This window comes from Carassius auratus, chromosome 15, assembly GCF_003368295.1.
Source record: "Carassius auratus strain Wakin chromosome 15, ASM336829v1, whole genome shotgun sequence".
NCBI classification, from domain to species: domain Eukaryota; kingdom Metazoa; phylum Chordata; class Actinopteri; order Cypriniformes; family Cyprinidae; genus Carassius; species Carassius auratus.
In genome coordinates this window covers 18,010,519-18,116,827 of record NC_039257.1, presented here as the reverse complement: position 1 = coordinate 18,116,827, position 106,309 = coordinate 18,010,519, and the positions used below count along the sequence as shown (strand labels likewise).

The window sequence follows — 106,309 nt, the reverse complement described above, 5'->3', positions numbered from 1 at the left end:
GCATTATTTAATGAAATATGTGCTAATTTGCATAAATTTCTAGTACAAAAATCTGAACACTAGATCAAGTCAGTTTTCAAAAAATGTGTTTAATTTTTTTGACATATTAGAGTCAAAAAAATTTACAGAGGAAATTCTGGTTATCTTTTTTTTTCACTCCATAATTCAGAAAATACTTTGAACAGCCAGAAAACAATATATTTTCACAGTTTTGGGGGGAATAAAATGTTGTATATAATCAAGGAAAATATATATGAACAAATCCCCTGTAAAAACCTTCAGAATATAGACAGGAATAAAATTGTCAAGTTTGGTGTGTGTAAGTGCTACTGAAGTGGAGATTTATGGCACAGTGTTGAAGATAAAACTCATTTTGAGAAAACGGCCTTTAAAAATATGTATTGTAATTGAAATCTATTGACACCAACAGATAAAGTGCTATAAAAGAAACACTTAACAGTGTCCTTTGGATGTTTTCCTTCCACTAGTTTGAAAAAGCACTTTATGAAAAACCAAATAGCCCGTAATTAGACGTAATTACAGCAGCCAGCTTCTAAATTTCTGAGACTGTATTTGTGATTTTCCTTAGTTTTCTTAGTCAGTTATAATCATCAAAATTAAAAGAAATAAAACATTTGAAATATATCAGTCTGTGTGTAATGAATAAATTTAATGTACAAGTTTCACTTTTTGAATGGATTTAGTTAAATAAATCAACTCTTTGATGATATTCTAATTATATGACCAGTACCTGTGTGTGTGTGTGTGTGTGTGTGTGTGTGTGTGTGCGTGTGTGTGTGTGTGTGTGTGTATATATATATATATATATATATATATATATATATATATATATATATATATATATATATATATATATATATATATATATATATATATATATATATTTAACTAATTCCATTAAAAAAGTGAAACTTGTATATATATACTTGTATACAGAATAGAATATTAGAATATTACTTTACACCAAATACAAACTTCGAACCCTGATTTCCAAAGGAAATGCAAAATTTACTTTCATCAGAGTACATAACTTTGGACCACTCCACAGAAGTCCAGTCCTTTTTGTCTTTAGCCCACGCGACACACTTCTGACACTGTCTGTTGTTCAAGAGTGGCTTGACACAAGGAATGCGACAGCTGAAACCCATGTCTTGCATACGTCTCTGTGTTGTGGTTCTTGAAGCACTGACTCCAGCTGTAGTCCACTCTTTGTGAATCTCCCCCACATTTTTAAATGGATTGTTTCACAATACTCTACAGGGTGAGGTTACCCCTATTGCTTGTACACTTTTTTTCTACCATACCTTTTCCTTCCCTTCGTCTCTCTATTAATGTGCTTGGACACAGAGCTCTGTGAGCAGCCAGCCTCTTTTGCAATGACCTTTCCACCGTATTGCCTTCCTTGTGCAAGGTGTCAATGGTCATCTTTTGACAACTGTCAGGTCAGCAGTCTTCCCCATGATTGTGTAGCCTACAGAACTAGACTGAAAGACCATTTAAAGCCTTTGCAGGTGTTTTGAGTTAATTAGCTGATTATAGTGTTGCACCAGGTGTCTTCAATATTGAACCTTTTCACAATATTCTAATTTTCTGAGATACTGAATTTGGGATTTTCCTTAGTTGTCAGATATAATCATCACAATTAAAATAAATAAACATTTGAAATATATCAGTCTGTGTGTAATAAATGATTATAATATACAAGTTTCACTTTTTAAATGGAATTAGTGAAATAATTTTTTTTTGATGATATTCTAATTATATGACCAACATTTGTATGTGTATATATATATATATATATATATATATATATATATATATATATATACGTAATATTTTTACTTTATTCTCGTAGGCCTATTATGACTTTATTCTCGAAATATTATGACTTTAATCTTGTAATCTTAGAATTTTTTTAAATTTGCCAATATTTTTTTGAGATATATTTATTTTAGATATATTTAAAAAAATATATGTATTTTCTATTTTGTTGCTAAATAAAAAAAAAAAATTATAAGATTACGAGATTAAAGTCGTAATATTTCGATAATAAAGACGAAATGTTTCGAGAATAAAGTCGTAATAGGCCTACTACAAGAATAAAGTAAAAATATTACGAAAATAAAGTAATACTAAGAGAATAAAGTAGAAATATTACAAACATAAAGTCGAAAAATTATGAGATTAAAGTCAAAATGTTATGAGAATAAAGTCAAAATATTATGAGAATACATTTTCACATAGCCTATTTGGAATTTTCACAAAGAAATCAATTTAATGTAATGAATTGTTTCACATAAATACAGTGATCTGATCATTAAAGAGCTTGAAAAACACATTATTGTAAGACACATAATTAGTGTTTTGCTATAAAACTGATTTTGATTAACTGATAAAAGCTGAGACATTAAAAGTAGGTTTATCAGTGTCTTATTCTTGGTTTATTATATGTTGCACAGGGCGTGTAAAATAAGGCGATGTTCAGCGAGTTCCGAACAAATTTGGAGCTTCACTGGCAAACGTGCAGCAGTATTCACATGTCCCATACCACAATCATCCCACAGCCACTTGCTGTCATGCCATAAATCAGTGTCGCAAATATTCAGTGCTTACGATCTAGTATGGTATTGTATGGGCTGGATCTCTCTATCACTTGAATGCTGTGCTGGTACTTCTGGGTGTACCTGAAGCATTGATGAGGCTTTGGTGTTTTGCTCTTCCTCTATGTTTGCAGAAATGCAAGTGTTTTCCACAGGCTCCTCATTCCTTTGCTAAGATTGTCGTGCTCTGTCTCGATTAATTTTCTAGAGAGGGTCTCCGCCACAGGAATCTCCTTTCCTGGCTGGTGCGTGATGGTGATGTCATTTTTCTGTAGTTGTAGGATAATTTTTTATGTCGCGGCGGAGCTGCGGCAAGTGGTTTTTACATCACTGATTCAAGCGGCTTGTCATCAGACTCCACTATGACTTTTCACCCGTACACGTAGTGATGAAAGTGCTTGCAGCCGAATAAGACCACATAGAGCTCCTTCTCTATTTGAGCATAGCTAACTTCACATTCGGTCAGTGACCTTGACGCATAGCTGAGTGGCTTCCCGTCCTGCAGCAGGACTGCACTAAGGCAATATCTCGATGCGTCCACTTGAAGGTGCAATTCTTTCTGTGGGTCATAGTTCGCAAGTACTGGTCCCGGTTCCTTAGTTATGAGATCTTCAATTTTTTTGGAATGCGGCGTCGTGCTGGTAAATCCCATATGAACTCTCTGGACTGTTTGAGGAGCTGCCAAAGTGGTGCATTATGTCCGATGAGCAGGTAATTTACTTGGACAGGTAATTTACCATTCCCAGGACTGTTTCGATCTCTGCTTTGGTCTTCGGTGGCTCCATGTGCTTGATTGCTGAGACCTTTTCAGGGTCTGGCTTGAATCCTTCAGCAGATAAACAGTTACCAAAATAGCAAACTTCAGCAGCACTCACGATGCTTTTCTCAGGGTTGAGCGTCACACCTTTCAAACGAAACCTTTGCAACATTGCGTGTAAGTTGTCGTCATGTTCCTTTTTGGTCTGTCCGTAAACCAGAATGTCATCAATCAATCAATCAATCAATCACCTTTATTTATATAGCGCCTTAAACAAAATACATTGCGTCAAAGCAACTGAACAACATTCATTTGGAAAACAGTGTCTCAATAATGCAAAATGACAGTTAAAGGCAGTTCATCATTGATCATTCATCATTAACATTCCGTTTGTAAGCAAAGTGACACACTTTGGCGAAGTGGTTGCATTTCCCGCATTTGCCACATCGTTTACCTCTTGCAGGGCATTTATCAGAAGGACAGTGAGCCTGGTTTCCACAGTAACTCCAAGTTCTGCCACAACTGCGACGTCATTGCTGCTCCGATGCAAGGCTTTCTGTGTGCTGACTGCGTGCACTGCTTGATCACGGGGGTTGTACATGCTGTTTGCAAACGTTTTGATCTGGGCTTGTGCAACTTTGTGTGATCTTGCTATATCCATGGCCTTGTCTAGTGTTAACTCAGAGCCGATGCTCAGCAGCTTCTCTCGCACTCGCGGAGAGTGAATGCCAAACACAATGCGATCTCTAACCATTTCCTCGCTGTATGCATAAGCAAAGTCTTTCACTTATAGTCTTAGTTCAGTCACTTATAGTCTTTTGTTCATCTTGGGCATCACATACGCTTCGTACTTGTCGTAGTAAGTTTGCAGTTCCTTTGCTTCATCTGTCGTCAGCGCCCAGGTGTTGAAGATATCTCTTCCTTTATCTCCTATCCATGGGAGCAAATAACTGCACTTTTCTTCTTCAACCCATTTCTTTAACGGACCCACGAACATGAGCTCTGCATGCTGTCTGAACTTATGCCATGCATCTGGTAAGTTAGACGATTCCCAATTTATGTGCGGCGATGGTACTCCTGCAAAATCCATTTGACTTATTTTTCTTTTGACACCATGTCTTATTCTTGGTTTGTTATATGTTGCACGGGGCGTGCAAAATAAGGAGATGTACAGCAAGTACCGAACAAACTTGGAGCTTTACTGGCAAACGTGCAGCAGTATTCACATGTCCCATACCACTGGCACCAAGCCAATCATCCCACAGCCACTTGTTGTTGAGCCATAAATCAGTGTCGCAAATATTCAGTGCTTATGTGAACATTACAATCAGAAGCACGAATCTTATTGCTATAGGGTGGCTGACGCACTACAAATAACGAATGCAATGGAAGATATGAATTTGATGAATGATATTATTTCCAAGCATAGCCTACTGTCCTTGGGAGTATGACACATGGTATGATTTCTGCTAATAATACCACATATATTTATAGTGTAATAAATTATAGATCTACAGCATCCCCCGAAGGAATGTCGATTGGGTCTGTGAGCTGATGTTAAGATTAAAATGTTGTTCCTGCTCAGTCTGTTAATAAATATCATATTCTTGATATTAAGATGTTTCCGCGAGTCCTTAAAACTGACTTATCCCAGTAAGATGATGCGGCCGCTCGGACGCGACAATATTCAAATCAATCCCGATGGCCTGCAACTTATCCCAATGCTCTCAAAATAATATGACTTAAATTCCTACTATTTGAATTCTCAAAACATATTGACTTTATTCTTGTAATATTTCGACTTAATTATCTTAGTATTACGACTTTATTCTCGTAATCTGTTTTTTTTTCAGCATGGCACAAAATATATATGTGTCTACATATATATATATATATATATCTTAAAAGGATACGTAGCATGAGAAACTGTAACTCAGTCAAAGCATAGGCTGGATGGCATAAATCCTGTGGTTGGACGCCGAATTGCAATAATAAGACAAACAGCTGACCACATCCATAAGTATCTGACCCCTGACGTCCCTCTGCCAGCAAAGACCATGACAAGGGCATTTATTCATCATTCAAGGTGGTCTGCAACAAATACTATTGCAAACAGAAGACGTAAAATAAGGAAATTACTGATCCTGGTGTTGGTAATGCTAAAAGGCAAATGGGGATCCTTATGATATTTCACGCAGTTAGAGAAAAGCTTTGCCTTAGGTCAGTGTCTACATCTGTAATGATGATGTATGATAGCAATACATGAGACATAAGATTAGTCTCATATAAAGCATTCTAACAAGTCCTTATTGTTATTATTATTTCCTAAGTAAACTTTTTTTCTGTAGAAAGTATAGGCATTGCTCATTAAATACCTGGTTTGTCTTTTATTTTGTGGGCCCAAGCATGACACACAGTGGGTCAGGAGGAGGAGAAATGTGTTCCCTTGTCTTATTTCTCCGGACCTCAAAGATAAACTTTTCCTAGGCCATTGCTTTGAGACCCCTCATGTTTTCCCTCAACATCTTTCAAAGCTTTGACATACTTGCAAGAAAATTAAATTAGAATAAAAATTAGAATGTACCATAAGGATATATATATATAATTACAAGTCTTTTAAATCGGGGCGGCAGTGGCTCAGTGGTTCATGTAGCTTGTCTACAAACTGGAAGGTTGGTGGTTCAATCCCCGGCTCCACCTGACCAAGTGTCAAGGTGTCCTTGAGCAAGACACCCAACCCCAGCTGCTCCTGATGAGCTGGATGGCGCCTTGAAAGGCTGACACCGTGAATGTGAGGCAAATTGTAAAGCGCTTTGGATGGCCATGTGGTCTGTTGAAAGTGCTAAATAAATGCAGTCCATTTACCATTTAAATTGGTTCACTAAATCGTAGTTACTTTAATTGGTTACTGATTTACAAATTAAAATGTTTACACGGTTATTTTACACATTCGTTAATTGAGAAACAACTATGTTTCATCCATCCTGAAAGCGTTGAGAAAAGTAACAGGTACCATGTGGACACTTTTTTCAGTATAATAACTTACACTGTAATAACGATAAATGAGATTTTTAACAGAAAAATTAAACATCAAACTATCATTATTATTTCATACCATAGCGCAAAGCCCTGTCCGTTTATATCCTGAATTTGATAGAATATGCACGTCAAACAGAGATGGTATGGGAAACTCAAAACTCCACTCAAAAGTGTTTATTCTTATACAAAAATACTTAAAAAAAATAGTAATTAAAATAATAAGTTATAGACAGCATGGTACGCGCTGTTTATAATATTTTTATTGCTGTCATTTTATATTTTAAATATGGGAGTCACATGACTGCCCCGATGGTGTGTGTGTCTATCGCAGACAATAAAAACACATCAAAAACAATGTACAGAAAAACAATACCCCACCCCCCAGCATATTACAAATCACAGATAAAAAAGTGAGTTTTCAGAGATTATTTAAACACATCAAAATATTCTGCATGTCTGATTTTAGAGGGGAGTGAGCTCCAGACTTTTGTAGCAAGGGAGGAAAATGTCCGGCCACCCATTGAGCGTTAACGAGTAGAGGGAACAGTCAGAAGGCCAGAATAAGAGGAAAGGGAGATTCCGCTTTGGTGAGTAAACTGTTAAAAGATCTGATAGATAATTCGGTGCCAAACCATGCCAAGTCCTTAAACGTAAGCATGAGAATTTTGAAATCAGTACAAAACCTGACAGGGAGCCAGTGTAGGGATTCCAAAATTGGATTGATGTGCTCACTATTTCTGGTCCCTCTCAGGATTCGAACAGCTGAATTTTGGACATACTGAAGTTTATTTAGGGTGGTTTTTGAAACACCTGCAAGCAAAGCATTGCAGTAATTGATGCATGAGAAGACAAATGTGTTGATCAGTTTATCGGCCACAGTAAAGGACAGCATGGGGCGAATTTGTGCAATATTTCGGAGATTAAAAAAAATGACGTGTGTTCTGAACATGGGGGTCAAATGTTAAATGAGCATTGAATATCACGCCCAGGTTCTTTAATTTTGTTTTAAACTCTAAGACTGGACCATCTACAGTTAGTGCTAAAGGTTCAGTTTTACGAAATTGTTGGGTTGAACCAATAAGCATCACCTCCGTCGTATTGCTGTTAAGACAAATAAAATTGAGACATACATATTTTTATCTCAGAGATACAATGTTCCAGGGAAGCAACAGCTGGATAATCACCCGGTTTTGAGTGAATGTACACCTGGGTGTCATCTGCATAGAAGTGATAATTAAGACCACAGGATCTAAGGAGATAGCCAAGAGGAAAAATACACATACAGAAGAGTAATGGACTCAGAAGGGATCCCTGAGGTACCCCAAATAAAATTATTACCCAAAATAAAATACTTCATTCTACTGGTCATCTTCAATGTGCGCAGCTCAAAACAAAAATGCAGAATATTAATAACTACTGTCATATACTAGGACTGTGCAAAAAATCGAATGCGAATTTCATGCACATCTCATCAGTAAAGACGCTCCTGTAATTAGAAGTATATCTCCAGCACGTGCGTTCAGATCAGGGTCGCCAGGTTTTCACAACAAATCCTGCCCAGTTGCTTCTCAAAACTAGTCCAAAACTAGCTCACTGCGCTTCCAGAAGGTTCCCCAATAAAAAAAATGCTTCCCAGGGTTAAAATATACGTTATTTAGCAGGGTTGCCTTGGCAAAATTTGCATTTTAGGGGCTAAATATCACGTTATTTGTATTGGGGTTGCTTTGACCCGCGGACATGAAAAACAACCACGGACTTGGCAACACTGGTTGGCATTTACTACACCGAGCCGTAATTCACTGACAATCTACACAAAATCGATGTTAAAATCGCAGGCGATTCTTTGTTGATTTTGAAAATGATTTTGTGTTAGTTGTCGGTAGACTACGGCTCTGTGTAGTAACTGCCGCTCCCCCTGAACCAGTGTTGCCAAGTCTGTGATTGTTTTTCATGTCCGCGGTTTGAAGCAACTTATTAATCCAACACAGGAGTAAATCCAACATTTGGAACTGGTAACTGGTAGACCCGACAAAACTGAACAGAAAGAACTAGGGTTTTTAAAGGCAGGATAATGAGGGATCTGACAGCTGCGGGGAATCAATTAATGATCAAACTAAACAAGGACAGGAAACATACCAAATAAGGAAAAACAGGAACTGACAGAAATGACAACACAGGTCAAATCCTGACATGTCGCCAATCTGGCTTCAAAAGTGGCCACTCAACTGAGACCGCTCTGCTCTCGGCTACTGAAGCCCTGGGACTAGCAAGAGCAGCTTCAAAATCCTCAGTACACATCTTACTGGACCTGTCTGCCTCTTTTGACACCGTTAATCACCAGATTCTCCTGTCCACTCTCAGAAAGATGGGCATCTCTGGAACCGCACTCCTGTGGGTTAAGTCCTACCTCTCTGACAGATCCTTCAGTGTGTCTTGGAGGGGGATGTTTCGAAGTAACAACAACTTGCTACTAGGGTTCCTCAAGGCTCACTGGTAGCTTATCCTTACGAAGACAGAACTCCTGGTGATTCCAGCTAACCCATTGCTTCATCACAACTTCTGTATACAGCTGGGTTCGTCAACCATTACTCCTTCGAGGACAGCCAGAAACCTAGGAGTTGTGATGGATCACCAGTTAAGCTTCACAGACCACATTGCTACAAAGACCCGGTCCTGCAGGTTTGCCTTATACAACATTAGGAAGATTAGACCCTTCCTGTCAGAGCAAGCCACCCAACTTCTTGTCCAAGTTCTTGTTCTCTCCAGACTGGACTATTGTAATGCTCTCCTGGCGGGCCTTCCTGCATGTACTGTCAAGCCTCTACAATTGATACTGAATGCAGCAGCAAGGGTTGTCTTCAATGAGCCAAAAAAGCTCATGTTACTCCTCTCCTCATCAGGTTACACTGGCTACAAGTAGCCGCTCGCATAAAATTCAAGGTACTGATGCTTGCCTACAAGACGACCACTGGCACGGCACCAACATACCTAAACTCACTGGTTAAATCTTATGTGCCTTCCACAAGTTTGCTCTCTGCAAGTGAACAACGCCTTGTGGTGTCATCCCAAAAAAGTTCAAAATCACTCTCACGGACCTTTTCCTGGACTGTGCCCAGCTGGTGGAATGACCTCCCAATCTCAATTCGTAAAGGTGAGTCTTTGCTCATTTTTTTCGAAAGCACTTAACCAACTAATACTAGCACTTTTCCTTTTCTTTTCTTTTCATAAAACATAAAAAAAAAACCTGGCAAGGAGTTCTATGCTAGACTAACTGAGACTTGTCATGGCACTTGTATACTGTTGTTGTTCTCTTGTTGACCTGACTGCTTCTATTGTTCTCATTTGTAAGTCGCTATGGATAAAAGCCTCTGCTAAATGATTAAATGTACATGTAAATGTTAAATGTGGATCATGGCAGTCCTACGGGGCTCACACCAGATAGATGGTGGGCTGAAGGTGAGCAGAGGGGCTGCCTGATGACAGGGGTGGAAGAGGCAGGGGCGGGTGTGAGGGCGGGTTATATTCTAGGAGCTGCCACTGGAAGACTGGAAGCCCCCTCTGGGCTGGATGAGAAAACCAAGGACGAAGGAGGGCTGCCACAGGTACAGCAGAGATGACGGAGAGAGGAGAGGGGGCAGTTCAACCTCCAGTTCCAATTCCCAAACAGTAAGATCTTCCTCCTCATTTTGGCCCTTTTGGCATTCCATAGTGCACTCACACTCAGCTGTGGTGCAGGGGGTGGAGCAAAACTCACACAGTCCATGGCTCTCTCCCTTGCAGTTTGCACTGTAGCCAGCTCTCGCACCTGGTCTGACGGTTTGGGCTCCATATCCAGGACAATCCTCCACTGATTCGCTCTGCATTGAACAGATTTGGCTCATTGATTGTAGGAGTAATGTCATCGGGGGGCTCGGTCTGATGCTCCGCACCATGGGAAGATGGTGGACTGGGCACTGGGGCTGGAGTGGTTTCGGTGAGATCTTCCTCTGGGCCGATGGTGAATTGCGATCCATTTCTCGCCAGAATCCACTCCACAAAGGCAGTGAAATCCATTTGAGGGCCTTCTTCAGACGATGGTGCTCTGTACTCGGGGTTGAGGCATGCTTCAAAGAACGAGCGGAGAGCTTTGTCCGGATAGGTGGTAAGATGGGGTATGGCCAGAAACAGTCTGTTATGACCCTTGAGAGAATACTCTCCCTGCTCCAGCAGGAGGATGAAGAATTCCGGGCAGGTGTAGGGATCCATAGAACACAACAGATAGGAAAAACAGTGAAAAAAATGAAGGGGAGACACACAATTTACTGTTGTTCAGTCAGATCTTCTGTCAAACTATTCTGCCGGAAGGAACACTAATAATCGAAAGTGACTTTATTTATCCAACACGGGTAAATCCAACATGGAGAACAGGAGGAAGACACACATATGGAACTGGTAACTGGTAGACCGGAAAAAATTAACAGAAAGGACTACGTTTTTTAAATGCAGGATAATGAGGTAACTGACAGGTGCAGGGAATCAGTTAATGAGCAAACTGAACAAGGACAGACCAAATAAGGAAAAACAGGAACTGACACACGACAACACAGGTCCAATCTTGACAAAGATAACTATTATAAAAATGTTTGTGAATTATTAGGGTTTCGCTGATGTTTAATGATAACTACCTTCTTGCTTAATAAGTGTTAATTTCTTAATAGAAATAGGTTACTGATCACCATCATTTTAGTGGTTTTATGATCACTATATACATTACTCAATCAGAAGCATAGCATTCTTAATAAACCCCTGATCATGAATAATATACAAAATACGGTTGTACCTGCATTGTACCTTTGATTAGATATACATCTTTTCTAAGGCTGTTTGCCATTGGATCACAATTATCACCTGAAGTTGGCAGCTCTGGTATTGAAATGCTGGAAACAGACGTGTTTAAACTGCAGTGCTTTCAAATACCCACAGGTCAAACTTGTTCACAAAAAAAAAAGGAATAAGGATTCCCATCAACTTTAAGGAATAAGAACAAGAGTTTTCCTCAAGCTTATAACGGTGGTCGCCGCCCCCAAAGTAAAATAACCATTTTAAAGGGGGGGAAAAAAAAACCTTCGGGCGCCAGACAGGATTAAACCTGTCAAAAATTATCTTTACCCAGGATAGCAGAAAAATAACCACCTGTTACACAACAAATAATAATAATCCCAGACTAAAGGTCATCAGGATATTTATTTCTTTCATATGTTCAAAATCATAACACAGAAAAACAAAATGGACAAAAATAAAATAAAACAAAATAAGAAATGACCACACGTTCCCGCTAGCGGTCTCTATCCGGAATCCGTGCCCGTGCCAGAAACCGACCGCGTCACGCTAATCCACGTTTGCAGATTCGTGTCCACATTCATTCACAAAAATGTCCATAAAAAAAAAGAGAAAAAGAGAGAAGAAAGAAAACACTGGATGAACATCTCATTCAGTTTCATTAAATCACACACATTAAATCAACAGCGTCAATAATTGTATCGGGCCACAATAATTATAAACAAAACACTAAGCACACAGAAAGTGCGAATATGAAAGCTATGTGAATGGGTGCGTGCGTGTGTTGCAGTGTGTGAAATGGCGGCGCAAAGGTACTGACCACGTTTGCAGGTATTGAAGGCACCAATGAGTATCGCGGGTCACCAGACACCAAGATAGGTGGATAAGCAGTTTTTTTCTTGTCTTCAGCAATGCCCATGGAAGTTGGTCTGGAAGTGCAATGCTTCAGTCACGCACCAGACATCATACCCATGAAACAGCTGATTGACACACAGCCGTCTTTCCACCGTAAACTATCACTCATACGGGCTACCCTCATGTGCAAACAAACGGATGACGCTTCTGATTCAGGTATGACACGCTCCCTTTAAATACAATTCCCTTCGGCCGTTAATTGACACACTCCACCCAGAAATCACGCTAAAATGAAAGTGAAAGTAACCAATGTTATAGGACAGATTATTTTGTTTGCCACACTCTCCCCCCCTAGTAGAAAACAACCTATGGTTGTTTAGGAGAGAGAAAATCCTAGAAAATCTTCGTCATCTGAGGATTCTTGAAATATATCCAGGAGTTTTTTTCTTTTCTTGTATCTCCAGTTCTGCCGCTGTTGGATAACACATTTTTATGTTGCAAACATGTGCTGTACGTACGTCTTCTCCAGTGTCTTCCAGGGCTATTTGATAGTTCAACGGACCCAGCTGCTTGATAATGCGGTAAGGACCTCTCCATTTTTGGGCTAGTTTTGCGCTAAATTTACGCTGTGCATTAGACTGGGGAAAGTTACGCAACCATACTCGATCCTTGCTTTTGAATGTTACATCTCTCCTATTTTTGTTATAGTTCCTCAATTGTCTCATTTTGGCTCTCTTGCTGTTTTCTTTCGCTTGAGTTTGCAGATGATGAAGATGATGAACTACATCATAAGAGGCAGCATCTGGGGTTAGATTAGGGCCAGAGAGTATTTTGTCCATTGGACTTTGGAGTTTCCTACCCAGCTGGAGTTCGGCTGGGGTTAGTCCAGTGGTCTCTTGAACTGCTGAATTAAGGGCGAATCTGAATTCTGGTAAGAACTGGTCCCACCTCTGATGGTTGTCGTCCACATAGGCTGCCATCATGCTCTTGAGATTTCGATTAACTCTTTCTGTCATGTTGGTTTGGGGATGATAGGCGGTAGTTAATTTGGGAATAACACTCCAGTTCTCACATAATTCTCTGAAAACAGATGAAACAAACTGAGTGCCTCTGTCTGAGAGAACGAAGTCTGGTACGCCCCAACGTGTCAGGATGTCTTTTCTGAATATGGAGGCAACATTCTTTGCTGTGGCACTCCGAATAGGGAACAACTCCACCCATCGAGAATAATAATCAACAAAGACCAGCAGGTATTCATTTTGAGTTGTGCTACGTGGCAACGGACCCATGAGGTCGACTCCTAGCATTTGGTTTGGGCGGCTTGTTGTGATTTGCTGTAGTTTTCCAGCAGGCTTCCTGTTATCACTTTTCAGAGTTTGACATTTAACACAGGTCCTCACATGCTGTTTCACCGCTGACCACATGCCTGGCCAAAATGCTACTTCCTGAAGTCGCTTATAGGTCTTGTAGATTCCTCCATGGCCACAGATGGGAGTGGAGTGATAGTACTGGAGAAGGGTGGATCGGAGACTGCTGGGAATGTAGATTCTGTAATGCAGTTGGTTATTTGTCAGGTATGCTTTGTGATACAATTTGTCCTCAATTATTTCGTACTGGTCATTCAGACTGGCACAATTATCTGCAACCGCTTGCAATAATTTTGTAACTTCGGGGTCTTTGTGCTGTTCGACCCACAGGACAACATCTGATACAGGCAGGGCTAGGTCTTTTCTGCTGGTGTACAAGTTACATCCTGGGGTAACCGAAGATCTGGATAGAGCATCCGGAGCTACATTTAGCTTCCCTTTTCGGTACTCAATAACAAAATCGAATTTCTGCAATCGCAGGACCCAACGAATGAGGCGGCTGGTGGTTTTTGTGGAGTTCATGACCCATTGCAGTGCAGCATGGTCGGTAACAACTGTAAAAAGCTTGTGCTCCAGGTAATGTTGCCACTTTTCCAGGGCCCAGATGACTGCAAGGCATTCCTTCTCCGTTGCAGTATAATTGAGTTCGGCCCCAGTTAATGTTCGACTTGCATAGGCTATAACCTCCTCTCTGCCTACATCCCTCCGTTGTGCTAATATGGCACCCAGGCCGATGTCACTGGCATCGGTGTAAACAATGAATGGCCGCTGAAGATCGGGATGGCCCAGAATGGGAGGTGAGGTGAGACAAGACTTTAGCTGTTCAAAAGCTTGCTGACACTGAATTGACCATTGAAAACTATGTCCCTTCTTTTTCAGTGCGTTGAGGGGTTCAGTAATTTTTGAAAAATTTGGAACGAAACGGTGATACCACCCTGCTAACCCGAGGAACCGCTGAACTTCCTTCAAGTTCGTAGGCACAGGATAGGTATGAATGGCTTCAGTCTTACACGGGTCTGCTGAAATGCCTTTGACACTTACAACATGTCCTAGGAAGGAGAGTTCTTGAAGACAGAATTTACTTTTCTTTAAGTTTATGGTGAGACCAGCAGTTCCTAGTCTATGGAGGACAGTCTGGAGGTCGTGGAAATGCTGAGTTATTGAAGGTGAGTACACAATGATGTCATCGATGTACACAAAGCATATTTTTCTCCTAAGTTCTCCCAGAACTGTCTCCATGAGCCTCTGAAAAGTTGCGGGCGCATTTTTGAGACCAAACGGCATAACATTAAATTGATAGAGACCTGCAGGAGTGATAAAGGCTGTCTTGGTTTTGCGGTTGGGGTCCATGGTCACCTGCCAATATCCACTGTTTAGATCGATTGTAGAGAAGATGGCTGCCCCAGAGAGGGATTCCAGAATTTCTGTGATGTTGGGAAGAGGGTAAGCATCACTTTCTGTTACAGAATTAACCTTTCTGTAATCCACACAGAATCTAAATTTGCCGTCTTTTTTGGGTACTAAGACCACCGGTGATGCCCAAGCAGAGTGGGATGGTTCAACTATTCCTTGCATCAACATCTCATCAAGTTGCTCCTCCAGGGCAATTTGCTTGAGGGGGGACAAACGGTATGGCCGTTGTTTAATGGGGACTTGGCTGGTGGCATAGATGCTGTGTTGGAGAACCACAGTACGTCCAGTACGGAGAGTACACACCTGAGGGCTTTCGTTCAGGATTTGGAGTAACTGTAGCTTTTCATCAAAGGGTAAATGAGCAGCATCCACAGCATTTTTTATCAATGTCTTTTCATCAATACCGTCCGGGTGTTGAATTTGCAATGGTGATGATGGAGGGGGCACAGAAGTTAATAAGGAAAGGTTTTGTGTGGCTTCCTTAAATTGACATATATCTTTTTGGGGACTTACATTTGACACACTTGGATTTCCTGGTTGAAAGGGGTACTCTTTTGAAGGATCCAGCTTGAAGGAATATTTTTGATCAATGACATTGAGTTGCAGCCCACTGAAGAAAATAAAGTCCAACCCCAAGACTACAGCATAGGCTAGAGCTTGGGATGAAAGTACAGCAGTAGGTAAGGTAAATGCTTGGCCATGTAAATTAATGGTGGTATTCAGCCATCCTAACGGAATCTCTGCTTTTCCATTCGCCAGATAAAGAGGACCATGGCACCACGGTTGCAGCTGGTCGGGGGATGTAAGCTGCCTCATGAGATTCTCATGGATGAGTGTGTAGCTTGCACCAGTGTCCACAATGGCTTTACCTGACCAGGCATCGATACAAAGGGGAACAACTAGTTGTTGAGGTACCGCTACACGTTCATTAGAGCTTGTAAGTGAGGAGGAGGTTTTCTTGGTTGCTGATTGTGACTTATGACTTCTTGTTGCAGCAACAGAGTTGTTGGACGGATGACCACCTGACTTGGGGTGATAAGGTTGTTTGCCGCTGGTGGAATACTGTGGACCAGACGTCTGAGGTGACTGGGGAGAGGTATAATGTGGACATTTTCCTGGTGGATGCTGTCCTCTACATCTCCAGCACTGAACTGGGATTTTCTCAGTAGGTTGGTTTGAGTAGGGTCTTTGTGATGTGGCTTGATGCTTAGGGCCCATTCGACCACAATCATAACGAAGCTGTTGCTCATAATCTCTTTCCAGTTGATGTCCTAATTTTACCAACTCTTCCACAGTATTTACTCTGCTACGCAATTGACTGGCAAGGTATGGCTTAATATTCTTAAGTATCATCTTCACAATCTCACCCTCTGTAAAATCTGCCTTCCATCTTTTACAGAGAGCTCTGTAAGAAAACGCGAAGTCTCTAATGGATTCTGTGTCTCTTTGAATCCTAGTACGGACACGTTCAGCCAGTTCATCCTCATAATCCTCCGAAAGGAAAGCAGATAAAAATGCAGTCTCAAACTCATTCCAGGTGGTTATGGTGGACCGTCTGACTTCCCACCAGTCTCGTGCTGTTCCGTACAAGACAGTACGGAAGGTAGCCAGGATGCCTGCATCTGTCAGGGGATGTATAGCCAAAAAATCCTGACATTTGGTTAGGTACAATAGGGGGTCTGCATCATCTGAAGGCCTTCCAAATGTGGGGAAGGTTAATTTAATATGGTCACTTTTAACCACAGATGTTAACGGAGGGGTTGAAGAAGTTGAAGGAGTCACTGGAGCAGAAGGAGATGGCTGGGATGAAATACTGATAGTGCTGGGACCTGGTGGCGTCAAGACGCTTAACTTTTGTTGATCTGCACTTTTTTTAACACTTTGAAATCCTTTCTCCACTTCACTTTTCAACCCTTTGAAACCGGTGAGACATTGATCAGTTTGAGTAACACATTGTTGGAGTTGTGAAGTTATCTTATTATGGCTTGTTTGGAAAGTGTTTTGAACAGCTTTGATGTCCTGCTGAACCTCTGCTTGGAGTTGATCAACCATGAATCGTAGTTCAGAAACCAAGGTAGATTCCACCTTCTGGAGTTCTTCCGTGATCATTAACTTCATCGCTTTAGTCAGGTTATCTGCTTCAGTCTCCTCATGTTGCTTAGTGGTAGTAAACAGGGTTAAAACTTGATTTTTGTTATCCTCCACTTTTGCAGCAAGATCAGCAATCTGGCTCTGGTGCTGAGAAGAGGTATCTTTCACTTCCTGGGTAAGTTCATTCACTCTTGTTTCTTGTCTTGCCATTAAGTCAAACAAGGTATCCCAGTTCCCTTGTACCCAAGCAGTGACTTCTTGTATTTGCCTTCCAGGAGTTGGTAGAATGTTGGGCAGTTCATGTTGTGCCACTGATGAATGAGTTCCACCTTCAGAAGAGGTGCAAAGTTGCATGTTATCCCCTTGTGTTGCCCAGGTGAGAGTTTGTACTGGAGTGCTCCCAGCCAGAGCAGGAGAGGACATGTGCACATGGGTTCCAGGATGAACAGGGCTGAGTGGAGTGGGGGTATGGTAGAACACCGGAGCACATGGAGGTGGTTCCAGAGGCATTCCCGGTCGCAGTGCAGGCGGCCATACTGGAGTTGAGATGTCTGGTGGAGGCTCAATTTCCACAAAGGTAGATTGGGAGGGAGGGGTATGTGCCATGATTGCGGTGATTGAGTGCAAGAATGTTGAGTGTGAAAACCAATAAATATCAGTAAATGAGATGTGTTTCAGTTTGTTTGTCCCTGAAATATTTATACTAAACAACAAAATACAACATTTCACAACTGTTCAATCAGTATTATCTCACAAACACCAAGTAAATCAAAAACAATAAGTATTCAAAGTAAGTCGCTTTCACTATTTTCCACTATTCAAACAATCATCAATTACTGTGACACCTTAGAGAGAACACCTCTAATTGTTCATTTAGCGTTCACAGTATACACACAAAAAAAAACAATTTTCAAGATTAATTCAGACAATTTCATTGTTTCACTAATTTTCCAAAAAAAAAAAATTATATATATACATATATCAAGTTTTCAAATCACAAGGTTTCAGAGGTGTGCGTTTTTTTTTTTTCCTCAAAAGTGTTCAATAGTTCACAGGGATTGTCAAAATCAAAAGCTCAAGTTTCAAGTAGGTTTCAATTCAAGTCTCTGTTCGGGCGCCACTCTATAACGGTGGTCGCCGCCCCCAAAGTAAAATAACCATTTTAAAGGGGGGGAAAAAAAAACCTTCGGGCGCCAGACAGGATTAAACCTGTCAAAAATTATCTTTACCCAGGATAGCAGAAAAATAACCACCTGTTACACAACAAATAATAATAATCCCAGACTAAAGGTCATCAGGATATTTATTTCTTTCATATGTTCAAAATCATAACACAGAAAAACAAAATGGACAAAAATAAAATAAAACAAAATAAGAAATGACCACACGTTCCCGCTAGCGGTCTCTATCCGGAATCCGTGCCCGTGCCAGAAACCGACCGCGTCACGCTAATCCACGTTTGCAGATTCGTGTCCACATTCATTCACAAAAATGTCCATAAAAAAAAAGAGAAAAAGAGAGAACAAAGAAAACACTGGATGAACATCTCATTCAGTTTCATTAAATCACACACATTAAATCAACAGCGTCAATAATTGTATCGGGCCACAATAATTATAAACAAAACACTAAGCACACAGAAAGTGCGAATATGAAAGCTATGTGAATGGGTGCGTGCGTGTGTTGCAGTGTGTGAAATGGCGGCGCAAAGGTACTGACCACGTTTGCAGGTATTGAAGGCACCAATGAGTATCGCGGGTCACCAGACACCAAGATAGGTGGATAAGCAGTTTTTTTCTTGTCTTCAGCAATGCCCATGGAAGTTGGTCTGGAAGTGCAATGCTTCAGTCACGCACCAGACATCATACCCATGAAACAGCTGATTGACACACAGCCGTCTTTCCACCGTAAACTATCACTCATACGGGCTACCCTCATGTGCAAACAAACGGATGACGCTTCTGATTCAGGTATGACACGCTCCCTTTAAATACAATTCCCTTCGGCCGTTAATTGACACACTCCACCCAGAAATCACGCTAAAATGAAAGTGAAAGTAACCAATGTTATAGGACAGATTATTTTGTTTGCCACAAGCTCAAACAATTTACCTTCAAAACAACTAAGACTGGTTAATTTGCATTTTCTTGAAATTGCATCCAACATTTACATTGAGAAATATATTTTACAACCTTTGTAAATAATGTATATGGACACCGTTTAAGTTTGTAATGTGCAGAACATCTGTGCAAGACCGAGTAGCTCAAGATGCTTAATACATACTCTTTGAAACATGTTTGTTAGTGTCTTTCTAAATTAAATTAAATGTACATGTAATTTGATTTCTGTCAGCAGAATATGAAAAGCCTACTGTACCTTGGATCAGTTTCTCTTACATTTTTATTTATATAAACTCAATTGTGCTATTAAACATTCATGTGATATAACGTTGTCACATTTCATTAGAGAAGTTTATGAATTTTGATACAGAGACAGGACCAGTTAAAGCTCTAAAACGGATGGAAAGTACAAGAAATAAATGTATTTATTTTACCTGTTTTAATAGCAATAATATGTTAATACCACTGAAGAAAATGACATTAACATGTCTAAACCAAAAGACAAAGTTGTGCAATGTAAACACAGTGAGCAAATTCAGATTTTTACAAATCATGTAAAATACTGTCATCCATTTTTTAAATGAACAGAATAAATAACATGATGTGCAGAAAGTGACACAACATGGTATCCTATTTCATGTTGCTAAAAAAAAAAGTGTAATACCTTGGGAATAGACATCCACAGGATATCCACAGCGAATTTATTGTATTTCATAAACACAAAAATTCTAGACAGGTTGTGCCCTTTATTTTTCATACTATATCTTAAAAACTAGTTAAAAGATATTTAAATAACACTCTAATGTTTAGTCGGCCTTCTTGGGTAAACTTCCCATCTTGGTGCGGATATTCCGGAGCAGGAAGTATCCAACTGTGGTGACAATACAGGCTATCTCTGCCACCCAGAATGCTGTGTTCCAGCCATAGTGTTTAGCAATGGTACCAAATGGCAACCCTGACAGGAAACCACCAACTGCCAGCAAAACAAATGCAAAAAAAAAAAAGAATCAGTATTTTTTTAAATGGGCAAATGGTTAAAATTGAACTTTTTCTTTGGGTTTGAGTAAAAGTAAAAAATTTAATAATGGAAAAGTTTCATGGTACTAATGTAAAATTTTTACATTATATAAAGTGTTAATACAATTTTACTGCTGCTGTAAAATTGAGAAGATGATCACCGTTTGCCATCAGGGCCACAATGGCGTGAGAGGTCCCACAGTAGTTTGACGGAGCACTTTCATTCGCAAGAACTCCAAACAAGGCAATCGGTCCATAGGAGGAAAAGCCAAAAACAGCACCCAGCAATAGAATCCAGACCTGTGTGTGGAAATTGTAATAAAACCAGAACATTATAGAACTGTTAAAAGTTTGGCTTTAAAAAAAGAAAGAAACAAAAAAAAACATCCAGTAGGGTTTAGACAGTAATATAATTCACTACTGCACGATGTAAGCTTCGGGAGGAATATTTTGTGCCAGTTTTGTTCATTTTTTATGTGTAAATGATACTGAACTTACATTTGAGCTGTTTGCTGTGACAGTAGTGCGGAAGATGTACATGGAGACACACATCCCAGCCATCATGGAGAGCAAGAGCCCATGGCGAGGGTTACCATACAGTCGCAATCCATGCTGAAATGAAAGAGAACGAGAAAATGCACCACCTTAAGTACACAACTCCATTCAAAAGGTCAGTGCAATTTTTTTTATTCAGCAAAGGCTTGATCAAAAGTGACATTATAATTCCCATTTAAGATAAACAATCTTTTTTTATGAAAGATTTCTGAATCACAGTTCCTACTAAAATATTAGTCAGCAACTGTTTTCAACATTGATTACAAATCAGCATATTAGAATGATTTCTGAAGGATCATGTGTCACTGAAGACTGGAGTAATGCTGAACATTCAGCTTTGCATCACAGGAACAAAGTATTTTATTATTGTTTTTAAAAAATTTACATTTTTTAATTGCAATAATATATCACTGTATATTACTGTATTTTAGATCAAACTAATTTTTTTTATTACCATTAGAAATGATTTCTTCAAAAACATAAAAAAAAGACCTACTTCTGAATGGTAGAATATAAACAGATTTTCTGAAGAAAATAGCATAAAGATTTTGTATAAATATATATTGAACGCACCTTTGCCACAGCTCTATCTGACAGAAATCCTGCGGCTAAACTACCCAGCAGTCCTCCAATCTCCAGGGCACTCATAAAGGAACTTCCTGTTAAAATCAACAGCAATATGCATTTCAGTCCATAACCCAAAAGACTCATCACACCCTTAGCAGACTATTTCTGAAAGAGGACATAAAAACGTGAAATTGTGCCAGATCTTTTAAGTTAAGAGTTCATTGTACTATGGAATTATGAAAACATAAACTGTAACATTTTATTACTTAAATGTCTTCACACTACATTGCCATTGACATCTTTAAGGCCCTCATTAGATCACACTAGAGGCCTATTCACCTTACTGTGCAATGCTGCAGTAAGCTATTTTCTGGGAATGTGCAAAAACCTAAAAAGACTTAAAACTTAAAACTCAATACATTAGATAACACATAATACCCATTAGTGCTGACTGGCCCTTGTCCTGGATAAGGAAAAGTTGCCCCCAGTCAGTGTAAGCAGTCTTCACCCCAAACACCACCAGGTATCCAAATGACATCACCCACAGATATGGAGAAAAGATGAACTCCTTGAAGGTGCTTTCATTTTTGCTGGAGCCTAAAATTAGAGGTAGATACCAGATGGATGTTGTTGGAGGACAGACACAAAAGTCCATTAGTTCAACATGAATGACCTTCGTCACATGAATTAACACACAGGCCTAGTAAAACACACCCCTTTGTACCCTGTTTTGGACCAATAGTTCATTCTTCAAAGAACTAGCAAGTGAAACCTTTTATCTAATGCAGGCTTTCACAATAACATAGAACAGCAATGACCTATATAAGCTTAACTAGCCATAATAAACAACTAAGTATGGAAAATGAAGATAACATGAAACCACATTGCCAATTTGAATTCCTTATTTCCTACTGAAACAGGAAATTCAATGAAATCGGTTATAAATATAAAATGCATGTGCATGTGGATGGGGAAGACATTGTACCTCCTTTGCCTTTCTTTGCACCAGCTTCGATATTTGGCAGCCCAACTTCACTGGGCTCATTTCGGATGATGAGCAGACAGAAGATGGACATGACCACACAGGTCAGGCCAGAGATGGACAGCGTGAACCTCCAGCTGTAGCTTTGGGCCATCAATGTTGCAATTATGGGCCCGAGACCCCCAGCCAAATTCATACTACAAGACAGAACAGCCCACCAGGTCCCAAACTGAGACGGCTCAAACCACTATTTAAAGAAAAGATTCAGTTAAATTTACATGTGCACTAGAAATGCATTCGAAATACAGTATATGCTTTCTTTCAAAAGCATAATAAAATCTTACTGGCCCCAAACTTTTCAATAGTAGTAGTTTATTTTGCAATGGAAATGTTTCCTGGATATTAAAAGCCTATAATGGATCCATATATATATATATATATATATATATATATATATATATATATATATATATATATACACATATATATATATATATACATGTATATATATGTATATATGCATATATATATATTTTTATATATATGTATATGTATATATGTATATATATATATATATATATATGTATACATATATTTCTATATGTACCATGCAAGGCCATGGATTACAGGATCAGATCCATACCTTGCGCAGTACTTTTGCACATGGTGGCCATCCAAGACCTTGACCCAGTCCATTCAGAAACCACAGGCCTGCGAACACCGGCACTGACGAGGACTGAGAGAAAACCACATTGATGCCGCCAACCATAAACAGCCCAATGGAGAAAAGCCATCGTGCGCTCATCTGATCGGACAGCACACCGCTTATGAACTTGCTTATGGCATAGGCCAGTGATTGACTGCTAGTGATAAGACCTGCAGTGCACAAAGATGAAATAAATATTGATTAGACTTCAATAGAGACTGATTCCCATTCAGAATCTCTCAAAAACATGGGTTATCAAAAGCAGGGCAATGGAGCATTTCTTTAGGTGTTATCACTCTGCATTGGCTTAAGGATTGTAAAGACTGCAGTAATGAGACTAAATCAATCACTGTGTGGATAAAGTAGATCCCTGGCAACATAACAAAGATCTCAATTTAGCTTAAACCTAAATTAGTTAGTGATCTTGATTTTTTTTTTTTTTTTCAGGATTATTTAAAGAATCTTTTTTTTTTTTTTTTTTTTTTTAAGCATTTATCTGAAATATAAATGCTTTGTAACATTATAAATCTCTTTACTGTCAAATTAATGCATCCTTGAATGAATATATACATTTATTTTACATCTCACTGAGCTCAAACATGTAAACAGTAGTTTAAAACTTTTGAGAACAAATGAATAAATCAATTTAAAAACAGGGATTTAAACAGATTTTAATTCAGTTTATAACATGTATCTGTTTACCATTTTAAATACGAAAAAAAAGATGACTGTCTCAAATATGTCACTTCTAATAGGAAAATTATTACACTGGCTTAAATAAAAAAATTCAAAATGTGCATTATTTTCTGTCAATATCAGGTCAATCTAAAATATAATATTTTTCTTTTTTAAACACAAAAAAAGATTTTTGTCAAGGACAGAAAAGGCACTGCATGCAGAGAATTGCACAATGCACAATTGCCTCAGTAACTTCTGTCCGTTGTTTATCCTATTATTTACTGTAATTCAAATTAGTGCATGTGTGAAAGGTTATAAAACATGTGTGGCCACATGACAGAGAGGAAAGACAAAGTACAGGGCACTCGTCGCACATGCTCACCTAGATCATCCTTATCCAGCGTGATCTCCTGCATTACAGAGGGCATCACGAAAGAGAACGTCTTCCTGTTAAAGTAATACAGCGTGTAGCCCACAAACATGGCCAGGAATATAGTCGTTCGGTAGTAGCCATATCCACTCTTCGCCATGGTTGGCACAGCTTATAAAAAATGATTGAGAAGGGAATGTCAGGGTCTTCTTCAGCTCGACACAGGAGTCACCACGAGCATCTGAGGGCTATGAACTCAGACGTGTGGATCTGTGAAACATGAAGAGCTGGTGAGGTCAGGGGAAAGAGCTGTAATCAGCGGCAGGGTTAATGGTCAACCTGGCAGAGATCTTTGGAGTGTTCTCCTGGAAACAAATACTTTCAAAGGGAACAGTGTCACATACTCTATTGAACTATAACAGGGATCACAGTGTGCCACTGACGTTTCAATGGCAGCAGATCTACCATAGCCAATGGTTTTCTGTTTTTTTTTTTCTACTTTGTTGTCGTCTTAAACGTGTTGTGAAGAGAGTGTTATTGAAGATCCCGTAATCTGAGGAGTTTAATGATTGACGTGGGGGTCTATATATGTGACAGCTTTATAGATTTGACCACTGGTGGTGTGTGTTGTGTAAGAATCATTGTACAATGATTATGATCTCTCTTCAGGGGCAGAGCAACAAATGTGTGCCACCAACAGCTCACTGTGACACTCATAGTGTAGGTCTGATTTAAACTTATAAACTGTGTAGACTAGAAATATTGATTCTGAATCAGATTTATTCTATGCGTTCTAACCAGATTTTCCTTCCTTTTAAACATCCTGAAAAACCCTGTCTTCTCTAACTACAAAAGTTCATCCGATCTTCACCAATTTGTTTTAGTCCACTATATGTCCAGTCACATTAGCACAACATGTTTTTGTGTTGGAAAATGGTCCATGTTTTATTAATAGTGTAACTGGGTTACATATACATGCGTTTTGTATTTTCAGTTTTATTCTGATTCCGTTTAAGTTTGAGTAATTTTGTTGTCGTCAAGTTATAGGCCTTTTTTAGATGACAACACCACAAAAGTGAGGCAGAATGGAGCTACACAAGTTGAAATTGAGTTCTTCGTCCATGATAACTTTTTATTGTGAGCGTGCAAATCCTAAAATAATTTGAACACATTGGAATTTGATCATAAAATGTTATCACATCAATACGAAACCTATGGGTCATCATTAGCAATACTGAACCTGTCTAATAAGCACCAAAATATATGTATGTGTTGATGGTTTTAACTCTGAACGACTCTGTCTGCTTATAGATTCAATCAGTGGTCAATAATGACACCTTGGTCTTGGACCTTGCACCGTCCATTTTAATTTGAAAAACTTATTTTTGGATCTCACCTCCTACTAGCATAAAATCACAAACTTCCGCAGTTTATCAGAAATAATTGTGGCCCATGTTATTGTCTGCACAGCGCCACTTATCGGTCAAACGCTAAACAGCATACAATCATGGAGACGCTGGTAAATCAAATATTAATCATGTGTATTCAGATGGCGTGTATGACCACATTGCTGCTTTCAGATATGTTTTATGTTTGTCATCCACAGACCTGACTGTCATACACCATATGTACAGATATTTCTCGTCCTTTTAGAGTTAAAAGTTTGTAAATGCTGCATGGTGCACAGCGAACTGTTGTGATTCTGCAGCTCGCATACGTGTCAACACAACCAGCAAAACAATCATCCACTGTCTAACTTAAGTCTCAATTACCTTCCTTAGAGTTATGAGATTAGTCGAAGGGACAACCGAGATTTAAAAAATGTCATAACAGAAAAAAACGACTTGAATGAAAACAATAACATGCCTACTTCCGTGAACAAGAGGCTGTCTTTCGCCGGATGTCTATTGCAGCAAGCAAACGGTTCTCAATAACTCTTTATCCACGACCAAACCAGGTCAATCCGACTTGGTAAATGTTCATATTACGCTTGAACGGGGATTCTTTTTTTAAAACAATTTTCTTATGATCAGACATCACTAGTGGATCTCGCCTAGATGCTGTAAACGTGAAATCCTGAAATACTTGTCAAACTAGTTCAAATAGACAATTGCTGCCATCTACCGGACGAGATACAGCAGAACAGTTTAGAAGAGGAAAACATAAAGGCTTATGTGAGATCATAATGAATGAAATAGACATTTACACAGACTTTTTAGTGCTGGACAAAATTAATTTACAGAAAGAACAATTGCAGAAATACTGTACTGTTGTGCAATTGTTTTTAAAAGTAAAATAGCCTATTTGTGTCATATAGGAGTATCTACATTAAATAGTGAATAAACAATATTGCATATTAATATTTCATTCATTTGAAATAAATACTTTTATCAGCAAGGATGCATTAAATTGATCAAAAGTGACAGTATATACATTTATAATGATACAAACGATTTCTGTTCCCTGATTTTCCAGCTGTTTGCAATATTGATAATAATAAGATATGTTTCTTGAGCAGCAAATCAGCATATTAGAATGATTTCTGAAGGATCATGTGACACTGAAGACTGGCTGCTTCAGCTTTGCCATCACAGGATGATGATGGTTATAATATTTCACAATATGATTGTTTTGCTGTATTTTTGATCAAGTAAACGCAGCCTGGTTGAGCATAAGAGACATTTTTCAAAACATAAAAAATCTTACCAAATATTAATTTGTAAGCTGCTTGTTAAGTTAGCTAGCTAGTTAAACAACTGTGTAGTTATTAATTCATCAGTTAGCTGAGGCTCTCTATTAAAGAGACAATTCCTCTGAAGTTGTGGCTCTCTGGTTATGCTTCACCGAAAACCTCTAACAAAGTTTGGACCTACAAGCTCTTGCCCAGATCTTCAGTCACACCGGCTAACCATATGTGACAGTGATGACTGCAGGGCAATAAAGCACAATTATGTGAAGTGTAGATAAGCTGTGGAGAGATCAAGGATGATCATGTTTGGCTTTTGCTTTTCTTAGCAGCCAGCCCAGCATTTTCTGCAGCAGCTGTGTGGATCAGTATCTACAGACGCTTTTCAGAACAGTGTGATATAGAGATAGAGGTAATAAACATTAAATCTGAGTTTTGGATTGTTGTCTGGATGTAATGCAACCAAGGTTGTGTCACATTTTTGCATTTCATTTCTCAAAATGAATGGTGCAGATCATTCTGGTAGGTCCAGGAAAGGCTGCGGCTGCATTTGGTCTCATATCAACATAAACTTTGCCAGGATATTATGGTTTGTGATTGTCTTCTATGCTTTATTTGGGGCTGCTGTCTTCTCGGCCCTTGAGAGACCTTTAGAACTGGAGGCACAATGCAGATGGAACAGACAGCTGGCTGAATCTGTTTGGGATCACCGGGTTCCCTCGGAGCACTTGTGTGAGCTGCTGGGACACTATGAGGAGGCCATTGCTGCGATTCGGATGGAAGCACAGAGACTCGATGGGACTTCTCAGGAGCTTTGTGGCAACTGTAGCCAGAACCATTGGTAAATCTATCTATCTATCTATCTATCTATCTATCTGTCTGTCTGTCTGTCTGAAAGTTTCTTTATTCCTTCTACGTGACGTTTTCTCTCCATACATTTGTCCCTGTGTTTGAAGAAGCATACTAATATTTCTCCCACTTATAGACTACACATAGACATTAGCCTTTGGAAGAAACAACATGTTCATACATTTCAGTGTAGAATAACTGTTTACACATGATATCAATCTTTAACATGCTTGTTTTATTATCTGCGCTGTGCTTATCTTGTAGTGGTGAAATAGCAAGAAAATCAATTTCCTGATTCAAATACCCAGAGCTCACTTCATAAGAGTTTGAAATGGATACATGTAAACAGCTCTTAAAATGTCCAATATAATGTGTAGTGTGTGTCCGTACACAGAGTAGAATCTGTAAATGTCATCTTTCTTGCATTACACACGAGATTAAAGAATGAGCAACTTAAGGTTGATGAAAATCTTGATTTTGTTGCAGTAGAACTGTATAGTTTCCCTTCATATTTGTACTTTCACTCTGGCAATATTCATTACACTTGTCAGACTGAATTCAGAATAGCATACTACAAGTAGTGAAGTATGCAATTCAGCCCGTGTTTGCACATTCCAGACAGGTTTTTTAGTCTGTAAGTTTGTGAGATTTACATTGACGTTTAAATTACGCCATTAGATGCTGAAAAGCTGCTGTTTTTATGATTAGGTAAATGAATCTTTCTTTCATTCTTTCAAAAACACTGATTCATTCAAACAACAAATAATGAATGAGTTATTGAATCATCATTCACTCAACTGAATCATTTCAAAACACTGATTCAGGATCTTTTCACTTTGGCAGTTTCTTTTTTTTGTGAAGTAAATTAGACAAGTATAAAGCTTTGATAATCAGTCGCTACAATGATAACACAGAGGAATGATATCACTGGAATCATTTTAGAACAGTTTTTTTTTTCAGCTGATAAAAACATTGAAAGCTGAACAGAATCCTAAGCTTGAACACTTAAAGCTGGTACAAATCAACAACAATAACTATTTTACACCAATGGAAGATCATTTTGTTTAGTATAATGCATTTTCAGTTTTGTCACCAGTCACTTTAAATGATCACTAATTTGTTGTGGGTATTAATATAATTATTGTTATAGTTAATCCTTTTAAGTGTGAGTAGGGCCTCTGGCACCACAGGAACTTTTTCATAGTACCAGAACTAATTGTGGAACTAGCGACCTTGTGACGTTTTCGCACCGCTGGAACTGGGTGAGATTTTAGTACTGGACACTTTTTCTTTGTGGAATTTTCTGTGTGAATGGTCTACACGCACTATTTATACTAAAAAACACCACTAAAAAACACCATAGAATAGTGCATAGGTATACCTCTTGTCGGTTCAAATGCAACCTTTTAAATGGTACTGGCAAATCATCCCAGTTCTCTAGTACTGTACATTTCTGGAAATAAAGCGGTGCAAAAGGCCCTATTGTGTCTAAATTGTTGCATGCAAAACATTTTTTTTCCTTTTTAAAATTATCCATGAAATCTAAATGAAAAAATATATAATTGAACCACTCTTTACTCCACTGTTCTCTTTCATTGGCTACATTTCTGTGTCCATATCAGGTTTCGGGATGGCAGCACCCGCTACCCTCAATGGAAAAATCGTCCTTATCTTCTATGGGCTGATAGACTGTACTGCCACCATTCTGTTCTTCAACCTCTTTCTGCAACGCATGATAACGCTGATTACATTCCAAACACGCAGATGTCAAAAGCAAAAGAGTAAAAGACACGTCCCCAATTTGAACACACCACCAGAACATGGAGATCAGCAGGAGGACTGGAAACCTTCTGTTTACTATGTAACCCTAATTTTGGCAACAGTTGTGATTCTGGTGAAATGCGGAGCATCAGGTCTGTACTCAGCTATGGAGGATTGGAACTACCTAGAGTCTATGTACTTCTGCTTCGTGGCTTTCAGCACCATGGGTTTCTGGGACATGGCGAGCAGACAGAAGGCCCACTATGAAGCACGTTTGATCTAACAGATAGCCAACTCTTTAATGATCATCCTTGGAGTGAGCTGCACCTACTCTCTTTTCAGTGTCACTGCCATCATCATGAAACAGATGCTCAACTGGATTTTGGACAAGCTGTTCAGTCTGCATTGCTGTCGGTCTCGTGGCTGCTGCTCCATCACAAGTCTGATATTCAACGAACTGGCCAATCAGCGGATCCAGAACACAAGCAACCACTCCATGAGCAAGTGTAAGTGTGCCAGCACTGCAGTAGAAACCGTGTGCCAGTGCCTAGACCCCGCAAACAGTGGCCCAATCTTTGAACACAAAATCAGAGATTCATAGAGACTTTCGAAGGATGATTCAGAGAAAGAAGTCTTCGGTGCTGTCATCTTAGTTATCATCATAGTGTGCGAGAGGATGTGAGAACAGTTGCGATGTCAAATCATCAACATTAGTGCAAAGCCAGAACTGTAAAAAGAAATGCAGCGAAAACTTATAAGTGGCTTAACTGTAAGCTACGGTATGACAGTATGTAAAAATGTAAGATTGCATCTAATTTTATTTTGAAGTTAAAAGTGAATATTAATTTGTAATTTAGGATGCAAATCTATGTTAAAGGGGGGGTGAAATGCTATTTCATGCATACTGAGTTTTTTACACTGTTAAAGAGTTGGATTCCCATGCTAAACATGGACAAAGTTTCAAAAATTAAATTGTACGTTTGAAGGAGTATTTCTGTTCCAAAAATACTCCTTCCGGTTTGTCACAAATTTCAGAAAGTTTTTTTTCGAGTTTGGCTCTGTGTGACGTTAGATGGAGCGGAATTTCCTTATATGGGTCCTAAGGCACTTCTGCCGGAAGAGTGCGCGCTCCCGTATAGCAGAGCAGAGAGAGCATTCACTGATCAGAGCGAGAGCGTCGCGAAATGTCACAAAAGGAGTGTGTTTTTGGTTGCCAGGGCAAGACAACCCTGCACAGATTACCAAAAGAGAAACAGCATTAAGGGACCAGTGGATGGAGTTTATTTTTACAGAGCATCAACGGAGTTGTGCAAGTGTTTTTGTTTGTTCCCTGCATTTCGAAGATGCTTGTTTTACAAACAAGGCCCAGTTTGACACCGGGTTTGCACATCATTTATTTCTTAAGGATAATGCAGTCCCAACGAAAAAGGGTCACGATCGTGTGTTGGAACCGCAGGCGGTGAGTAAAACTGCTTCAAATATCTCTGTGTTGTTAACTTAGCTATCAGTGCGTAAGCACATCAAGTAAACAACATGCGATGTTGTCATCAAACTGCACTTACCACATGTACAGCTTAAAAAAAAAAGAAAAAGATGACATAAAGTGGAAATTTGTCATTTTCCAAAACCGCTAAGCAAATATATACAGTTTTAGTACATACCACATAGAGATGTCGTTTGCTGATGCTGCTCTTGTTAAATTTCAGCCTCTGGATCTGTGTCACAGCTTCCAGACGCTCTCAACTCAAAAGCCTACTGGCGCTCGTGATTCTTTAGCTCCGCCCACACGTCACGCCTCCAGCCGGTCGTGTTTTTCCGTGAAAAATCGGTACAGACTATCTTTCTCTTATGAATATAATAAAACTAAAGACTTTTTGGAGTTATGAAGGATGCAGTACTACTCTATAGGTACTCAAGATTAACAGGATATTGAGTGAAAATGAGCATTTCACCCCCCCTTTAAAGACTTTTATATATGTACTTTTATATATGTACTTTTAAAGTGAAGTGAACATTATTTTACCAAATTAAATCTCCCAACTTGTGAAGGGAAATGTCATGCGATTAGTTTTGTAAAACAGTAATACTTTTCTTGTTTGTTTCACCATAATATCCCCACAATGCAATGAAATTGTAAAGCTATTGATTTAAAAAAGTAATAATAATAATAAAAAACATAAGAAGAGGATAGGGGTGCATATATGTAATCATTGATGATAATGTCCCCACGATCTGCTTTTGAAGAAATATCGTAATATTGTGCTACAGCGCACATTCTATCAGCTGCAGTTCTGGAGCCTCCGTCATATACTGTACAACACCACATGCATTTACAGAAGTGTTAACTCAGCAGAAGAGTTACTGCCTCATTATATGCATGTGCTTTTAAATGTTTCATTAGCACTCTGGTCAGTAAACAGTTGAGATAAAAACATATATGTGCCTGTATATTAGATGTGTGCAGGTCTTAAAGGGACAGTACGCCTATTAAACATGCAGCCTACTGTCATTACAGGGATAGATCACCTTAAAATTTCATTTCTGTCAGTATTTACACACTGTAACATTGTCCCAAACCTGTATTAATTTCTTTCTTGTGCTGAATACAAAAGAAGATATTTTGCAGAATGTGGGTAACCAAACAGTTGCTGATCCACACTGAATTTGATAGTAGCAAAAAATACTCTGGAAGTCACTGTGGACCAGAAACTTTTTGGTTTTGCACGTTTCTTTTCTTTCTTGTTACCTTGAAATGCATTGTCTTTATAATATGGACATTAGTTTGGCTGTAATGCTCAGACAACTTGCAAAATAGTCAAACCAACATGACAAAGAATTGTGATAAAATCATAAAACGCTAAGTTATGGTGTCTCTTGGTATCATTTGCAAGTAAATATTGAAATTAACATTAAATAACAATGAGCAATACATTTGTTACAATATGCATCAATCTTTGATACTGTTAAAAAAAAACAACTGTTAATTTGTTCGCTCATGTTAGCTCTGATCCATTAAATAATGTCAACAGGCACAACTTTTATTCTTAATAATGTATTAGTAAATGTTGAAATGAACTAGGTTAATATATTAACTACAGTTAATTAAGGTTATTAATGTTTAATGTTAAGTATTTGCCATGTTAGGTCATGTTGGGTAGGTAACTAATGTTAACAAGTGAAACCCTATTGTAAATTTGTTATTTTTGTTATTGTTATTTTTGTTTATACTTGTTACATTTTAGTCACCAAGAATGAATAGCCTAAATGCAAGGGTAATTTTGCTAAATATTATGTTTTATATATATACTTTCTGTATAACTCTCTCTCTCTCTCTCTCTCTCTCTGTAATTGCATAGTTTTGTAAATAAATTGTTTAGCCAAAATAAATGTTTCTCATGCCAACTTAATCAAGTGAGTTCTTTGCTTTAAAAATGCATTCATCATAATGAGATGTCTATTTATTTATAATTTAAATAAAACTCGGGCCGGAATTGGGCAGTGAGTCCACAGGTATCTGGTCCAAGTACGGATAACCCGAGAAATGAACACAAGTGTGTGTGTGTGTGTGTGTGTGTGTGTGTGTGCGTCTGACGAGTGGGGCGGGGCTGAGAGCTGTGGTCGAAGCCTGCCCCACTCACAGGTCTCGAGTCCCATGGAGGAGGTCCAGAAGGATAAAGTTATGACAGTGAAGAACGAGAGAGGACCTGAGGCCTGAACCATGACGGTAGCTGAACAAATTCAGAGTTACAGGATTATTTTTGAGTTGACAAAACCAAACCTCTTCAATCCGGCTTTGCTTTGTTGGTACCATGATGCTGATCATCATCTTTCTTTGTCAACTCAGGCTTTGACATCATAAACTTTCAGGCTTTTGACATCACTGGCGAACAGCCAATCACGAGCCTTGCAACACAAAGCAATTTTAAAGTTTGATTTACTTCTCGCGAGAGACCCAGCAATATTCAAAACTAAAGGTTAAAGGTTTGCTAAAGGTTAAGAGAGTATGACAAATTTAAACGTCATATGAAAAATGAAGAAGGAACAAATAAAATAAATGATCTTGCTCTATCAGTGCAGTGACAGGTGAAACTTGTTAACTTAGTTTATACATTTGAAAATATATAGTGATAGAGACTCAAACGTGTAAGGTCAGATTTTTTATTTTTTTAAAGAGTGCAATCTTTTGATGCTACAGCTTATTTATATTATGCATGATCTGTATAAATTAATAGTTATTTAAAGTAAACGATTTATAACAACTATTAAACTAAAATTGCTTGTGTGTAAAAATAATAATAATATGAATCACAATAATTATATAAATCATAAAATGACTTGAGTAATTACTATTAAAGCCAGACATCATCTATATCTTTTTTTTTTTTTTTTTTACCGTTAGTGACCTTTAATTTGGAGCAAGATAAACTGTGGGAGTGACTTTGTTTTCAGACATGTGTCACTTTTCTCACATCTGATTGGTCCAACTCCAGTTTGAGATCTCTAACCTGGAGCAGGTTATCCCTGGAGTGTGAGAGTTACTATGGCAATGAACGCCGCTAAAAGCCAAGCCACTTAAAACTGGGCCTGGGTTTTATTCTGTGTTTTGATTTTGTTTGTGTGCGGAAGTCTTTCGCGAGGTTTTGTGTTTAATTATTAAAGTTTTATTTAAATGTTCGCTGGTTCCCGCCTCCTTCTTCCCGTGACTACAAACATTGCTACAATATATGTGTGTGTGTGTGTGTGTGTGTGTGCACGCGCTTGCCCATTAGTTAATACAAAACTCCATAATTTGTAATTTCATACTTTATATAATTTATATACAAAACGTGATGTTTACAGCAACTGTACAATATTTAGCCGGTTGACTTTAATAAGCTACTGTGCAAAAAAAAAAAAAAAAAAAAAAAAAAGATGCTGACCGCTACGTAAGAGCCACTGTGATGTCACAAAGAAAATTAGAACTTTTAGAATGTTGCGCGAGTATTAAAACGGTACAGAGCTCCTCACTTCACTCATTAAGGTTTCTCAGTTTGTTGCTGCTGAAGTCTGATTAATACACGACAGAAATTTATCATGGGACAGAGTACTTCACGAGTACAACCGTTTACGGAGAGCGAGCAGGTCTACGACCTCCCTCACAGTAAACCCCCAAAATCCAGCCCCGACACGGCTGAGAAACATCATCCTCATCGGCCTGATGAGAAGACTGTGGATGAAGGGGAGGGAACTGTGCTTCCCACCTCTCCTCTGAAAGAGAAAAAGAAGAGCAATAAAAAGAAAGTGGGACACTTCTTTAAATGGTTCTCTTCCCGTTTGAGGAAAAAAATCACCAAAAGCAAGAGCTCAGGTCAGGATGAGATGAAAGACCAAGGTACTGAGACAGAAACATCCGGGAGAACCGACGGTAAAAACTGCAATTCATTTTCTGGAGCTCTTTATATTTAGGCGTCACTTAATTATTCACACCTAAATATGAATATCTACGGGAACTTTCCTGTCTCATAATTGTAAGACAGTCTTTTAGCTTTTCTTCTATAATACATTAGGCCTACTTCGAAATGTAAGAGTGAAACAGGATAGTTATGTTTGCATGTTTAATAGGTGATCAAATTATGTGGCTATGAAATGTATTTATTATTTATTTAGTCACTGCTACCTAACATCTTGTGCTGGTATTCTCCTCTTTAGATCAGAAGCCTCAACAGCCCATCTGCAGATCTGTAGAGGTCACTGATCTCGAGGAACCTCACACCAGTGTTCTTCAAGTCCCTCCTGCTGCTGAGCCTCTGGTGCAGAAAGACCTCCAAACTCAAGACCACGATGCTCCAGTCAGTGTGAGAGCAGGTGAATTGTCTCCTCTGATGATAGAGTTGGACAGCAATGAAGTGGACACGAGACCTGAAGGTGAGTTTATTGCCACAATCCCAAACATAACACATGCCCTTATCTTTAAACCAGTACCACTAAACATCTTCTTCTTCTTTTCATCTTTTAATAGACATTTGCTGCCGATATGCAATTGGCAGCAAGCTGGGTCAAGGTGGATTTGGCGCCGTCTATAATGCGACTCGTTTGGAGGATAGACTTAAGGTTTGAATTTTTTTTTTTTTTTTTTTTTTTTTTTACATCAACTGCTCTTGGCCTTTACACTCTTAAAAATAAAGATTCTTTATCAGCTTCATGAAGAATGATCATAATATTCTTCACATTAAGAAAAAAATTGTTCTATTAAGAAGTATTCACTGAAATGTTCTTTGGAGAACCTTTATGATCAAGAGTGTAGGATTAAAAATCATGCTTTCATTGTTTTTTTTGTTTGTTTGTTTGTTTGTTTTGTTATAATCTGTGGCATCTCACACATATTAATTGCTTTTTGTTTCGTTGATCAGGTGGCTGTGAAATTCGTCAAAAAGACAAAACACACGGAATATATCAGCATTGTGAGTGTGATTTTTCACTAGACTAGACACACTTTCCCAAGACTGAGTTAAATTCCAATTCTACATCATGAAATGTTTCTTTCTTCCAGCCTGATCATCCTAAGCCTCTTCCCAAAGAAGTCGCCCTGACAATTCTGGCCAATAAAGGCCCAGTGATGGATATTATTAGGCTGCTGGACTGGCAGGACCAGCAGAACTTCTACGTCATTGTCGTCCAGCGCTTCTCACACTGCATGGATGTTTTACGCTTTGTGCAACGCAATGGAGGCAGCATCGATGAGAAGTTAGCGAAGCTCATCATGTTTGGGGCAACACTAGCCGCCAGTGCATGTTGTAGACGTGGAGTTTACCATGGGGACATCAAGTTAGAGAACCTGCTGATAAACTTGGAGAACCTCCAAATCAAACTAATTGACTTTGGATGTGGCAGTGTCCTGACAGAATCTGCCTACACAAGCTTCAGTGGTGTGTTTTATCTCTAAAAACTCTTGTGAATCAGTTAACTCAATACTTAATGGTAAGAAGACATGCTGTGGTAATGACTAAAACACCAGACAAACTCTTTTTCCTCCAGGAACAGTTATGTACTGTCCTCCCGAGTACATACTGAAGGGGGAGTTCCATGGAAAGCCAGCGACGATCTGGTCTTTAGGGATCCTCTTGTTCAGAATGCTGTGTGGACACTTTCCAGATAGTTACGACTTCTACAGGACCAACTTGAACACCTGGTCCAAACCTGGCTTGACAGAAGGTGAGTTCTTCTTCACAAGTAAAACTCTACCACAGAAACTTTACTGGAGATGGACATACGGATAATGCAGCAGATTTTACTGCTTAGAATTAAAGCAGATGTAGTTTACAGTAATAATCAGACGTCTCTTCCATCTTTCTGCACAGAATGCTGCTATTTGATCTGCTCCCTTCTGCAGCAAAAGCCAGAACGTCGGATTGATCTGGACAGGATTGTTTACCATGACTGGTTTTAGGTACTGAGCCTAAGATGAGCTAAAAACTATTTGATTTGAGATTTGACTAGACTTGTTAGACTTGTTATTTAAAATAAGGGTTCTTTATTAGCATCTAATGGTTCCATGAAGAACTTTTCAACATCCACTGCACAAACGGTTATTTAGATTAATTAAATATTTGAATCACAATAAGAATAAAATGGTTCTTTTAAAGGTGGGGTATGTATTTTTTCAAAAATGCTTTAGAAAACTGAGTCGGACAGAGTACCAAAACAAACATGTAGCCAATCAGCAGTAAGGGGCGTGTCTACTCATGATGGGGACGAAAGAGAGAGCGCTCAGTGCCTAGGACAGACATTAGCCAAGCCAAATGATGACAGAAAGATAGAGATGGTGAATTAAATAAAAATAAAAAAGAGGAAAACGTCTGCAGAACAAAAGATGGCTTACGATAAGGCAAGAAGTAGAACCCGTGTAAATATTGGATCAGCTTTACATCGCTGAAGAGAACTCAAGAAGCGGGAAGGCCTTCGATCCACATCGAGGTTGCCTTGTTTCTTCTCGATAGGAGAGTAACATTGGTTTTGCTTTATTTCACAGAACTAATATATGTTGTTAAAATAAATAGTATACGCACATTAAAACACACAGTACTACCAAAACACATTTGACCTGTAACACATATTGCTTTCACTTAATGATGACATCATACCCTCCGCCAGCTGCCACAGCTGATTCCACCATAATCGTTGTCTGGGTTGTGTACATATGTGTGGTGCGGAACTATTAAAATAGGGGCGAGACCCTTTTGGGGTAGGGGCGTGTTTGTTTTGGTGATTTGAAATATCAACATTGGCTACCAGAAATCACATACCCCACCTTCAAGAACTGATCACTGAAATGTTCTTTGGAGAACCCTGAATGGTTCTTCTATTGCAAATTCAAAATAAATATTTTTTTAAAATAATATTATATATATTTAGTAATAAAAACAATTTTAATTACCCAAGACTGAGTAAAAATCACTATTTATAACCATTTAAAAGCCAAAAATGTTTCTTTCATCCAGTCTAAAGAGCCCAAGACCCTTCCCCGAAACATCGACCTATCAATCCAGTGATGGACATTATTAAGCTGCTGGACTGGAAGGACCTTCAGGACGTCTACAGTTCGTCAGTCGTCCAGCGTTTATCACACTGCATGGATGCGTTCCACTTTGTGTAACACAAACAGAGGCAGCATTGAGCATCCTCTTGTTCAGAATGCTGTGTGGATATATTCTAGATAGTTTCAGCATCTACAGGACCAACATGAACACCTGGTCCAAACCTGGCTTGACAGAAGCTGAGTTCTTCTCCACAAGTACAATTCTACTACAAAACTTTATAGGATTAACTGGAGATGGCATATGGATAATGCAGCAATATATCCTGTTTTACTGACCTAAAGAGCTTTCAGCTTGGAATAGAGCGAATGTAGTTTACAGTAATAATCAGACGTCTCTTCCATCTTTCTGCACAGAATGCTGCCATTTGATCTGCTCCTTTCTGCAGCAAAAGCCAGAACGTCAGCTTGATCTGACAGGATTATTCACCATGACTGGTTTTAGGTACTGAGCCCAAGATGAGCTAAAAACAATAAAAAACAGCATCTGTTCTAATAATGAATTTAACAATAAAGCTCATTTCTGTGTTTTGTTCCAGGTGCAAGACCGATCACTGTCACTCTGAAAGTGTCATCTGTGGAGATGTTTCGTCTTCCAGGAGGAACTGAGTCTTCGTCCATCCACTTTAACATCTTACAGGGCCAGCAAGCTCTGGTAGCATTTGTGCCTTTGGCTTGAGGCAGCAATATTAACAACTGGAGATGTTGCTTGCTGAAGGATGTGAAAATGTATTTACTTTTGTAAAAAAATAAAATAAAATAAAAATCCTTCATCTGAAAGGCCGCAAAGAGCCTTCACAGAATTCTACTTTTTAGTAAAAAAGTTAAATGTTCACAGAATGAAACAGTAGACATTAGTTTTTGCAGACAAAATGTAAAAAATAAAATTAAAATGTTAAATTAAAAAATATATATTAATAATAATAATTCTAATAAATATGCATCACAAGATCAAAGATGCTGTCAGAAGACAAAGAGAATGATTTTATTTGTTTTAATTATGTTAATATGATTGATGATAGTGGTCATAAATAATAATAATAAAAAAATCTACAAAAACAAATGACTACGTTTTTAGGGAGGTTAACTAATAATACAATACATTTTTTCTTGATACTGTGATACGTTTCTTTCAGGATTCTTTGATTAAAAAAATTAAAATAAAATATTTTTTTAGTCACTCTTGACCCAATTTATGCATCCTTTCTGAGTAAAAGTAGTAATTTTTTACTGACACTAAACTTTGAATGCTAATGGATATCAAATTTATATTTAATGAGGCCTCCAGGACCAGATGTGAAGAGTCCAGATTCCTAGCTGACTATGGTTGCCATGTCTACAATTATCCTGCCGAACTGGGCTACTTTTACACTTTCTGTATGCTGATTTTTTTCTGCAGGTTTAAGGTTTGTCATATAAATAAATTATATATTATTGATATTATAAAACTTTAGCTGACGAGACAAAACAAACTGATTTTTTTGTAAGGGAGGGGCAGGTTTTTAACAGATTGGTGGATCTTTCCAGAATTGTTACTAGCAAATTTTTAAAGAAAGAATAGTCTTGTCATCTACACTGTTAGACATTTCTGTAATTTCTACAGTTATCTCACATTAGTAAAACAGTAGCCAATTGAGAAAATAAAACCATATGTTTGCAAGGTTAAACTAGAATTAATTTATTATAGTTTTTAATGGAATTTAAGTTTAAATGCATTTTTATATTAGTGTTTTAAAGACATCTGCAATGAGACTGATAACTGATAATCCAGGTAAAAGAACAAGTAAGTTATGGTTTGTGTATTTTGAATGGGGTTTGCCTTTTAAAAGTGTGTCATTTCTACTTCTTTTTTTTATAGGGAACACATTTCTGTCACTAACAAAGTGGATGGTGTGCAAAGGTGGTGGCCACATTTTGGAGCTGCACCTAGGTTTTGCAGATGGCTATGTATTTCTTTTCCCATTAAGTTTTTGTTGCCTAAAGATTCTTTGTGAGGATAAATCAAGAGAATACAACATAATGCACTGCAAAATGTCCTAAGACGGGAGAAATGAGGAAGATGAACTGTTCCAGCATTGGAAGACTGTATTAAGTGTAATACATTAAATTATTTAAATAAAGAATTTGATATTTTGTAATTATTTTGTCTGTTTTAATTGAATGCCAGTAGTACATTCAGTATGTAGGATACTAATAAAATTACTTCAATATAAAAAATATAAAATCAAATGAAATCTATTTCAAAATATATTAATTGCAGTAGTATACTGATTAATTGGATATTTATAGTAATTTTCATTTTCAAATAATTGAAAGATAAAGGATTACCACACCCACCAAAGTTGTAATCGATTTGATGGTAAGACAATTTATTTATGAAAACAAATGAAACAAAAGAGCATAAACTTTTGTTGTTTTACAAAGCATTTTTTTTCCTAGAAGACTCCAAAAGCCAATATAAAAATTAATAAATTGTCTTTTATGCCGTAAATATATAACAACTTAATTCAGATTTTTTTTTTTGCACCCTCAGATTCCAGATTTTCAAATAGTTGTATTCTAAGCCAAATATTGTCCTATGCTTTCAAACCATACAAAGCTTATATATATATATATATATATATATATATATATATATATATATATATATATATATATATATATATATATATATAATGTTCATAATAATAATAAAAGACCCTTTTGACTGGTTTTGTTGTTCAGGGTCACAAATGTTAACTTCGGAGTGCATTATATCTCTGTGACAGCCAATGCTTTTTAGATGATCAACATTGATCTCATTATGCTGATTTGATACTATGATAGATATTGGGTTTTCTTTTTGCTGAAATTTAACCAGAATATCCGCTAAGCCACACTTATCTGCTAAGTAAACTTTTATTTATATTTTCTAGTGTACAATTATTTTGTTGCAGGTTGCTTATAAAAATTCACAAGTGTAAAAACCTTTTTCAAGAATAGTATTACATTACAATAATTTGTTTATATGGTTTACAAAATGATTTGAAAATTAGATCTGAAATGATGTAATTTTACTTCTTTCCTTCTTCCACTCTATTTATGATCCACCAAAGTAGAAGATAAACCACAGTGGGTGGCATAGCATTGCCAGTTCATCCTCACACTCGGCTGTGAGTGTGCGCTAATGAGACGAAGCAGGCGCGGAGGGATACATGAATGAGGCCAGAGCGCAGCAGCGGCGCATTACTACACCTCAATCTGTGACTCACTCATTCACACACACAGGAGCAGATCCGGCGTTTATACGTCAAGGTTTAAAACAAACATCTTTCTGCTGCTGATTTTTCACACCTTTATCGCACGGGCCTTGTTTAAGGATGGTAAGTACAGCCTGATATTAGTTTTTTTTTTTTTTTTCGTAGCTAACAGTTTAGCATCCTGTCGGACAGCTTGACAGCTAATAATGATTATAAGTTACTAATTATTTAAGCGTTTTCTTTACCGTTTGTGATGTCAAACGCATAAAGATTCCTTAAGGTTTAGTAAAAAAAGAAAATGCATAGCAACACATCAATGCTTTATTTAAACGAACTCAGTTATCCAGTTAGCACTATCCAGCTGATGCACATCAACATGTGTTATGTATATTAAACAAAAATCATGTACGATTCACTATGAATTAATCAGAAAGAGATTTTAGAAATGAATAAATTAGACTAGTTAGTTACGTTGCAGTTTAATGCGCTCCTAGCTGTTATTGTTCTCGCGCCAGCTGAAGTCTGTCAATCACGTGCGCACCAGTTTCTGTATTTAGGTTTCTTGAATATTCTTTTATGCAAACTAGCCCTTTTTTGGTCACAGTAGACCTTAGTGTTTTTTAAATGCATGCTTTGCATTGCATTCCAAATATGCATGATGTAAATTCACAGTGCTGACAGCTTTTGAGTGTCTCTCGGATGCATATTACTGTATGCAATGCATCATGCGAGTTGCCTTCACACGGTGTTTCTCCTTATCTCGGTGTGTGAATAGTGACTGGCTGCTAATTTTACATGGGCTGAGCTCATTGCCTTTAACAGAAGGATAAGCGTGGGCGTGGTGGTGTAAAAATAATCATCAGCAAAGCATACGCGCTCGAGTTCCTTATTTCTGGAAGAATCTGCCGCTTAGCTTTGCTTTGCCTCCATGTATTTGCTTTGCATGCACGTTCACAAAGTTTGCAAATGTCCTGCGGATATGAGACTGTCTCTCTGTTGCAACATGTCGGGTAGCTGTTGCGCACCGGTTGCTTAAAAAAAAATGCGTTTCATCAACACGCAGCCCCAAAATGATCAGATAGCTGTATACGGCATAAATATGAATGGAGTAGTGGACAGTGAGGTTCCATATTGCAGCATGCTGAACTGCAGTGACGGATCCCGGTTGTCCCCCTCCCCCTTTTCCCCTGCAGTGAACCAGATCATAGCTGGTGCAGCAACACGCTGACACTGGATCTGCACTGCAGACTCTCGCTCATCAAATTGGAATGCAACTCGGAGAGGACTCTTACTGCATGACAAACATTTGTCCGCTCATGCTTCACTTAATCCACACTAATTGCTGCAGTCACTGAAATGCGGTAATGGGCTTGAGAAGCAGCGCGCAGAATATGTTAGCCTGAAGCAAGCAGCCCACCTGCATCCAAACCAGGCATTTAACCATATGTGTGCACCTGATGTCTGATACAGTCTGAATGGAGGATCGCCATTGCATTGCACTACTAGCCTAAAGTTTGAGTAATATTTTTCTCAATCAAATACTCATACTCTTTTTCAGTAAGAATATTGTAAAGTCAATATTAAATGTGTTCTGAGTTAATCACACCACATAAAAATGTGTTATTAACCACCGAATTTGAATGCTAAAAATATCCGCCAAGTTAATAAATTATCAAAATCTATAAAAAGCTGAATTCTCTGCTTTCAAACCCGGGGGCGTGTCCGCTGGCGGCGCTGAAACCACGCCCACTCGCGGAAAATCTGCCCTCTCTCTTCCTCTGCAGCTTATTTAAATGAGGAGACTCAGCTGTTTTGTAAATTATTGCAACCAGTTATTATGCATTTACTTGACCAAGGCATAGCTAGCTTGCAACCTCTTTAAGCTGTAGTAACTAATGGTAGTAAGTCGTGATTGAGCGGGCAAACCACTGCTCTGTAGTTATTTTGTGTTTTCAACTTGAAGCAGGACTGTGCAGAATGATCAGTGTATGACAGAGCGAATCGAAAGCATGATACCGTCTGCTCTCTATAGCTCTGCACTTTGATTTCACTCACCGTTCGATTTGTGTAGCGCTGCTTCGATTCGAACACATCTTAGGCTACGTTTGCACGTACCGTGTAGTCAAAAAGTGATTTGTTTTACGTATACATGACAGCGTTTTCAAAACAATAACAGTTTATAAAAACATCAACACCTTAGTTATGATGTATATGAGTACCATATACTTTGCCATTGTAGTGTATGTTTGTTTGCACTTGCCTTACAAATCGACACGTACTGCGCAGTCTACATACCTAACACATACTATGCACACACACAATTAATCCATTTTCAAAGATTCCCATATTGGGTGTTTACACAGAAACAATAACTGTGCCTTTTTCAAAAACTTGCACTTTGAAACCGGTTTTCAAAAATATGCAGTCCAGTATTTTCAGTCCACAAAATGCCGTTGTCATGTAAATGAACAGTCAAAACGCATAAGAAGTTTCCTGTTTTTGGCTGAAAATGTTGTCGTGTATACAGCCCATTATACAGTCCCTCCAGAAAAATGCGGATTATTGTTGTGATTGTTGCTGGCAAAAATCCTTGATTTTGTGGCAGGTTTTCTTAAAAAATGCGATGGAATATGCAGGATATTTTTGCAATCTTATGCGATGAAATTGCGGGAACTTGCGAAAACTGCGGTTTGATGAAAAAGAGAAAAAAAAAATGACCCCCCCCCCCAACACCCTGTTCTCACTAGGCTACTACCTTACTGTAATGAGTGATTTCTTATGATTTCCTATGATAAGCAAGCATACTAAATCACATAATATTTAAGTTCTCATTCTGTTTTATTTCAGACCTTAATTAACACATGGCTCAAACTTACACAAAATTTAGTCAAACAAGTTCTCTAGCTTTACAAAAGGAATATTCAACAACTTCTGTAAAAATTAATTCAAATAAAATATATAATATAATATAGGCCTACAAATGCTGTTTTACAGGAATTGCAAAGTGCAATCTCTTACTGCAACGTAAACTATTTTATATACTACTAATATACTTACAACTGTAAGGATTTTGATACTATTCTGTAACAAAAAAGTACAATCTTACAACTGTAGAGGTGCATCAACTTCTGAATGAAACTACAACAGTCCACTGTGAAAATGAAAACTAACTGCGTAGCATCTAACAATGGCCTATCATTCGCCATCCTCATCCCTCTCTCAAAATAATTTGCCCCCACTGTCATGTAACACACCGGGAAACTGCTTCGCGTGGTCTTTTGCGCTTATTTTTGTTGGCAGATGAGAATGATTTGCGTCCTTTACCCTGGTTTCACAGCGGGCTTCACAGATGATGTTCACGTCGCGCAATTACGTCACTTCATAAGGTTCCCATTGGGAAATAATGGCGATGTACCTACTTGTGTGAGGTAAACGCAACATTTTTCAACTTTCTGCTAAGATATATGTGACTTTTTTGCAATGAAAATTATTATTATTATGAAATCGGCAATTTATACTGCGAAAGTGCGGCGTATTTGAAAAAAAGCGACCCCCTCATAAATATGCGGCCCTTGGCTGATTATGCATTAAATCACGCGATCGCATAGTCGCGCTTTTCTGGAGGGACTGATTATAGTGCTGGAGTTTTGCTCAGTGACTCCGTTTCATCATCAAATCATGATTTTAGCCCCGCCCCAAAAATCCTTAACATGAAAATGGTGAAAACCTGTTTAACTCCACAATTAAGAACTAAATAGTTCACAGTCTTTGTAACATGTTTCTGCAATGCATTTGTAATATTTGTGATGTGTTTAGAAACAATTCTCAGAATTGTCTTTACACAGACTTTAAGCGATTTTTGCAGACCAATGCAAAAATCAACCCATGTTTTACCCTGCAAAAACAGGGATCGATAAGAAGACAATGTATTATACAAATCTAAACAGTATGGGTGTGCAGTATGTATGGTCTGCGATAATATTATAATTGTAGTTTAAGATGTGCGATTCTATATTATAGAGTACATTGTGAAAAGCAAACAAAACACACATACAGAGTGCATGCATACATTAGGTGATGAAGTCTTGTATGTTAACAGGTTAAACTAGTGTGCATACGCATTTAGAGTGTGTTCTTTCTCTGCAAGAACCAGTCTATTAAAATGCATTCAGAATTATCAAATAATTCAAAATATGGGTGCAGAAATGTATATATTTATATCGTTTCATATAGTCAATAACACACAAAGAGTGCCGTTTTTTTCCCCAAAAGTCAGCATGATTGAAAATGTGATACTGATTTTGTACAACAGTTCAATAAACAAGAAGTTAATAATAAGAGACCTTTTAGACAATAGATTTCTTTTTTGCTCCATTTCTCCAACAAAAATAATTCCAAACACTGCCACAGCATGTTTCATTCCTGAATGAATAAACCGTTTAAATTATTCAGTTCAGTCACAATGATTTACTTATTAACTAGTGACTTGCTAACAGTGACCTGCTGACACCTACTGGTGGTTTAAATTTCATATTTGAAGGTGTGGTTCATTGCGATTTAACTTTTTTTTAACGTTAGTGTGTAATATTGCTTTTTGAGCATAAACAATATCTGCAAAGTTACAAAGCTGAAAGTTCAATGCAAATGGAGATTTTTGGCAGTTTAATGCCTACAAAAACGGCTGGTAGGGACTACAAGAAGTTACTTCCCGGGTTCGTGATGTAAAAAACCCAGATAAAACCCACCCCTGAGAAAAGGCAGCAAAGGGGGCAGGGCCATTCTGCACTGCTTTTAGAGAAGAGGAAGAGAAAGAGGTGCGCACACACACACACACACACACAAAAAACAGATATATTGATATTTTCTCTATAAGCGATTCTGTATGAGGCAATACCGTTTATATCGATATACAGTAGTTTGATACGAGCTAGTGTAGTCAAAAGACCTGGTACTTCGGTGGTTCGGTACTAAAAAAATGAAAATGTGACCGTACCAGGTTTCTTTAAGTACTGGTGGTACAGAGTAGTGCAGTAATTTCAGCATCTGCCTTCTCAATGAGGACAAATACATAAAAAACATCACCAGAACTGTTCTGAGTCACTTCACAAGCATTTTACCATTTCGAGTAAAACCAGGGTCAAAAAAAAGGTAGGCCGTCAAAATAAGTTAATTTTTACAAAAAGGCATTGTGCTAGAAAAATTACTAGTATTTAGGGGAATGTATGTGATACTGCTACTACAGTTAAAAAATTTATAAAACTTTATTAAAGCAATAAATCACACAATATTTCTTTCATGTTTAAATTTTAATACCAAATCCCCTTTATTTACCAAAAAATAAAATGTTTACATTTAATTAAAAGAAAAATTTAATTTGGGTGAAACTTGTTTACTGTTTTTCATAATTATATTACTTGTAGAAAAACTTTTAAGACAATTGTAAATAATTATAAAGAATGGCATTGGTTTTATTTTTATTGATACAATTTTTTTTTTTTTTTTTTTTAAAGGCCCATCATATTCTCTGACAGAAAGGCTGTGTGCACCTCTGACTGAGACACAGGCTACTCGTGCTGTTTAGGGGGCCGTTCACATATCGCGTCTTTTGCGCGCGCAAGTTCGTTATTTCCAATGTAGGCGCACGGCATGTGCGCTCATAATAGAAGCGCGTCCGCACCGCATCGAGTTAACATCTCAACTTTTCAGAATGCTGCAAGCGCACCGCAGGTCATGTGACAAGAACTAACCAATCAGCTTCATCCTTTCCCGTAACAACGTTGAAAACTCAGCTAAGATGAAGGAACAGCTGACCATAGCTGTGTATGGATTGCCATTTTTAAATAAATTTAGTAGCAGAGTTACTGCGAGCTATTTTTAGTGCTGCAAATCCATTTATCCTTTGCTGAAATTTCCGCGTCTTCATGGAGAAAGCGTGTTATTTTTGCTTAACAACGGCAGACGCCTCCGGAGCGCTTCTGCTCGAGTGCTTTGGAAAGAAGGAGAAAGCGGCGCGCCTAGCATCTTCCACGCGTTTTAGGCGCGATATGTAAACGAACCCCAATGCGTTTTAGATGTGCTGTTTTCCAGAATTCATAACTTATATTTCACAAGTATTTCCTCCATTTGTACATTTTAGAAAGCCATGGAAATATTTACGTTTTTATGTCAGAAGTGCATGAGCATGATTATTTATTTAGTTTGAACCATTACTTTGTTGGTTGCACCACATGATTTTATTTTAGACAAAAGTATTTTAAATTTGAATATGCAACAGAAGGGGTCAAGCTGTATTGATTGTTTTTGATTCGCGGTCCAGATATTGTAATCATGCCACCTTTTTTCCTGACCCTCCCTCCCCCCCCCATTCCAAAAAACATTTTTAAATTTTTAACTATTTTTAGTAATTAATAATTATTGATTTTAAAGTTCAAAATGTATTATGCGCAGGCGTGTATCTTGTGCTTAGCTGGGCCCTCCTGTTATTGAGAACCATTTATATCAGTCGTTTTCTCATCTCACAAATGGCGAGTCAAATGTGTTAAATCTAAAGTCATTGCCTCGTATGAGGATGAGTCAGATCCATGTCCGCTGTTTCCTCATGGATCATTTTACACCCTGTCCATTTTAAGCTCCAAGCTTTATGAATCACCCGCCTTTGAATACAAGCGAGTGTGCTCTCGTGCCTCCTCTCAGAAAAGACACAGCTGAATCACACAGAGTGAATCACAGATGAATCCTCTTCTCTTTAATAATTGAATAATGAACTCCGTGTCAGAGAAACGCAATCATTTTAAGTGTGTCGCATTCATGACCCCCTAAGTGGCACTAATTATAACTGCTGTGGATATTTTTGAAGGAGTATTTTTATGCATGTCCTTCATTATACTCATTTAGTCAGAGGTGTGTGTGTGTGTGTGTGTGAGCACTTCAAAACTGGAGCTTTTCTGATAGTGATGTGGCACTGAGCTGATTGGCTTTCTCTTTCTCTCCTTCTTTTCTCCAATACAGGCAGATCAGCTGACTGAGGAACAGATCGCTGGTGAGTGAACTCTTGATAGTCAGCTTAAAAAATAACTGAAAAATACAAGCACCATATGGCAACCTCAAGAACATGTTAAGACTCAAGTCTTGTCCTGGAGGGCCAATGCGCTGCAGAGTTTAGCTCAAACCCTGATCAAACTCATCTACCTGTGATTTTCTTATGATTCTGAAGACATTAATTATACGATTCTCAGGTGCGTTCAATTGGGATTAGTGCTAAACTTTGCAGGTAAGTGGATCTTGTGGGCCAGATTTTAGAATCCCTGCTCTAGGGGTTCTTAGTGGACTTCCAGGGAGGCCGCAGTATGACTTGAAATTATTTTTGAAAAGATATAAACTGACATTCTATTCGTTATTTTGATATGTAAGAGAATTTTAAGTGTGAAAATACAGTGGGGCTCAAACATTCTCTGATGCACCAGAAGGAAACAAGATGCATTAAGAGCTTGGGGATGAAAACTTTTGCAATTTGAAGATCAAGGTAAATTGTACTTAATGTGTGTTCCGGGAAACATACAAGCCTCTTCTGTTGCTTGCGAAGGGCAGGACAAAATTGTCAACAAAATAAGAACTTTGGCCATCTTCATTGTGTTGAAGATGGCCAAATTTCTGCCCTTCGTAATCAAAAGAAGATACTTGTATGTTTCCCTGAACACAAATTAAGTTTTCACTATCCAACTATTTTCAAAAGTTTTCACTATCCAACTCATATGGTGGGTTCACACAAGATTCAAATAGAGCGTCTGGCGCGAGTGATTTCAATGTTAAGTCAATGCAAAGAGGCGAATAGACAACCTCCGAAAATCGGTTAAACATTTTTAAATCGCATATTTGAGTTTAAAACATCTACATTCTCGCATGAAATACTTTTAAAACTACATTTCATGACACGATAACAGTATTATTTAGAAAATTATCGGAATAAAAATGGTGGTTGAAAATGCTGCGTGAGCTCAACTGGCAGAAGCCCCCCCATGACGCGAATATCCGTCTGTTGTGAAGTTAATTTCCCGCGCGAATGAAGCGTATGAACTCAAAATGTTCAAGCGTCCAACTACGCGCGAATAGCGTGAGTTGCGTCTGGTTTGAACACAGCATTAAATATTCAGTACAGTAACATGTTAGCATGTGTTGATGTGAGGTGGTTCATAAGATTTAAGGTTGCTTGAGGCAGACGTGGATAAAGTCTTTTTTCCTGGGCATACCGTGCATGTTACAGAAACATTTTCGCCTTTAATTTCCAGTACTTCCAGTTCGAGAACGCCATTATCGCTGACGCCGTCTTGTGTTTAGTGCCCACCCAGCCAATCATCATTGGATTTGCAACGGTGTCAGGCAGCTGATGTGTATAGCCATGACACCTCTGACTGCTTTATTCAGTCAAATTGTAGTAACGCGACACTTTACATTCTCAGTAAAGATAACGGCGTTGCAACAATGGGAAAAGTAATTCTTTAGATTACTCCGTTACTGAAAATTAAACTCCGTTAGTAACGTCGTTATGCTTAAACAGCGTTACTCCCAACACTGCCCCACACACAAACACTCTCTCGCAATGTGCAAAACTCCTTCATTTGAACATTCAATAGCAAATACTTAAACTAATAACAAAACATTCTTCCAGTAGCTGATTAAGAAGCGCCAGATTGTCTTAGCAAAGTCAGAATTACCTCCTCTCCTAGGTTCAAAATCCGTAGCTGTTCTGTTTGGGAGTGTGTTTGAATGAGCCATTTTAGGGGGTGCGTGGCATAGTCTTAACTTTTGAATATCTCTTTGGCTTTGAGACTTTAGTCTTTGCAACTTTACAGATCTTCATGCACCAAGAGCTTGTAAAACTCCAAAGAGAAAGCAACAATTGAAATCGCATCATATGACCCCTTTAAGATTATCATGCCAGAGGGAGCACCTTGCAAGATCTCACACAACAGCTCATCAGCAATGTGTACATATGTTAGCTAGAAAAACCATTAATCTTTATTTGCAGATCAAGTTTAATGTAAGGAACATTAAATCATCTTGGAGAGAATTTCATCGTCTTGACTGTCGTAACCGAACGCAACACGCAGTTTGAACGCTGAATGGAGGATGACAGACAGCCGCAGCAGAGAGAAGAGTTTATGTGAACTTGAATTTAACAACTTAAATATTCATCTGTACTTCACATTTATATAGTGCATGGAAACTTTATGGTGCTTTATGATGTTTGTGACTTTTGTTTGGCTTAATGGTGGGGTAAGTGATTTCTGGTAGTCAATTTTGATCTTTCAAATCACCAAAACAAACACGGCCCTACTCCAAAAGGGTCTTGTCCCTATTTTGATAGCTCCGCCCCACACACATGTATGCAACTCAGGCAATTATGTATTATTATCTGCTGTATTAAACATATTATCTTACTTTTCGTGCACACTTTGGGAACTGACGCTTGAAACAGAGAGTGGAGGAGGTTTAGGGTGCTTTCACACTAGCACTTTTGGTGCGCACCCGGGTTCAATTGATGTCAGAGTTCGGTTCGTTTGAATGATGTGAACGCTGTCTTCCGTACTCGGATGCGCACCCACGAACATTACCCGAGTCCGCTTAAAAACAGTGGTCTGGGGTACGCTTCATGTGAACTCTGGTACGGTTCACTGCTTATGTGAATGCAATCGTACCAAATCACGGAAATGAATCGCTTTTAATGACAAATTATTTGATGAAAATGTGTGTTTGTGTGTGTGTTTCACTCACTTTCCTGATAAGCGTGACTGACGCGCTGCAAGCAGAGAGCTGTACATTTCATTTATGTTCACCTTCAACGTTCGTAAGACAAACGCTTACATTCGTAAGACAAACGCAAGTGCCATTATGTACTGAAGCTTTATAAACAAAACGAACAGTTCAAAAACGTAATACATAAGTGCAGAGAGTAATGTTATGCATTAGCTGCCTTCTCCTGCGCTGTCGTTACAAAGCAATGGGTAAACAGCTGCTGGCTTAATGACTCAAGCGAACCGTGGTTCGGACTCAAATATTATAATATGAACACAGTCCAGTGGGGGCAGGGGGAGGGGGGAGCAACCGAACTCGGGTTCGGACCAGGCAAGTGAACCAAGTGTGAAAGCACCCTTAGATGCTCCAGGCTTATGAGATGTGAAAATGAATGTGTCTTTGTCATAGCTGAAGGGAATGACAATTACGATTGCAGATGAACAAACAAGTGAACATGAAACGAGCATATTCAAGCAAAAACCAGCATGTATTAGTTCTGTGAAACAAAGCAAAACTAATGTTACTTGCCTAGAAGAAACAAAGCAACCTCGGTGTCCAATTGCAGCCCTTCCCACTCCTTGAGTTCTCTCCAGCGCTAGAAAGCTGACCCGAATTTTACACTTGCCTTATCGAAAGCCTTCTTTTGTTCTGCAGACAGATTCCTCTTCCTTTTATTTATTTATTTATTTTCCCCTCTCGCCATCTCTCTTTCTGTCGTCCCTCAACTCGGCTAATGTCTGTCCTGTGCACTGGACAGACATTAGCCGAGTTGTCAAAAACTGCATATGTACTTCATGAGAGTGAAGACACTTCCACTCAGAAATTTGTTCAAATAAATCACCCACTCCCAAATGTTTCACAATTAAATGAACATCTCAACCAACTTCACAAAACTTTCACTTTTTTTTTTTTTTTTTTTTTAACTGGCTTGAAGTGCATCGTGACGTCCCCATTAACAACTGAAAAGTTTATATATTGCTAGTAGTGTACTACTACTACTGAGAGCTCTTTACTGCAAAATTAGTACTGTACCCCGTTTTAAGAGTTGTTTAGACTTAAAAGTACATTTACTGTACTTACATGTTTGTAATTCAAAACAGAGTTCAAGGAGGCGTTCTCACTCTTCGACAAAGATGGCGATGGTACCATTACCACCAAAGAGTTGGGAACAGTGATGCGCTCATTGGGTCAGAACCCCACTGAGGCCGAGCTCCAGGATATGATCAACGAGGTAGACGCTGATGGTAAGATCACAAACAATTATAACTCTACACAGTCCTGCAGTCTTTTCTGTTTGTTTAGAAGTTGGTAGGCTTCTCTGGAAGATCTTGACATAAGCTTGCAAAAGTTGAAGCTTTGAAATATATTGAAGTATACTGCCTCATGCAGATGCACTGGTAGAAGTTTCTTTTTTTTTGTACTTTTCATTTGATCTTGTGGTAAATGGCAGCAATATGATCTGTCCACAGGCAACGGAACTATAGACTTCCCGGAGTTCCTAACCATGATGGCACGGAAAATGAAGGACACGGACAGTGAAGAGGAAATCCGAGAAGCTTTCAGGGTCTTTGACAAGGTGAGGAAATGTCACCGTTAACAGCAGCTGCCATGAACTTGAAACCTAATGAAGCACTGAACTGATTCATGTAATGTAATCGTGAAGAATCTTAATGAAGGTTCAGGGTAGCTGCTTTTAAACACGAACACTTCTGACCCACTTCTCAGGGTCAGGAGAACCAAAAAAAGGCTGAAATATACAAGGCTTTTTTGAAAATGGATCAGTCAACTAGTCATCCAAGCAACCCGCTGACTAGCTGACTTTGAAACTGTGTAGCTTCTGTGAAGTGATTACGTAAGAATTGCGCAGGTGTGTTTTCCAGACAGTGGGTGAGATTATTCACCATGTGGGCACAGGCTGCTGCAGCGGGCCGTTGGCAGAGAGTGCTTGAAACAGCTTGAGTTGATTTCGGTATTTTTTGATTGCTTCTCCACTTTCTTTGAACTTGGGATGAATATTTTGTACTCAGATATTTGAACACACAACAAATAACCAAATAAAATAAATTAAAAGCAGTCAGTATAACGTATAGATGAAATCACGTTTTTGTTTCGTGTCCTTTTTCAGAAAAAGTAGACATTAAAGTTCTTAAGGTTCTCATATGCTTCAAGCTAAATTGAATGAAACATTTAACCAGCAAGGCTTTAAAGCAGATGTAAATAATGAACTTTTGTGACTGTGAAGAAGTACAGTTTCCTGTGAGTAAACTACCGCTGAGTTAACACTTATGTGAATGTGTGTGGTGTTACAGTAAAATACAGTATTTTGAGATGGAGGCGCCAGAATGCAGTTGATAGAATATGTACTGTAGCACGATACTATGATATTTCTTCAAAATCTCATCGTGGAGACATTTTTATTGTCATTTAGCTAGCACACCCCTAGTCCAAGACCATTGCTTATTGGATGGGTATGGTCCACCATGTTTGACTTGAAACTTTTTAAGGTTAATTTGTTCACTCAGTGTTTCAAAACGTCTCCAGATATGATACCAGGAAGCGTTTACATGAACTTGATTTAAATATTAATCTATACTTCACATTAAACAATGGAACAGCTTCAGAACACTTAAAATATAGTGCACGAAAACTTGATGGTTCTTTATAATGTTTTTGTGCATTTCACGTGGCTTAACAATAAAACAAATGGTGTACATACAGTATCTGATTTGGATCCATCTTGTCTGTCTGATACCTGATACGGCTGAAAATGCCAGTAGCGAAACCGATACCGATTATCAGACCGATTCTTCCCTAGTCATGTTCGCAAACACCATAAAGTTGCACAGCTATTTAAAAAAAATTGTACCCCGAGCAAAGAACAGTAATTAAGAACTTTGCTGAGAATATTTCAGGGCACAAGTTTCTGGAAGTGCAACTTTTTTACCATAAAAGTGGATCCTCATCTAGTGTGAAGAGCTAAAATACCCATTAAAATCTAATTATTATTAAATGTGAGCACTTTCATTAGTGTGTGCAGTAGCTGACTGGTTGGTGCAGAGCCAGTACTCTTACACATTTATCGCAGTTTCCAATAGATACTGTACTGTTAACGTTTGCAGATGCTCAATTGACTAGTTTTTTTTATTATTTAACGTCAACCTGGAGGTCAAAATGAGCATTTAAACTACATCACAAAAATCATGAAGCTATTGTGCATAATCTAATTTCAGGATGGAAATGGCTACATCAGTGCAGCCGAGCTCCGTCACGTCATGACCAATCTGGGTGAGAAGTTGACAGACGAGGAAGTGGATGAGATGATCCGAGAAGCAGATATTGATGGAGACGGTCAGGTCAACTATGAAGGTGAGCTGCTGTAGCACATTTCCTCATTCATTCAGGACAGTTTTTTTTTTAAAATTGTATTATGTGACCAAAATGGCATTAGAGAAACAATTTATTTGGATTGTTTTCAATAGTGAGGTTAGAAGTTGTTCATTTGCACTGTTGTTTAAATCAGTTTTTAAATGGAGAAAGTGATAAAAATACACCTGCATTGAATGTTTAACGCATCAATTCTAGAATGTGATGGTATAATGAAATGCAATGATATCTAAAAATAGAAGGGATTTGTACCTGATAATTAGTGGTGTTTGCTAGGCAAGCATCAGACACGCATCCTTTTAACCATCCATTTATCATCCAGTTTGCTAATCCTATGTATTTTCACACTCATTAAAAAAAGTGTTTAAAAAGAAATTAATACTTAATTACTATATAGTGTTCTTCTGAACTTTATCAAAAAATCCTGAAACAATCACTGTTTCAAAAAAAAAAAAAAAACTATTACAGTTTTCAACATTGATAATTTTATTATAAAAAATATTTTTACATGACCATTTATAAGTACGTATTTTTGATCAAAATAAATTCAGCTTTGGTGAGCAAAAGAGACCTCTTTCAAAAACATATAAACACACACATATATACACACACTTGTTTAGTTTTTTTTATGAATTGTGGGACTTCCATAGACTTCCATTACTTTTATACTGACCAAACTATATTTTCTATGGTCTTACATTGGTGAAACTAGGTTCCAGCACATTCCAATATGGTGCATTCCAAAAGTATTTCATAATTGGCATTAAGATTATGAGAAAAGAAAATCCTTTATTATTTTTTATCTATCTATCTATCTATCTATCTATCTATCTATCTATCTATCTATCTATGATAGATAGATAGTTATATAAGTGTCAGGAATCATTTGATTACTATTATCTGTTTTTCTGTCTTCACAGAGTTTGTCCAGATGATGACTGCAAAGTGAAGGATTGTAATATCCTATATCTTTCTCTCTTACATTGCTTGTCCTACTAAGATCACTCTGTCTTTAAAAAGAAAAAAAATCTAAAGTTTTCTTCAGAGAGTACTAGAATTTCAAATTCTGTGATCTCTTACCAAAAAAAAATCGTATCAAATTTCAAAATCAGTTTGTGAAAAATACTAGCAGAATTGTCCCAGCAGAAGTGAGTGGACCAAGCATACCTGCATGAGCCCTTTTGGAGCAAACATCTCCAGACCTGACAAACATTTTGAGGACAGGACGTCACTTTAGTTGCACAAGAGTTGAAGTCCATGTAGAGAACATCTCCCTTCATGAGTGTTCTTCATCGCTGACAAAAAAAAAAAGAGTAAATTATAATAAAAATACATACAATAATAATAATGCTAAAACGTTGTGGTAACTAGTCCAGGGTCACAGTGCTGCCTTGAATACAAACTGATCAAGAACAACTGCGTGTGACCCTGTGGTGAAGTCATGCTTTTGCGTATTGCCTTCTCCTGTTTAAGACTCCAAACAGAACAAAAACTGGATGTTTATGAAGACATACATATTGTAAAAACCCAACGTCATGCTCTTACTTTGTAAAACTGCGGTTTAATGGTGACGTACGACTCGAAAAGCGTCTTTCTGGGCTATAAGGCATGTACTTTGAGCCAGTGGTTTCTCTCAGCTGGTTTAAACCTTTGTTAATGTGGTTGTTGTCTTCAAACTTTGTGGGAGCGTGGAGATGCAAAGTATGTATAGCAGAATCGAGGTGTGACAGAGTAACGCAAATAGCATAACTGTAAAATATATAGTTACATGGGTAATAAATGCTATGAGTGTTATCCTTTATAAATGTACTGTTTTCCAATATTAACGTCTGGTAAAACTTGGCATTGCTTATTGTTATTCTAGTTAGGTCTGTGACTTCTGTTTGATCAATGTTCTTGAAATGTGCCATAATACTCGTAAGCCTCCACTTTCTTGCAAGAGATCTTGTACGGTAGTCAATTAAGAAGTATGTTATCAGTCTATGAATATACACACAGATATCTATATATTTGCACTTTGGTGTAGATCATACTGTACATTCAACCACAGAAGAGGAACCTGCTGCTGCTGCTTTACGGCTCATTTGTCTCTTGCTCTCGTGGGTTTATCAGAATCTCTTGTTGTCAAACGCTCCAAACTTAATTTGCGGTCTGCTTGTAAGACGACCGATAAAGGTGTAACTGTCAATTGTTGGTTATTTTGAGGGGTGAAATCAAACAGTGTATCGAATTATGTAGCTAGTAAGACTATGAAGGGCTTGTTATTGGTCTAATCATTGGGTTATTTATTTCTTCTAGCTGAAATGTATTACTCATTTGGAAGAGCTTTACATAACATATCTTACTCTGTTCTGGACCGTTTTGTGTGGGCAGGGTTTGAAATTGAGTGACCGAACTGGGAATACTCAACATATGAAATCTATATGGATAAAATGTGATATAACTGTCAGTGTTTTCCAATAAAAATAAATGTTTATGCACACACTTCTGTTTGCTGTTCATGTTGTCATATGCAACTGTGACTTGTTACACTGTAAAAAGTTTAACTATTATTTACTCAATTTTTTTGGTGAAACATTTTTACACTCAAAAAAATTGAGTAAATTTTAAAGCTGTGAAATCAATGAAATATACTGTTTAAATTGAGTAATTGTCAGTAAAAAAATTAAGTAAATCTGAGTAACTGAATTACTTTATATGAGAAATAAAATTAATTGGATATAATCAAAATTATAAAACACCACAACTGTAATTCTATGTAAAATAAACAAAAAATATTGAGTAGATATAATTGAAATATTGGATGAAATTTTACCAAAAAAAATGTGCTACGTTTACTACATGTAAAAGTGAATTTAACTTAATATTGGACTATAAATTATCAAAATGCTGCATTCACTTTTTTTTTTTTACACCATTTACCCTTAATAATTAATATAATAAAACCAAATAAAGAAAGAAACACATTTTTTATTGAAAATTTATTTGTCAATTAAACATAAGACAAAGTCTAAAATCAACCTTTGAAACATTGTATCCATTTTAATATTCCAGTAGATTGCAAAAATTAAAAACTGTAAAGTAGCCATAAGGGAAATGATTAAACCTTATGAAACATTTCATCCATCTTAGTATTCAAGTAGATTACATGTAAAATACGATAGCCGTAAGAGAAATGACATCTTTGTTCCTGGTGCATACCAGCCATTTGCAGTCACACTCAACATTAAACCATAAAAAAATATAAAAGCAACACTTACATCAATATTAAAGGGATAATTCACCCAAAAAGATGATGTTGTCATAATGTACTCGCCCCCCCGGGTTGTCCCAAATCTGTACGAATTTCTTTCTTCTGTTGAACACAAAATATATTTTAATGAATGTTGGTTAACAGATAGTTGAAAGTTGCCATTGACTTCCATGATAGGAAAAAAAAAAAAAAAAGTATACTATGCAAAGTCAATGGCAACCTTTAACAGCGTTAACCAACACTCTTTAATACTTGGCTGAATGTCACGTCACTTCACTTAAAATATCTTTTGTGTTCAACAGAAGAAAGAAACTCGTACAGGTTTGGGACAAATTGAGGGAGAGTAAATTATGACAACATCATCTTTTGGGGTGAACTATGTCTTCAACAGAATTAATCAGATAACAGAAACACTTCCATCAGGAATACCCATTCTGTGGGATGACCATGAACCACTACTATGCAAGAAGATCATTTTTTAACCTCTGAACATTAACAGAGTTTTGGAGGATCCAGCTCAAGAAACAGTTTTTGGAACAACTCAAGTGAGTACAGGGTCCTTCTCAAAATATTAGCATATTGTGATGAAGTTCATTATTTTCCGTAATGTAATGATAAAAATTTAACTTTCATATATTCTAGATTCATTGCACACCAACTGAAATATTTCAGGTCTTTTATTGTTTTAATACTGATGATTTTGGCATAGAGCTCATGAAAACCCAAAATTCCTATCTCAAAAAATTAGCATATCATGAAAAGGTTCTCTAAACGAGCTATTAACCTAATCATCTGAATCAACTAATTAACTCTAAACACCTGCAAAAGATTCCTGAGGCTTGTAAAAACTCCCAGCCTGGTTCATTACTCAAAACCGCAATCATGGGTAAGACTGCCGACCTGACTGCTGTCCAGAAGGCCATCACTGACCATCAAGCGAGAGGGTAAGACACAGAAAGAAATTTCTGAACAAATAGGCTGTTCCCAGAGTGCTGTATCAAGGCACCTCAGTGTGAAGTCTGTGGGAAGGAAAAAGTGTGGCAAAAAACGCTTCACAACGAGAAGAGGTGTCCGGACCCTGAGGAAGATTGTGGACTGAGTCTGGAGTATAAACATCCAGAGCCACCGTGCACAGGCGTGTGCAGGAAATGGGCTACAGAGAAGCAGCACTGGACTGTTGATCAGTGGTCCAAAGTACTTTTTTCGGATGAAAGCTAATTTTGCATGTCATTCGGAAATCAAGGTGCCAGAGTCTGGAGGAAGACTGGGGAGAAGGAAATGCCAAAATGCCTGAAGTCCAGTGTCAAGTACCCACAGTCAGTGATGGTCTGGGGTGCCATGTCAGCTGCTGGTGTTGGTCCACTGTGTTTTATCAAGGGCAGGGTCAATGCAGCTAGTTATCAGGAGATTTGGGAGCACTTCATGTTTCCATCTGTTGAAAAGCTTTATGGAGATGAAGATTTTGCTTTTCAGCACGACCTGGCACCTGCTCACACTGGTAAATGGTTTACTGACCATGGTATTACTGTGCTCAATTGGCCTACCAACTCTCCTGACCTGAACCCCATAGAGAATCTGTGGGATATTGTGAAGAGAAAGTTAAGAGACGCAAGACAAAACACTCTGGATGAGCTTAAGGCCGCTATCGAAGCAGCGCCACAGGCTGATTGCCTCCATGCCACGCCGCATTGAAGCAGTCATTTCTGCAAAAGGATTCCCCACCAAGTATTGAGTGCATAACTGAACAATTATTTGAAGGTTGACTTTTTTGTATTAAAAACACTTTTCTTTTATTGGTCAGATGAAATAAGCTATTTTTTTGAGATAGGAATTTATGGTTTTCATGAGCTGTATGCCAAAAGCATCAGTATTTAAACAATAAAAGACCTGAAATATTTCAGTTGGTGTGCAATGAATCTAAAATATATGAAAGTTTAATTTTTATCATTACATTATGGAAAATAATGAACTTTATCACAATATGCTAATTTTTGGAGAAGGACCTGTATTTGTGGGTCTTGGGATATCTCAAATCCAATGTGACTCCTGAAAGATGGCAGCAGGCTCTGCTGAGATTCCCAAGATTACGTCGCTGACTGCCCCATTATTGTTACGAAGGATGTAGATTTTTATGACCTCCTCTGCCAACTCTGCTTGTACGAAGACGGGTAGATCAGCTGAACCCTACAGGCAAATTTTAAAGATAACTGGTTAGAGCTAACATTCAAAACTGAATGTTACAAGAAAGTGACAAATACACAAAACAAATAGCACCTGAAGAAGCAAACATTCTGTTGGACCATATGATTACTAGGGGGAGGAGTTGCAAAAATTAACAGCATTCTTCTTAACAAGAGGACAAGTTAATTTTCTACATAGGGACATTTATTTTTAACAATAAACCTAAAAGAAAAACGAAAAGAGACCAACTGCGAGCTTCTATGCTGTAAATCAATGCTATAGGCTTTTATTGAGGTCTGCATTATTTCAACCAATTTCTTTATAAACATGTTTAATATTTAAGTAAAATGACTAATGGTTTTGAAACAAAAAAGCTTGTTTAATTGCACTACTTGAAAAAAATATGCATTGCATTAACCCTCACACTCAACCCTTAACCCTCTAAATAATTCTGTGGCTTAGTAAATATTACAGTAATATTTAACTTTATTAACTTAATAAAATCTCTGAATATAGTTCACTTGATTATACAAAAGATGGCTTTCCTGTAGCTCAAACATTAGAGCGTCGGCGCTAGCAAAAATTGATTAAATTGTAAATGTGTACCTTGAAATGCAATGTAAGTTACTTTGGATAAAAGTGTCTGCCAAATGCATAAATGTAAACATATTAACGGACTAAAAATACAACAGTTTATTTTATCTAAAATGTACAGTTATATTTTATTTTTTCCACTAAAACAATTTAGTATTAGACTAACAAATTGTTTATTTATAATACACATAATATATTTGTGAAATTTCTATCAATTTATTTAAGGATGGAAAATTAAACTGATCTGTTTCAGGGAACAAAAATATTACAAATAATTTCAAATCAAAATGAATATATTTAAACACACTCTTAAGAAATTTAGTAAGTTTACTCAATTAAAACAACGTACCCCTCCCCCAGCCTCCGCTGTCCTTCAATACCCACCAGGTCTGGATTTGTTACATTAAAAAGCTTACGGTTTTCAAACTTTTGACCGATATTGTATGTGATCTAGGTTTCAGTGCACTAGAATGATTTTACAATGGAGCAGGCCTTAAACTGTCCGACTTCCTATAGTGGGAGCTGATTAAAACGCACCAGTCTATGTAATGTCCACGCCATTTTAAATACTTTTGCATGGCGTATTTGTAGTGGTGATTTAAGAGCTCATACTTGAGTTCGTGTAGTAATAATGATGTTTTACAACAACGTGACAGCTTTTTACAAGAAAGAATGTTGTCATTTGAAAGTTCATAAATGATGTGTTCCCTTTTGACAAGCCACTGACCCCAAAGGGGAACCTGTACAAAATCGTTTTCCATTGGGCATGTATAGTTATAGTTGCTGGACCACGGTACACTTATCGTTAGACTTTCAAATGGCGGTTGAAATAAACGGTGATCCAAATAGTACGAACGTTAACCCACTCCAAAAAAAAAAAAAAAAAAACTAACATACATATGGCTGCCCCACTAACTAACTTCGAAAACTACACTGTTATGTACACGTACACACGGTCAATGTTTAATCAACTTTTGAAAACATTTTTGCAAATATACATAGTTATAAAATGACTACGTTACTTACAGGAAAATCGAGTAATGCTGTTCACGTCGTTGCTGAGAAAAGCAGTCCTTCAGTGACAGGTGCCTCTTGTTTGAGCCGCGAAACTTGTTAAACTTCTTAAGATAACGCAAAATACAAACACAATTGTTAGGAAATCCTTAATAATTAACTTCTGAATTAAACATTACAAACATTATTAGTATTAGCTGGCTAAATTATAACGTACCACGATATGAGAGGAGTGCGGGTCTTGCCGTTGCTGAGGAAAGCCGTCCTTCAGGTGACTTCGATTAAGCTACGAAACTTGTTGAATATGACGTAAAATACAAAGACAATTGTTAGAAAATGCTTAATAATTATTAACTTTTTAATAAAGTGTTACAAACGTAAGTAGGATTAGCTGACTAACGTTACTTACCAGGAGCTGTGAGGTGTATGGCTAATCGACGTCGCTGCTGAGGAAAGCAGATGTTTTTTTCCTGCGGAGCTGCACACGTGATCACTTTAGCCGCGAAATTTACTCAATTTATTTAAACTGTCATTTATTAAGCTGGAACTTTATTTAGGAAAATTGGTTGGAAATACTTAATAATTTTAGTTTCTAAAACAGATCAGTACAAGTAAATAATTATCAAATATTTCTATTAGAATTCACCAGAAATATTGAAGGTATATAAAAAATATAATTAGTTAATTAAATACTTATTTATTTTCATTACATAAACTTAAATAATATATGTAAATTTTAGAGAAATTATTTGTTGGATTTTTAATTATTCTTTTTAATCTGACCCACTCAAAATATCACTTAAATGATTTCAAAAGATTTTATTAAGTTAATATAGCTCTTTATTTTTGTGAAATTTACTAAGCCGCTGAATTATTTTTTACAGTGTAGGTTTTGTCATCAGCTCCAAGTTTATCTGCTCACTCACCCAAGAGGTCTCCAGCTGACTCTGAACTATATTTGGGAACGTTTAGGACTGAGCTGTAATCTGGGGTTAAGTAGGGACATATTGTCTTTTCCCTTTGGCATAAGACATCCAATACAGAGTGATTTTGCCTTTTATATTATGTGCTGTCATGAGTTCGCTTTAAAATAATTTAAAGTTCTTTTAAAGAATTTAAAAGAATTCATTTGCACCTTTGCTATTTTAAGATGCAAATTCATTTTAAATGCATATTAGAAGTTTAAAAATGTATAAAGACGTCACAAGACATGCGTATGAAAAGCAGGTAAATCATGAATATGGCCTGGGGCCTTGAACAATATTGGGGTAAAACCAATATACTGTAATATTAAAACTGATTTCTAAAAAGGAGTACTAGTTAATACAGGCGCTAAAGTATTTTATTCACTTTTAAAAGTAGAAGATTCTTTATTGGTGCTTATGGTTGCAAGAAGAACCTTTAAGAGCCATGAAACCTTCGCACTAAAGGTTGTTTATAGTGGTCATTGAAAAGGTTCTTTAAATGTACTTCAAACTAAGGAAAATGGTTTACAAAAAAATGGTTCACATTTGCAGTTAGAAAATAAACATTAGATTCCTTACTTTAATACTGTTGTAAACCTTATTCTTAGTCCTGCTTTGCTAGTAAATTACAAACTGGAAGACACGTAACCTTTTTTTCTTTTTTTTAAAGTGGCAGCCTTGAACTTTTAAACTCTTGAAATTAAAAAAAAATTAATTGTTTTAATCATTATTTTAGTTTTAATTTACACAAACAATGCATGGAATAGTATTGTTGATAATTAAATTTAAAAGGGAGAACCCCCTTACTAGATGTGATTGGGAGTGAAATACAAGCTGGACAGTTGATGGCGCCATTGTGTTACCGATGCAGTATTTTGAACAATTGCAAAATAAAAGCTTTTGACAATTCTGATAGACTGAAAAAAACCTTGAATATTATATATATATATATATATATATATATATATATATATATATATATATATATATATATATATATATATGTATGTGTGTGTGTGTGTGTGTGTGTGTACCAATTAAAACGTTAAAAAAGTTTAAGAACCATTTAAAAGAGATGATCAGATTTATATTTTTTTCCCGCCACATGCACTGATTGCATCTTTCACGTGTGTTGGGAGTGGGACACTAATTAGCATTGTTTGCTAAGGTAAGCATTAGGCTACTATTATAGATTTGACTTGGGTTTTAATGTTTGTTCAAATCTTTACATTAAGTATTATACTTTGGCAGTGTAAATTCAGGTCTAGTTCATCATTACTATTTTTTTTTTTTAAACGTCAGGGATAGGATATTTTGCAGCAGCTTAGATTGTGTTACCTGACATATAACAGAGATTTGTTGTATATGTCCAGATCTACGTAGCACTGTGTATAACCGTTATCTTTAGTATACACATGGTTTTAAACAATTTATCCTAATATAAAATATACAACTATGAAACTACATATGTCTTTAAGATAATACAGTACTGTGTGTTTACGACTGAACTTTGGCAACATTAGCAAATTGCAGTTAATGAGAGATGCTATGCCAGTTCACTATCATACCAAAGCGCAATGGAAAAAATAGCAGAGATGGTTGTGTGATGTTAATCTTAAGCACTCCCACTGTGACCTGTGGAAAATGTTCGTGTGGTCTACACAGTGTTGAAGCAGACATGTATTTATTGATCCATTATCAAATGGAGGAGAAATGGTCTGGTTTCTTTCAGTTCTCCTACACTGCTATCCCACTGTGTCTATTGACCGTAAATGAGGAGAGGCTTTTGTGGCCATATGTGATCATATTACCACGAATGCTTGTATGTGCATTATCCAACCTCAACCCTCTTCTCAAAATTCTGCATTTGTTAGTCTACTACTGATCTGTGATATTTTTTTAGCAGTGATTTAGCTAATTACTGACACATAAGGCAGGTAAGAGATTGCATGCATAATGTATCATGTGGTTATTTTCAGAGGTAAAATATAGAAACATAAACATAAAATTGGTTATCTTTCAGTGACGTATGGCTGGAGTACACTACATTACTTTTTGAATCTAGCACATATAAAAAAGTTCAAAATGTGTTTGACATCCTGCAACTGGATAGATTCATAGGCTGAAGTTAAAAATATATATTTGCCCATCATTCACAATACAATTGTCTGTGAAATGTCCAGTCAAATCTGCAGACTGGCTCTGACTTTTGGCACTTGGCTCATTTAAACTGTACAGCAGGGCAAAATCTGGATAAAAGTAGTGCAAGTATACGCCAGCTATTTATTTATTGGATGTGATTACATATTTGATTCTGGTTAGCTAAGTTTCTGTAACATGCGGTTTTTTCATATCACTTTACGAAATTAGTTTTGAATTGTTGTAAAGTTAACGTCAAAAGTCACCCACAGCTAGAAGGTGTGAAAATAAACATTCCTGCAGAAAATGCAGCAGCGATATGGAAGATGATATGGGTGACTGTCGGTCTGAAAATAGCATAAAAAGTAAGGGTTAATAATAATATAGACCTGGTGCAAGAGAAACAAGTGCACAGCCTACTTTAATTTTTTGTCTTTGAACATTAGATGGTTTTGTAGTAGCTCTGTATATATCTATGGAATCGCTGTTGAAGAGCTGGTGAAGTGAATTTGTTTTGCAGATATAATGAAAGTTATCGTGAGCATTGTAAAGTTTGAAGCATGATGTCAGTATACCAAGAAGATTTTTTTTTAAATGCCTACGACCTTACCTTTATTCTGTGAATAAACAGTAAGACAGAACACAACGAGTGTCATGCTTAAAAAGGGGCAGAGCAAGATCTATAGAAATACAGAGAAATATACACAGCACAAAGATGGAAGTTCAAACACTAAATTCTAGATATGGCTTGTGCACTTGTTTCTCTGGCGCACAAGTATCCGGCTTAAATTACAACACCATCACTGAAATCCTCTTTACATAGAAGACATATAGGGTTCCTTGAAATATGTTGTTCCATTAAGTGTAGTTGGACAATTACTGTAAAATCAAGTACATTTTAATCAAGAAAAATGTTTTAAAATCAAAATACATGCAATAGCGAGTAACTAAATTTTATATATATATATATATATATATATATATATATATATATATATATATACACAATGCGTAGTGAAAGTACTCCATCTTTTTTCTTTTTTTTTACATTTTGTTATGAAGCAGCGTTATGTTAAACTGCTTTAAATAATTTTTTCCCCACATCAATCTGCCTTCCTTTTTATCATAATAACAAAAGCAAAAACAGAATTGTCATAACTTCGTAAATGTATTAAAAATAAAAAACTGAAATGAGTACATTGCATAAGTATTCATTCATAACTAATTATTTAGGTGAAGAACCTTAACAGCCTCACGTCTTTTTGGTATGATGTGACAAGCTTTGCACATCTGCATTTGGTAATTATCTGCCATCCTTCTCCTCATCTCTTCACTTCTCATGCTCTGTCAGGTTGGATAATTTTCATTAAGACTTTCTCTATATTTGTCTGCACTGAGCGTTCCCTGTAATCTGATGGTCCCCTCAGTCCCTGCTGCTGAAAGAACAGGTCCACAGCACAAGGCTGCTACCAGCACACTTTACTTTTTGGATAGTACTGAGCAGAACTGTTTTCCTTCAAACATGATGCATAGAATTGAGGTTCATCAGACCAGAGAATCTTGTTTCTCAGAGTCTGAGGGTCCTGCGGGTGCTTTTTTTTTTATATATATTCCAAATGTTTTCAAGTGTCTTAACTGAAGAGAGGATTGAGTCTTGCCATACCACACCATAAAGCCCAGATCGGTGGAGTGTTGTAGTGATGTTTGTCCGTAACCACATATGATCATGGAGCTCAACTAGAGTGACCATCAGGTTCTTGGTCACCTTACTAGCCAAAGCCCTTCTCCATCAGTCGCTCAGTTTGGCCAGTAGACCAGCTCGAGGAAGAGTCCTGATTGTTTCAAACTTCTTCCATTAAGGGTAACAGAGACTATGCATCTGTGACCCTTCAATGAAGCAGAATTTCTTTTTGAACTCCCGGTGTGTGGCTTGACACAAACCTGTTTCTGAGCTTTACAAGGCAGTTCTTTTGACCTAAGTGCTTGATTTTTGCTCTGCTTTGCATTATCAGTTGTTAGACCTATTAAGGCATGTGCTTTCCAAAACATGGTCCATTATAAGATTTCTAACAGAGTCAGTCACTTTATGATTTTTTATCTGTTGGTATTTGATAGAATCAAAAATGCCATGTGTCTAAACAAGATATCAGCACCTTCAGCAGAAATATAGGCCCACAACATCAAAAATACAGCAGTATATTTATGGGGTACTTTTTATCTCTGTGTTCACCAAACCTATCTTGAGTGTTTGCTGCTAAAAAGCTCATTTTTTAGTTTCATCTGACCATAGAAGCCAGTCCCGTTTGAAGTTCCAGTCGTGTCTGATTAATGAATATGCTTTAGTTTGTTTTTGAATGAGCTAGGGGAATTTTTCTTGAAACCCTCCTAAACAACATGTGGTGATGTAGGTGCTGTTTGACAATTATTTTTAAGGTTTTCTGACCCAGAGACTCAGCTATTTTATGCAATTCTCCAGCTGTGGTCCTGGGAGAGTCTTTAGCCACTCAAACTCTCCTTTTCACCATGTTTTAGGACGATATAGACACACGTCCTCTTCCAGGCAGATTCGTAACATTTTCTGTTAATTGGAAATTCTTAATCATTTCCCTGATGGTGGAAATGGGAATTTTCACTTCTCTAGCTCTTTTCTTAAAACCACTTGACTAATTTGTGAAGCTCAATTATCTTTTGCTGCACATCAGAAATATATTCTTTGGTTTTTCTCATTGTGATGGATGATTAAGGGTATTTGGGCTTTGTTTTCCCCCGTATTTATATTCCTGTAAAACAGGAAGCAATGGCTGGATAATTTCATGTTCATAATCACCCTGGAGTACTTAAAATTGTGAATATGAATGGGAATATACGGAGTTATTTTACTCATAAGAATTTCTAGTGGTGTCCTTAATTGTGGCCCATGTGTATTAGAGAAAAACATGTTTCATAATGAGATTTCCCCTATTTTGAATTTAAATTATTTTGTAATTAAAATCAAAAGGATTAAGAATGCAGATTAATTTTCACAGCCTTCTTTGATCATATCTTTTAACCATGACTGTATATACTGTACACATTTAATAGCATATTTAATATATACTAATTCATATTTAAAAGTTATAGCCTGATGAATCATTTTTAGACTTAATGCTGACTGGAACAAATCGTTATTTTGAACTGGTTTTAGTTAACATGAAAACCAGTACACCAAATTGGACTTAGAAATTGGATTTAAAATAGTTTGCAGCTTGAGTCAACATTTAGCCCGTTAACTTGCTCAATCTGTAAGCTATAAATTGCTCAGTCAAAACTGAAGTGATATCCCGACCAGAGGCTAATCATTTCAGATGTAACCAACTTTTCTTGGCAGTGCATCAGAGGAAACATAATAGTATAACTTACAATTTGTAGCCTACTAGTATATATTTAATCCATGACTTTGTGGCATCTGAGATATTTTCCACACTGCCCCTTTGTTTACTTTTACTTTCTCTGTCACCGCCCTTCAACTAAAATACATTACGATTGGAAGCGCAGACCAATTGAGAGGAGTACATATAAAGGGTGAGGTTTAGAGACTAGAGGAAGTTCGACTGACCAGAACCTGTGTGTTACATTTCCTTTGGAGGCAGTCCTTGTGTGTGGATATTTCAGAGTGTGTTTCCAGGGATGGTGGAGAAGAAGTTGTGCTACCTGTTTAGCCAGTTGCTAATGGGTAATGGGTTCTCTTGGTCGGCTAATGCATTGACATGGAGCTGTAAGAAAGGAAGGAGCCAAGACAGGCTGACAGCTGATGTTGCTGAATGACCCTTAGCCACCTCTGCTGCCAGCTTGCTCACTCTAATCAGTGTCACACATACATTCATTTCACTCAGTTTTGTTTTGTTTTGGTTTATTTTGTTCTATTATTTCTATTTGGAATTGTGGTGCTTAGAGTGGTCTTCTGGTTAGGACTCAGCGTCATCACACAGGTGGCCCAAGTTCAGGTATAACATTTCCACTTCACACAGTTTCACCTATGCTGGAACCAATGTGCGGATGCTCTCTCCTGCTCTTGGAGGCAGCACCCCAGTGCAACCTCTTACTTGGCAGCACAACCTTACAGCCTCCAAATTTGTGTGTCTATGGATGTTACATCTCCCTCAATGCCTCAGCATGATCTGCCTGGCCTCCTTCCAACCCCCTGGGAGGGGAATTCAACGATTTACTGCACATGTGCAAGGTAACTGGGACAGTCTGATGGAATTCATCAAAAGGCAGGAGAAAACCTTAAATGAGCTTACCCAGGTATTGAAGGCCTCCTCTTCTGACCATGAGAACCAGATCACCGATCTTGCAGCTAAGGTGGAGACCAACAATCAATTATGGAGCCAAAAGAGTCTCAATAAAGATAAATGCACACACTACATTCACATATGCACACATAGGATTCATACATGCACACACATGATTCATAAATACACACACAGGATACACAAATGCGCACAAAATGTACAAATGCACACACAAAATTTAAAAAGCACAGAAGATTCACAAATGCATACAAAATTCAGAAATGCACACAAAATTCAGAAATACACACACAATTCAGAAATGCAAACAGCATTTACAAATGCACTCAAGATTCACAAATGCACAGGACAAGATTCAGAAATGTATTTCTGATGCACGCGCACAAATATCTTGATTTACAAGCTGCTTGCGGTCTGTGAACTTCACTGCATTTGTGTGTGAATTTTGAGACTACCCTGACTTGGCTCGACACACACATGCTTTTTTTTTAAACAGGGAATTGTCAGCAACCAATCAGATATCTCCCTTCTTTTAGCCAATCACAAGAACGCACTCCACGTGTGGGATTGTTTACTTATGAGCCAATCACATGAACGCTTTCACACAGCATGATATGCCTGTGGTGTGGCATATTATAGCCTACTTATTTATGAAATTGTATGAAAATACAGATGTTTTAGAATACAATTCAGGTTTATTCTTATCCCCAGGACATTCTTCTGGCTTCACACTCAGGTGATACTGTTGCTCTGCTGCTATTGGACCTTACGGCTGCGTTCGATACAGTCGACCACCAAATTTTATTGTCGCGACTGGAGAACTGTGTGGGCATTAAGGGGTTGGCCTTAGCCTGGATTATGTCCTATTTGGAAGGCAGAAGTTTTTCAGTTCAGGTCAGTGATGCTGTGTCCTCTTCGGCTCCTCTGTCGTGCGGTGTTCCTCAAGGGTCTGTCCTTGGGCCGCTACTTTTTTCAATGTACCTGTTGCCTCTTCGGTCAATTCTTAGAAATCACAATGTTTCGTTCCATTTTTATGCTGACGACTGCGAAATATATGTGCCGCTAAGTCAGTCAAAAACCCTTTTAGAGTGTCAGAAAGAAGTGAAAGCATGGATGGCTATGAATTTTTTCTATTTAAATGAGAGCAAAACTGAGTTTGTGTTATTTGCTATTAGTGACTCAGCTGCTGTGGTTCCTGTTGACTTGGGTTGTCTAACCCGAGACATTAGCCCTGTGGTTACAAACCTGGGAGTCAAGTTGGATGGTCGGTTAAAACTTGATGCCCAGATTAGTGCAGTGGTGAAGACCAGCTTTTTCCAGCTGAGGCAAATAGTCAAAGTAAAACTGGTTTTATCTCGACATGATTTTGAAATTTTAATCCATGCTTTTATCACCACTCGTTTAGATTATTGTAATGCACTTTACACTGGTATTAGCAAATCACTTATGTCACGATTACAACTAGTGCAAAATGTAGCTGCTCGTCTTTTAACTGGAACTCGAAAATTTGACCATATCTCACCCATCCTCCAATCCCTCCACTGGCTCCCTGTGCACTTTCGCACTGATTTAAAAATTCTTTTATTTGTTTTTAAATGTCTGCATGGCCTGGCCCCCCAGTACCTGTCTGATCTGCTTGTGCCCTATACCCCCCTTCGTTCGCTCCGGTCGGCTGGACAGGCACTGCTGGTCGTCCCCAAGACAAAACGAAAATCCAGAGGTGACCGTGCGTTTGCCTTGGCAGCTCCGAGACTCTGGAATGAGCTGCCTTTGCACATCAGATTGATTGAGTCTCTTCCTGTTTTTAAAACCCATCTTAAGACTCATTTATTTTCTTTGGCTTTTAGCTCAGTTTGAGGGTTGACTTTTAGTTTTATATTACTGTTGCATTTATTTTTATGTTTATCTATTGTTTTATTATTTTTTGTTGTGCTTCTCTTTATGTTATTGTTTATTTATAGACTGTGTTCAGCACTTTGGTCAACACTGTTGTTTTTAAGGTGCTTTATAAATAAAGGTGGATTGAATTGGATTGGATTTAAATATATCTAAATATTCTTTTGGATGCAATATAGAAGTCACTTTAATTATAATAATTAGGTCCCTACATGAAGAGAGAGTCAGTGGTCCACTGCGAGAGGAAAGTGACTCTCCGGCTGCACAAAGTGAGTCGCCGGCTGCATGAGGAAAGTGAATCATTCTCTTAGGAAAGTGAGTCGTTCGCTGCGTGACTCGTGAGGAAAGTGACTCTCCGGCTGCGGAAAGTGAGTCTCCTGCTGCGTAAAGTGGGTCTCCGGCTGCGTGAGGAAAGTGAATCGTCCGCTGTGCGAGGAAAGTGAGTCTCCTGCTGCACAAAGTGAGTCGCCGGCTGCGCGAGGAAAGTGAATCGTTCGCTGCGCGAGGAAAGTGAATCGTTCGCTGAGGGAAGTGAGTCGTTTGCTGCGCGAGGAAAATGAATCGTTCGCTGAGGAAAGTGAGTTGTCGCTGATTGGCAAAATTCACACACAAATGCAGTGAAGTTCACAGACCGCAAGCAGTTTGTAAATCAAGATATACGTGTATGTGAATCAGAAATACATTTCTGAATCTTGTCCTGTGCATTTGTGAATCTTGAGTGCATTTGTAAATGTTGTTTGCATTTCTGAATTGTGTGTGTATTTCTGAATTTTGAATGCATTTGTGAATCTTCTGTGCTTTTAAAGTTTTTGTGAGTGCATTTGTACATTTAGTGCGCATTTGTGTATCCTGTGTGTGTATTTATGAATCATGTGTGTGCACGTATGAATCATGTGTGTGCATGTGTGAATGTAGTGTGTGCATTTATCTTTATTGAGACTCTTTTGGCTCCATAATCAACAGGTTGTCACCCTAATGACTGCAGCTAAACAACAAGAAGCAGCTGAGGCAAACCAACTGATTAAGGCTGTGCAACTGATGATCTCAAAGAAAAAAAAAAAAAAATTGAACTATCCTTCACCTATGTAGACGGGGATAAGATGGAACAACCACAGGTGGAGGTCCAACATGACGTCAAAGGTATCAAATGTACACTTCATTGTAACCTTGATCATGTGAATCATGTAAATCATGTACAGTAAGTCACTCAAGTATAATCACTTGGAAAGAGTTTGAGACAGCGTTCCTCTCTGCTTTTTTGTCTGAGGACAAGCTGGCTAAACAGGTCTGCACTAGAGTTCAAAGGGAGAAAGGATAAGTGTGAGAGATTTTGCATTCACTTATCGAGCACTGTATAAATGATGGAAAGCCACATTAACAGAAACCTAGATTGTGAAATGATCCTAAAAAATATCAAGCCCTACCTTGCAAGCCAGCTGCACAGTCGTGTTAACATCGTCGAAGATCTGGTCAGACCTGGTATCTGGAAAAAAAAAATTATGAAGAACGGCTTTGTTGTGAAGGTTGTGTGGGGTTTAAACATTAATCCATTTCACAAAAACACCTACAGGTATCTATCTGATCTATTGAGAAACTGCCTGTTCAGTGTTGTGGATGTAATGGACCACATCCTCCAGACAACTGCCCTACTGTATGTATGAACATCCACCTTCCCAGCAATTTTCTGGTCAACAACATTTCACCCATGGAAAGTATTCTCCCCACTCTGCAAAATCAAGAGACTACCATACAATAACAATGTAACAGCCTCTGAAACACCCTATGCACAGGCAGAAACTCTGAAGATTTCAACTCCTTCAAGATCAAACATATTCTTGACTATACCACAACAATTAGTAGTTCCAAGTGTGACCCTGCTGAAGAGCACTCATTTCAACCTGGAAATGCAAGTGAATCATTGGTTACCTTGCCAACAGTGAAGGAAGAAAAAAGAACCAGCAAAAGCAAACTAAACTTGACCTTGTAAAGTGATGTTCCTCCTCTGAAGTAGCAACAACTACTTCAGATCCTAGAAAGTAACCAACGAGTATGTACTCACTGAACTGGGTGAACAGATGTCCTGAAACATTACATCTACTGCATATAACTTGCCAGGTTTCTATCAAACAATGTTTGCCATATTGTTTTTCTTCTGTCAAACAAGCAGGAATGGAAGAACAATTAGAGATAATGTTGAGAGAAGGAATTGTGGAGTCATTAGATTCTGCTTGGGCCTCACGTTAGTTCTGGTTTCAAAGAAAAATGGAAAGTTAAGGTTCTGTATAGACTATCATAAACTCAGTGCAACTACAAAAAAATGACACTCACCCCCTCTCCCAAACATCACAGAGATTTTAGAAATGTCTTCTCTACCATAGACCTCAATAGCGGATATTGGCAAGTGATGATGGACCCTGACCCCTTGGCAGGTCTATATCACTTCAATGGTATGCCTTTTGGATTAAAAAAAACCTACCTGCTACCTTCCTGAGGCTGATGGAGACAGTTGTGGGGGAACTAAGAAAGAAAATATGCTTTGTCTTTATTGACGACATCATCATTTATTCTGCCTCAGTTGCCCAACACTTTTGTGATCTAAAAACTGATTTCCACAGGCTGGAAATTGCCTCTTTGACTACTAACTTGAAAAAGTGCACATTTTTTCTTCCAGAAGTGACTTTTCTGAGATACATGGTGAGCAATAAGGGCATCACAGCCAATCCAAGTAAGGTTGAGGCCATTTGTGCCTTTCCTGCTCCCAGGAAATCATCATCTAATGGGTCCTGAGACAGGAAAATTTCAACTTTGTCATTGTATAATTTAAAGAGAAATTAAACGTCACCCCCGATGTATTGTCCATGTCATCAATCACAGCAAATTCTCCCATCACTGCAATTTACACCAAGCAAAAGACGGATCAACACCAAGAGCTTCCAGTTAGAGCCCTGCGCGGAACTGTTTTCTTTATCCTGCTCCCGCCTGCGCCCGCCGAATTTCTGACCATTACCGCCCGAATTTAACAAATGAATCACTTTGCAATATTGCTGTGGAGGAAGAGAATGTGGCTGATCGACTGCGGTCCCAATCCCGTACGTCTCTCTTCCAAAAAGCGCCCACAGACACTAAAGGCCCGCTCTGAAGGCGCACTGGATGATCGGCTTTGGCACTGAAGCAACGGACGCATCGTCTTCCCAGTCTGTGAATCGGTCTGTGCTTTGCTTTTTGGCTGGTGGCTCTTCCTCTGCTATGTCTGGTCCCAGGTGAAACTGCATCTTCTGAATAATTTCCTTTGCGCCTTTGGATAGGATTTGATTTATATAAAAATGTATATGTATTTTTAAAATGGCTCATTAGATTTTTTATTTATTCATTGTCTTTTATCTCCGTTTTAATTTTGTTTTACTGCTTTTCACTTATTCTATTGTAATTGCACTGTGTTTTGTTTATGTCTGTAATAGGTTACATTATAGCCTACCTTTAACCACTTCATCTTTTTCATCTGGGCACAGCATCCGTAGCATTCGCATTTTAGGAGTCAGGAGCGTTGCAATTCTGTACATCATGTGGAGAGGTACTGCAGATGTGTCACTGGTACCCATCAGTTCTTCCAGACGCGAGGCACACACATTGGCAACTCCAGAGAGCAAGGGCTCGAGCATTGCTGCTTGGCAGTGTTCAATGAGTTTCACGGACCATGGCAGTGGAAGTGATGCGCTGGGAGTGGAGTTGTCGGACTCTAAGTCATTCGTAGCTTCCTTGAATAACTTAAGGAACGCAACTACTGTTTTTAAAGTGTTTGCATTGATCTGCGCAATTCTTTCATACTGGTTATTTCTAAGCAGTATTGTGGAGATCTCCTCATGCTGTTGCAGTATGGAATCCAGCATTTCATAATTTGAATTCCATCTTGTCTCGATGGATTGCTTGAGGGATTTTTTTAAGCTGTTTTGAAGAAGTGAATGTTTGAAATATTTCACCAGTTTTTTTGCACTGGTCAACAGTTCAGACAGCTCAGTACTTTCAGCCAACACGTCTGGTGCAAATTGGTGCACTTGATAGGGTGACGTTCAGGATGTGCGCGTTGCAGTTCAGCCTGGTGTATCCACGCAGGGCAGTGACTATGTTGGCTCCACGGTCAGTGACAAACACAACACGGCCAGATAGAAGTGACGCATCGATTCCAAACTCCTGATATTCTCCCCTGTCTTTGACACACCACTCTCAAAGGGAGCCGCGAATAACACCCTGGAAACGAGGTAGAAGTTGTTATTTGTAAAATGGATGGTGCCGGATATGAAGGAAGTTTTATGATAATCCTCCATCCATATATTGGTTGTGATGGCACATCCATATGTATCAATGATAGGCTTTATCTCCGCTGCCACTGACGCCTGCAGTACTTGGGCTCGCCCCTCGACATGTCTGGATACAGTGGTTGGATGAGGTAAAACATCTTTAACATCAAATTTGCCATATTTAGCAGTGACATCAACAAAGTGTTGCGATATATCAACAAAGCCTTCCCCGGCGACGAAGTCATATGGCCTTATGTCTGGACAGCACATTTCCACACATTTCTCTTTAGTTTCTTGTTTAATGTGTGTAGGGAGATGTTGTTTATCCTTGAAAACCAGCTTACTTTGCCCGGGGAGAACAGAGCAGGCGTGTCGCCTCAACCCAGACGTGCCGGATTTGTGCCCATTGTAGATGAGTATTTTTGCACATTTGTCACAATGAACAAAGTCCAGCTCCTTTCCATCTTTATCACAAACAATTGAGAAACTTCTCCAAATGTCAGACTTTCCTTGCTTAGCTTTTGTGCTGTAAATACCTCGTTTGAGGTTCTTTTCTACGTCATTTATTGACATCTTCTCCATCATGTCGCTAGGCAAGTTAAGGCAACCTCCCTATCCCGTGGTGTTTTTTTTAGCCGCCCATTCCCGCCCGTGGCAAAATTCAAACCGCCCGCTCCCGCGAGATTTGCGCTGGGTCCCGCGGGACCCGGCGGGACTCAATCCCAATGCAGCCCTCTACTTCCAGTGATGGATATTGTCCTGTGGGAAGAACAGCATAAAGACTGTGAAATAAAGTTATTACAAGTGGTAGCAGAAGAACAAAGCCCTCAGATGTACCAATACGAGGCTGTACAAATATACATGTTCCCAACAGTCTTCAGCCCACTATCCTTTAGTACTATCATTCACATCCCCTGAGTGGCCATAGAGGAATTAATAAGACCTATAAATGGCTACAGGAAGTAGCGGTCTGACCAGGACTGTGGACTGATGTAAAACTCATGTCAGGGAATGTGTGAAATGCCAAACCATTTGGCATGAAAACCAGAAACCTGCATGGAAACTCCAAATCAATTACCACCACTAAACCAAACAAAATCTGGAAGATAATGACAGCAAAATGAGTACTTGCAAATTTTCATTGATTATTCACAATGGAATGAGTTCTTCCCCATGCATTATACCACTGCTCAAAGTATTGCAACAATTCTCAGAAAATAAATCTTAACTCGTTGGGGACATCTAGACTTCATTCTTTCTGATAGAGGACCCCAGTTTGTCTCATCTGCGTTCAGAGAAGTATGTGAAAAATTGAGAGTGACACTGAAGTTAACCACATCATATCACTCTCAGACAAACATAATGGAACGTGTGAATAAAACTGACAAAAATATGATTGCGTTATATGTGGAAAACAATCACAAAAAATGGAACCTTACCAGTGATGAGATTTGCCATTAACTCTACTTTCAGTAAAACCACTGGAGGCAAGTGATGTTCCAGAGTCACTCTTGAGGCCCGTTCACACCAAGAATGATAACTATAAAGATAACTATAAAGATAACGATATTAGCGTCCACACCAGCTAACGATATTGTCTGTGTATTCTAAGCAGACGTGCGTGTGCTGTTTTAAATTCTCGAGCTCATTACAGCAGGATTGATTCTGATTGGTAGCAGATGGTTTTGTTCGTCTGAAGTGCCATCAGTGATTAAAGAAATTAATTTAAAATGTGGCAGGTATATACTTGTCTGGCACCTGAACATCAATAACTGATTGTGTTTTTTGTTTGTTTGTTCCTTTTTGAGGCTTTCGGTCTGAGAGTTGAGTAAGGTCTGAGTGCAGTCATTATAAAATGTGGTCTTGTGGTTAGGTCTTAGCATCATCACAAGGGTGACATAGGTTCAGTTCCCGCTTCAGATATATATTGTTTTCTTTTGTGTGTGTATGTGTGCGTGTTTGTTAACTTTTTTTATATTTTGAGACAAGACAACCACTGTTATAACTTAAGATTTTGATCCTGCTCATGTAACAGCGAAGGAACCAGTTTGTTCTAAAATAATTAAGACTTCCCTTCATTAATGCTGACAACAATGGGATTGCTTTTGTTAGGAGACTTCTTTCTTTGCACAGAATAACACAATGGCACAAGTGGAATGCCAAATCATTGTTTTAATGTTAAAGGGACAGTCTAAATGAAATCATCTTAAATAAAACTTCTGTCATCGTTTACTCGCATACATGTTGTTCCAAACCTGTATGACTTTCTTTCTTCTGCATAACACAAAATATATTTTGAAGAATGTTGTTAACCAAACAGTTTCGATTCCCTTTTGACTCCTATTGTATTTTTTAGTACATGCAGTGCAAGTCAAAGGGAACCAAAACTGGTAACCAACTATCTTCAAAATACCGTCTTTTACATTTTAAAGAAAGAAGAAAGTCCTACAAGTTTGGAATGGCAAGAGGCAGGGTAAATGTTAACACAAGTTTCTTTTTTACATGGCTATCCTTTTATCGCTCTAAGCCAAAAAATACATAAAAAGATGTAAATGCTGATTTGGTAATCATCTTGTTCCAAAACCAATTAAGGGGCCAAAAAATCATGCCAGCAAATAAAAAAAAAAGATGTGACATTTGCCAAATATGGTGACCCATACTTGGAATTGGTGCTCTGCATTTAACCCATCCAAGTGCACACACACAGCAGTGAGTAGGGAACACACCCACACACACACACCATGAACACATAACTGGAGTAGTGGGCAGCTATTTGCTTAAGTGCTTGGGGAGCAATTGGGGGTTAAGTGCCTTGTTCAAGGTCACTTCAGCCATGGGTCTTGAGGGTAGAAGAGCGCTGTTCATTCTCTCCCCCCACCTACAAGTCCTGGCAGCACTGAGACTCAAACCTGCGACCTTCAGGTTACAAGTCCAGCAGCCAATGGCCGGCAGCCATATCATCCTGGAGCCAAGACCGGTTGCCCACTGAAGCTAAGCAGGGCTGAGCCTGGTCAGTACCTGGATTGGAGACCTCCTGAGAAAACTAGGTTGCTGCTGGAAGAGGTGCTAGTGAGGCCAGCAGGGGGTTGTGGCAATATGGAAAAAGTCAGTGCCAGGTTTTTTACCCTACCCTTAATTAGGAGGAGGTATGGAAAACGGATATATAAGGAGGACAAAACGGAAGCAGGGGGTGTGTGAAAAAACAAAAAAAGAAATCTGAGTATTACCTGACGACTTCATGACTGCGGCTGCTGCAGCTTATTGTGCAGGATTTGTGGTTGAGCATAGACCGGGTGCGATCCTAAGAAGATTGGTTTCGCATGACGGCCGGTCGCAACCTATCTGCATATCGGCGCGACAGATGAACCCAGTTCACTTGCTGCAGGTACTTTAAGATTTTAGCACCTTACGTAAAGTCACATCGGACATTCAAACGTTCTAACTTTTGTTTCCCCATAACATTGTTTATTGTTTAGCTTTGCTTGACAGAATTTTCAAGCTTGTGGTCATCCCTGTTGCTTGGAACAATTTCTTCCTTCCAGTCAACTTTGTATTTAAAATGCTTTGATACAGCATTCTGTGTTCAACCACCCCTTTCAGTAATGAGCTTCTGTGACTTACCCTCTTTGTGGAGTGTGTCAATGATTTTCTTCTGGATCATTGCCAAGTCAGTAGTGACCCATCACTACTGACTTGGCAATGATCCAGAAGAAAATTCGGTTCATTTTACAGACTAAAATGTTACGTGTTACTTCCCCAACACATCTACTACTTACGCAAATGTTGATCACAGTACAAACAATACAAAACTAAAATGCTATAATAAACAGAAAATATTTATTCATTCTTTACCTGGGTCTTCAGTTTGTGATTAGCTCACCTCACCTCTTATCTGACAAGTCTTCAGGTTTAAGTCATTCCTTAATCAAGTGACAGCCCCATACGCTAAACCAATGCAGTCTGAGCCTGAAAGTGAATTGATTAGTTCATCTTTTGGGTTTTCGACTCGTTCCTTAATCACATGACAGTAACAAAAACACAGTGACAGAAATGTCAGAAATAGTATATGGGTCTGTTTCTTGAGGATCTGTGGTGTGTTATTATTTTATAAATAAAACCCTGTTATAAATAAAATATTGATGAATTTGTCTTTTGACTGTCTATCAGTAAATAAACACTAGGCTATATAGCTAATAATATAATAATCCAAGCCTAAAATGCAAAGTATTTTTATCTTATTTTGTTCTTTTTTACTCCAATTTTGAGTTTGCTGGTATAATAATGTATTTTATGAGGCAGACTTGACATATTGGTCTAAGATGACTGCTCAAAAAGGACATAATGACAAATTAAAAGCATTTTGAAAACATTTTGAATCCTAAACAAGTAATACTACAGTCCTATAGTCTAATCTGAAGGGTGAACTCAAAAGACATAAATCATACAACAAGGTAATTTTTAAAGATTAGAATCCACTGTAAAAAAAACAAACAAATCAAATTGATTTCACCATCATATGGACAAAATTCAAAGCATAACCAACTCTTTATTACCACATTCAGTGTTATGGAAAAGTACCATCATGACAGAAATTAAAAGCAACAATTTGAAACCAGAAATGCATCACGTAACTGTATAAGTAAATAATAATTATGATTACAAAATTATAATAATAAGCACTATGCATCCATTTATAAATTAACTAATTACTCTAGCCAATGTTGTCATGTCATGGGACAAAAGAACGAACAACCCAAAAACCGAAAGATGAACTAATCAATTCTCTTTCCGGCTCAGACTGCATTGGTTTAGCGTATGGGTCTGTCATGTGATTAAGGAACGAGTCGAAGACCTGAAAGATGAACAAGCTCAAAACTGCATTGACTGACACAGGTGAACTACTACTAGCAGAATAGAATCTATAGAATATTGCACATGTGCGACTGAACGAATCACCCCCCGAAAAGACTTGTTCTTACCGAGTCACATTAAAGATTTGTTCAAAATGAACGAATCATTCAAGAACGACACATCACTACAGGTCATCAATCTTCCCCAAGAGATACCCATAATTTATACTTTAGGGATGGTAATTTAATGAAAAGTAAATATTGTCATATTTTGAGATATTGGATTTTTGACTTTCATGAGCTGTAAGCTCTAATCACCAAAATTAAAAGAAAAAAAAACTTTTGAAATGTAATTCGGCCCATTCTCCTCTGACCTCTAGCATCAACAAGGCATTTTCACCCACAGGACTGCCACATACTGGATGTTTTTCCCTTTTCACACCATTCTTTGTAAACCCTAGAAATGGTTGTGCGTGAAAATCCCAGTATCTGAGCAGATTGTGAAATACTCAGACCGGCCCGTCTGACACCAACAACCATGCCACGCTCAAAATTGCTTAAATCACCTTTCTTTCCCATTCTGACATTCAGTTTGGAGTTTGGAGATTGTCTTGACCAGGACCACACCCCTAAATGCATTGAAGCAACTGCCATGTGATTGGTTGATTAGATAATTGCATTAATGAGAAATTGAACAGGTGTTCCTAATAATCCTTTAGGGGAGTGTATATATTTCAGCGACTACTTTTTACAGCTACATAACAGTGACATGGGCCAAAATACAAAAAGAGTTAAAGGTCCCATGACATGGATAATTTCCTTATCTTTAAATGCTTTTTAATGTTCTCTTATGTGTACTTATATTGTTAGTATGATTTTTACATTTAAAATTTAGAAATAAAAAGCATAGATTTAGATCCTGATATTAGCCCTCTGGCTTGAATGCTCTGTTTGAAGGGGCGTGTCTGCTGTGAGACTCTGAGTAAACCACAACTGTTGTGATTGGCTGACATCGTTGCATTCGAAACCGTTATATATATATATATATATATATATATATATATATATATTTTTTTTTTTTTTTTTTTTTACTATTACAGCTGTCGAGATTAACGAATCGTGGAAGTGTGGATTATATAAAAAAATGTTCGATCTTTTCCCATCACATGAAAGGCTGCAGTGATGAGCATTGAGTAGACAGAGTCTGTTTATCACGTGGATGCAGTGATCTCGTCATTATTGCAACACGTTATCTTACAAAATGCTTTCACCACAGCTAACAGCAAACACATGAATACAGTAAGAGCTCCGTTGTGCAGCATAACAGCGTCATTCATTGTAACGGCAATTTGGGCAAGTGTGCAGATATACTCGCGATGTTCAACAGTTCCGGAAAAAAACAGCGTTCTTTGAGTTAAATCACAATTTAAATAACAGATTTGTTTCATGCTACTAAGAGAAACAACGCGAAGTTGATCGTTTAGTCACTGGCTTGATTCACTGACGCATAAACAGTATTAAACGATTTAGAAAGTAAGTCTGTGTGAACTTGAATGATTAGCTACCCATCATAAATTACTATTTTAACAGAAACTACTATTTTTTAACTGATTATACTCTCTCACCAGGTTCTTAAAAAGTCTGGCCTCAATCAGTTACAACAATGGATACAATTATGGATGATTAAGCATATTAATTCTTAGTTTGTTGTTTTACACACATGCACACAGACATTATTTCATACACAACATAGTCGTGAGATGCATAAAAAATCTTTAGATGCTTAACACAAACAATAATAATCTATAACAACAAAGGACAATACTTTATTTAAACTTTTCCGATAAGAAGTAGAGCTGTAATCGGGCCTTAAAAGTTAGGCCCGACAAGACCCAAGCCCAACAGATTTCGGCCCGAGCCCGGCAAGTACATATTGATTAACAGCTTTTCAAAATACCAAACCCGTTTACAGCCCGACATTATTCAAATGTGTGCACGCACACAGCTCTTTTGCCTTTTGAGTCATTTATACATTTTAACAATTTATTCATGACTAATGTAGGCTATATGCCACTTGGAAGTTGGAACAAATAAAATAAGTCCTCTGTAACATTGTAACATCTCAGCACTCAACGTACTGTAAATAGGCATAGGCTCATTTAGCCTATAAATAGGACAAAGCACCAATAAAAACAAGTATTAGATTAGATTAGATTAGATTCAACTTTATTGTCACTGCACATGTAGGTACAAGGCAACGAAATGCAGTTAGCATCTAACCAGAAGTGCAATAAGCAGTAAGTACAGAATAAAGGTCTATAATATGTACAATAACTATACAGGTAAGTATTATGGACATAATTTACAGATATTAAATACTATAAGCACGATATACAGATAGGTGTACTATGAACATACTATACAGATGGGCTATGTAAAAGTGTATGTACACTATAGGCAGAACTATGAACATAATTTACAGTATTGCAATGGACAGTAAAGTGCATAGAAAAAATATTTCAATGTGCAAATGGATTATACAGTGTTCCTGGGTGAACAGGCAGTAGTGCAAGTAATAACAAGTTACTTTTTGCTTGTTGTGAGTAAATAAATAAATCAGAGTGTTGAAGAGGGGGAGGAGTCTATGTGTGTGGTGTGGGGGGTGTTGAGGGGTGTCAGAGGGCAGAGTTCAGCAAGGAGACAGCTTTAGGGAAAAAGCTGTTCCTGAATCTTGTGGTCCTTGTCCGGAGGCTCCTGAAACGCCTTCCGGAGGGGAGGAGGTTAAACAGTTCGTGGTCAGGGTGAGAGGAGTCCTTGAGAATGCTGCGAGCTCGACGTAGACAGCGTTTCCTCTGGATGTCCTTAAGAGCAGGAAGTGGTGTCCCTGTGATGCGCTGGGCAGTTTTCACCACCCTCTGCAGTGCCTTGCAGTCAGCCACTGAGCAGTTCCCATACCGGACTGTGATGCAACTGGTCAGGATGCTCTCGATCGCACACTGGTAAAAGTTCACCAGGATGGTTGAAGACAGCTGGTTCTTATTCAATGTCCTGAGGAAGAAAAGGCGCTGGTGAGCCTTTTTGACGAGGCTGGAGGTGTGTGTAGTCCAGGACAGGTCCTCCGAGATGGTGGTTCCCAGGAACTTGAAGCTAGAGACACGTTCAACAACCATCCCGTTAATGTGGATGGGGTCATGCGTGCTTCCTTTCTTCTTCCTGAAGTCCACAATGAGCTCATTGGTCTTATTGGTGTTAAGGAGCAGGTTATTGTCAGCGCACCATGTGGCCAGGTGCTGTACCTCTTTCCTGTAGGCAGTCTCATCGTTGTCACTGATGAGGCCAATCACCGTGGTGTCATCTGCAAACTTAATAAAGGGAGTAGAGCAATGGGCTCAGCACACAGCCCTGTGGTACGCCAGTGTTAAGTGTGATGGTGGTGGAGTGGTTGTGGCCTGACCGAACATGCTGAGGCCTGTTGGTAAGAAAGTCCATAATCCAGTTGCAGAGGGAGGTGTTAATGTCCAGGTCTCCAATTTTTGTGGTCAGCTTGGAGGGAATGACGGTGTTAAATGCTGAACTGAAGTCAACAAACAACATCCTAACATATGTGTTGTTATGGTCCAGGTGTGTGAGTGCAGAGTGCAGCACTGTGCATACTGCATCCTCTGTGCTCCTATTTCTGCGGTAGGCAAATTGGTGTGGGTCCAGTGTGGGTGGGAGGCAGTCTTTGAGGTGTGCTAGGACCAGTCGCTCGAAGCACTTCATAATGATGGGTGTGAGTGCTACGGGGCGATAGTCATTGAGGCACGTTGGGGAGGAGTGTTTTGGTACTGCCACAATGCATTTGGACTTAAAACATGTAGGCACAGTTGCTTGGATGAGGGACATGTTGAAAATGTCTGTGAAGACCCCTGCAAGCTTCTCTGCACATGCCCTAAGCACACGTCCAGGAATGCCATCAGGGCCAGCAGCCTTGCGTGCGTTGATCCGGCTCAGTGCAGTGTGGACATCTGTGGAGGTGAGTTTGAGAGGTTGGTGGTCTTAAGAGGCTGAGATTTTGGTGGCCGTCTCCTTGCTGTCGCTGTTGAAGCGACAGCAAGTCATTAAGCTCATTAAGGTCATTTAGCTCGTTAAGGAAGGAGACGTCCGTGACTGTTGGTGTGGAGTTGCTTGACTTGTAGTCACTGATGATCTGGATGCCCTGCCTCATGCGTCGGGGGTCAGAGTTGGAAAAGTGTTCATCTACCTTCAACTTGTAGCAGTACTTCGCCTTTTTGATGCCCCTTTTCAGGTTAGCCCTGGATTTACTGTAGGCCTGAGCGTCGTCTGACCTGAAAGCGGTGTTGTGGGCTTTCAGCAGAAGTCGCACCTCCTTGTTCATCCATGGCTTCTGATTAGGGTATGTTGTTATCTGTTTTTCAGTTGTTACACTGTCAATGGTGGAGTTGATGTGATCCAGTACAGAGGAGGTGTAGATATCAATGTCCGTGTGAGAGCCACAGGCAGCCTGTGAAGCAAACATACTCCAGTCAGTGTGTTGAAACCTGTCTTGAAGTAAAGAGTCTGCTCCAGTTGGCCACACTTTGATGGTCCTCACTGATGGCTTCACACGGTTGATGAGGGGTGAATACTTAGGGGTGAGAAACAAAGAAAGGTGATCAGACTGTCCGATGTGGGGGAGGGGGCTCACGATGTAAGCTCCATTAATGTTTGTATAAACATGATCCAAAGTTTTGTCTCCTCTGGTGTGGCAGGAAACATGCTGGTGAAATTTGGGGAGTACTGTTTTTAATTTGCAGTGATTAAAATCACCCGCGACAATAAAAGCAGCCTCCGGGTGAGCAGTCTGTTGTTTACTAATGGCTGCATGAAGTTCGTTCAAAGCAAGCTTGGCATTAGCATCCGGTGGAATATAGACTGCGGTTATTATGGTGGAAGTGAACTCCCGTGGCAGATAAAAAGGTCTACATTTAACCATGAGAAACTCTAAGTTAGCTGAGCAGTGTCTCCCAACAATGACAGTGTTCGTACACCAAGCTTTGTTGACATAAATGCACAATCCACCACCTCTTGTCTTGCCGGAGTCATCTGCCGTTCTATCTGCCCGGAGCGTGTAGCGTCCTGCTAGCTCAATAGCATTGTTGGGTACGTCGCTGTGTAGCCATGTTTCTGTGAAAACCATGACATTGCAGTCCAGAAGTCTCTTACTGTGGGTGATGCGGAGTCGTAACTCATCCATTTTGTTCACCAGTGACCGCACATTAGCGAGGAAAATGCTGGGTAAAGAGAGCCAGAGCGGTGTTAGCTTTAGCTTAGCTCTTAGACCTCCGCGCTTCCCCCGCCTTTGTTTACGATCTCGACGCCGCCTGCGAGCACTTCCGCCCGGCCGGGTAGAGTGCGAAGCCTCGGGTGTTCTAGCGATCTCAGGGATGAGTCGAAGATTGGTGATAAAACTGCTGGTAAAGTCCTCACCGATATCCAAAAGCTCCTGTCGGGTGTATGATGTTAAAGCAAAGCTGTTCAGTACGAACAGACCCGAGATGAGCAGGAATAAAACTGCAAAATTGCAAAAACTGGAGAGACGCTGAGCCTCGCGATGTGTTCGCGCCGCCATCTTGGTCTTTGCCAAACCTTAAGATAAATTCTAAATTACGATGGGTATTTGGCAAAAGCTAAATTAAGATAAAGGCTTGCGCCGGATTTGCTTCACGACTAGCAGCTGAAATTTAATAAAAGAATAATGCCAACATTAGACTATATACTCTGTCTACATTATGCATTTAAAACTTAATTAATATTTAGTTATAAATTGAAAAACCTTTACTCGCCAAGGTTAGGCTACATGTTTTTGTGGAGGAAAATGATTGAATCCACTGTAGATGGCTTGCGTTCACTAATGGTATATCCAGCAATATAACCCACTGGATAATTATTCTCATTATAAACATGGTCAAAACTTTTCCGCACCTCAGAGTTTGCTTTAGTTGCTGTTGCAAACAAAACTTAATCACCAGAGGCAAGCCTCTGTTTCACCTACTCAGCACCTTTTCACATCTTGCTCGCGCTAATCGAAACTCATCACATGACCGCTCATTTACCTCGCAAACCAGAGCACAACCGGAGGTCAGCCGAGCCCGTGTAAAATGATTTAAATTAAGCCCGAACCCATCGGGTCCCATTGGGTTCAGGCAAAGATCTTCAGCTCTAATAAGAAGTGTGTGCTGCAAATGCAAGTATTCGGGTATGTTGTCAAATTTCTAACTGGAGTCTGTACTTTGTTGATACTTGCATCCAACATCACAACAAGATGATATTTTAAGCTTCTTTTGTAGCCCAATAATAGGAGGTTTGTATTGGCCACCTCCAGTTTTCAATTTGTTTTGACTCCAGCTAGCACTGTGACATAGGCCCTAAAAGGGTCTATACTCTTGTGTAAAAGAAAGGTTTGTATACAAGTATCATTCTCTTCAGAGCTCCATGTTATTATGTTGAAGGATTCTTTTTGAAGTGTCTTTGATTAGCAGACCTCCATCTTTGCTAATGGTGGGTGGTGATTGCTGTTTCAATTGTAATTTCTCTTTATTTGGACACCTTTACTGTCCAGTGGTCGACAGTAACGGAGTAGCTTTACTTCGTTACTGTACTTAAGTAAATTTTTCAAGTATCTGTACTTTACTGGAGTAGTTTTATTTTGAGTAACTTTTACTTTTACTTCACTACATTCCAAAGCATAAGATCATACTTTTTACTTCACTACATTTCATAAAACATGTTACTCCCTATAATGTATCACGTGCTCCGACACGCAGAAGCGGTGTCTGATTCATCATGAACGAACTGAGTTTTTTCAAAATAAACTTTAATCGGATCGCAAATCGCACCAAACGATTCGTTTACGAATTAGAATGATCCATAGACTGTAAAAAAATATGGACGTAGTGTCCGTGATGTCACCCATGAAGCCTAAAGTGTGCAGAGCGGGCCGTCGCCATCTTGGAAGCGCGCCATCTTTAAACGGTTATGTTTAAATTATATTTAAACGTAACGGTTAACGGTTAAATTTAAGCAGTTCAAATGAAGATCAGTTCAACAGGCTAAGCTTCAGACTATTAATTACTTGTCCCTTTTCTATGCAGGAAACACAGATGAAGATGACCAAAGACACATGATGACTGGGCAAATGCAGATAAGTAGCTTGTAGTAACAACAGCATGTAGGAGTTGGCACCAACAAGACCAGACAGTAAGGGAGTGAAGGGCGACTGCTTTTATACTGTAGGTGAATGGTGGCAGGTGTGCTGATTTGGGATCAGGTGCAGGTGTGAAACAGATGGGATGCTGGGAAATGGAGTCCTTAATGTGGTATGGTGACTTTGGTAATGTGATGTGGAATAGAGAGTGGGATTGTGACTTGGCTGGTGACTGTGACAAGCGGACATTTAACCTAATGTTTATTGTGAGATTGAGCTGAAGAATGAATCTACTATCAGATGCAGGTAATCACAATTAGATGGTCATTATTTCAAATGATTATGAACTTGATGCATTAAAAAATATGTATTTATGCGCATTGCACAACAGCTTTGAACGTGGCTCATCAAATCCATATTTGGAGTAGAAATTATCTGTTTTATAATATGAAACATCAATTAAAACATCTTTAAATGAACACCAACCACGCTGTTCAAACCATTACACACTTATTTCCTTCAGAATACTTACATATGGTAAAAAAGTAAACCAAGACATGTCATGCTGACCTGAAACAATCATGAACTCTTCAAAAGGATTAGTTAACCTTTATTAGATTCCAAATACACAGATGAGACTGTAAATACAGACTGCTGTCACTGCTGTTGAAATGTTAACAGAGTTTGATTCATGACTCTATAAAAGGCCAAACAATCTATTGTGTGCCTGACATCAAATAGCATCTCACTTTCAATTAAACATACAATGCCAACATAATCATAAATCACTGTTTGATGTCATACTTCTCACTCCCCCTTTCTGTGAGATACTGAAAATGATGCAATATTGAAAATACTGCACACAACAGTATCATGTGTAATTTAAAACTTTGGGTTAGTAGGTTAAAATCTGGTATGCTTAATAATGTTGATATACAGTAATATAAGATAGATTTCCAAAAACATTTGACTCATCTGCATACATAATTTCAGCATTGGAATCAGTGGTTCCATATCAATATTTTACTCATACTGCGTCTGCTAAGATACTTTGGGGAAAAACTCCTTTTGTGGGCACCAGAGTGGGTGGGGTCATCTGGCTGTATAATCAGGCATACTGCCGTAGGATCCTCTGATTCTTCTCGGAGGAGCTGTCGGGCTCGTATGTCCACCCTGCACCCTTGCTATCTGCAAAATCCAGCGCAGCCAGCATGGGCATGAATGCTGAACTCTTCAAACAACTAATACAAAAGTAATAAAATAATATTAATTATATTTTAGTAAGTATTGTAAATATATAAATTGCCTAGGCCTACATACAAACAAAGACTACGTTCTTTCTTTAAAAAATTTAAAAGGCCTGTGCGTTCGCTTCGTCTCCTCTCATTCACTGTCAGAGTCAACATTTCGCACTTGGTAATGATAGCTGCGGCTGCAGTAATCAATTGGATCAACCAACACAAATTTCAAAAAAAACATTTTTTTTAACGCATCACACAGCAACTGCAGCTTTGGACACACACGCATAACAGCAAATAATACTTCTGCACAGTGTTTCTCTATTTATAACAGAAATGTGAATTCTGCCGGCATTCAGAAAGTCTCAAGCATACAGATACAGATTTGGGCTAGAATTGTCTATGTATGCGATTTTTTTTGTTGTTGTTGACATTTCTAATCGTAAACACAGCCATGTTGAAGCCTGCAGTAAATGTTTTGCATTATGGCAGTCCACTCTGCTTATTGTTTTTCGAGAATGTTGCTCTCCTGTTTGTCATTATGCACGAAACTTCACGCCTCAGAAATATTGGTCTTTACCAATATATTGAATCTTTACATCCGTCCTGCCTGTTGTCCGTGGATTTACCTATATTTGGTGTTATTTGCTGTATAAAATGCATCTAGACATGCAAAATAGATTTTACAATAGATTAAATGAACACTTGTCACTCAAATCAAACAGAAACTTTTTTCAAAGTGACAACCCAAAAAAGCAAAGTAAACGGTCTCTCATTTGTAGGTTGCATTGACACCTAGCAGTGGATGCAAATAAAACAGTATAACAGTACCTATATAGCCTGCATCAAAATGAGGTTTGCAATTATGCGCCTGAAGGCACGGGTTGAAGACCCAGTCAGTGACGTCACAATATGCTAATTTGTTTAAGTTCATACATATGTAATCACCATCACCAAAAGTGTACTTTTTTTTGACAGTGAAACCTACCGACCCTTTTCAAATTTATTTTTACTGTTACTGCAAACCAAAATATTTTTAAGGATGGCCTGGGTCACCATACTTGGCTGTATGTCACGCCACTGTCACTTCATCATTCTTTCCGGAGGTCCAGTGTGACCGACCAGGCTTTATCGGCCACCAAGATGACAGCGCAGGTGATTGGCAGATCCATGGCCATCTGAGGCGACGGATCAAGAAACACCGTGGGAAACACGCTGGGATTCGCAACAGACTGAGGAAAAGATCTCACAGTCCTCCTCTACCGAGCATTTTGCTCGCCAATTTCCAGTCTCTGGAGAATAAGATGGGCAATCTTTCCAACGGGACATTAGGGACTGTAACATCCTTTGTTTGTCTGTAACGCCATCTGAAAACTTCTCTGTATTACGGATGGACAGGACAGCAGAGGCCGGCAAATCCAAAGGTGGTGGAGTGTGTTTCATGATTAACAAGAAAAGGTGTGACCCCAGGAATATCTCCACTCTGTCGTGCTCCTGCTCACCTCATCTGGAACATTTATATATTATCTGCCGCCAATTCTATCTGCCCTGGGAACAGGGCCGGCGCTCCGCACACGCACTGCGCGTAGGGCACCAAGTGCTTGGGGGGGGCACCAAAAAATCTGAAAAAAACATCACAATAGGCTACTAGTATAAATAACAAATAAAATATTTTTTTAAAAGCATGTTAATATACAATAGCAATACAAAAGTAATATAGGCCTAGACCAAATTAGTCGAGAAAAAGGTGAATCTCTGTGCCAGTCTCCCTCTGGTGCCCCCCCTTCCCCACCTCCCAGTGCTCTGTTCGATTATGCCTCAATCAATGTCAAATTTGGCAGACACCGACCTCAGACATGGCCTCGAAAAGCCTCGCACGTCGCTTGCAGGTAAGACAATGTTTTAAATAAAAATGTTAGTTTTAAAAGAACGGCGTTAGGTAATGACTTTTTTTTTCAGTAACGCGGTAATCTAACTAATTACTTTTCCCGTCGTTACAACGCCGTTAACGTTACTGAACATTGATTTAATAAACTATGCAATCCGGACGCACCCCCGGCTCACACAGCGAGTGAGCAGGTGGGTTAATGACGAGATAAGCGGTTGTGATTGGCTAAGGCAGAGTCATGTGTTTCATGGTAGCCAATCAGAGCCAGTGTTTTTACACACATGCCGGCACACGCGGCTATGCCAGCAGCGCCAAACACACACACACGCAACATTTACACAGAGATTCGCAGCAGAGATGGCGAGTCAGGAGCAATCCGATGAAAAGTTGGCATTTTCAAGGTGAAGATGTAAGCACTACTTCAAATTCATTGTGGTCAAAGGCAAGAACGTGCATGTAATGTATACATGCAATGTGTGACACACATCTACAAAGCTATAGTTGCCAAAAACACCCTTTCTTACAAAGATAATACTTGAAGTGCAGGATAAAACTCTTGCTGTCTGTTGACGTGCAATAAATATTGAAAGTTATGTACCTGTCTGTATTACTCATTTCAACTGACTTGTGAAAACTGCAAAAAAAAAAAAAAAGTACAAATTCTCTGGCATGTGGCAGGGACTAAAAACCATCTGTGACTTTGGAAACAAATCTCTGCTGAGGTGAGAGCAGATCTGTCACTGGCTGATGAGCTAAACACTTTCTACGCAGTCTGCCGATCAGCATGTCAGGAAGCAGCAAACAGAGCAGCGATCATCATGTGATCACCGTGTCGGAGGGCACTAAAGTGATTGAATGTAAGGAAAGCAGCCGGACCTGATGGGATTTCTGGTCGTGTTCTGCAGTCCTGTGCTGATCAGCTCACTGGTATGTTTACATCAATTTTTAATGTGTCTCCTGCTACATCTGTGATTCCCACCTCCTTCAAAATATCTATCATCATCCCTGTGCCTAAGAACAATAAACCCTCTTGTCTGAATGACTATCGTCCAGTTGCCCTCACATCAATAGTCATGAAGGTCTTTGAGGGACTGGTTAAAAACATAATCTGCTCCTCCATCCTGGATACTTTAGACCCTCTACAGTTTGCCTCTCGCCCAAACAGATCCACTGATGATGCCATCTCTCACATCCTGCACTCTTCTCTCACACACATTGACAGCAATAACGTGAACTGTGTAAGGCTGCTATTTATCGACTATAGCTCAGCTTTTAATACTATAGTCCCCATAAAGCTAGCTTCTAAACTTATGGACCTTGGCCTGAATTCTTAACTCTGCAACTGTATTCTTGATTTGACACTATGTATTTATAGTCACAGGAGCGTTTTTACTGACGAGATGCGCATGAAAATCGCATTCGTTTTTTTGCACAGCCCTAACATCTAGTTAACAAAGCTAAACAGAGTTGCCCTTTTTGTAATAAGTTACAGAAAGTGTTAAACGAACCAACTTAAATAATAAAATACACTTACCGGTTGTGGTCCATAAACAACATCTTCTCCAGACAAAGAGGGAACTGCTCCATCTTTCAAAAATAATCTTTGTGCAAATCCGGCATTAAACTGATTGAAATGGAGAAAGTTGTCCTCAGCAAGTTGTCCTTAGAAAGCTGTCCTCAGCAAAATGTGCTGCACATAGTTTTACATGTGGATTATAATTTTCCGGAACAGAGTTAAACATAAATTGTAACCATTAATCTCCAAGTACAGTGTCCCTGGGAAGCCCAAACAAAGGTGATTGGACTCAGAGATGAAAATAACAGCGTTTCAATGACATGGCAAACACAAATGCAGCTCTTCCTTCTTCTCCGTCGGAGCGCAACAAGGCCACGCCCCCTTTTTGTGAGTTCATGTGGGGTGGAGATTAGTCAAAAAACTGTTTTAGGGATGTCATTACTGCAGGAACAAGAGGGCTGTAGTCCAAACGGGTTGTTTTTTGTAGGCGAATTCTTTTAAATCAAATATCTCGCTAACCTTTGAGCTTTAAAATTTTACAGATACTATTTATACTCTAACAACAAAATTACACACTAACTAAAGTTTAAAACATGGAATCACGAAGAAGGGGACCTTTAATATTTAAGACTACAGTTTACTTTCATGCACATTGTTTTGCTTTCTATTTAATTATACAGTATACATCTTTTTTATATTTTATTCTTATATTTTTATTCTTTACTTTTATTTCATTCTTTCATAGCTATATTTATGTATATTTTCATTATGTGTTGTATTCTTTAATAATTGCACTTTCCATGGAGCGGACCTATATCACATTGCATTGCTGGTTATATATGCTCTATATATTTGTCTATGTGACAAATAAAAATCTTGAATCTTGAGAGTGAGTCAGGTTTCTACAGCCATTACTTCCTCTTCCCCAAGAAGGATGGCGGCCTAAGGTCCATCCTCAATCTTAGGCACCTGAATCGTGCCCTCATGAGCCATATAGGATGATTATATTGAAGCAGATCCTCTTGTAAGTAGGCCCAGCAGACCGGTTCTTTTCAATGGACTTGAAAGACCCATACTTTCACATCCAGATAGCCCCCATCACAGATTATTATTTTTATTCGCATATGAGGGAGTGGCTTATCAATACATGGTCCTTCCCTTTGGACTGTCCCTAGCCCTCACACTTTTACAAAGTGCATGGATGCAGCTCTTTCCCCCGCTGAGACAGACAGGAATATGCATTCCTTGATTTACTTGATGACTGGCTCATTCTGGCCTAGTCAGAGGATGAGCTATTATCTCAGAGAAACCTCCTCCTCAGCCACCTAGAATGTCTGGGACTCAGGGTCAATTTTGCCATGAGCATGCTGTTTCCCAGCCAGTGGATATCATTCCTGAGTGAGCCCCATCTGCCTCGAATCTGGGCCCAATGACTCTAAGGTTGTCCTGAAACCAAGGCATGGTTACGTACGTTAAGTACTCTCTACTCCATTCAGAACACAGATAATAACTCTATCAGCACTTCTTGCTTTGGATCAAGACCAAGAGTTGAACTTACTCTGCCCAGTCAGGGCGATGAAAGTGTATATTGAGTGTTCTGCCCCATTCACGCAGTAAGTTTAGTTATTTGGATGCTTTGGTTGCCGCACCATGGGTAGTCCAGTTACGAAGCAGGCTTCAGTGCACCCTTGTGGAGTAAATGCCTACTCAACTAAAGGTGTTGACTCTTCCTGCTCCTGGTCTAGCTTTGTCCATTTGTCCATTGCAAAAATTTGTGCAGTGGCCGGCTGGGCCTCGCCATCCACATTTGCCAGATTTTATAATCTGGATATCCTGGCCTTACAGGCTCGGTCCTTTCTGTATAAACAGGGCACATGACAAAACCAGTGCTTGGAGTTTGTCTTCTTCATGTATACTCTTAGCTCACATTTAGTTCCGAGGCTGTACTAAATTACCTTTGGACGATTATGCAAGGCTGTCCCGACTTCTGTGAGTTTGGCCCTTCTGCCTCCTGAGAAGCTTCCCGGCAAAATACTTGGTCCCTCTGGGCCCCCTTGGGTGCTTAAGGCAAGTTCAAGTATTAGTTATTCCTCTAGCATAGCATTACTAACGTAACCTCGGTTAGCTGTGATACTGAAAGCGTACTGCATACTTTGCCATGCTATGTAGCTGCAAGACTCAGTTGTCGCTTCAGTCAACGTAACCTGAAGATCCTATGGTGGAATGCCCGATTTTAAAGCCAGATGACCCCACCCATTCTGGCTGGCTATGTCGCCATAGGCTTGTGCAGCTCTGCTGCTGAACCATTGGTTCATTTTTTTATTCACTGCATGAACCAAAGGTCGTGCAGTTACATGGGTTATTGGAAGGCTTCAGTTATCAGAGAAAAAAATTGTTTTTTTCCCAAAGCATCTTAAAAGACACAGTACTTGTTCAGTATCTCAGGGAACCAAGTTTATGTTTGTAACCAAGTACGTTTCCACATCTGTGATTCTTGACAATGCTACTTGTGCTGAATAAATTAATAATAAAATATTTATATAATATTATTGCTAAAATAATGCATTAAATTCCATTCTTTCAGCTCAGTTAACTAATAGAACAGAACTGCTGGTGGTTCCAGCTAACCCATCATTTCATCACAACTTCTATATACAGCTGGGTTCGTCAACCATAACTCCTTTCAGGACAGCCAGAAACCTAGGAGTTGAGATGGATCATTAGTTAAGCTTCACAGATCATATTGCTACAATGACCTGGTCCTGCTGATTTGCCTTATACAACTTTAAGAAGATTAGACCCTTCCTGTCAGAGCAAGCCACCCAACTTCTTGTCCAAGCTTTTGTTCTCTCCAGACTTGACTATTGTAATGCTCTCCTGGTGGGCCTTCCTGCATGTACTATCATGCTACTGATCCAGAATGCAGGAGCGAGGTTGTCTTCAATGAGCCAAAAAAAGCTCACGCTACTCCTCTCCTCATCAGGTTGGCTGCCAGTAGCGCTCACATCAAATTCAAGGTACTGATACTTGCCTACAAGACGACCACTGGCACGGCAGCAACATACCTAAACTCACTAGTCTTACTAATCTTAACTAGTCTTATGTGCCCTCCAGAAGTTAACACTCTGCAAGTGAACAATGCTTTGTGGTGCCATCCCAAAGAGATTAAAAATCACTCTCACTGACCTTTTCCTGGACTGTGCCCAGCTGGTGGAATGACCTCCCAATCTCAATTCGAGCAGCGGAGTCTTTACTCATTTTCAAAATACATCTAAAAACCCTTTTTTTTTTTCACCAGCACTTAACCAACTAATACTAGCACATACCTTACCTTTTCTTTTCTTCATATTCTTTCTTTCATATTCTTGAAAAAATAAATAAATAAATTAGTGCTGTCAAAATTAGCGCATTAACGCATTCGATTAATTTGAAATATTTAACGCGTTAAAAAAAATAACGCAATTAACGCGGTTGCAGTTTTTTTTATTTCCAGTTGTGGCCTATGTGTGTTCAACGTGCAAAGAAATATGGATAAGACCAAGGAAGGACTTTTAGACGGAAAGTTTCAGTATAAAACTGAATTACTCTTCAGTCTGCCACAAGAAACATTACTCTTCATTTAGTCTTCCACAAGAAACAGCAACATTAAAATCATGAACTCAAATGTCATTGTTTAAAAAAAAAAAACAATGACTGTAACAGTGCGTAAATCAGACCTTTCTGTAACGCTAACGTTAATAAGCTTAAACAAAAATAACGAAATAATTGTGTAGCGGAGTATTTTTTGTACACAGTGCCGCGAACTGTCAATCACCCCTGTACACGTGCATCACTGTCCTCCTCAGCTGCAGCAACTTGCGCTCTCTCTCTTCATCAAGCTTTAAAACAAAAAGGGGACAAAAAGATCATATTGTCTTTGTGCATAGGCTATAGATTAATTAGATAAATGAATATCTAAATTTGTGCCTTGCCGTCTACGGTATTTTTTTAGAACTTAGAAAAAAGATGCTGCAGCCAATGAGCAGCCAGCGGGGGCTGCAGGACGACTCAACCTCCGCAGACAGTTTTTAATGTTTATCAGACAATAAATACTCAAGATTTTGCTTTAGTATAACTCACAACGAGTTTCACACACCTTCTCCGGCCACGTTGAGTTGTTGACACTTAACAGTGGGAAAAGCGACACATGCGCTATTCACTTGTATAACTTAAGGGTGAATGGGTAATGTAGTTTCTGCTCTGGGTGGGATTAATTAGGAAGCTTGCATTGTGAAGGGCGCTCTGAAAATCGGCAGTGCAGGTAAAAGATTAAAACCTCTATTAAAACAGATGTCCAAATGAGCGTACCGGTACGCTACAAGCATGTTCTGGGCGCACGGAGAGGTGGCGGTACGCTCAAGAGCTATATTTGGAAGTGGCGGTACTGAGTACAGGTGCATACTGGCCCACTTAAAGCACTGGCAATGACTATACTTTGGAATTTTTTTGCAGTCCACTTAGAATTCAACATGGAAATCATTTTTGTTTTTTATTGGCATTGATTGTTTTGAAATTCAAATGGTACTTACATGCCTGTGTTTTTATTTCTGTAATAAATATGGCTTTCAAGCCAACAGTTAATTTGGAGGATATTGATGGTTTATTGCAGGTATGTTGTTTACATGAGAAAATCTGTTAAAGTTAAACAAAAATTCCAATAAACAATCATATTTTGAATTTAAATAGTTTCTTTGTCTTGAGTTTACATTAATTATTTACATTTTACATTTACATATCCAAAAAGTTTCAGTCTTTTAATTGCGATTAATCGCGATTAATCGCGATTAATTTTAAAAAATGTGCGATTAATTAGTTAATTTTTTTTAATCGATTGACAGCACTAAAATAAATATCTGGCTACGTGTTCTGTACTAGATTAACTGAGATTTGTCACGGCACTTCAATACTGTTGTGCTTCTATTGTTCTCATTAGTAAGTCGTTTTGGATAAAAACGCCTGCTAAATGATTAAATGTAAATGTGATGCAAATGTAAATCTGAAATTGTCAAATACTAAATCTTAGGTATTATGATGTTATGGAAATATTACAGTACATCAACATTTGCAGCGGCTGATTTGGGGAATAAGAGTATCTAGCAACAGTTTTAGAATTTGGAAGAATTGCTATTTCTTAATTAGATTTTTCATTTGACATTTGCTTAATGTACATTACTAGACTTACTGTGAATGATTCACCTGAATTGTGATTTTATTTCATGCCCAAACCCTGTTACCTACAGTATCATCCAAAAAATCTGGCAAGCATTTTTCTTTACTTTAAAAGTGGTTGTGTTCAGTGCATTTCACTCCTAGGTTGCATTGCCCAGAAACATTATGGGACTTATCAGATATATATATATATACTTAACTTAACTTAACTTAATGTAATAACATCTGTAATTAATTTTCATAATAACATTTATAGTTACACTTTTGACCCATCCCTTACACCTTAAACCAATACACTTAAACCTACCCATTCCACCAAACCTGAAAACCAGAAAGACTTTATTTTAAGGTGTCCTTATTACACATTACATGTACTTACTACTATAATACCAACAAATTATGCTTTACATGCAAGTAACCCTAAAACAAACTGTAATCCTAAACATAACAATATAGTAAGTATCCATCCATCCATCCATCCATAATCTTCCGCTTATCCGGGGCCAGGTTGCGGGGGCAAGAGTCTAAGCAGAGACAGCCAGACTTCCCTCTCCCTAGCCACTTCCTCCAGCTCTTCCGGGGTTCCCAGGCCAGCCGGGAGACATAGTCCCTCCAGTGTTGAAAAGCTTTGTGTCCTTAAGCTTCAAGATGCCAAGCATGTGCCACACCCCTCTTGGCTTGTTAATTTACTATTAACTTCTAGCTCCACCCACCTGATCTCAAGCCAATTAGGACACTATGAATTCACACTTACTTCCTTGGCCCATCCTCAGGCCTTCCCTCCTTGGAGTTTTGCTCCATTTTAGGCAGCACAAGATTGCAATCAGTGGAGACATTAAATCAATGTTTCACCAGGTGCACCTATTGCCCCAGGATAAACCTCTCCTGCGATTCCTCTGGTGTGACCTGGACTGTAAAGCTCCTCCAACTGTGTATGAAAGGCAAGTCCTTCCCTTTGGCACAACCTCAAGTCCTTGATGTGCCATTTACATCCTCCAGAGAATCATCAAAGATGCTCAGGCAGATGAGTGCATTCACCATTCCATACACAGTAACTTCTATTTGGATAACTGTTTACAGAGTTTCCCTACCTCAGAGGAAGCCAGAGATCTCCTTCATAGTCTGTGCACTACCCTCTCCTTTGGTGGCTTCGAAATCAGACAATGGGCCAGTAATGATCCTCAGGTCATCTGTCATCGTCCTCCTGAAGCCAGGTCAGAACAAACAGAGCTCTGGTTATCACACCATCCTTCTCTTGATCCCTTGGCATCTACTCTAGGCCTCCTCTGGAACTGCCATACAAATACCCTCTCTCTCATAATCTCTTAAAAGCCTGGCTTTCGTGGGAGAATGAACTCCCTAACCTCTCTTTTTACCTCGCTGCCTTCTACCTCATTCAGTAGACACCTCCTTAGTCACTCAAGACTTCCACATCTTCTGTGATGCATCAGAGAAGTCCTATGGTGCGGTAGCCTACATGCGCACAGAAGATGGTCAGCAGCAAGGGAATGTATCCTTCCTCATGGCGAGGTCCCGCGTTGCTCCCAAAAAACAACTATCCATTCCATGACTTGAACTATGTGCCGCCCTCATGGGAGCTCAGTTATTCAGTCTCCTCCAAACCGAGCTCACTCTCCGTATCAGAAAGAATATTCTGTGGACTGACTCTACCACTGTACTCCACTGGCTCATCTCTGGTTCTTGCCGTTACAAAGTTTACGTTGGAACAAGGGTAGCTGAGATTCAGGATCTCACTAAAGGCCTGGAGTGGTGTTATGTGGATTCTAAGAACAACCCAGTGGACGACCTAACTAGAGGAAAGCTACTTGTTGAACTTAGTAGGCCCTGCAGATGGAACCAAGGACCTGCCTTCATGTTCCAATCCCCCGAACTGTGGCCCACTAAGCAGAGGATTTCCATCAAATTCAAAGCACCTCACTTTAGTGGAACCTGGGAGAGTGAAATTCGCTCCATCAAAATCGCTCTGGAGACTACCCTGGTGCTCAAATTGTCAGTGAGAAGGTATTACGCACAGTAATGATTGAAATTGAAAGCATCTTAAATTCTAAACCCATAGGCTATGTGTCTTCTGACATTGCTGACCCTGACCCGGCAACCCCTAACTTGCTGCTGATGGGGCGGCATGATGCTTCCCTTCCTTTGGTTATAAACTGTATAAAGACTCTGAGCTGCACAGTTGCCGTCAGTGGCATCACAGCCAGATCCTTTCTGATCATTTTTGGGCCCACCTCCTTAGAAATTATCTTCCCTCTCTCCAGTCCAGACAGAAATGGCGCACAGATCATCCTAACCTACAACCTAACACGGTTGTTCTATTACTAGATCCTCAACTTCCCAGATCCCAATGGCCAGTGGGTAAGGTCATCTCCCTTCATCCCAGCAAAAATGGCCTGGTGTCCTTAAGCTTCAAGGTGCCAAGCATGTGCCACACCCCTCTTGGCTTGTTAATTTACTAATAATTTTTAGCTCCACCCACCTGATATCAAGCCAATTAGGACACTATAAATTGCACCTGTGCCCACAGCACCTTCATTCTGGTGCACATGGATGCACTGTGCAGAGGACTGAGTTCTTTCTCCTTTGTTTTTTCCCTGCGTGTGTGTATTTGACCATGTAAGTGCTTTTGTTTGACACTTAATTATTATTCTGTATTTCTTAAGTTTGGCCTAAATTAGTTTATTTTGCTGTATTTTCTTTTTAAGCATGTTCTTTATTTATTTAGATATGTATTTGAGATTTATAGTATGAGTAGATGGACTTATGCATTGTTTAAATTACGTTATTTCCTGTGAATTCAATGTTATGTTTATTGTTAACTAAATCATTGTAATTCTGTCCTTTTGTAGAAACCACACGCTCACACACATACACCCCTACATACACACTCATACCTAATACCTTATTTGGAAGGAAAATAAAGACCTTAACATCAGAGTGACTAGACTGGACCTGTTCTTACTGACAGCCCCATTGGCTTCAAGCTAGCTACCTAACATCCTCCTACTCCTTTTCTCTCCAGCGTGTCCTAGGTCTTCCCTGGGGCCTCCTCCCGGTGGGACGTGCCTGGAACACCTCCCTGGGAAGGCGTATAGTAAGTACTTGTAGTTAATTAATATTACTCATTACTTGCGTGATTGTAATTACACTGTAATTACTTGCAATACTATTTAGAGAGTGCAATTAGTGCAGTAATCTAATTAGATTGTTGAAGAAGTAATTAGCTAATTTATTTGTTTTAAGGAAATTAACACTGCTGGTTATAAATATTGCTGGTTATAAAACATGTATTATCACAGTACACTGGTTCATATACAGTAAAATAATTTAATAGCAAGCTTATTTAAAAAAAAATAAAATAAATAATAATAATAATGGTAGCAATTTTGGAATTTCTGCAAAATATATAATATTGTCAAAGGCTGTGTCATGGCAATTTTCCATTTTAATAAAGGTGTTACGTACCCCTTTAAAAAAAAGGTCTAGGGGTGAAAGGGGTGTAACAATAACAGTGGGGAGAGACTGAGAGAACTGCCGTCTCCAAGTTCCAGGGGGGAGGGGGGCCCTTAAAAGTTCCCTCTAATTTAGATTTTAAGTATTAACTTGCCTATCAAAAGAAAGAAAAAAAGATACTTCCCTGACTTCCTCTCTAACTCAAACACAGGAGAAAAGGGCTAATTTCTAAAAACAAATGACACCCACCTCCCTACAAGAAAAATATTCCACTTCCACTTAAGCAGTTAAACAAAAAAAAACTGAGACACTCTGCTACTCTTTATAACTTCACTTTAACACTATAGGTTAAGCAATCAACAAACACTTAAGTAGACAAGAGTTTAAACAGGAGCTTAAATCACATACACACAATAAACCCATTTATTAATGAAATCATACAAGACAGAATAACTTATATCCCTATGGATGTAACAAAAGGTATGAGACAAAAGTCTTTTGAATATTTGAATATACCAAGAAAAGGTGACAGTCACACAGTCATCCAAACTGACTACAGAGTAAGACCAAAAAGGAAACACCTCAACTCAACATTTATACCTTCATTAAAAGCGGATGCTTTGATCTCATCCAATTACAACATATGAAACATATATTTCCATTTAAAGTGTTCAACTATGTCATCCAGATGAGTTTCTAAGTATTTAATGCAAACCATTTTCTAAGTAGCCAGGACATCTATGAAACTAAAATAACATTTTTGCCTCACACTTGTTTTGCACACATACAGAAATAGAGTTCCTGTTATTTCTCAGCTCATCACAATCTCAAACATATTTAAGCAAACTGAAGCACTCGGAGACAGTCTAAACATCACTCTAGTACAGTGAAGCGAATAATATTACTATTTCAGATACAAAAAACACTTTCTCAACAGCTGAAAAGTATATTTTATTATTATTATTTTGAAAGGCAGGCAGTCAGGTATGTGCACATAGACAAATGTCAACATGATATCAAAATTAAGTTTACTTACATGGTCCTGTTTATTTACATGTTTGCTCTTTTCCATTCTCCTGGCTCAAATTTCACCATCTAACAAACTGCCTGTTAATAAAGTTTGTTTCGTTCTGAATTGCATCACATCGCCGAAGAACAATGATTTGTAAATGTCAGTTTGTTAGTTAGAGGTTGGTATTTGTGTACAGTTGGGTTCTTGAGGTTGTATGGGATCACTAAGTGAAAATGATGCCAAATATCACATGGAAGTTGTTGCCTAATGGTTAGAGAGTGACTCCCAAGACTAAGGTTGTGGGTTCGAGTCTCGGGTTGGAAATACCACCACTGAGGTGCCCTTGGGCAAGGTACTAAACCCCCAACTGCTCCCCACTCCACTGCTGTGTGTGTGTGCTTTAGATGGGTTAAATGCAGAGCATGAATTCTGAGTATGGGTCACCATACTTGGCTGTATGTCACATCACTTCATACGGGGATATTTAGTAGAGTGTTTTTCTTGCTAGCTGTAATTGTAAAAAAGGCTAAAGAATCACTGCATCCTTATAAAATTGCAATTACCATGCTTTAATTCCACAGTTACTTCCCATAATTTTCAGGTGTAAGGACATATGTAACTACATTTACAGTTTTTCTCACTAGCTTTTTTCAATTGTCTGATCATCTTTAACTTTTGCTAACCAGTAAGTGAATCTGTCAAAACAATTTGTGCAAACAGCAGAACAAAATGCATTACTGTATCTTGCTTAAAATCCTTAGTTCATCTTTTAAAAGTATTTATGTCATCCAACATACCGCTCCCATCAAAAGGAACAGTCTTTTTGTCATTGTTCACAAACAAAATAATATAATAGTCATAATAGCCATGTTGTCAATATAACAATGTAATCTGTCGGGATTTCCTAATGTAAACTATGGCTAGAGCTGGGTAGTAACGGATTACAGTACATGTAATATGGAGTACGTAATCAAAAAAATAAACAAATAAATAAATACAAGTACTTATTTTTAGGTTCAATTAAATTGTAAAATTTTCTGAATAGACTACAATTACTTTTTATTTTTACTTTTTTTTTAATTCATGTAATAGCAATACTTAAAAAAAAAAAGAATGATTCTCCCCAATTCCCTTTTTCCATCTTTTAAAGGCTCCTTTCTTAAATACCACTTAAACACTCAAAAAGTCTTCCGGTTTTGCGGACATTCACACAAAGACCATACACTAGTCAGGTGGCTACACAGCAATTGACCACTGGATTCACTTACATTTTGAGGTGTGTTCATTGCTTTAACTGATGAACATGTTCATTTTTATTTGAATGATCATTTATTTTTTTATTTACATGTAATGCAGGGATTTACAATTTTTTTTGTCGGCCAAACCACTTTCACCTAATATATTTACTTGATGTACCCCTTGAGATTTTAAGGCAATAAATTAAGGTATCTCTAGTTGCTGTACTTGTACTCTGCCTTTGCATTGTTTGCAAAAAGTGAGAAATCACACCAAGGCAAAAGGCAGTAACTTCTACATTATCAATATTTGGTTGCTGATCACCTTTTACAAAATCGTTAACACCTGTATAAAATCTAGTGTTCATGGGCTGTCTCACAGGCGATTGCATATTGTAATGTGACTGTATTAATTGTTTTTTGACCATAAGAAGCAACGAGCAGACTTAATGGTAAACGTGAGTAGATACTGTTTTGCAACCAATTTATTTGCTTGGTTTAGAAACGTAAATGCAAGATATTGTCACTACTGATTTATGATTGATTATTCTACATGCTACAGCATTGGAGTCTACATGCATCCGACTAGAAGTGACAGCCTGGTGAGCAATCAGCATTAAAAAAAATTGTTAAAGGTTATTCACGATTACATATTGCTGCCAAGGTATCTAGTCTTTACAGTTCTTGCTATATGGAGCTGTATGGTAGATTGCAATCTATCCAATTTGTTTGTCTAATAAAATGCTTCAGTGATGGATTAGATGTAAGCAAGTATACTTTAAAAGTATATATCAGTTTTTTTTTTTTTTTTTTATTGAAATCGAAAGCATGTCTAATTAAAGACATAAAACTTAAACAATTTAACATCAATTTAATTAAAGTTTAACAAAAAATTATGTTTAGGACCCTATGAAATGTTTTATTTTTTCCAACCTTATGTTTAATTGTTACCAAATTCAGTTTTAGCATGTCTAATTATTTGAGAGCATAAAAACTAATTTCTAATTTCTTTCAATAGCCTTATGATTTTTCCCCCTCAGAAAGTGTTTTAAAGAATAAAACATTCATTTAATTGATCTTTTATTGGAAAATAAAGGATATTTAATATTACAATTAAACTATTGAAGAAGTAGTGTATGATTATGACAGAAAAATAAGGTTTTAATAATTTTAGTAGTAGCAGTAGCCTATTAAGTAATGTACAATAGTACAATAGTAATGTATTTCTGTCATAAGGTCTTCAAGTTAAACCAAACTTTTAATTTGACAGGTCACCCCATTACATTGTATATGATATGAGGATAGTTTTACTCAAATGAAAGGGTCAAATACTCATGAAGTGACTCTGAGCAGTGCTGGAGATGTTGTTCATGTATTATGTCATTTAGTGAGACTGCAGACATCACATCATTACAAGTAGTTTACAAAACTCAATAATAACCGCGCTTCTGCGCCATTCATTAACACAGAGATATGCAGAATTCATATTTAAATAGTCGTTTTGCTGCTTAATATTTACAAATACTAGTGGGAATGTGCACACACAAGGGTGGAACTATTTTGGAAGCACTTTATCAGTGTGACGTATCAATTTAAACCATACAAATGTACACTTTAAGTGGGGTATTGATTGCAAGAGGACAGGATTCACATCTATCCATCTATACTCACATTACAGTATATTTCTGTATAATGTATTTTTACTGTATAATGTAAAATGTATATGGACAACTGTAATATTGAACCATTTCAATTACAATACATATCATTTGATTGCATACATTCTCTGTCCACAAATGTTTGAATGACTGAGGACACAGATGTTCTCCCAGCATTGAGCTCTACTTTTTGACTCACCCCAGCCATTGTAAGGTCATAATTGAGAACATGGACCCACAATCAGGAGCCTCATTTCATCAGAAATGTGCCTATGTCCTTGGCCTTTTCTGCCTCTTTCTCTGTTTTGATGGAAACCTTCCATCTTGCTTCCATATGCTTTGACTTCTGGCTGTTGATCCTGTTCATTTCCTTTTTGTTCTCTCCTTTTGTCAGAAATTATGCTCTGTCAATATGTTTTCCAAATGAAGCCACATTACAAACAAAACTTAATGTTTTACATTTCCCCTTCATTGGTGGAATTAAAGATTTACCTGTGCAGTTCATCAATTCAGGACACATTAACAAAAATAAATAAATAAAAAAGCCTAGTCGAAATGTATAGAATAGATGCTTGACAAATTTTACTAGTTTAACCATTTTTTATTTACTGACTTTAGCAGTATGTTATCAGGTTTGCCTGAAAGATCAGTTCTTGATTACATAGTGTTATGTTTCTTAGCTCAATTTCCATTAACTTGAACTCATGATTGTAAAGTATTTAATGACACCAGAGACGCTTCTTCACATGAAAGAGTGTTAACAACAGACTGTCTGTTGAGTCATACTGGAGTGCCCATTCATTACATAGAGGGACTGCAAATGCAGGATGCTGGCCAACATCTGTCACGCTTTAAACACTAACTGAAGCATTGCAGCATTACAATAGGCTAGATCAACAGCACAGAGCAAACATACATTTGCTCTCATAAACACACAATGCCAGAATGCCTCTGACACTATGAACATTATGAAACCATTATCTATGCAAGTTTATTATCAACAGGGAGATTTGATAAAAGGTTAAAATCGGCATGATGCAATCAAAAGTGATGCTATTTATTTTCTTGATTGTTACTGGTTTTACTGTGAGCGATTCACTGGTGCTTTAGTTATGGTTAATCAGAATAGCAAAATTTGGTCTCCCTGTGATATGATTCCTGTGACATTAATCCCATTAGCAAATGTTTGGCAAAATGGTCCATTGTTGTTGATCCCTTGTCTGTTTTCAATAATGCTCGAACCGGTTTTCAAAATCTGAGTGGGTAAATACTTTACACTCACTTAAAATATATGATCATGTGGAATTATATTCAAAAGACTGGATTCCATTAATGAAAATTCACAAATCAACTGTAAATTTGACCAAAACTTGTTTGAAGTTTGTGATTCTGCACCACAGTTGAACCAGTTCTCTTATGCAACAGCTACTTTTCTTACTCAAACCAATGGAAAAAAGTAAGTTCTGTAAGTAAGCCACTTAAGTAAGTCTGACTAGTGACTTTACTTTATATGTTAGTAAAGTCAACTTATTTCAGGCAGTTTAAAGTTGATATGAAACTATGCTAACAATTAACTTGGTGAAAGTATACACTATGAGCTAAAGTAGTTTGTTCTGAATGTTAGGATTACATTCTGATCTCTTTCTTAAGCCATTTGAGCTCATCTGTTTAATTCACATAAAACTCATATCACTGATATATTTGGCTATTGACCATTTTTAAGCTAATACTGTAGTATCAGTTCTGGGTTTATTTGGACATTTCAGTATTGATCATGTGCTGTGAAACCAGAGAAGTGCTTGTATTGGAGGTTGTGTTTCATTTCTCTCTGAACCTTACTTCAGAATCCAAAATTGTGCAATTGATGTTTTCTATAAAATGGTATATCGATTATCTGAATTGCATGCCTGAAGAAACAGACAAAGACTTCATGTTTGTTTTGATAGGGTGTTGTGTTCTTTACTAAGTCTCCATTGTTTCTAGCTTGAGTCAACACTGCATGAACAAACCCAATGTACACCAAGCACTGTACAACACTGTGCAACGAAACATTAAAACACACAACATCATGTCACGACAGGGCATGCGATTTACATCATGCATGCAGACACTACACACTTATATCAAATATGGTGAGGAAGTGAATTTAAACTGCCACTCTACAGACTTTGTCAAACCTGTT

General features: G+C 38.3%; 5 protein-coding genes and 1 long non-coding RNA gene across 11 annotated transcripts; 4 read left to right on the top strand and 2 right to left on the bottom strand.

Moving 5' to 3' along the window:
* Positions 1–11,516: 11,516 nt before the first annotated feature.
* On the bottom strand, positions 11,517–17,567 carry LOC113114602 (uncharacterized). The gene is made up of 2 exons (XM_026281476.1): positions 12,056–17,567; positions 11,517–11,784 (listed from the first exon to the last, which is right to left on the bottom strand). Exon 1 carries the CDS (start codon positions 17,565–17,567, stop codon positions 12,498–12,500), a length of 5,070 nt encoding a protein of 1,689 aa, XP_026137261.1. The 3' UTR covers positions 11,517–11,784; positions 12,056–12,497.
* Positions 17,568–18,141: 574 nt separating this feature from the next.
* Positions 18,142–19,736, top strand: LOC113115293 (uncharacterized). Its single transcript, XR_003293862.1, has 2 exons — positions 18,142–18,691; positions 18,770–19,736. It is a non-coding gene; the product is annotated as an uncharacterized LOC113115293 (long non-coding RNA).
* On the bottom strand, positions 19,484–26,036 carry LOC113115292 (glucose-6-phosphate exchanger SLC37A4-like). Of its 2 annotated transcripts, none has more exons than XM_026282759.1 (9): positions 25,823–26,036; positions 23,969–24,226; positions 22,846–23,078; positions 22,206–22,449; positions 21,659–21,817; positions 21,227–21,312; positions 20,597–20,710; positions 20,260–20,398; positions 19,484–20,054 (listed from the first exon to the last, which is right to left on the bottom strand). In XM_026282759.1, exons 2-9 carry the CDS (start codon positions 24,114–24,116, stop codon positions 19,888–19,890), a joined length of 1,290 nt encoding a protein of 429 aa, XP_026138544.1. In that variant the 5' UTR covers positions 24,117–24,226; positions 25,823–26,036; the 3' UTR covers positions 19,484–19,887. The 2 variants fall into 2 exon arrangements, with proteins under 2 accessions (XP_026138544.1, XP_026138545.1); XM_026282760.1 differs by having other exon boundaries at positions 25,827–26,036.
* A 653-nt stretch (positions 26,037–26,689) lies between these two features.
* On the top strand, positions 26,690–30,154 carry LOC113115565 (potassium channel subfamily K member 13). Its single transcript, XM_074559956.1, is given in 2 exon segments — positions 26,690–27,483; positions 29,114–30,154. Coding segments are annotated over 2 exon segments (831 nt in total). The 5' UTR covers positions 26,690–27,392; the 3' UTR covers positions 29,854–30,154.
* A 4,104-nt stretch (positions 30,155–34,258) lies between these two features.
* Positions 34,259–38,666, top strand: LOC113115291 (serine/threonine-protein kinase pim-2-like). Of its 5 annotated transcripts, none has more exons than XR_003293861.1 (10): positions 34,259–34,656; positions 34,941–35,156; positions 35,251–35,342; positions 35,642–35,692; positions 35,782–36,157; positions 36,267–36,443; positions 36,590–36,678; positions 37,730–38,022; positions 38,214–38,269; positions 38,364–38,666. XR_003293861.1 is itself a non-coding variant. In XM_026282758.1 (7 exons), exons 1-7 carry the CDS (start codon positions 34,326–34,328, stop codon positions 36,676–36,678), a joined length of 1,332 nt encoding a protein of 443 aa, XP_026138543.1. In that variant the 5' UTR covers positions 34,259–34,325; the 3' UTR covers positions 36,679–36,730. The 5 variants fall into 5 exon arrangements, 1 of the variants encoding a protein (XP_026138543.1); XR_003293859.1 differs by having other exon boundaries at positions 38,182–38,269; XR_003293860.1 differs by lacking the exon at positions 37,730–38,022 and having other exon boundaries at positions 38,182–38,269.
* Positions 38,667–40,959: 2,293 nt separating this feature from the next.
* On the top strand, positions 40,960–56,723 carry LOC113115290 (calmodulin). The gene is made up of 6 exons (XM_026282757.1): positions 40,960–41,186; positions 48,072–48,102; positions 51,956–52,099; positions 52,325–52,431; positions 54,086–54,221; positions 55,160–56,723. Exons 1-6 carry the CDS (start codon positions 41,184–41,186, stop codon positions 55,186–55,188), a joined length of 450 nt encoding a protein of 149 aa, XP_026138542.1. The 5' UTR covers positions 40,960–41,183; the 3' UTR covers positions 55,189–56,723.
* Positions 56,724–106,309: the final 49,586 nt, after the last annotated feature.

Excerpts from the sequence above, each read along its gene's own strand:
- LOC113115290 (XM_026282757.1), top strand. Across the intron at positions 52,100-52,324 it reads CAACGAGGTAGACGCTGATG|GCAACGGAACTATAGACTTC; the intron begins GTAAGATCACAA and ends ATCTGTCCACAG. Across the intron at positions 52,432-54,085 it reads CTTTCAGGGTCTTTGACAAG|GATGGAAATGGCTACATCAG; the intron begins GTGAGGAAATGT and ends ATCTAATTTCAG.
- LOC113115292 (XM_026282759.1), bottom strand. The coding sequence starts at position 24,116 with ATGGCGAAGAGTGGATATGGCTACTACCGAACGACTATATTCCTGGCC. Across the intron at positions 23,079-23,968 it reads GCTGGATAAGGATGATCTAG|GTCTTATCACTAGCAGTCAA; the intron begins GTGAGCATGTGC and ends TGTGCACTGCAG. Across the intron at positions 21,313-21,658 it reads GGGCCAGTCAGCACTAATGG|GAAGTTCCTTTATGAGTGCC; the intron begins GTATTATGTGTT and ends TGATTTTAACAG.
- LOC113115291 (XM_026282758.1), top strand. The coding sequence starts at position 34,326 with ATGGGACAGAGTACTTCACGAGTACAACCGTTTACGGAGAGCGAGCAG. Across the intron at positions 35,343-35,641 it reads GTTTGGAGGATAGACTTAAG|GTGGCTGTGAAATTCGTCAA; the intron begins GTTTGAATTTTT and ends TTCGTTGATCAG. Across the intron at positions 36,158-36,266 it reads TGCCTACACAAGCTTCAGTG|GAACAGTTATGTACTGTCCT; the intron begins GTGTGTTTTATC and ends TTTTTCCTCCAG.
- LOC113114602 (XM_026281476.1), bottom strand. The coding sequence starts at position 17,567 with ATGGCACATACCCCTCCCTCCCAATCTACCTTTGTGGAAATTGAGCCT.